The sequence below is a fragment of the Rhinopithecus roxellana genome, chromosome 2 (genome assembly GCF_007565055.1).
Source record: "Rhinopithecus roxellana isolate Shanxi Qingling chromosome 2, ASM756505v1, whole genome shotgun sequence".
Lineage (NCBI taxonomy): Eukaryota > Metazoa > Chordata > Mammalia > Primates > Cercopithecidae > Rhinopithecus > Rhinopithecus roxellana.
Window position 1 is genome coordinate 112,909,117 of NC_044550.1, and position 144,179 is coordinate 113,053,295.

A 144,179-nucleotide genomic window follows, 5' to 3' on the forward strand; every position below is an offset into this window, starting at 1 on the left:
TATTAGACCACCAAATGAGGTCTCCATTAATTAAAAATAACTCACCAGAGTTAACAAGAGAAGGGGTACCTATAACCGATTAATGGCGGGGGGGTGGGGGGCATTGGGCCTGGTAAAAGAGTCTCAGGGAAAAGCATTTGAATAAATAACTAAATTCTCCATTTTTGTGTAGTTGGCACAGATAAGTCTTTGCTGCTTCTTAACTCTCTTTCCAGACTATCTTAGACATTCTGTTTTATAATTTATAATGTTGCATGATATTACTTAGCCATGTGTCCTTGAGCTGCTCAAGGCAAGAACTATAGCTTAGGTATCATTAAATCCCTATTGCCTAGAAAAATTCCTGGTGCCCAGCCAGGTTTTTAATCCTCTGGAAGCATCGACATTTAAGTGATTACCTTTGTAGAAATGGTGCCTTCAATTAAATCACGAAAAGAACAATTATTCTTTAAAACACTTTCCAAGTAAAAAGGATGTTATTTAGGATAGTAAATTTGTTATTACATATAAAAAAAGGTGAGCATCAAATAAGGTGGTCTGTCTACCGTCCATTTCATAAACGGATCCCCATGTGCTGCTATGATTAACACGCAATATGAACTTAAAGGGCTCAGTTTAAGCCTTTTTCCTCAAATTAAATTGCTATATGGTTTCCTGGGGAATTGCTGTCTAAAGTTTATCAGCAAGATAACTATAATTCCATACACAGAATCCTACATTAAACAGCAAATTTGCTGCTACAGCTTTCAACATTTTTGCTTTTTTCACTATTGCATTTTTTTTTTTTACTCTGAAATATATAAAATTTAACAATCAGCATGCTAGGTCATATTTAATTTGTAATGCTAGCAGCATAATTGCTTGGCAGGTATCCTCAGTGTAAATTATGCTGACACCCACCCTTTACATTTTATAACCACATTTATTTTCTGTCTCATTTTTCCAAAACTCAATAAACATCATTTATGCCAAAAACTTCATGACAGATTTACAACTCCCTCATACTTTGACCTACTTTCCCCCAATAACCCCAAAAGGTCTTGACCTCTATTATCAAAATCTCGATGCAGATGGAAGCTCTGATGAGATTCTAATTAAGTGAAAACCTTTCTGTAATTATACATGTTCACTATTTAATGAGAATCTTTCTATAATTAGAAATTTATTTGGACACTTTAAGATTTCACAGGCTGTTGCTGTGGTGTCCTAATTCAAACATTTTTCATTCACGCGGAGGCAAAGTTCTCTTACCCACAAATGTATCAATGCCAAGGGAAATTTCTCCTTTAATTAAGTGTACTACATTGTTGAATGATGACTCACAAAACTTATTTTCACTCTTCTTTTTCTCTTCTTTTACACATGGTCAAAACCAGTGCCCTATGAGGTACAAGAATTCAATATTTGTGGTTAAGTGTTAAATGTTTATTAGTGTCCAAATGCATTTCTAATTATGCTTTTTAAAACATTTGTTCAAATTTTACCTTAGAAAGAGCCACAGAAGTTTTTGAGTGTGTTGGAAATAATAGGGACAATCAAGAGAGAGAAACACAAGGAGACTGTATGGACAAATGTCTTCAGTGGTTAATGACGGGACCCGGGGGTGAGGAGACAGGAAGTCTGAAAAATTCAATTCACAGTGGAGATCCCTCCAGAGCTCTAGTTTCTTTTGGGTTCCTCTCTATATTGTGGAACGTTTCTTGTTAATTCAGTGTTGTTAAATAGCTTGTCCTTGCACCCTCCTTCTCAATACCCTAGAGAAATCACATCCCTACCAGAATTGCGCATCACAGAAAACCAAGTTTTACTCACAGGTAGAAAGTTCCATGCTGCGAGCCAGATAGTAAGAAACGACAAAACCTGAGGCCGGGAAGAAAGCTGGTGGCATCATCCCGACCAACCAACCGGGCAGTGTCTGGGAGCAGGGTTTTCCACACTCTCAAAAACATATTTAGCGCTTCTGTTTGTTAGCCTGTAATTGTTCAAAGTCAACGCTTTCTTCCCTGGCTGGGAGGATGTTGAAACTCTTTCTGTTCACTTAGAGAATCATAACATTTCCCATCATTAAGGATAAACTTTAGAAACTTTAGTGCAACATCTGATGGAATGACTCTCAGAGATCCAATGATTTGCTCCAAATCTCAAAGCTACCTGTTCAATGGGACCAGAAGTCCCTGCTACTCAGTTCAGCTGTATTGAGAACTCTGTTTCCTCAACACAGACTGATGAGGGAGCATACCAGCATTAAGCATGAGCTGATCTAACCTTGGGCTTGTCTTTTGTAGATTCAACAATCACACTGGTATCCGTGGCATATAACGGAAATAGATGTAAATAGTTTGTGTAAATTTCTAGTAAATATAAACATTGATAACGTTCAGAAAATATTGCCTTAATTTCCAGCAAAATAAGCATTAACAAGTGCTGTGTGAAGATTTAAATCATATTCAAATAATATGGTGGTTGTATTAATCAAAATCCTTTCAAAATTGTATACTGAAATTTAAAATGAAATAAAAAATTTTATTCTTAATAGCATATTTAAAATATTCAGGTGAATAAATAAGTAAAAGAACTATGGAAAATCCTCCTTTGTAAAATATATAGCACGAAATTAGAACACTTAGAAATATTTCAGACAGTGCTTATGAACTTAAATTCTACTTGTTTATCAGGTTTTTTTGGTTGTTGTTTTCTGGGCATTGGCCTATAGTATTTTACTTTTGATTTGCTATGACTCTTTTTAATCTTTTCAACCCAATTCTTAAATAATTTGAGAAAGAGGACATGCATTCTTTTATATCTTTCATGCAATCAAAGAGCGATGGGAGTACAGAGATCCTCTATGTTAGATGTTAGTCAGGTAATTTTAAAGTGTTCTTTTTCAATGTATTATTTCACAGAACTCAACCATGTGAGAACAGAAATGACTTTCTGCTGAAAGCAAGTATTTACTTGACATATTTTTCAATCCATCGGAGATTTCTTAATGTTTAGAAGATACACAGATGTTTTGATTATTGTAAATGCAAGTAGATAGCACCCTATATTAGAGCTTTTGAAAAACTTTCAAACTGAAATACTGTACCTGTTATCAATCCTGGAGTATTTAAAGAGACTATTTAAATTCTTTACCTTTCAATTTACTTTCTTCAGTGACTAGTATTTACTCCAAGAGAAAGTTCAAGTTTATGGATAACATCAATTTATTCATGACAGAATAAATCTTTTAAATCTGATAAAAATTACAAGGTTATAAAGTATATTAAGTTCCTCTAACAGATGACTTAACTTCTACACTTTCTGACATTTTCCACAATAACATTTTATTTTAAATGTCAACCATATATAAATTCAATCTTGTCACAGACACAGAGATGTTCAAAAGTTCTCAATTTTAGACAGGGGTGGGGGATTGGAAGGAAGCAGGCCAGAGAGAGAGAAAGAGAAAATAACTTTAAAAGCCTGTATCTGAAAATGCCTCAAAATGTTCATTCCTTCTGTAAGTGAAAGAAAGAAAGAAAGAAAGAAAGAAAGAAAGAAAGAAAGAAAGAAAGAAAGAAAGAAAGAAAGAAAGAAAGAAAGAAAGAGCCTGAAATGTGGCAATAAATTATGCAATGCATCATAAATTTTGAATTGCCCATTGTATTGTGGCATAATGTTTCAGAACAATGTCATAGAGAAAAAAACTTCTAATACCACTTCTTCCTGTGTTTGCAATATAATTTCTCTACTTTTCAAGAAAAAGGATACCACAAATTTAAATTAAATCAATCCATCAATATTTTAGGGTGAGGTGATTCCTAAGATAGTCAAATAAACACGTTCACCTCTGATTTCATCAGGTTTAGGGGTTCCCAAAATTAATTCATTTTAAGAGCTATAAGACCTTATATCAAGTTCTGATATGTAACAGAACTGAATCAGTTGTATACTATTTTTAATTACAACATTGCTGATGTTTTGGATGTACACAGTTCATAAATGAGCCATTTGTAATTAATTTTAGTTTTCAATATTATCTATATAAAATAATGTTTAAGATACTTTGTCTTAAAAATGTAGACGATTACAAAATACAGAACCAACTTAACAGCTGGCTTATTTCTGAGAGCATGTTTATTTTTAAGATTGCTTTTTGTCAATGTGTACAGTTTCTTGTACTCATATTCATTACTTTTTAGATGAATTGCTAGAATAGATCTCTATTTCTATTCTCTTTTTTCCCTGCTGGGGGCAATGTCCCTCCATTACTATTTAGGAAATGACTAGAAAGTACTTACAGACAAACAGAATGTTCTTTTAAGCAACAATCTCAGTCACTAAAGTGAAATGAGGGCAGTATGCCAAATATGTGTCCTAATAAAACATTTTAACAATTGCAAATGCATAAAGTTTTATAGCGTATTTCTACAATCTGCATAGTAAATTTTTTAAATGATGCAATAATGAATAGAAATGAATTCTTTTTCCCACCTGCACAATAATTTTATATAGAAAGTGTTTATTACTAGAATTCTTAGAGTCCCCTAAAACCAGCTATACATTTTCTTTTTGATACTTCTTATATGATAATTCATAAGTTGAAAAGATATGACAAGAAATGAATAACTGTAAAACTAGGATCCATATATTTTCTTTTTGGTACTCCTTATATGATAACCCATAAGTTGAAGAGATATAAGACAAGAAATGAGTAACAGATTGGAAAGAATAATCTTATTTGCTATAAAATTATGATAATGTATGTAGTCACATTCTTATTTCATAAGTTGAAATTAGTACTTTGTTAAATTCAGTTGTATTCCTTTAAAATTCATGTTGAAATGCTCAGTTATTCAAGAACTACGTATCGTGATAAAAGTACAATCTATTTTTTAAATCTATGCCAAGAAAATTATAAAGTTATGATAAAATGCATTTCTTATTTTATGCACCTAAAGTATTTTAACTTTGTTCGCATTTAATTTTGTATACAGAAACAATCATTAAACTCTTATTGTAAAATCATTAAATACACACACACACAAATAAACATAGAAAAAATTGGTAGAGCGCTGTGCCTCACAATTTGCAAAACCTCAATCAGCTAGAATTCAGACAACAAGAATATTTTCTTTTTATCCATTAGGTCTTCCCTGACAATTTTGGCCTGGGGTTCTGTCCCTTTTTTTGATCCACAAAAACATGAATTTCTGGAATTACATATTTGATCGATTGTAGTCCACCCTGTATTCCCACTCCTTCTGTTCATATTTGTCCTTAAACACATCTGTGATATATTCAGTTATTTTTATTTTTCTCCTGTGATTTCCCCAATGCTTGCAAATGTGGTAGTAGACATACAACATGTTTAAAAAATATTTTTCAACAAACAAGATGTGAAACAAAGTATGAACAAATCATCATTTTCTCATTACATTTTAGTAAGCATGCATTTTATTTCACAGAATGAGCGCTCCAAAGGACAAGCAATTTCTTTTACATGCATTTAATATATGACATCACCGCTTTAATTTTCTTAGCACTTGGGTAGTTTCTGGTTAGGAGAGGGAGGTGACAATGAGATGGAACCATTCCAGACATGGAAATAAAGAATATTAAAGTGTCTTCTCATAATCAATCCACATGTGTGTTTGTGTGTGTGTGTGTACACGCACGCACGCGCGCGCGCACACACACACCCCTAGGTCAAAATTTGAAAAAAGAAATGTAGTAAAGACAGAATGAACAACAGGAAAGAATAAGAACTGAGACTAAGAAATTAAAAATTACGACTAACAATAGTAACAGTAACCATCAGCCTATGTGGGAACATTTTCGTTTACGACTCACAAGAAAAAGCAAGAATCCAATTATGCCTGTGACATTCTCTGGCCATTGTATCTATCATCCAATTAATGATGGAGATTATTGTTGTCAGTTGCCAGTTGCCAGATCTGGCTGGCCTCGATTCTTCCTTCAATAAATTAGATTCTTGGTCAAAGGGGAGGAATTTCTCAGCCAAAAGGAGCTGGCTATTCCGTTACCGGACTATGAGGAACCAGAGTCCTACTTCTGGACCCTCTCAACAAACTTCTAAGTTCTGAATGCAAGAGTGTGTGAGGATTACCGTCACCACATCCATCAGGGTCCTCTCCCGGGAATGTTTGTCCTAATGAACTTCAGTCTTTAAGACATTGTGACGATATATTGCATTGTGGAAATGAAAATGAAGTTATTAAATGTTTGGATCATCCAATTAGCTCTTACTTTAAATACCATGCTGCAAAAGGAACCATCCGATGTTTTTGAAAAAGAAATATTTTTCTATGAAATTTGACCTGTAGGGGCTGGGTGCAGTGGCTCATGCCTGCAATCCCAGCACTTTGGGAGGCCGAGGCAGGCAGATCATGAGGTCAGGAGATGGAGACCATCCTAGCCAATATGGTGAAACCCCGTCTCTACTAAAAATACAAAAAAATTAACTAGGCATGGTGGCGTGTGCTATAGGTAGTCCCAGCTACTTGGGAGGCTGAGGCAGGAGAATCTCTTGAACTCTAGAGTTGGAGGTTGCAGTGAGCCCAGATCACGCCACAGCACTCCAGCCTGGTGACAGAGCAAGACTGCATCTCAAAAAAATAAATAAATAAAATAATTTTGCCTACAGGAAAATTATGTATTTTTTATAAGATAGGACCAACCTGGTATGTATGAAAGCAGTCTATTAACATCAGTAACTTGTTATTCTAGTTTATATACCAATCTCTTATAAGCTTTAGATAATGAGGGTCCAGCTTTGAGTGATGGGCCTGATCTCACTGTGTGGACGTAATCAAGGTTTTCAATCTCTAAAACTGAGGTAAACTAAACTTACATTTGAATTAGCCATCAATTAATAGTCACTAAGAATGAGAGCTGTGTTTCATTTCACTTTACTTTACATATGCTTATGAATGGAGGCATTAATAAAACCTACCAATTGTATCCAGATTTATTTAATCCTAGAGGTAAGGATGAATGGAAGCATGTCTATAACGGACCGCTTCTCCCGCCCTAATCTAATGATTTTATTTCGTTTCTATAAGAGTTCTTTTGGACATTCCATCAGTAGCTCTATTTCACAGAAGCCAACATGTTCCATTGGAAACCTGGTACTCACTGTAACTGTTATTTACACGATCATCTTTCTAATGACACGGGCTTAAAGTCAGAGTTACCTTTTAGCTTTTTCCTTAACAGATCATGAGATATGGGAGACAGACAGACCTAGGTTCTATGACTACACGTCTCTCGGCCTTTATTTCTTTGGGTATAAAATGAGGATAATGACACAGCACTTACAGTATTGCCATGAAGTAAAAAAATGAGATGATGTCTGCATAAAGCCGAAAATGGTTCTGGCTGAAAAAGAAGGCTCAATAAATGCTCAAAGAAATTGGGAGTGCATTAGAATCTTGATATAACTGGGAAGCCACATGTGCCACAGTTATGGCAGGAAGATAGCTGGCATTTTTCTTTATTGAAATAAGAGATGGTGAAATGTTTGTGGAATGGTGCCTTGAAAATAACAGGCAGGAAGACTGTGAGCATAAGAGTGGTTTATGTCAGGTATCATTCTCTGCAGACGCTGCCAACATTGGGTGGACATTAATCTCTACACAAAATGGGACAAGATTCACCACTGAATGTAGAGAAAAATGGAATGAAGCGTATCACCATTTTTAAATCGTAAGTCTCCAGATAGAAATGATTTTGAATTTGGCATATGGCATGTTGATTCCAAACTTGTAACCCCAGAGTGTTTCAGATATTTCAAAGCAGTCTCATGACATGTTAGAGCTGAAAGGAATCTCAGATGTCATCGGAATGTTTTCCTTCACAGTTGAGGTTAATGAGAATTAGTAAGGCTCAATCTGTGGTCACCCAGTTGTTAATGACAGTGCCTAAGCTGAGACTTGCTCTTGTCCCTCCTGAGTGAATGGTCTTTCCTTTCATTGTTCCACTCGGTCTCCTAAACCTGACATTGAATGTCAATAACCACATTTCTTACATCTCTTCCTATTACATTTTATTCTAGGGTCCACTGCTATTTTCTTGACTCTAAATACAATGTAATAACATGGTATATCTGTAAAGACCAAGATATCAAACATGGAGGTCGAACAAGAAACATGTTCAGGTAATAACTTTGACATCTTCGTGGTCAGATATTTTTATCTATTAAAAAATATTACTCTCTAAAAAGATTCAGGTCTACTAAGTATTGATTATATATTTTTAAAATTGACTTTATTTCCATGAAACATGTATAATACATATAAGATTTTGAAATAACTAGTGATCTTGGAAAATAGATTTTTGCATGAGGTATAGGTCAATTTGATAATAAAATAACAGATTTCTGTTCATAGTATCTCCCTGTATTAAGTAGCTACTAAAATTATAATGACATTAGAAATTGTGTATGTGATAATTTTTCCTCCCACACAGAAAGCCAAGGTGTTAATTGAATACAAAATGGATCAAAGTGATTTTTAGTAGGAAAAGAATCATGAGAACCAAAAAAGATAGATTACTGTAACTATCATTAACAATTTCTTTCAGATCTTAATATATTTATTGTTCATTTACTCAAATACATGCTAATAGCTTTAAATCGTCTGTGCTAACTTTATGATCCATGATTCTTGCCATTAAGACAAATATTTTGATTTTCAGAAAATAGAATTACCGCCATATATTTTCTCTGTGCACACTGTACTATCATCTGAGCTGTCAAGAGGTTTTGAAATGTAGTAAACGCTCATGACTTACAGCCACATACTCTAATTTTCCACACGAGACAGCTGAGACCCTGAGGGCTAGGTTAATTTGTGGCAGAGTTAGAACTACTATTTAGGGCCGGGTGCGGTGGCTCAAGCCTGTAATCCCAGCACTTTGGGAGGCGGAGACGGGCGGATCACGAGGTCAGGAGATCGAGACCATCCTGGCTAACACGGTGAAACCCCGTCTCTACTAAAAAAATACAAAAAACTAGCCGGGCGTGGAGGTGGCGGCGCCTGTAGTCCCAGCTACTCGGGAGGCTGAGGCAGGAGAAGGGCGTAAACCCGGGAGGCGGAGCTTGCAGTGAGCTGAGATCCGTGAGATCCGGCCACTGCACTCCAGCCTGGGTGACACAGCGAGACTCCGTCTCAAAAAAAAAAAAAAAAAAAAAAAAAAAAAAAAAAAAGAACTACTATTTAGGTCCACTGGCTCAATATTGTTTGAGGATGACATGTTGACTATATGTATAGTTTTTGATCTCTAGATTTATTCCTGAATAGGTTTTATTCAGTATTTCATGTCTTTATTTTTGTTCAACTCTGTATCACTTTTATGGGAAAACCCTTGGCAAGGGGAAAAAAAAAACTATTAAGATAAGCAAACAAAATAAAATTTAACTATAGTAACCACAACAAAATCCTCTATTATGACAGATTTGAAAGAAAGAACTCAGAATAATGATGTTATTTAATCGGATAAACCATTAACAGTTTTTCTGTACACCTCCATAATTTTGTTTGATCATCTCCACTTAGAAGGTTTTCTCTCCAGGACCTAGTCCATTTCTACCCATCCTTTGAGACCAAGGTCAACTAGTACCTTCTCAATGAAGCTTGCCTCGATTTTATAGTAATAAATTGTTTCTAAAGTTTTCCAGCACATTTTTAACCACTCATACACTGGTACTTATACGTGCCTACCACACACTACACGGCGTTTTAATTAAATAAATACGACTTTTTCCCCTTTCGCCTGAATTTTAGACTCATTTGAAGGCAAGGATTACATCGTAGATATCCCCTCTCTCCCTCACAATCATAACCACCCTGATGATGTAGATGTTCTGAATGAAAGAGGCAGCTGTCATGTTTCAAGGGTGGGGCAATCCGATAAGTTTAAGAACAGCAGATTTGTCTCAACTCCTCATAGTTTATATAAAGTAGTTACAGCAAATCGGTACACCCTTCTAAGGTTTCAAAGTAAGATAAGTCTTCTAAATTATCCATTTGAAACTTATAAACCCTTTTCATTCCGTACTTAAATATACTTTCATTGAAGCTGCTCAAAGATAAAATGCATGCCCTTAAAAAGGTGGGAAGGACAAGCAAGAGACATTATATGGAACTAACTTAAATGAGAAAGAGCATGATCATTTTTTCCTAGGCCTCATGTCTGAGGCAGGAAGAAAAGCACCATGAGACTAGCAGTGCAACCATACGGAGGTGGCCAGTACCTCTGACAGGGGAGCCCATACTGCCAGTACTCTGCCCAGGCACCCTTAGAAATCACCTTCACAGGATGAAACCAGCTATTGGGAAACAGCTCCATCAGAATGTTAATGCTGCAGGAGGAAGCCCTCAACCAGTGATGGGTATGGAGTTGGTAGGTGACCATTCCAGTGGTTTGGGCTTCTTTAGGATAACTCTAGGGGTATATTCTATTGTGTCTCCAGAATGCCTTATCATTCAGAGCTCCAATTGTGCGCAATGGCAGCTTGCTTTATAGCACATCTTTGTGCTACCTTCTCTTCCTCTTACTTCCTCAATCCTATACTATTAATTCCTGGGATTACAGGTCATTTCCCAACGAACTATTTGCACTCAATTTTTTTTTTTTTTTTTTTTTTTTTTTTCAATTATCACAGCGTGTTCTTCTAAGGGCAACAAAGACAGCGTCTTTTGTTTGTGATGCATTTCAGATAAAAATGCTGTGGTTATTTCTATTAAAAATGTTCATTTTGAAAAATCTGCTTTTGGTCTTATGAGTCTTTTTTATATTCATAGTTCAAAAAGCCCCTCATGGGCTCACATGTTTCTTATCTAGGTTAGAGTCCAGAGTTGGCTCTTTTCAACATTTATAGATGACCCCATAGATTATGTCACTCACATGGTCTTTCGATTACAAGTAATGACAATTCTATAGCCTGATAAACCATAGTTTAGTCTCAAACCGGAAATTTGACAAATTGAAATATGATGTATAAAATATACTAATGCTGCAAAATTTGATTCGTGAAAATAATTGGCCCTGCTAGATACGGAAATTACTTTTTTGTGAATATCAAAAATCTGGGTTGGGAAAACTTTTTAAAGTGGTATCATGTTACATTTTATGTGAGTGCTGATTCAAGGAAGATTTTATAATACAACTGCAAATTATAGTTAGCTTATCAGACTCATTGGAACAATGTTTCGGTGTATAAGTCTTTTAGATTTTATAAATATGCTACTTGAAAATTGGCTTTCCAGTTTAAAAAATGCATATCTCGTAACCACACTGAGACAGTATATTCCCTCTCATTTGTAGACCATAGATGCATCTTTTCTTTCATTCATTAACTGTATACATTTGTTCATTCAAAAACATAAGCTCAGTACCTAATATCGCTGGCATTCTGCTAATAAGGAAATAGGCATGGTCTATGTCATTCAGAGTTTTATAATCTAGTGGATTTTTAAAATTGATCTTATCACAAACACTGAGGAAATACAAATGTCAAATTTTACTTTAGTTATCTAAGAGATTTTATGGGAATATATATTAAACTTGAGTAAATGTAGCTTTTAGGTAAAAATATGAAATGTTATCGAGATAGTTGTTCATAGATTTATGAAAGATCTTGCCATTACGAACAAAGTTATAGCAGAAGTATTTTATACCTTGGGCATTTATTAAAATAACAAGAGATCTTTGTATTTATTTTGTCCCGAAACATTAATTGCAACAAATTTATTAATGACCTAATTCTATATTAAGCTTTAGCAATAAAAACTTTATTGCAACACTTGTTATGAGAACTATGACATAAAATTTTAAAAAGCAATTCTCAAATATTGTGTTTATTGTCTCTGCCTTGAAAGGTATATTTTTCCATGATTAGCATGCCTATGTAATTTTAAGCACTTCTCCAGTTTATGCTAAATTGTATGTTTAATAATTTAGGTAAGCACAGAAGCCAAGATAAGAATTCAGAAACAATATCCATTCTCTCTATTACCCCAAAAGATTCATGAATCTATTAAAATAAGTGTTTATACTTTTTACCATCCCAGCGTTCATTCAAAGTATGTTAAATCACTAAATTTATAAGGCATAGGGCTGCAGCTCTTCAGGTCTTCGGAAATACTAGTTGCTTTCTTAATTTAAACTCCCTAAGCATAGGAAGTAACAATATATTTATTTTCTTATAGGTAATTTTTAACCTCTACAAAATCTCATATGCCCTAAGTTAAGAAACTCTAAAATCCCATCTGCCACTACAATCATCCAGGAAAAGAAATAGGATGAAATATAATGTGTGAACATTAAATAATTCAATAATGTTATCTGATCAATTTTACTGGAAAAAATGAAAACATAGTTTAAGCGAAATGCTGATTTTAAAGTTCTTAAGGATTTGAAAGCTTAGGTTAATGAATGTTAATTCAATGTTTATGTTAATACATTGTGTCTGTTACATATAACAAGAAGAGTCTAAGTGGGTTCTAAATAGATACAAATAATGTAAATATGTGATGAAGTAAGTTAACAAAGGACAGGAATACTGCTTATTTTCTTTGCTCTTCCCAGAGTCTATATCCCAGGAGTCAGCCGTGGTAGATATCATTCAGTCAATGTTAGTTAAAAGAACTTCTAGGTAAGAGGAAGTAGCTAATGGAGAGGGAATAAACTAATAATGGGAAATTGCATGCAAAATGCTCCATAAATAAAAATGTTTTATCAATTTGAAGTTTTATCCAATAAGAAGCATACATGTCTCTCTTTTGATGTAAATCATAGAATAAATGTGGTTTTACTGTACGAATTCATAAGAGATTAGACATAATCTTTTAAATGTTTTTACACAAACCCAATCTTCTTTATGCATTTACTCATTTAGAGGAGGTCTGGATTTTTTATTCCAAAGATGTTTCCTGTTTACATTTGTAGATCTTTGCCTTATTGACTTGGTAGAACAAAAGACAAAGGAACTGCAAAGATTTAAATCAACTACTTTTATTTGTTCAGGAGGGAGGAGTCAAAGGACCACCTAGAGTGAGACACGGGTTGATTAATGTATGTGTTACTCCAGGGGGCCCACCGCAACCACCTTTCCTTTATACCTTTACAGCTGGAAAAACACTTTCTATAAACCGTTCCAGCTTCCTTGCTACCAGGTGTGACATATAATGATGTTTTTCCAGATATCAAAATGGACTCTGAGAGAATAAGTATCTTACTGACTTATGTAAAGCCAGAAAGTGGGGGAAACAAGACTCTGAATTCACTTTCCCTACTGCTTCTGACATGCAACTTCTCAAAAAAGCAGGCACTTGTTTAGAAATGCACATTCGTGTGTGAGTATGTGTGCGTGTGAGTGTGTGTACGTACGAGTGTGCATATCAAGTACTTTATTATTGGACATGAATGGCATCACTAGGTCCCATAGTGTCTGAGGGTGCCACAAACTAGAGTAGCAAGTTGAGGTGAAAAAGTCCTGACTACAGAAGAGGAGCTTAGCAGAAAAGAGCAATCCTGCTCTATGTTCTTTTTGTAAATAGATCTTATTTCTGAGCTTTGAAGTAGAGCAATACTGATGACTCTCTAATCGGTACCACTAGATCTGATTAAGCTTACATTCTCTATTTCCGCGTTTACCAGTTATTACCACGTTTTCTGCTATCACTTCACATGTTTGAAAGAGCCCTGTTATCTTCTCTGTCCCCAAATCGACTTCACTCCAACTTAGCTATTTTCTCTGACTACCTCATTATTCATTTAAATCTGATATTTTAGCCATCGATATTCCCCTGAAAACTGACAAGTTCAACCTGTTCCCCATTTTTTTCTTCTGTTGTCTTAGATTTGCTCCTGATCATCACACATTTTTATTCTTCCCCCCTCCTCTATTACATTCATCCAATTCATTTTAAAGGGCATAAAGATTTTATATAATATAAATTTTATTTTTTCCTTTACTCTTTTTTCCTCCAACTACTCCTCCTGCTCCATTTTAATATTCTCTTTCTCTGTCATCTTCTTCCTCTCCGAAGTCATCATCATTACATCATCATTTTAATTTCCATCACCCTCATCAATACTCATCGATTTTGTATTATATGATAAATTCTCTGATGAAAATCTCACATACATGACCTCATTTAAACCTCACAACTATTATGTAGGTCAAAATTGATATTGCTATTGTTCAAAAGATGCTCAGATGCTGAGATTAATAATGCATTCATTTTTACATAGACAAATACTGACAATGCGCCTTCACTAGCTCATCATAGCATCTTGTTTCATCACTGCTGCTCAGCAAAACCTTCTAAAAATGTCCTTCATAAAAAATTCTTCTTCAAAGAGCCATTAAATTCCTCTTCCTCCAGAGATAAGAACTCTTATCAGACTTCTTGTTCTTGTGATATATATTTTTTTATCATTTCTTTTTGCCCATAATGCTAATTTTGGCCTGTAATTGTATATTTTCATTTGCTTTGAATACTCCTTCTTAAAAGCCTCCTACAGAATAGAGATGATCATCTAAGCTTCCATCGATTCCTGGGTGCCAAGAGGAAGGCTTGCTCATAGCAGGCGCTCAATGCACACAGGTTGGGCACACCAGCAGGCTTCCCCCAATTCACAAACACCATCCCTGAACAATCAGTAGTTTCATAATGATCGTTTTCATCGAAATCTCTCTCTGTGGGTTTTCCCTCACCTGCAGGCATTCTGTGTTTCTTTGCCTCCTGTACATGTCAATCATTTCTCTTAAATGCTGATTAAAAATTATCCCTTCAAAAATCCTTTCCTTTGATAAACTTGCTTTGTGTCAATATAGCATTTGTTCTGCAAACAGAACTATTTGTGTTTCACACCTTTTTAAACTTATCCATGTTTATGTACTTTGATTACCAACAATACTGAAAATATTTGAAGGTAGGAAACATGCTTTATTTCTCTTGAAAAATACCTAGTTTTATGCCCTGCACATGCTCATTGTTATTTTTTTTAAAGAAGCCTCTTCATCTATTCTTACCTATAGAAGAAGCATAATTGACACAGAGCCCTAAAAGTGTAAGTTGTGTTTGTCAAAACACATTTAAAACTCGACACAAAGAATATGAAATATTGTATATCTTTTTGTATGTCTTTTCTTCTTAGGTTATGCATAGGTTTATGTGTTGAGCTTTTTTTTTTTTTTTTTTTTTTTTTTTATCTTTGCTTTAGAGACAGAGTCTTACTCTGTCACCCAGGCTGGAGTGCAGTGGCACAATCTTGACTTACTGCAACATGTGTGTCCTGGATTCAAGTGATTCTCCTCCCTCAGCCTCCTGAGTAGCTGGGATTACAGGTGTGCGCCACCACAGCAACCTAATTTTTTGTATTTCAGTAGAGGTGGGGTTTTACCATGTTGGCCAGGCTGGTCTTGAACTCCTGACCTCAAATGATGCACCCACCTCGCCCTCCCAAAGTTCTGGGATTACAGGTGTGAGCCACATCTGGCCTGTAGCAAACTTTAATTGAACATCTACCATATGCAAAGAGCTGTGTTTTCCTGTGGGATAAAAATAAATAAATAAAAATAAGGACTAAAACTTGTCCTGAAGGATTATACGCTTGACTGTGGAGTATAAAACCAGCACATGGATTGGTAGGAGCAAAGAAGAAAAACAATGAGCGCCAATGAAGATATAAAAGGATGTTAGCATTCTGCAGCATGCTGTATGCATTGTGGCAGTAGCAAGTACATTAAGAAAATTTTGTGTTGCAGGAACAATTTTTGCAGGGCCTTTAAAGATTTCTAAGGTCATGCAAATTCTCACAACGCATTTTGAAATAGACAAATGAAACAAGTAACAAGTCGCTTAACTTTTTTTTTTTTTTTTCCAATTTGAATTTGGGATTTTGAAAGCCATGCAACTTTTGTTTAGGATTTACAGCAATTTTCCATGTATTTCACCTCTTTTTAAATAGTGTGTTTGTTACTGTCCTAGTATTGTTTCATGTGTATAATTAATAAATGAGAAATAAGGCTGTAAATATTCTAAGGGCAGGAACCACATCATATACTTCTTTTATGTCCCTCACAATCCCAAGTAGAATGCACATAACCCTCTTTTCTCAACGTGTGATTCACAAACCACCTGCATTCGAGTCATCTAATGTGCTATTCAACTTCCAGGTGACTAATGCCAACATCCAGGTGACTAATCTCCATTCCAGACCACACGAATCAGAAAGAATTAGAATTCCTAGTAAGAACCCCAAGTAATTTTCAAGTAACATGAAGGTATGAGAGTCACGAATAGAAAAGGTGCTAAGAACACACTTGTTTTCTTTCTTTTTTTGTTCTTTTTGAGACAGGGTCTCGTTCTTTTACCCAGGCTGGAGTGCAGTGGTGCACTCATAGCTCGTTGCAGCCTGGAACTCCTAGACTCAAGAGATGCTCCTGTCTCAGCCTCCCGAGTAGCTGAGAATACAGGCATGGGCCACCACACCTATCTAACTTTGTATTTGTTGTAGATGGGGAGGGGGGGGTGTCGCTATGTTACCCAGGCTGGACTTAAACTTCTGGCCTCAGGTGATTTTTTCCACCTCAGCCTTCCAAGCTGGAATTACAGGCATGAGCCACCACATCCAGCTCTCAGAACACACTTATTTTGTGATGCAACACAATGATATTGCTTGAACTTTTAAAACCCTTGTCTTGACAATCTACTAATTAGCATTTGTTTCAAACTGAGCATTTGCAAAGGCATTTCTATTTTGAAGGATTTACAAACTTATGCTGGAACAGCTGTCTCAACATTTAAACTACATATTTCTAGGCAAAGATAGTGAAGTGAAGCAAGAAAACAAGGGAAGACAAGTGAATAAACCAAAGAGTCTAATTCTGTGTGTTATGCTAAAACCCCTAACTCATTTCCCATCATGGTCCTTGACCCCACCCCAGAACATAGTATGGAGTAACACAGATGAGTTCATAACATTCTGAGAATTTTCATCAAAACTGTTATTTCCAATTCAAAGAGATGTGGACTAAGGAATAAGTATGTAGTCTTAGAAAAGTCAAAGAAAAATTCTGAGAGAGGAAGCCCTGAGGTGTCTTCCAAGGACCTCAGCACAAATGGAAAAAACTAACATAGGTTTCTCAAGATACTATGTTATCTTAGAGTGTGTGTATAGAGGGAAAGGAGGATAAGTCAAAACCAATCACAGTGGGACATGCTGTTGAGCAAGCAAAGCTGCCCTGCGAGAGCTCATTCATAATATCTGGAAGAGAGAGCAGAGCCCAAGTATCTACCAGCCAAGCCTGGACTCAGTCCTGGTACGGATCTTCTCCACCAAATTTACATGCCTGCAGACCAGAAAAATGGATGGAAAACAGTATCCAGACCTCACATGGGAACTAGAGCTGGGAAACAAACTGTTCTCCAAAAACAAGTCTCAGTGAAAGATACGATTCGTCTATATCACGTTAACCAGAAAGCCTGGATACAGCTGCTGTTCTAATGTGTAAGTAGGAAATACCCTGACAGATCTAGCACAGCACAGTTCAAGCGAAAGATCAAGTGGCAGGGTTGAAACAACTGAAAGGAGGAGGGAAAGACAGGGGAGAGAGGGAGAAAAGAAGAAGGCAATAAAACACGCACAATTGAGATGAATTATTTATCTTGAAATTTCAAAAAGAACATAAATTATCCAGATGAGCTTCAAGCTCTGGAAAAGTTTTAAAAATTCAAATTTAATCAGACATTGTGAAAAGATAAGACAAAATGACAGAAGATCAAAAGCGAGATTGTGAAGCCCAGATAATAAGCAAACAAAAATCTTTATATATCTAATTAAAATAGTGGACTTCATTGGAACTACCTCAGAAATTTTAAAAATACCAATGTCTTAGATGCCTCAGAATTTATTAATTTAATAGTTCTGGGATGTAACCTGTCCTTGAGACTTTTGAAACTCATACAGGCAATCCAAATGTTCAGGCAGGATTGAGAACTACTGAGTTAGAAAAACAAACCTATGATAGACATGCATGAAAACTCAAATAATGGAAAAAATAATAGTTTAAAAATTCATAGTAAAGAGAAAAAAGCTAAAGATATTACAGCAACTAGAAATTTATGCTATAAACAGAAAACGAAGAGTATCTAAAACAAAGACTACTGGTATCTCTGAAGTGGAGACACTAAAAGAAAACTGTAATCGAAAATATAATAAATTAACATTTTCATGAAATCAAGAAACAAGTGAATGTGCAGATCAAAATTACACATTTCACCAGGAAAGCTTTACATGGAAAAATCAACATCAAGAAATCTACCAAATTAATCATTCAACTTTAAGAATTAACACAAGAAATTTTAGGCATTCTTCAGAAAAAAAAGAAGAAAAATAAAACACCCACAAAGGATGGAATGCGGATAGGGGCTGGAAGAGAAAAATCACATTTTCGTTTGACTTCACCATAGCCTTTCAGTAACTGAAGATCGTGAAGTCATATGCAAGGTTGGAAAGCATAATGCACAAATACTACAGCCAACTAAAATCAGGGGCAACGGTAGTTAGGTTTTTTCAAACACAAAAAGAAAAAACACAAAGAGGAAACGCAGCACCCAAGAGGTATTCTTGAAAAACTCAATCACTCATGAAATCAAGACCACCACCTTGAGACTGACTGTGAGAATTGACCCCACTTGGGCGTCAAAGGCTAAAGAACTGAAGAAAGTATGGATATAGAAAAGTATATGTCACGTTAATCAGCAAAAATAATAATGAAGTTAAAGCTATAAAATGATAGAGACTAATTTTTTTTGTTTTGTTTTGTTTTGTTTTAGACATAGTCTCACTTTGTAGCCAGGCTGGAGTGCAGTGTCGCGATCTCGGCTCACTGCAACCTCCCCCTCCCAGGTTCAAGCAATTCCCATGCCTCAGCCTCCCGAGTAGCTGGGACTACAGGCGTGTACACCTGGCAAATATTTTGTATTTGTTTGCAGAGACAGTATTTCACTATGTTGGCTAGGCTGGTCTCAAACTCCTGACCTCAAGTGATCCGCCAGCCGTAGTCTCCCAAACTGCTGGGAATAGAGGCGTGAGCCACCGCGCCCAGCCTAGAGAGTAAATATTTTAACCTTTGTGAGCCAAACAGTCTCCGTCAAAACTTCTCAACCCGGCAACAGTTTTGGCAAAAAGCAGCCACAATCTGTGTGGCTATGTTCAAATACACCTTTCTTTTATAGACTCTGCAATTCATTTTTACATACTTTTTAGTGTATCATATAGTATTAAAAAAACAAAAACAAACAAAAAAAAAACTTTCAACCCTTCAAAAATGATGAAACCATTCTTTTTTCACAGGCTTTTCCAGAGTAGGAAAATTGACCAAATTTGGCTCATGAGTCGTAGTTTGGCAACCTCTGTTCTAGACCAAGGTTTCTCATCTTCAGCACAAGTCACATCTTGGGGATGGATCATTCTTGGTTGTAGAAACTGTCCTGTGCATTGATAATGCATTTTAGCAGCATCCCTGGCCTCTAATCAGTACATGCCAATAGTGTACTGGTTGAGGACCATTACTAACCCAGTATGCACTGAGCGTAAGTGATCCCACATGTAAACTTTATTAACAGAGAATTAAGAGGGATTTTTCACTCTATGCGAACACTGACTTCATCAGGGAATATTATAATTACTTTTGCTGCCATTTTAACATTCAGATAAACGTTAAGATAAATAAATTCCACATTTTTGTCACCACTTAAATCAATGTAAAGTCAATCTTTCAATGTATATATTTCTTAAGAGATTCCATTCACATTGCCTTTTTAGGCATATCGACATAAAAATTGGACATGTAGAATCATTTAAAATATGAAAGCAAAGGGTATGAATGTCTTCTTAGCAACGCCTTTCATAATGTCTCCATTGTGAGTAGAGCAATTCCTGTCAATAGCAGTTTAAGGCGGAAACTTATGAAGAGAAAATGGCTTAAGCATTATCAGATCTAAATTTTAGTGGCTTTCTGATATATTCAGCAAACAGGATTCTAAGTAAACTTTATCTGCTTGGTACGGTCAAAAAATGTAAACACATAGAGAAGATTCTCTCTCTCAATTAAGTAATTAAGTAAAAATACTTGATGAAATATAAAGCTGCGAAAGCAAAGGCTGACATTTGCACATATGTATGTGTGTTTACGTATATTTCCAAGAGTGAACTTCTGTGTGTTCCTCGTGGTTCCCACTGACTCGGGCGAAACAATTAGCACTAAATAAGTGCTTGTTAGTTGGTACAATACATATTGCGAAATTAATGCTCAGATGACTTTCCCTTTTCATTTTTATCATTACTTCTAAATAACATTTTAAACGAGCTTTACATTTCAATGCTAATCCAATCATTTGTGAATAGATTAACAATTTTATTCACACATTCAATTAGTATCAATTAGTTCTGGCTACTGTGCTTGGTATTGGTGACTACCATAAAGTATAGAGAAAAATTTCCATCCTACACAATTTATATTCTATCAGCAGAGAGTTTTTGTGATGTTACTGTAAAAGTCTTCAGATTTAAGATCAGTAGTAAAGATTACTTAAAAATGGCAACCACCTTCCTCTTCTGTCTCTTTTCCATTTTCCCTTTATTCTTTCATTCCATGTACCAAAATGAAATACTCCGTTTTTTTTTCTTCTTCTTCTTTTCTTCCCTAGCTACTGGAGAAGCATTCACGCTTCTGTTTGGTGATCAAGGGATTAGCAGTGTTTAGGGTTGAATGAGGTTCTACATGCCCTATTGATGAGAACTGCAATACCAACATAGTAAAATTCATGAGAAAAAAATCCAGTCGGTATTATATGATGCTAAACTATGCCAGCTTCAGAACATATTTCTCTTTTAAATAAATAATCCTCATATTGTGAACATAACTTCTACAGCTTGCTCTAAGGACACATTTTCTCCAGGGCAAACTAGAATACATGTAATTATTTTATATATAACTTACAGAATTAAGAACATCACTCAGTAGTTCTCCAGAATTTTGGAGTAATTGAGGTCAACATGGAATCTTCTGGATGAGGGAATCTACCCACAACCAGGAAAAGGCAATGGAAAATAAATGAAGAAACATGGTTCATTGGACAGTGAAAATCAATGATGGGGAAATGGACCATTTTTGCCTCAGACGTTTTTCACTGCTCATTGAGTCCAGTTCATCTGCTTGTGGTTATTAACTTGGCAATTTTTCTACTTTGGTAAGTCGTCTGGTGTTCATTATGACCACCTGCTGTCAACTACCCATGAGACAACTCCACTCTGGTTGTTTTGGTGGATAAGAGATCAGTTTTTGAATTTCAATGAGTTTTTTTCTAGTAATATTTCTGTGAATATTAGTACGGAGAAAAAATCTTAGGAAATAAATTTTCAAATACATATTTTGATCATCTTAATGCATCAGATTGCTTTTGTAATGAGCTGTTTTCAGGACATTTACACAGTGTTCTTCTCTCATGTCAATAATGAAAGATACTATCCATTTTAGTCTTCATTGTCTATAATGACTTTTGCCACATTTCTCTTTCAAAAAGCAGGCACTATAGGCTGAGATGTTTGACAACCAATTGTGACACTGATTACAACACTTTTTTTTTTTTTTTTTTAGAAGAGATGGCCTAGTTATATATTATTCATGAGTAAAGATTCTTTATAGCAGAGGACATTTATTTGAAAAGAATTACTTTTTTATAAACCAGGTAAAGTGGGATTATGAAGTCTTCAGAATCCTTTATGAAGTCTTCAGAATCCCTATCTTTTTCTGTATATTAACCTTTAAGAACCTATACTGTTTGGAACATAATGGTGAGGAAAGAGTTGCTAAGATGTTTAATGTACTTTAGAAATGTTTGCTTGCTACCCTGGAAGACTCCCATGTAGAAACTTCTCAGTGATCCAGATTTGTTCTCTAGTCTTGGACTCTCAAACTATCACTCAGTAGGCACGGAGGAGGGGACGTTATCTGTTCCTCCTCCCGTGGCACACTCATTATGAGGCAAGGCCTAGGGTTATGTTTCTCTTCCCTCAAGAAATGCTTGTAAGTAACACGGATGAGAGCTTTTCAGGTCTTGGACTTAGATATGAAGGTGCTATTATTTCACAACAGCCCAAGGAGTAGCCTGAGGGAAGTAACCCAGGGCGAAGTGTCATGGTCTACTTTTTAAGTTAATAAAACTCCAGCTTCATGGAGCTCCCTCCAAGATGTCTCCAGGGTCCTTATTGCCCCCAGGGTCTCAGCATCACTCTTGGTGGTAGTCTTTCATCCATAGTAAACCTAAGAGTACATCTCAGTTTAGAATTAAGATACTTTTCCCGCATATTTTACAGAATAGTGACATTTATTGTGATTCTCACTCGGGATGAGTAAGCATTCAAAGGTAACTAAGTCGAGAAGCTAAATATGTTATTTTTATTCTGTCTTCATTTACGTTCTTAAATTATTTTTGGGATTACAACCTCAAGAATAACCAGAATGTTTTGTTTTTTCCAATTCTCCTAAAGTTTTTAGGTTGATTTTAAAAAGAAAGGCATATAATAAATAATTTTATGATACATATTTTCAAAGAATCAAACATTCATTTAGTACCTGAAATGTGTTGGCATTATAGATATAATTTATATTTGTTCAGAAATTTTCCTTGCCATTCTGTAGCCTATGATCTAGTTAAGAATAAAGAGAATGTGTAGAGCATAGGGCAAGTTCTCAATGAGTGACTCCGATGATTGGACACAAAGAATATCAAGGAACAGCATGCTCACCTTGCATCTGTTCACTGAAGAGATGAGGTTGAAGAACAGTTTTTAGACCAATATAATGCTTGAAGATGAGTATTTGACATAAAAAGAAAAATTTACTAAGATATTCACCTCAGTACTTCACACTTATCATAGAAATGAAAATTTGAAAAAGCTGAATCAGCTTCTAAACATTTCTTCATTAATCAGGAACTAATCATTTGATTACAGGGGGAAGGATGTGAGAACTATGCCTGATTCTGGATCTCAGATGTTAGATTTGATAAGCTGAAAATTCAAGTCAGTGATCACTTTGCTGGGAGAAACCATTCATATGAAGAAACAGAACTCACTGAAACAGACTATTGGAATTACTATTAGAAACATAAACAGAATTCAGATGTCAAGAACTGGAAACAGTTTGAGTCTTTACTATACTTGCAAGCTAACAGGTTAGACTGCCACAGTTTAATGAGTGCTGGCAAAAGACTGGAGGCTTCTAGGTCAGAAGTAAAGAACAGTTGATTATTCATATGAATAGCAGCAGCTAGTGTTTCAGCATTTGAACTGGTTCCCCGAACCCAGTATGGGTGCAAATGGGGCCATGTGACACCTTCTCATGCAATGCACTGTGTTACTGGAGAGGAATCCTCAACCTAGAAAATCTGAATCTTCTATATAGGAAATTAACAACCTGCATTCTGCTCCAAATGGAGGAATTATCTCTGTTTTCAAAACATTCACTATATAAACAACCTTGAAAGAATAATCCAGAAAAAAGACAGTTGATATCTCAGCTCATAAGACATGCAGCAACACAATAAATCCATGAAGATTTATCTCTCAAAATCAAATTAATAGCTAACATTTATAAGCATCATCTCCTTAAGCATTTCACATGGGTTGATGGAATATGAATAAGCAGCCTATGAGGTCGCTGTGGTTTTTCAATTTAAAAGTGACTTGTCTTTATGGACACAGGTGGAAAATTGAAGCAAAGAGGTTTCAGCAACTATCCCTAAAGTTAAACAACTTTGCATTGTTGAAACTAAACTGAGAGCCTGTTCTCATTGCTATCAGTTTCATCTGATGAAATGCATCTCCTACCACCATAGATACTAGTCATGTAGCCATGGGTGACTCACATAATTCATACAGGTTAAACTAGAAGATGGAAAACTAGGGCTCTGCTTGAAAAAAGAATAAGATTATCTATATACTTGCACTCAGATCTGTCTCTATGGTTCTTCAGTCCAGAATATAATGCCTGCTCCAGGTTTCCAGAATTCAAGGACAATACTGTCTTTAGGTTTTCTTAATGGGCCATGGTAACACAATATTGGATTGAACATCAGGAAATCTGGGTTCTAGTCTGACTATATTATCACACAAAAATGTTTTCTCCATATTGGGTCTGAGATTTCTTATATGTGATAAAATGGTGACCTCTAAAATCATTCTAAGTCTACATTCAGAGAGATTGTGTATCTCTTCTGATTCTGACATTTAAAATTCTGTCACTCTGACAATGTTAGATGCTTAGTAGGCTATCTGAATTTTTTTTTTTTAATTATCTAGGGTACACGTGCACAGTGTGCAGGTTACATATGTATACATGTGCCATGTTGGTGTGCTGCACCCATTAATTCATCATTTACATTAGGTATATCTCCTAATGTTATCCCTCCCCCCTCCACCCACCCCATGACAGGCCCCAATATGTGATGTTCCCCACCCTGTGTCCTAGTGTTCTCATTGTTCAGTTCCCACCTGTAAGTGAGAACATGTGGTGTTTGGTTTTTTGTGCTTGCGATAGTTTGCTGAGAATGATAGTTTCCAGCTGCATTCATGTCCCTACAAAGGACATGAACTCATCCACTTTTATGGCTGCATGGTATTCCATGGTGTATTTGTGACTCATTTTCTTAATCCAGTCTGTCATTGATAGACATTTGGGTTGGTTCCAAGTCTTTGCTATTGTGAATAGTGCTGCAACAAACATACGTGTGCATGTGTCTTTATAGCAGCATGATTTATAACCCTTTGGGTATATACCCAGTAATGGGATGGCTGGGTCAAATGGTATTTCTAGTTCTAGATCCTTGAGGAATCACCACACTGTCTTCCACAATGGTTGAAGTAGTTTACAATCCCACCAACAGTGTAAAAGTGTTCCTATTTCCCCACACCCTCTCCAGCACCTGTTGTTTCCTGACTTTTTAATGATTGCCATTCTAACTGGTGTGAGACGATATCTCATTGTGGTTTTGATTTGCATTTCTCTGCTGGCGAGTGATGATGAGCATTTTTTCATGTGTCTGTTGGCTGTATGAATGCCTTCTTTTGCGAGGTGTCTGTTCATATCCTTTGCCCACTTTTTGATGGGGTTGTTTTTTTCTTGTAAGTTTGTTTAAGTTCTTTGTAGATTCTGGATATTAGCCCTTTGTCAGATGAGTAGATTGCAAAAATTTTCTCCCATTCTGTAGGTTGCCTATTCATTCCGATGGTAGTTTCTTTTGCTGTGCAGAAGCTCTTTAGTTTAATTAGCTCCCATTTGTCAATTTTGGCTTTTGTTGCCATTGCTTTTGGTGTTTTAGTCATGAAGTCCTTGCCCATGCCTATGTCCTGAATGTTACTGCCTAGGTTTTCCTTCTAGGGTTTTTATGGTTTTAGGTCTAACATTTAAGTCTTTAATCCATCTTGAATTAATTTTTGTATAAGGTGTAAGGAAGGGATCCAGTTTCAGCTTTCTACATATGGCTAGCCAGTTTTCCCAGCACCATTTATTAAATAGGGAATCCTTTCCCCATTTCTTGTTTTTGTCAGGTTTGTCAAAGATCAGATGGTTATAGATGTGTGGTATTATTTCTGGGGGCTCTGTTCTGTTCCATTGATCTATATCTCTGCTTTGGTACCAGTACCATGTTGTTTTGGTTACTGTAGCCTCGTGGTACAGTTTGAAGTCAGGTAGCGTGATGCCTCCAGCTTTGTTCTTTTTGGCTTAGGATTGTCTTGGCAATGCGGGCTCTTTTTTGGTTCCATATGAACTTTAAAGTAGATTTTTCCAATTCTGTGAAGAAAGTCTTTGGTATCTTGATGGGGATGGCATTGAATCTATAAATTACCTTGGGCAGTATGGTCATGTTCATGATATTGATTCTTTCTATCCGTGAACATGGAACGTTCTTCCATTTGTTTGTTTCCTCTTTTATTTCACTGAGCAGTGGTTTGTAGTTCTCCTTGAAGAGGTCCTTCACATCCCTTGTAAGTTGGATTCCTAGGTATTTTATTCTCTTTGAAGCAATTGTGAATGGGAGTTCACTCATAATTTGGCTCTCTGTTTGTCTGCTATTGGTGTATAGGAATGCTTGTTACTTTTGCTCATTGATTTTGTATCCTGAGACTTTGCTGAAGGTGCTTATCAGCTTAAGGAGATTTTGGACTGAGATGATGGGGTTTTCTAAATATACAATCATGTCATCTGCAAACAGGGACAATTTGACTTCTTCTTTTCCTAATTGAATACCCTTATTTCTTTCTCCTGCCTGATTGCCCTGGCCAGAACTTCCAACACTATGTTGAATAGGAGTGGTGAGAGAGGGCATCTCTGTCTTGTGCCAGTTTTCAAAGGGAATGCTTCCAGTTTTTGCCCATTCAGTATGATATTGGCTGTGGGTTTGCAATAAATAACTCCTATTATTTTGAGATACGTCCAATTAATACCTAATTTATTGACAGTTGTTAGCATGAAGGGCTGTTGAATTTTGTCAAGGGCCTTTTCTACATCTATTGAGATAATCGTGTGGTTTTCGTTGATGGTTGTTTATGTGATGGATTACATTTACTGATTTGCATATGTTGAAGCAGCCTTGCATCTCAGGAATGAAGCCCACTTGATCATGGTGGATAAGCTTTTTGATGTGCTGCTAGATTCAGTTTGCCAGTACTTTATTGAGGATTTTTGCATCAATGTTCATCAGGGATATTGGTCTAAAATTCTCTTTACTTGTTGCATCTCTGCCAGGCTTTGGTATCAGGATGATGCTGGCCTCATAAAATGAGTGAGGGAGGATTCTCTCTTTTTCTATTGACTGGAATAGTTTCAGAAGGAATGGTACTAGCTACTCCTTGTACCTCTGGTAGAATTCAGCTGTGAATCTGTCTGGTCCTGGACTTTTTTTGGTTGGTAGGCTCTTAATTATTGCCTCAATTTCAGAGTCTGTTATTGGTCTATTCAGGGATTCAGCTTCTTCCTAGTTTAGTCTTGGGAGGGTGTATGTGTCCAGGAATTTATGCATTTTTTCTAGATTTTCTAGTTTATTTGCATAGAGGTGTTTATAGTATTCTCTGATGGTAGTTTGTATTTCCGTGGGGTCGGTGGTGATATTCCCTTTATCTTTTTTTATTGTATCTATTTGATTCTTCTCTCTTTTCTTCTTTATTAGTCTTATCAGTGGTCTATCAATTTTGTTGATCTTTTCAAAAAAGCAGCTCCTGGATTCATTGATTTTTTGAAGGGTTTTTTGGGTCTCTACGGCCTTCAGTTCTGCTCTGATCTTAGTTATTTCTTGGTTTCTGCTAGCTTTTGAATGTGTTTGTTCTTGTTTCTCTATTTCTTTTAATTGTGATGTTAGGGTGTCAATTTTAGATCTTTCCTGTGTTCTCTTGTGGGCATTTAGTGCTATAAATTTCCCTCTACACACTGCTTTAAATGTGTCCCAGAGATTCTGGTATGTTGTGTCTTTGTTCTCATTGGTTTCAAAGAACATCTTTATTTCTGCCATTGTTTCGTTATGTACCCAGTATTCATTCAGGAGCAGGTTGCTCAGTTTCCATGTAGTTGAGCAGTTTTGAGTGAGTTTCTTAATGCTGAGTTCCAGTTTGATTTTGATTGTACTGTGGTCTGAGAGACAGTTTGTTGTAATTTCTGTTCTTCTACATTTGCTGAGGAGTGCTTTACTTCCAACCATGTGGTCAGTTTGGAATAAGTGTGATGTGGTACTAAGAAGAAGGTATATTCTGTTGATTTGGGGTGGACAGTTCTGTAGATGTCTATTAGGTCTGCTTGCTGCAGAGATAAGTTGAATTCCTGGATATCCTAGTTAACTTTCTGTCTCGTTGATCTGTCTAATGTTGACAGTGGGGTGTTAAAGTCTCCCATTATTTTTGTGTGGGAGTCTAAGTCTCTTTGTAGGTCTCTAAGAACTTGCTTTATGAATCCGGGTGCTCCTGTATTGGGTGCATATATATTTAGGATAGTTAGCTCTTCTTGTTTAACTGATTGCTTTACCATTATATAATGGCCTTCTTTGTCTCTTTTGTTCTTTGCTGGCTTAAAGTCTGTTTTATCAGAGACTAGGATTGCAACCCTTGCCTTTTTTTGTTTTCCATATGCTTCGTCTGTCTTCCTCCATCCCTTCATTTTGAGCCTAAGTGTGTGTCTGCACGTGAGAGGGGTCTCCTGAATACAGCAAACTGATGGGTCTTGACTCTATCCAATTTGCCAGTCTGTGTCTTTTAATTGGAGCATTTAGCCCATTTACATTTAAGGTTAATATTGTTATGTGTGAATTTGATCCTGTCATTATGATGTTAGCTGGTTATTTTGCTCGTTAATTGATACAGTTTCTTCCTAGCATCGATGGTCTTTACAATTTGGCATGTTTTTGCAGTGGCTGGTACTCGTTGTTCCTTTCCATGTTTAGTGCTTCCTTCAGGAGCTCTTGTAAGGCAGGCCTGGTGGTGACAAAATCTCTCAGCATTTGCTTGTCTGGAAAGGATTTTATTTCTCCTTCACTTATGAAGCTTAGTTTGGCTGGATATGAAATTCTGGGTTGAAAATTCTTTTCTTTAAGAATGTTGAATATAGGCCCCCACTCTCTTCTGGCTTGTAGTTTCTGTGGAGAGATCTGCTGTTAGTCTGATGGGCTTCCCTTTGTGGGTAACCTGACGTTTCTCTCTGGCTGCGCTTAACATTTTTTCCTTCATTTCAACTTTGGTGAATCTGACAATTCTGTGTCTTGGAATTGCTCTTCTCGAGGAGTATCTTTGTGGCGTTCTCTGTATTTCCTGAATTTGAATGTTGGCCTGCCTTGCTAGGTTGGGGAATTTCTCCTGGATAATATTCTGCAGAGTGTTTTCCAACTTGGTTCCATTCTCCCTGTCACTTTCAGGTACACCAATCAGATGTAGATTTGGTCTTTTCACATAGTCCCGTATTTCTTGAAGGCTTTGTTTCTTTTTAGTCTTTTTTCTCTAAACTTCTCCTCTCACTTCATTTCATTCATTTGATCTTCAGTCACTGATATCCTTTCTTCCAGTTAATCGAATCGGTTACTGAAGCTTGTGCATGCATCATGTAGTTCTCATGCCGTGGTTTTCAGCTCCATCAGTTCCAAGATGGCTGAATAGGAACAGCTCCAGTCTGTAGCTCCCAGTGTGAGTGACACAGAACACGGGTGATTCCTGCATTTCCAACTGAGGTACCGGGTTCATCTCACTGGGGCTTGTCGGACAGTGGGTGCAGGACAGTGCGTGCAGCCCACTGAGTGAGAGCCGAAGCGGGGAGAGGCATTGCCTCACCTAGGAAGTGCAAGGGGTCAGAGAATTCCCTTGCCTAGCCAAGGGAAGCTGTGACAGATAGCACCTGGAAAATCGGGTCACTCCCACCTTAATCCTGTGCTTTTCCAAGGGTCTTAGCAAACAGCACACCTGGAGATTATATCCCGCACCTGGCTCGGAGGGTCCCAAGCCCACAGAGCATCCCTCATTGCTAGCACAGCAGTCTGAGATCTAATTGCAAGCCAATAGAGAGGCTGGGGGAAGGGTGGCCACCATTGCTGAGGCTTGAGTAAGTAAACAAAGTGGCCTGGAAGCTCGAACTGGGTGGAGCCCACTGCCACTCAAGGAGGCCTGCCTGCCTCTGTAGACTCCACCTTTGGGGGCAGGACATAGCTGAACAAAAGGCAGCAGAAACCTCTGCAGATTTAAACGTCCCTGTCTGACAGCTTTGAAGAGAGCAGTGGTTCTCCCAGCACGGAGTGTGAGGTCTGAGAAAGGACAGACTTCCTCCTCAAGTGGGGCCCTGAACCCCAAGTAGCCTAACTGGGAGGCACCCCCCAGTATGGGCAGACTGACACCTCACATGGCCGGGTGCCCCTCTGAGACGAAGCTTCCAAAGGAATGATCAGGCAGTAACATTTGCTGTTCAGCAATATTCGCTGCTCTGCAGCCTCTGCTGTTGATACCCAGGCCAACAGGGTCTGGAGTGGACCTCCAGCAAATTCCAACAGACCTGCAGCTGAGGGCCCTGACTGTTAGAAGGAAAACTAACAAACAGGAAGGACACCCACACCAAAACCCCATCTGTACATCACCATCATCAAAGACCAAAGGTTGATAAAACCACAAAAATGGGGAAAAACAGAGCAGAAAAGCTGAAAATTCTAAAAATCAGAGCGCCTCTCCTCCTCCAAAGAAGTGCAGCTCCTCGCCAGCAATGGAAGAAAGCTGGACGGAGAATGACTTTGACGGAGTTGTGAGAAGAAGGCTTCAGACGATCAAACTTCTCTGAGCTAAAGAAGGAAGTTCAAACTCATTGCAAAGAAACTAAAAACCCTGAAAAAAGATCAGACGAATGACTAACTAGAAGAACCAGTGTAGAGAAGTCCTAAAATGACCTGAAATGTTAACTATATTAAGGAACAAAGCCTTTCTAGCACAAGAAAGACTATTACCATGGTCATGCTAATTGACCAGAAGGCTCCCAAGCTGAGCTTGGGTATGGCTTCAGAATTCCTTCAGTAGAATTTCAGGAAGCTACTAGATATTGATTAGAATTGTTCTGTGAGATAAAAGTACTTTCTGTCCCCTTTGGAAGATATTCTAGATCAACACTCTTGAATTACTAAACTTAATAGAATGGTTCTGAAGAAATGGAACGTTTTTCTGTTCACTTATTATTTTTTTTAAATGGGGAAGTTCTGGGATGAAGAAGACTGTGGCTCCCTTGAAGGAACTTAGAGTCAAGTGTGATTAGATAGGAGAGTTTATTAATTGGCCTAAAGAAGACAGTATTTCAACCATAGAAAATATATCAGAGGAAAACAGCAAGCTAGATAATTTCATTTGCCTGGTATGCAGGGGACAAAGCCAGCAAGGAACAAAGATGAGGCCTGGTCTATGGTAAGAACTTGCGTGTCATCAATACTACAGGAAACGGCAAATAAGTGGTATTTTTAGAAACAAAGAGTAACATAACCACATTTTGATTTTATAACACTTATTCTGCCTGGGAACATGATGAAAGATATTTTAAAAAGGATAGAAACAGAGGCTAGTTAGAAACAGGAACTAGTTAAGAGATTATTATGAGGCCAGGTGTGGTGATTCACATCTGTATTCCCAGCACACTGGGAGACCAAGACAGGAGTATCACTTGAGGCTGGGAGCTCAAGACCCCCTGGGCAACAAGCATGACCACATCTCTAAAATAAATAAATAAATAAATAAATAGATAGGTAAATAAATGTAAGTAAAAAACAGCAACAATATATAGTTGGGTGTGATGGCACATACCTGTAGTCTTAGCTACTTGGGAGACTGAGGAGGCAAAACTGCTTGAGCCCAGGAAGTCAGGACTGCAGTAACCTGTGATAATGCCACTATACTCCAGTCTGGGTGACAGAGTGGGACCCTGCCTCCAAAAAATAAATAAATAAATAAATAAATAAATAAATAAATAAATAAATAAGGTGATTGTAACATCTAGGAGAGAGATGCATGGAGTTTGACCTTGGGCAGAAGTAATAGGAATGAAGAGCACATGGCTTGAGAATCATTTAACTACCCTAGGCTCCTAGCGGACACTGGGAAAGGAGGGAGAGAGGAATTGAGGAAGACAAATTTCTGTCACAAGTAACTGAGTGTTTGGTAGAATTACCAACCAAGAGAGAGCATAAAGCAAAAGGATAAAATCTGAGACCCAAGTTAAGGAGAAACATGACAAACTTGGTTTTGGATATGTCAGTATTAAGGTATTGAGAACCCACCAAGAAGACATAGCTGACAGAAAAGTGGATTTGCAGATCTGGGCTCTGATGGGTGTTTCATACTACAGAATTGCTTCAGAAAAATAATAGTTTTAAGGTTAAGAACTAGGAACTGTATTTTCTAAAGTCCAAAGGAAAGCAATATTTCAAGAGTAAGGAGTGTTGAGAAATTAAATTAATAGAAGGAGAAAATACCTTACCTGGGAGTTAGCAAAAATTCCCTGGTGATCTTGGCCAGAACGGTTTTTTTGTTTTTGTTTTTGTTTTTGTTTTCTGGAGTTTTGTTGAAGAGGTGAAGTTTGGAATGGGCAGGAGATTGAAAAAAAGTGAATATTGTGGTCCACTAGAGCTACATTTAAATTGGGATGGTTTGTGTGAAACCAACAGAAATCCAACTCAAAATAGCTTTTTGATGAGGAGAGTTATGATATTACCTAACAGGAATTTAGAGGCAATGTAGGCTCTGGCATTACTTAATTCAGCATTTCAGTGTAACCAGGGCATTTCTCTTTGAGCTTTGCCATCTTCACCAAGCCTCATCCTAAAACTGATTCCCTAATGGCTTGAAGGCAGATTGTAGGTACAAGGTTTTATTTACTTATATTTCAGAAAGAGATGGAGAGAAGCTGAGATGGAGAGAAGCTGACACACCAGCATGGACTATACACTGGGTTCTTCCATTTTTTAAATGCAAACTTTAAAGACATATCTACCCTGGTCCAATAACAATAACTGGAGAAAATTCAAGTGCTGTTAGAGAGAATCCACCTCTGTGGTTGGTTCTAATGGAGAGCTGAACAAAATTAGAGTTCCATCAGTAAAAAGGAGGGATCACAACGTGTTGGGGAGGCAAACAAGAGTGTCCATTTTAAGCGATGAGGGGGAGAAGAAACCGACCCCTAGTGGAAGGGGAAAGATACACAAGCCACTGCATATTGTGCTGTCTTTTGTTCTTTTCCCTGTGGTTGTTTTGTGAGATTTGAGCATATTTCTGCATGGAAGAACTATATCAAGGCGGGGGAGGTTGAAGGTGGAGTAGAGATAGTGTGATCTCTGGAATAAAGCCTCAGGGCTGACAAGGGCTGACAAGGGCTGACAGGTGCATAGCACAGCAGAGATCGCCAGTGGGGAGGAGGGACTGATGGCCTGCAGATGTGTTTAAGGTTTGGGGGAAAGTTGGGAATGATGTGAAATTCCTGACCCCTGATGGCCTTTATTTTTCCTGTAAAGCCGAAAGGGGCAATCGCCATTTGGGAAGAGTAATGGGCAAATGGGTACTAAGCAATAATAATAATAATAAAACGTTCTGTTTGCTTCCACTTGTAATCTGTCTTCCAGCTCTAAGTCTGCGTGTCAGTGACACCCTTCACCTTCCCGCCGTGCTCTTTGCTCCACCCTGTCTCACAGTTTTGCTCTTGGGCCACTTTGGTGCGATCAGCTTGAATCCCATGCCCTTCCCTTCCTGCTTTAGCACCTTCTGCCTCCTCTAATTTCCTGCTCTTTGTCCCCTTTGATTTCCCTCTGGGGCTTTCTGCTCACATCCATATTTCTCCACTACCTTCTGTCATGACCTTCAACCCCCTTGTCTGAGAGAAAGCTGAAGATCCCGTTTGAAGAGGTTGAAAATAATCTTATTTTATCCAAAATAGCTTACTACAAGAAAAAAAAAAAAAAAAGGTGGAGGGAGACTGGCTTTAAGATAGTGTAGCCAAAAATGCCATTAAAAGAACTTTTCTCAATGTTTTTGTTATAGTGCTATTATTATTTAGCACTTGAGAAATAATGTGTTTAAAGAATGGTAAGATATTTATTGGCACACATTAAAATAGATTCAAATAAAATTTCATGTCAAAATAACATATTTAGTGATTACAGCATTAGGTAACTATCTAATGCTCTCATTTTCCCCATCAGTTCACAACTTTAGTTTTACTCAAAATGAATAGCAATCCATACGAGTAATTTCCTCATTTGCCTACAGTATTTACTAGTAGTAGAGTAAAATCTTTGACTATTTTCCATAGGGTTTTCATTTGGGCAAATACTACTTTCAATATGACATTGTAGAAACAGCTGGATATTTCAGTTCATAAAGTGCTTTTGAAATAGACAAAGGACAAAATTTTGGAGTGGGCCCATTGTGCTCTCTTTTTATAGGAAATGGACATAGACTTATTCTCCTTTCAGTGGTGGCATGACCTACATAAACTGTGTGTGGCTGTGATTTTCTCATTTTCCCCAGTGAGAGGGAAAAGTTCCCCTCCCCCATTGCCCTCCTGCTGCCACAAAAGGGGAAAAAAATGATCACAGGAGCTTTGAATACAATTTTTGTTGAGCTTGTTTTTTTCCTCACCTTAGGTGACCAGATCGATAGACCATCCAGCAGCTGAGAAAATATCAGATGACTGGCATACAGCCAGAGGCAGTTTATCTTGTGCAGCAAGAGTCCATTCTGATATCACAAAATTGGAAATAAATGGTATATAAGGAGATACTCATATCTCAATAAATTTTAAAAGGAAATGCAGATGTTAAAATGAGTCATAGTAACACTAATGTCAGAATTACTTTTCCACAAAAATCAATCTAATAACACAATTTCCAAGGCCATGAGAAGTTTCCCATATTTAAAAGTTATTTGTCTGTGTGAATGGTTATTAATATACAATACCTGCCATGTGGTCAACACTACTCTACTGGGCTGTGATAAAGATGGCTGCTCCCATGCCTAACCTTTTTACAACAAGTGGCTTATGTACACTGGGTATCAAAATGGAACATCTACCATAAAAACCAGTATATTGCAAAGCAGTTTTTCTTCTTCCCTTCCTGTCTGCATAAGAGACTTAGTTCATGAAACTTAACTAACTCTCAGAAAGGAGAGGGGACTGATATGTCCAACCTTCTTCTCCATTCCAGAAACTTGATTCCCCCATTCTGGTATCCATTTATTTAAGAGCATTTGTTGAGCTTCTACATTAATAAGGCACCACAGAAACAAACAAACAAATGAACAAATAAAATAACAGTCATAAAAATCTCAGGGAGGTAGGAATATTAAAGCCAGTTCTGGGCCCAGAATATGCATCTATATCTATTAGTTTGACTTCTACTAGTTCGTTTTTGTTTTTTAAAAACTAAGTTGTTACTTTTCTGGAAAGTCTTAGTTCACATCATTGCCACTGCTCCTCTAAAATATTCTGTGAAAAGTGTCTTTACGTGTTTTTGTGTTCTGATTACACCATCATTTGTAGGGAAAATAATAATAGCAACAGCAATCAACATGTATTGTTCAATACATCATGTGTAGCAGTAAGTACTCTATTTGCACTATTTCATTTAATGCTGGCAACAACCACGTCCTCGGTGAGACTGCCACTCAGTTCTCTGTGGACATGGGAGCAATACGTGGGACTCAGAGTGTCCCCTGTGAGGTGGGCCTTTCTTAGCTGCCTCAACACTGCAAACCGTTCCAGGACTGGCAGCACTGTCAAGGAGGCCTCAGCCCACGCGTTTGGTCACAACATCAAACCCTGGAGGAAACATTAGTGGATTAGTGGCTGAGCCCTTACACTTTCCAATGTGAGCTGACCATCCACCTTCCTGTAAATGTAAGAGTCTCTCAGGATTGTGCTGTAATACCTGAAGTCCCTGTTCACCTCAGTTACATTAAAAAGGGTTTCCAAATCTCTTCAGCTACTTCGATCACTCTTTAGAATTCATCCTTCTAGCATTTGTGGGCATTAAGGAAGGGGTTACTAGTCATTGAATGCCAATTATAGGTACTGTTTTATTTAATATTCATATCTACCCTGTGAAATAATGCTAGTATCCTCATTTTATATGAAAGGAAACTGAGGCAGAGTGGGATAAAGCACCTTGTCCAGGATTCACAACAGAAAATGGTTGTGAGCAGGATTCACACCAGCACTGTCTGACTCCACAGCCGTTGCTGTCTTTACCATTACATACCCCTCAGCTTTCCCATGCAACAAGGCTGGCAATGACTCCAAATATACTTAGAATGAATGTAAGTCGCAGGCCCTGTGCCTAGTCTCACCATATAAGAAGCTCCTTGAAGACAGAGAATGTCTGGTGCTTCACTGATCTATGCCTATAGTTCTGCATGCAGAGGGTAGCTCATACATATCCATGACTCCCTGACAAACCAGCAATAGCTTTCCTGTGGTTTACATCAAATCACTTGAATTTAAAATTCCAGGGGAAGAAAGTGTGGCCCTTCCCAGAAATCCTTGAGGCATGCTAACTCCAGTAACTTCTATATATCATTAAGAAAGAGTGTGCTTTATGGACTGAAACTTGAAAACAATTGAGCATCTGGTAAAAAGTGAAGGATACTAAGTTCAAAAATTCTAGAACTAAACCTAACTTCACAAGCACTAGAAATGATACGCCTACATTTCCTAAAATGCAAGTGTACTGGTTTTTTGTACGTATCATAAAGATATTGCAAATTAACATTGCATACGTAGATATATCCACTGTACCTGACTTGACTATGTCCTTGAACAGAAAAGGGACTCCTTTTCTAATTTTTCTCATATTTAATACTAAATGTTCTATATTACATGTGTATGTGTACAGATATATTAAAATAAATATATAGAGATATGTGTATATCATAATGACAAACAGGTCTATTCTAAAGGATATACCTATTTGAAATTTATAGATAATACTTTTTTAATGATCTGAAGTGGGCAGTTACAGTATTTTTCTGTTATGAAAAAATGATTTTAAGAATACCTCCACAATGTGCATTCATCAGACAATTTACAATGTTGTTAATAAGCAATTAAAGTATCTTTGGTATTCAGACGCTGAATCCATTTGTCAAAGATAAGTTCATCTTAATGTTTTAGAGTGTGCATTATATCTACCTCATTCTTATTCCAGGAACTATGCCAAAATTCTCTCTTCAAAAGAGAAAAATAAGAGGCATAAATATTGCCTTGAAATACGACAGAATGCAAGAACTTTTGCTCTCCCAGTAGAACAGTTTTATAAGAATTGAGGCTAATTTCTTAATCTTCAGCAATGCAGATATCTATCTTTAATCTCATGAAGATTGTAATTCCTTGCCAGGGCGAGCACTTCAGGTACATTTTCAGTTTTTGACAAAATTTAAAAAATTAAATTTTTGGTTAAGAAAGCCTACAGTGGACACAGATATAAATAAGCAGTTCTAGATTTTCATCACCTAAATAATTCGAAAAAGAGCACCTTAGTAGAAAATTGTTATACTGAAATATTTTTCCCTATTGAACATTCTAAAATTACTCAAGAGAAGCATTTCATAGTGTAACCATTTTCAAAGGGAAGAAACCTCCCACAAAATTCATGTTCAACTGACTCAAATAATAGTGTTAAATATTCATTCATTTTAATTCTACCATGAAAAAAGTTGGTGCCAGTGTAATGAACCACCATTATTTATTTCAAATGCAATTTATTAAAAATGTATTCATCGCCTAAAGGCCTTTGGGAACACACATGAAAACACAAAAATACATGAATTAAATTAAATACATGAACAGCTCAACTCCTCATTAAAAATAACAGGTTGAAACAGTACCACACCAAAGAGAGATATTTTGTGTCTTATGTATGCACAATTTAATTACAGTAACTTGTTCACTGTCTGTCTCTACTGAAATTAATATAATGATTTCGTTTGGTTTTGATGTTATTGGTTGAAGATGGCTGAGTAAGAAGATTATTTAAGTAATGAAGCGACTATCAGCTAAGATCCAACAGAATAGCTGTTAGGGAACCTTTCTGGTGCCCAAAAACTGTTTCGGAGCCTTGTACAGAGTCACATTTAGATCATTTAACTATTTTATTTGCACACAAGTTTCTTTCTCTTCTCTCTGGTCTGACTTTAGGTTCACTGTGGTTTCTATTAACAGAGTGAAAATATTCAGCATCTAAACAAGGAGACAGATCTGTCAGTAGACAATGTAAGTGGAAGCCTCTTTCCTCTTTGCTTAAGGTTTCATAAGACTCTATCTGCCCCAAATGTCTCCTTTACTGGTTCAACATGGCACTTGAATTTTCAGATGTCATCCTAAATACAAACACACACCCCCCCACACACACACGAGAAACATACACACCTCACATACACACATACACGTTTGAAATAAGTCACTATAGATTGTGTATATCACACAGGAGGGGAAGGGTGATGGTCAGCTGCATTTTCTGTTGGCAAAATTATACAGATGAACATATATGATTGTCTAGCTTTGTAATAATCAATATCTTGAGGAAACTGAACAGGTGGGTTTGGGTTGCAATGGTGGAAATGTGAAGGAATAGCCTTCAGCACTGTGTCAGAAGAGACTGTAACAGAAAAGGGTGGGAGAAGGGATCTAAAGTAGAAAAAAATCGTGGATCAAAAGGAAAGAAGAGTAATCATTTTCCTACTTCTCCATTTTGCTTAAGGCTAACCCTGTTCTAATAACACATTGGTTTACTCATATATATATATATATATATATATATATATATATATATATATATATATATAGTTTTGAGGCAGAGTTTCACTCTTGTTGCCCAGGCTGGAGTGCAATGGCATGATCTCGGCTCACCTCAACCTCCGCCTCCCAGGTTCAAGCAATTCTCCTGCCTCAGCCTCCCTAGTAGCTGGGATTATAGGCATGTGCCACCAGGCCCAGCTAATTTTGTATTTTTAGTAGAGACGGGGTTTCTCCGTGTTGGTCAGGCTGGTCTCGAACTCCCGATCTCAGGCGATCCACCCACCTCGGCCTCCCAAAGTGCTAGGATTACAGGCGTGAGCCACTGCGCCCGGCTTCATATATTTTTTACTGCGTAAAACTTTAAGCAAGAAAGATAACATTGTTATTATTTAAAAACCCTAATATCACTGGAACTTCAAAAAATTTTGATGGGCACCTGGGAATCTCACAATAAACCATCTAGTTATTAGGGGTCTTTTCCTACCCAGATGACTGACTGGGTCTAATAGAGAAAGCTGCTCCCACTTGGAGGCGGTAAAGAAAGTCTAGTATCACCCCACATGTATCCGGGAACACAGGGGACAATGAAGGCTAGGCTTGATTTAGAACAATGCAATCAGGATCTCAGAGTTCTAAGAGTTCCTAGAAGGGCCTTAATGTCATTGATTGTAGGAATCTGTACTATATTCAAATGCCTTCTGTAGCATCTCTAACCAAGTTGTCCTTCAGCATATACCTGAATGCCTTGATGGTTGGTGAAATACTAGGTGGTCGAACAGCTAGCTCATCATGCTGAAATCTCCAGCTCATCTCTGTGTTTCATTTACTGCTTACCCTCCTGGTTTACTGTCCTATGCCAGGCCAACCTTCTTGCTGTTCCTCAAACATAATGAGCCTGAGGGCCTTTGCACTCACTCAGCCTTCTGCATATGCCCCCATCTTTCTGTGCGTCTCCCACTTTTCTTCATGTCTTTGTTCAAATGACATTTATTAGCGGTGTCCTCCTTGACCCCTCCAGCACTCTCACCCTACTTATCTTCTGTTGCTTTCTTCCAGAAGACATACTGTTACCGGGCATGTTGCATATTTAATTTTTTATTCCCTTAATTTAGGACTTTATGTGTTGACCGCCACATCCCAAGTGCCTATATGGTTGCTAATTCATAGTCAGTGTTTAGTAAATATTTTTTGAACCAAAGAATGGAAGGTACCACCACCCAATTGTAGAAGCCAGAAACCTGGGTATATTTATGTTTTGTCCTCTTTTTAAGGGCCTATATTAACTTAATTTTTCAAAGCCTCCTTGTCATACCTCTAAGAGAGAAATCTATGTCCCTTTAGTGCCACTTCTGTGATCAAAGCCCCATCATCTCCTGTCTAGATTAACACAATAGCTTCTAATTGACAGCAATGGCTTCCAACTCCCTGCTGCAGGTCTATCTCCTGTACATTTCTTTCTCTAATGCAGCCGAAGGATGTCTCTAAAATACAGAAAGCATCATCTCCTTCCTTGCTTAAAATTTTGCAATGCTTCTTATCCCCCTTAGATAAAATCCAAACACTTTAGTGTTTATTTTTTTAAAAATCAGCAGCCTCATCTTTCTCTGAGATTTTCCATTCAAAGTACAGTCATATGCCACATAATGACTTTTCAGACTATACATACAATGGTGGCCTCATACGATTATAATGCTATATTTTTACTTTTCTGTGTTCCTTTTCTGTGTTTAGATATCTTTAGATACACAAATACTTACCATTGTGTGACAATTTCCCCAATTTTTCATCAGAGCCACATGCTATGCAAGTTTGTAGTCTAGTAGCAACAGGCTCTGCCATAGAGTGTAGCTGTGTAATAGCCACACCATCTAGGTTTATGGAGGTACACTCTATGATGTTCACACTGTGATAAAACCACCTAACCATGCATTTCTCAGAACATATCCCAATCTTTAAGCCTCATGTGGCTTTCTGATTAGACTCACTTTCTCTGAGCAGTCTTCACCAATCTCCCTGAACTATGTCAGCTAGTGCTACATTGTGTTTTCTTTCTTGTTGAACTTATCATATTGCCTTATATTTTGCTATGGATTAGATATGGTCTGTTTGACGCCACTGAGATTCATGCTGAAATTTGATCCCCAGTGTTGAGAGTGGAGCCTGGTGGAAGATGTGTGGGTCTTGGTTGGTGCCATTCTTGCTGGAGTGAGTTCTTTTTTAGTTCTCATGAGAACAGGTTGATAAAAAGAGCCTGAAACCTCCCACTTCTCTCATAGTTGCGACACACGCAGGCTGCCCTTCACTTTCCCATCAGGTGTGAAAGCTTCCTGAGGCCTCACCAGAAGCAGATGCTGGCACCATGCTTCTTGTAGAGCCTGCAGAACCATGAGCCAAATAAACCTCTTTTCTTTATAAATTACCCAGCCTCAGATATTTCTTTATAGCAATGTAAAACTGACTGAGATGTATTTGCTCTGTTAATTATTTCTTTGCTGCTAGTTCAAGACTATACACACTGCGCAGTCAAAGAGCATGTCTGTCTGTTCATCATTGGATCACCCAGGGTCCAGCATACAGTAAATTCTCAATTCAGTACAAATGTTTGAAAGAAGAAAGAAATTCAACTCTGAATCTCACAATGTCACCTTTATCTTGGATTGAACATTTTGATGTAGTTACAGAAATAGGATGCATTTGTCTGGGATTTCTTGATTTTGTCACTAGCAGTCTTGAAATGGTTGATGATGTTTGGGTAATAAAATGGTGTGGTCAAATACATTGTACAAACATTTGCTCACTTGGAATCTCTGTATTGACAACCAACTATACATTGAGCACTTTTCTAGGTGCCAGAAGGGACTTCTAGAGAGCAGTGGTGGGAACCAGACAGATAAGGTCCCTGCTTTCCAAGCTTACATGGGGTAGTTAGAAAGACAGACAGGGAACAGGTACATATATCAATGGACAAGATCATTTCTGACAGCAACAGCTGCCTTAAAGAAATTAAAACAGGAGGTTGTGATAGAGAGTAACTGGGAGGGAATATTTGTAGGTAGAGTAGCCAGGGAAGGCTTTTTCTCCCTAACCAAGGAGTAACTTTTTAAGAGAGTTTTAAATTTTTGTGGGTACACATTAGGTGTACAAAAGACTAACTTTTGATCTGGGTGATAATATGGATCCAGACATACAAATTTCTAGGAGGAGGAGTTTTCTTAGATGAGGCCCTCAGTGGGCATAAGGTTTGTGTATTTCATGGACAGGAAAGGTGGTACAATCGGAATCTGAGAGAAGAGGTGAGGGGCCGGGTTATATATGGCTCTGTGGCCATTGTGAGTGAGAGTAATTTTATTTTAACTTGAATGGGAAACCATTGGTGCACAGCCACCACTTATAAGACCAAAGTTCATCTACACAGAGTCCAATATATCTCAGAACTAATATAGTGATTCATGCAGCACACATACCTAATACTACTTCTGTGTAGTAACTCACAAATCATTATAATTAGGAGGCTAGTGAAAATATTGCACGCTCTCCCTCCCTTTTCTTTCTTTCTTTTCTTTTATTCAGTAAGCTCTGAAGAAACTAGCCCTGGGGGGAGATCAAGTGATGAATAACCTCATTCAGCTCAAAGAAACAACAAAAAACCCCCAGTCGAATGGTTCATTGCAAACGGCCAAATAGTCATTGTTTAGTGGATAAGGTTTCCTCTCTTTAGTATCTAGGCAATGACTAATGATTTTCCTCCAAAGCTCCCACTTTTAAAAGAATGAATAAGCCCCAAAGGCCTCAGAGAGATAAGTATTACATTCCTCCTGGTAGCTCAGTTAGTGACTGAGATGGAAAAAGAAACTGGACAGTATTTCAAAGCCAAGATCTATAAATGTGATAATAGATACTGTACTTCAGTACTCCTAAATCGTTTGGTACCTAAATGGTTTTTATGCCCTTTATGTATTTTTCTGTCTTATCCATAAACTCACTCATCTGAAGTGAGTTTGCTTAATATATGTTTCCGGGTGCCCTCCCATCAGTATAACTGCATTTCCTGTGCTTCCCAGAGGAAAACCACCCCTGTGGCCTGATCCACTGCTCAAAGAGTAACATGAAATTGCATGATGAGTGGCCATATTGCATAAGTCACAACTGGACCACACAGCTACTTATTTACATTGTTTTGTTTTCGAGACACAACTTTCAAAAAACAACAACAAATTACAAAAAGTTACTTTAATTTCTAAAACACAAGAGCACATTGAATGCTAATAGAAAGTTCAATGCATTAATTTCATTCTCTAATCTCTATTAGGAAAAATGTCATGGGTTAATATATTGGTGCCCTACTGAGAATTAAAGAGGAAACAAAATGGTTAGCATTCGTAATAAGGCCATGCATTATGACAGGAAGGTCATGCCAGATCACGTATAATAGATAGGGCTACATTATTTTACACGGTAGCAAAGGGGACGCAACTCAATGATGGGCAATGCTTTGAGAAATATTTGTTTTTGATGAGAAAAGGAAATAGAACTAGAGCATTCCGGTTGATGGGAACCATAAATAAGATTTTCCCACAAAGCATTAGAAAGCAAAAATACTCTTCTCACAAGTGCTATTAACTCAAAGTTCAAGGACCAGGTGAAGAGATTGCAGTATTTCGTGATGGCAGTGGAATACATTGCACAGATTTCATATGTTGACATTGGCTTTAGTACTTGGGAGAAATAATCAGATCAAGTGAATTACACGTTGGTACTGAAGGTTCACAAAAAGCTATAGAGACAAAAATCCTAAATGGAGCAAACCTCCATATATTTTAACTCATCATCTAAAAATTAAGATGAGCAGTTCTTAAAATTAATCTTACTGACAAGTTCAATGTGTGATGGCCTCCAAATCTATTTTGGGAAAACTTATGTCATTTGATTTTTTAGAGGTGACAGTTATAAACAAGCACCTTCAGCACAAAGATTAACATTGAACATACTGTAATTATAATAAATATGCATTAAAATTATCATTGGAATCTTTAAAATAGTGTTTGACATGTTATGAAACCCTTTACTACACACTGTATTATATAATAAAAGTCCTAGCAAATAAATGTAGCAAATTAAAGAAAAACAAAAACAGAAATAATCTAAAAAAATTCATAAAATGGCCATTAACTATATAAAATATGTTAAATATCAACAGCAATCAAATAAATGATGCCAAGTCTTTTTAAGAAAATAAATTGATCAAGATTAAGAAGAATGACTAAATGTAGTACTGAGGTTGATAAGAATATAAACATTTCTTATGGGGTTGATAGTTCTAAACACCACTTACAGGCATTCAAATGTTGACCGCCTTTCTGGAGGAAGATTTGCCAACATGTATTCAGCAATTCAACATCAATAATTAATCTTAAGGAATTGATGATAAATGCAAAGACACAGACAAAAAGATCAGAATGCTGCCTACAGTAACAAACATCTGTAAACAACTGAAGTTTCCAACAAGAAAGGATTTAGACGCTGATGTTATATTTGTAAAATGAAACTCCACACAGCCATTGAAAATAACGCTGTATTTCGGTGGAAGTGAGTGGGGGGATGTCACCGTCAGCTCTTATGTTTTCCTCCAGGTAATTTAATTAGTCGGCACTCCTAGCTTCTCTCCATCTTGTCACATCTCCTTATCATGGAGAAAAGACCGACTTTGATTAGTAATTTTGGAAACAGGAAAAGAGTGTAAGAGCCCTGTCTTTTCCTCTTGGGTATCAGTTTTCCTACAGATAGCATTAGCTCTCTTTAACTCCTCCAATATTTGAAATTGTCCAGGCAGGACTCTTGTAAAGGAGAACTTACACCAGGCCAGGACCATGTATTGCCCAGTGGGTATGCTGTTTAATTTGGGGCTCAGTATCTATAAGCCCCATTGCCTGCATTGGTAAGACACCTCTTCCAACCTAGTCTTTTTCAGCATTAAAAATGACATTTCAGCCTGAATCTGCCAACACTTTCATCATATATCACAACTGTTTAGAACTTGGGTAAGAAAAAAAGGCCTTTTCAGTGGCTCCCTTAACACATCAACATAATATAATAGTATTTAAAGTGACAGAAGTGCTCACAAGGTATTGCTAATTAGAAAGAAATAGATATGAAGACCACAGAGTACAAGGCTTGATGCAAAATATTTTAACAATATTTATATCTGCTTATAGATGGATAAATGCTTCTCATTTAATTTCTTGTATTTTAGTTTGTGTTTTTAACGTTTCCTGCAATTAGATTTTGTTACTTTTCTAATTAGATTTAGAATGTTACTTTGATAAATTATTTCAGAATTCTATAATCTTCTTCCTAAGAGGTTATTAATCCACAGAAGAGAAATTTGCCTGTGTGAGATCACAGCCTTGATTCTACATGAAGACAAGGTAACAAGTTAGCAGGAGTCTCAAGTCTATCCCAGAATTACGATGAGTCACCACATATTTGATGAATCCTTGGTGAAAAGGACGTCATTACTGTATTGTCAAATTGCTTTCTCTGAGTTTCACCATAGGAAAACTGAGTATGTATGGAAACTTAACTGCCTGAAATATTCATTATCCAACCAGAGCTGTGAGATGTTGTGGCTTCATACTCAGATTCATCCCAGGCCTCTTCTCTTTGCATATTTGGCTATTCAGAGGTTCAAATGAACACTTTAGATTTCACAAAGCCATTCTTTAGAAATACAATTTGTTCATTAGCTACTTGAAAACACTTTAAATGTTTGCAGTTTTATTTCATAAGTGTATGCATTAAATTTTGTAGTGTGTCTGTAACTCCAGACTAAAAAACTCTTAGTAGCACCCCGTGAAGACCTTTCTCCGACTCAGTCCAATCTAGTCCAGCTCTGTTGGTTAATAAGCTCTCTGAAACATGTTTGTAAATGTGCACAGAACAAATTTAAATTTCAACAACTCTGAGTATGCACATGTCAAAAACAAATTATGGGAATATAAAAGCATAATTAGCAAAGTTTAAAAACAGCACATTAAAAAATTTTTAAGCTCCATACAACTGCCATATTTTATGATATAGTCAATCCAATTTCCCAACTTAAAAAATGTTTCCAGTTGCCCCTGCATGATTTCAGAAATTGCATTCATAATCCTAGTCCTGTGCTCATCCAACATGTTTAGCTATGAAGAATAAACAGCAATTTAATTGCTTGTTTCCGTAATATTCTTGCTCATAGAAATTAGAAATTTTAAACTTTAAGAGACATAAACATATTGCATGATAACATTTACAGCTTTCTTAAAAATATGAAGTGACTCTTCTGAGGCTTCTTATTAGAATAATGGATTTGCGTATCGGTAGCCAGTATCTAGTACCTTTATCTGCTCCGGAAGGAGATCTCATGCCTTTTTTGTTTACATTATATATGAGCTTTACAATGCACAATTGCTCTAAGACAACTTTCATAAGAAATTTCAGCAAACACACTGGGTCCCTGTCCCCTTTGACAAAGTAGGTTTCTGGGCTAAAACATACAGCTGTGCAGTTTGTATACAGCACAACTCCATGGGTGACACTCCTAGATTAGGAGGTGAATGGGATCCCCAGTGTTGTTGACTACAGTGCTCCAGGCAGGCCTTTGTGAAATATGGAAAGCTTGGCAACCCCTCAATAAGTCTTTCCTATCTTTCCCTGGGCCCATCCCTCAGGCTTCCTTTCAGCTCTAGGGTTCTACGACTTTCATTTCCAAAGCCAGGAGATGGAGAGGTACGAAAACATCAAACTACCTGTGTTCAGGTATCCAAATCTCCTAACTGCATACAAGTTCTAAAAAATATGATGTACTACTAGAAAATTTGAGGTACAGTAAGGCCAACAGATCAGGAAATAGCTGCTATTGAAAGGATAATTTGTTACCCACAGGTCCCTGGAAGAAGGGGCATGCCACACCATAGTGGGGGGCATGTGAGAAGGTACTGGGGTCCCTCAAGAGGCAGAAGGGAGACAGGAAACTAGGCAAGAGCCTTTGTTGTGGTTTCCATGGGAAGGAAGAGGATGGACAGTGTATGTAGGCCCCCTTTTGGTGAGCTTGCGTAATTGCAGCAAGCTCTGGGACATATGTCCCTAGTTGTCTGGTATTGCTCTGGGCAGGTGCATGGTAGCCTAGCGTGTGACAGTCCAGTAAAGAAGGTGGCTGGTGGTGTGGACTCCGATGCATTTATTTGTACTTGAAATTTGAAAGGCATACCACAAGGAGGAGCTGTTCTTTCAAGAATGGGGACTGATCGGGTAAGCAGGGGTTCACGGTGGGTGACTCAGGCATATTGGATTGTTGGATTGTCCAGAACAAGGACACCATATGCATGTAGGACAAACGTTAAAGCATCAAGTTTACTGAAACCAGAAGCATGGTTAATATAACATCTAGGGAAGACATTCTTGGGGACCAGAATCACTCCTATCTCTTCTATATATGTACCCAGTGCTAGACTTCCATTTGAAAGGGCGGAAAGCTTACAGAGCACAACTAGCATAGCCCAAGGCCAGAAGAGCTAACTCTGATTGTGAGGGGAACCAGACACACCCAGAAAAGTTCTGAACAATTTAACAGTGGCTGATATTACCCAGTTAGTAACAGCAATATCAAGCCAGATCTCAACAAGTATAAGTAGCCTTGTATAGTACTTAATAGTTCATATAGTCAGAGGAAGCAAAGACATGAAGAAAAACAGAAACAGGCATGAAGTGAGTGTTGCTATTTATTGATTGCTGGTTTCAGGGTAGTACATATTGTTCTTGCAACTTTATCACATTTTACCAAGAATTTAAATAAACCAACTTTGTGAATTAAATAATAACAGAGGCAATAAAAGTTATTATAGAATAACGAAAAGAAAAAAATGTAAAGAAAAGGATGAGGCAACACGTGGGGGAAAATGTTCCCTAAGTCAACAGGCAGTTATGAAGGCTTCCTGGCATTCACCTAAGTCCTGAATAGTCAAAGGAAATATGCTCCTTTATATTTTTATGTTAAATTCCAGTGACCTAAAAAAAAAAAAAAAAAAAAAATCCACACCTCCCTAGAATGATTGCCTTCCCACTGATGGGAATATGCCCATTAGTTCAATTTTTCTTTGTTGAAATATTCTTAGATTTTATGTCAAAATACAATTAAAAGCAGATAGCAAGAAAAGAAATAGTAACCCTCATTTTTTTTGTGGATTAGATTTCAGCATGTGGGCTGATGTCTGAGGTGAAAAGAGTAATAAAACACAAGGACTGTCATTTATTCTTGCTGAAAACAAGGCTAATCAGGGACCAATGTCTGGAAAATGAAGAAGATTGCCTGATTAATTTACATAGTCTCAGTATGTTCTAAAGGACATTAAAATACCCAACACCTTCACAGTATCTCCCATTTTATATTGAAATCCATTTAGGTAGATTATTCTTAAGAAAATCTACCCAAGAAACGGATGGGGCTGGTGTCACTCCCCTATCTGCACTCTCCCTCAGGTTGTTAATGACAAATGCATTACAGTTATTTAGACAAACAGATTAAAGGTGTCAGTATGGTTCCATTCATAGTGATCCCATACTTTTTAAATACGTGGGCAATTGGGCTTCTTCCCAGTGCTGACAATGCACATGACTGTTTTCTAGGGAACTAGATTCCTCAGGAGGACTTTTCTTTATGTTTATTACTTAAAATAAAGAAAGTACCATCTGCTCTTGCCTCACAGTTGTTTAAATTGTTTAGAACCTCGGGTCATAATGAGAATAATGATGGTGCACTTCCCTACAGTTAATTTCATCTGCAAATAATTAGCTCCACAGTCTTTTCTTTTAGCCCTGCAATGGGTGACAATGAACACAAAATGACCTGTGGAAGCTACTGTTTTCTCAGGACTGATGAACACTTTAGACCCCTCTTAGTGATCTGATGTTGTACCAGAATGTGGTTATTATAATGTACCTCCATATCATAAATATACATATGCTACACAAAATTCTTTTTGAGTAAGTTATGCTACATTATGTTATACTTGCATATATACATATTCTACTTAATCTCTCTTGGGAAACAGTTTAAAACAAGGGACAGACATAAGTCATATTCATTTTGTAAGAAATAATAGTCTTTAAAATATAATTTCATAGGAGCTATATAGACTATATAACATTCTCCTAAATAACTAAATAATGCAAATAGTCAATAACAAACATAGAAATACGTAAAATGTTATGTCAAACATTAAATGCATTGTAACTGGTTTTTAGGCTGGATTCTATACATATCCTGAAATTATAAAAATTTGGGGTAGTTATGTGTTTGTGTATTTCTCTGAGAAGACTCCATCCATAGATTTATCAAAGTTTTTCAACTGTTATTTAATGTCAAATAAAATAAATACAATAAATTTTAATAAAATATTGTTATTTAATTATTCAACTATGTTAAAGATATGTTTAAAATAAAGCATTGTTTAAATATAGCAGGTACATGAGAATAAATTCCTAGGACATCTGTCTTTTATAAAAGAATGGTAAACTGCAGGGGAACACAGGGAATTTAATAAAGGAAGATAGTTATAAGTGTTCAAACTGTTAGAGAAATAGACTAAATGAAGCGAAAGCTAAACATTTGTTATGTCAATACTTCTCAGCAAGAAATCTGCATTGAGTTAGTAGCTATGGTGCAGTCACGTTTGATTCATATATTTAAAATAACAACAGGTTTAAATATATCATGTTGGTTTGAAGCATTTCTGCACAGATATTAGGCTGATAACTCTATCTGGTATCATTGCATATATACAAATTACTGCATATATTAAGAGACTGAACAGAGGTGGCTTATTTCCCCTTATTTAGAATACTGTGTTTCTGTGGATGTTAAGTTTACCTTGGGTCTGTCAGTTAAATGTTTATGTTGCCATATTCATATTCTTAATGTTTTCACATTTGACAGGTTCTTTATGTATTAATGAGGAGAAAATTATACTATATCTCAGTACTCCATATGAAGATGTATTTTTACAGAATCATAAGTTTTGTTTTGTTTTGTTTTTAGAGGAACAGATTTAAGCATCTGCAAGTAATAAATTTACCTGAGGGCTTATTGGGGGACTAGGGTGAGGGGTGGAGTATTGTACAGTTATCATGGCTTTCCCTTTCCTGATAACTATAAAACCAAATACCTTCCAGATAACCATATTGGATGCTTCAGGGAGAAAAACTGTAAATGAGAGAGGGCAGCTGAAGTCCCCACTTTAGTTAACCATGTTCTTGTCCAGCTCTGAGCCACATATCATTTCCTGCTGTTCACCACAAGCACAGAGAGGCCTTTTTTCTTTATTAAAACAGCTGAAGCATTTTATTGTTATTAATATTGTTGTTATTATTTATATTTTTGTCCTCTAATATTCTCATCCAGTAAATGTCATTAAGAGAAGAAATTTGAACCCTTTAACCAGCAGTGGTTAAATGCTGCAGTCTAAAGCTACCTGGTGGCATTGAACTTGGATGCAATAACCTGGGTAAGACTTCCAAGAAAAAGTGCAGTTGACACTTGAACAACACAGATTTGAATCGCGTGGATCCACTTACAGATCAATTTCCTCCCAAGTCAGCAACCCCTCAGAAAGCAAGACCAGCCCCTCCTTTTCCTCCTCCTCCTCAGCCTACTCAACGTGAAGACAAAGACAATGAAGACGTTTATAATGATCTACTTTCACTTAATAAATAGTAAATATATCTTCTCTTCTTTATCATTTTCTTAGTAACATTTTCTTTTTTCTAGCTTACTTTAAGAATGCAGCATATAATACATGTAACATACAAAATATGTGCTAATTGGCTGTTGATGTTGTGAGCCTTCTGGTCAACAGTGGGCTATTAATGGTCAAGTTTTGGAAGAGTCAACACTTATTAAGATCCCTGGATTTTCAAATGTAGGGGGATCAGCCCCCCTAAACCTCCATGTTGTTCAAGGACCAACTATAGTTTGAACTTCACATTGGAAAGAGGGTGTTTTCAGATAGAGATTTAAATAGACCCTTGAATCACAAAATATGGTTCAAAATGTTATTTCAAACTACTTATAACTTTTGACAGCCAACAATTACATTTTGCTGAATCTTAAACCTTAATGGTTCATTGATTTTTTTTTTTAGTCCAGAGCATTTTCAAAACATGTTTCATTAAAAAAAATAATAAATGTCCCTAGGGCAGGTAATAGGTATATAAAAAAAGAAGAAAGTAAGTCGCAAGCAGAAAGGATATAGTTCTGTTTTATATATCTGCATTCCATATAATCTTTCTCTTGATTAAAGGGTTTTGCGACCAACATTTTTAAGAACACTGTTTCAAATCCCACATGTGAGGCCAAAAAAGGCCAAACAGTATGCTCCAAGCCATGCACCTAGGCAGTTATCTTTTTGGCCCTAAGGTATTTTGTTTAAATTAAAAATTTTTAGTTACTTAACTAAAAAATATTACACAAGCAGTTAATAGTTTATAATTCTAGTAATTTGGGCTGGACACAGTGGCTCATACCTGTAAAACCCAACTGCTGGGGAGGCTGAGGCAGGAGGATCACTTGAGGCTAGGAATTTTAGACCAGCCTAGTCAACACAGTGAGACTCTGTCTTTACAAATAGAAAAATAAAAGAAAATTAGCTGGGCATTGTGTTGCAGGCTGAAGCGGGAAGACTGCTTGAGTCCGGGAGGTCAAGGCTGCAGTGAGCCATGATAGCACCACTGTACCCCAGCCTGGGTGACACAGTGACGCCTTGTCTCTAAATCAACAACAACAACAACAACAACAACAACAACAAAAGATTCTAATAACTTGTACCTATTACCTTACTCAATTGCAAACTATTACATGCACAGAATCCACCAGGAAAAGTATGAAGAGAAAATGGATTTCTTTCAAACTCAGTGAATTTCACTCAACACTGGCTACAGGAGCCTCCTTGTAGGCAGCTCTGGGTTTAGACTCTCCAGCTTTTTGCTATTTCCCAGAACTAGCCAGAAGGTCATTTATATAAGCTAGTCAAATATTTGGTAGGTTCTCACTGAGTTTACAGAGCTTGATACTATTGAAATGGAAGTAGCACTGTGTTATATCTTAAGGAGAAAGAGGATGTTTAGAAAAAAGACTATAAAACAATACAGTTTATTGCCTGCTTTTAAATAATTTTATTGTTGTTCAACTCATATTCCTTTTAAGGTCCTTCACTACTTTAAGGATCTCATGAATACTTAAGAACCTGGAGAACATAATGCTAAGTAAAATAAGTCAGTCACAAAAAGACAAATACCGTGTGATCGCACGCATGAAATCTGACAAAGTTGAATTCATAGAAGGAAAAATCAAAATGGTGATTATCAGGGGAGTGGTTGGGGAGACGTTGGTGAAAGAATACACAATTTCAATTAGAAAGGAGGAATAAGTTCAGGGATCTGTTGCACAACATGTATTCTTTAAAATTACTAACAGTAAATTTTAAGTGTACTCAGCACAAAAAGTTGATAAATATGTGAGGTAATGTATGTTAATTTGCTTGATTTAGCCTTTCCACAATGGATGCATATTTCAAAACAGCATGTTGTATGTGATAAATATACAACATTTTAATTTGTCAATTTAAAAAATAAGGAATCAACTATTTATGAAAATGTACTCTGCTTCCTGGTTGAGTCCTATGCCTTGCCCTCACCACCACACCACTGTAATACAAAATAAATGAAAATAAAAATTTAAAAAAGAATCTCATAAATTCTGGACTGTCTTTCCAGAAAAACGCCTGACTGCACAGGTGCACAAGTTATTGAACTTAGTTGCTGTGGAAGTTCTCAGGTTAAGAACCACCGCTGTGTGGTTTTAAGAATCACCCCGTCTGAAGAGACAGAACTCAAATATTTGCTAGGCAATGACAACAAACAGTAAATATTATCTGAGCGCTATCCAGATGTTAAGTACAATGTTAACTGCTTTGCACACATTCTTATTTAATATTTACAATAACCTTAAGGAAGTCCTATCATAGTCCCTATTATACAGAGTAGGAAGCTTGAGTTAGAACATTTAAATAACTTGCGCAAGGTCAAAAAGCCAGTGCATAGCAGAACAAGAACTTGAACCCAGGTCTGGTATCATCTGGTACCAACATGATCTTGAATCTAATGTGTTTAAATATAATACAACTACTATTTAAATAATTCTATTTTTGTTAATACATGAAAACACCCAAAAAACCCATCATTTGAGGAGGGGTGGAGCAAGAGGCTGAGACAGAAGCCTGTACCCTTTGTCCTCCCTGCTGAAACACCAAATTTGAACAACTGTCTAGACACAGAAAAGCATTATCATGAGCCAAAAATCAGGTGAGCAATTACAGTACCCAGTTTTAACTTCATATCACTAAAAGAGGCATTGGGGAGGGCACGAGAGACAGTCTTGAATCTTCGACACCACCCCTGCCCCAGCGAATCTGTACACTTTGGGGAGGAAGAGTGCAGTGACTGGAGCACTTTATAATGAACCCAGAGCTGCCCTGTCACAGCCCAGCAACAACGTCCTTCTGGGCTCACCCAGTGCCCATGCATGGAGAGAGCATTTGGACCAACCCTAGGTAGAGGAGAGTTGTCTCTCCCAGCAGTTGGAACTTGAGATTCTTGGCAAGTCTTGTCTATTCTAGGGTCCTGGCTAACCTTGAAAGGCAGTCTAGGCACCAAAAATTCAATTCCTTGGCAACTGCTAGTGCTGGGCTGGGCTTAAAGCCAGTGGACTACAGTGGCACATGATCTAGGGAGACACCAGCTGGTACGGCTAAGGGAGGGCTTGTGCCTTCCCTCTCCCAGGCAGTGCAGCTTGCAGCAACAAAAGTGACTCTTCTGTATGTTTAAGGAGAGGGGAGTAAACAGTAAAGAAGGCTTGGTCTTGCATCTTGGATACCACCTCAGCCACAGTAGGATTGGGCAGCAAACAGTCTTGAGGTCCCAGTTCCAGGTCCTCACTCCTGGAAGACATTTCTACACACACCGTGGGCCAAAAGAGAAAGTGCTGCCTTCAAGAGAAGAACCCAGTCCTGGCAAGATTTATCGCCTGCTTACTGAAGAGCCCTTAGGCCCTGAATAACCAGCAGTGATACCCAGGTAGTACACTGTGGTCCTTGGGCTCTGAGACGTGTTGACTTCATGGGTAACCCAGCACATTTCCAGCTGTGGTGGCTATGATAAAAGCAGAGGGAAAAGTAAAGGGGACTTTGTCTTGCACCTCAGGTACTCGCTAGGCCACAGTAGGGTAGAGAAACAAGCAGGTTCTTAGGGTCCCCAGGTCCAGGTCTAGGCTCTCAGACAGCATTTCTAGGCCTGCTGTCATGGTTTGGATCTGTGTCCTCAGAAAATCTCAGGTTGAATTGCAATCCCCAGTGTTGGAGGTGGGTCCTGATGGGAGGAGACTGGATCATGGGGGTGGAGTTCTCATGAATGAGTTAGCACTGTCCCCTTGGTGCTGTTCTCATGGTAGTGAGTGAGTACTTGCAAGATCTGGTTGTTTAAAAGTGTGTGGCTCCTCCCCCTCGCTCTCTTCCTCTTGCTCTGGTCGTGAAAGATGTGCCTGCTTCCCCTTCACCTTCCACCATGATTGTAAGTTTCCTGAGGCCTCTCCAGAAGCAGAAGCTGCTATGCTTCCTATGCACCTACAGAACCCTGAGCTAATTAAACCTCTTTTCTCTATAAATTACCAAGTCTCTGGTATTTCCTTATAGCCATGTAAGGACAGACTAATACACCTGTTCAGGGGCAGAGTGAGGGCCACTGCCCTGAAGGGTGAGTCCTAGGCCTGGCAGCATTCACTGCAAGCTGACAAAAGAGACCTTGGGTTTAGGTGACCATCATCAGTGGCCTGGCAGAATGCGCATGGACTAGTGGTGGCTGTGGCCGCAGAAAGAGGGTCCTCTGCCTACGGAAAGGAGAGGGAAGAGCAGGGAAAGTTTTGTATTGTGGTGGGAGTACCAGCTTAGCTGCAATTGAAACATCAGGTAAACTGCTAAGATTTTTGACTCCAATCACTGGCTCCCAGACAGCATCTCTGAATACATCCAGGGCCTAGGGGAACTCACTGTCCTGAAGGGAAAAATTCTGGGCAAGACCCAGGGCTGTGCTGGCTTCAGGTCCGACCCACCACAGCCCCAGGGTGGTGGCCACAGGGGTGCCTGCATCATCACACTCCCAGCTCCAGGTGGCTCAGCACAGAGAGACAGGGACTCTGTATGTTTGGGAGAAAATAAGGGAAAAGAATAAGAGTCATCGCCTGGTAATCCAGAGAATTCTTCTGGATCTTATCTAAGACCACCAAGGCAGTACCTCGATGAGTCTGCAAAAACCATAGTGTTATTTGGCTTTGGGTGCAGTTCCCTTAGAATACCTGGAAAGCCTTCCCAACAAGGACAGGCACAAACAAGCCCAGACCATAAAGACTACATAAATACTAACTCTTCAATGCCCAGAAACTGATGAACATCTATAAGCATCAACACCATCCAGGAAAATATGACTTCACTACACCAACTGAATAAGGCACCATGGACTAATCATGGAGAAACAGAGATATATGATTTTTCAGACAGAGAATTCAAAATAGCTATTTGGAGGAAACTCAAAGAAATTCAACATAACACAGAGAAAGAATTTAGAATTCAATCAGATAAATTTAACAAAGAGATTGAAGTGATTAGAAAGAATCCAGTGAAATTATAGAGTTGAAAAATGCAATTGATATGCTGAAGAATGTATCAGAGTCTCTTAATAGCAGGATCAAATAGTAGAATTAGCAAGCTTGAAGACAGGCTACTTAAAAATATATGGTCAAAAGAGACAAAAGAAAGAAGAATGAAAAACAGTGAAGCACACCTACGAGATTTAGAAATCACCTCAAAAGGGCAAATATAAAAGTTACCAGCATTAAAGAAGAAGTAGTGAGAGAGAGAGGGATAGACAGTTTATTCAAAGAGGTATCAGAGAACTTCCCAAATCTAGAGAAAGATATCAGCATTCAAGCACAATAAGGTTATAGAACACCAACCAGATTTAATCCAAAGAAGACTACCTCAAGGGATTTAATAATCAAACTCCCAAAGGAGAAGGACAAAGAATTCTAAAAGCAGCAACAGAAAAGAAACAAATAATATAAAATGGAGTTCCAATAAGTCTGGTAGCAGACTTTTCAGTGGAAACCTTACAGATCAACAGAGAGTGGTATGACATATTTAAAGTGCTGAAGGGGGGGAAAACCCACAAACTTTTAACTAGAATATATATTCAGTGAAAATATCCTTCAAGCATAAAAGAAAAATAAAGATCTTCTCAAACAAAAACTGAGGGATTCCATTAACACCAGACCTGTCCTTCAAAAATGCCAAAGGGAGCTTTTCAATCCAAAACAAAAGTATGTTAATGAGCAAAAAGAAATGATCTGAAGGTGTAAAGCTCACTAGTGATAGAAAGCGCACAGAAAAACACAGAATAGTGTAACACCGTAATGGTGCTGTGTGAACTACTCTTGTCATGAGTAGAAAGACGAAATGATGAACGAATAAAAAATAATAACCCGAACATCTTTTCAAGATGCACAGTAGAAAAAGACATAAAGAGGAAAAACAAAAACATAAAAAGCAGGGGGATGAAGTGAAAGTATAGAGTTTTTTTATTAGTGTTCTTTTTGCATGTTTGGTTGTTTGTATATCCTATTAGTGTTAAGTTGTCATCAGTTTAAAATAATGGGTTATAAGATAGTATTTGAAAGCCTCATAGTAACCTCAAATCAAAACAACATACAATGGATACAGAAAAAGTAAAAAAACAACAAATTAAAGGCATACTACTAGAGAAAATTACTTTCACTAAAAGGTAGACAAGAAGGAAGAGAAGAGTGCAAAAAATCTGAAAACAACAAAATGGCAGGAGTAAATCCCTATTTATGAAGAATAACAAATAGACTAAACTCTCCAATCAAAAGACACAGAGTGGCTGGGCGAGGGGACTCACATCTGTAATCCCAGCACTTTGAGAGTCTGAGATGGATGGATTACCTGAGGTCAGGAGTTCAAGACCAGCCTAGCCAACACGGCGAAGCTCCTTCTCTACTAAAAATACAAAAATTAGCTGGCCGTGGTGGCACGTGCCTGTAATCCCAACTACTCAGGAAGCTGAGGCACAAGAATGACTTGAACCTGGGAGGTGGAGGATGCAGTGAGCCAAAAAAAAAAAAAAAAAAAAAAAAAAAAAAAAAAAAAAAAACAAGACACAGCATGGTTGAATTGATGAAAAACAAGACACAAGTATCTGCTGCCTAAAAGAAACACACTTCACCTATAAAAGCACACATAGACTGAAAATAAAGGGATGGAAAAAGATATTCCATGCAAATGGAAAACAAAACAAAACAAAAGAGCAGGAGTAACTATATTTATATCAGACTATAAATTTCAAAACAAAAACTGGAAGAAGAGACAAAGAAGGTCATAATATAATGATAAAGTGGTCAATTCAGTAAGAGGATATAACAATTGTAAATATATATGCCCCCAACACTGAAGTACCCAGAAAAATAAAGCGAATATTATTAGAAATAAGGAGAGAGATATACTCTAATACAATAAGAACTGGAGACTTCAACATCCCACTTTCAGCACTGGACAGATCTCCTAGAGAGAAAATTTAAAAACACAGACTTAATCTGCACTCTGGAACAAATGGATCTAGTTGATAATTACAGAACAGTTCATCCCACCATCCAACTGCTACAGAATATACATTATTTTCCTCAGCACATGGATTATTCTCAAAAATAGATCATTTATCAGGTCACAAAATGAGTCTTAAAATATTCAAAAATATTTGCTATAATATCAAGGATCTTCTTTAATCACAGTGGAATAAAACTACAAGTCAACAACAAGAGGAATTTGGAAACTGCAGAAACTAAACAATATGCTCCTGAATGACAAGTGGGCCAATGAAGAAATTAAGAAGGAAACTGAAAATTTTTCTTGAAACAAACGATAATGAAAATATACCAAAACCTATGAGATACAACAAAAACAGTACTAAGAGAAAAATTTATAACTATGTCAAAGTAAAAACAAGATGAAGAGCTTTAAATAAACTAATAATGCATATTAAAGAACTACAAAAGTAAGAGCAAACTGAAACCAAAAGTCAAGAAAACAAATACATTTGAAATGAAGAAAACAATACAAAAGTTCAATGAAATAAAAAGTTAGTGTTTTGAAACAAACAGAATTGGCACACCTTTAGCCAGACTAAGAATAAAGGATAGAAGACCCAAATAAAATCATGGATAAAACGGGAGACATGATAACTGACATCACAGAGATTCAAAGGACCATTAGTGGCTACTATGGACAGCTATATGCCAATAAATTGGAAAATATAGGAAAAAAGGATAAATTCCTTGACAAATATAACCTACCAAGATTTAACCATGAAGAAATAAAAAACTTAACTGGCCAATAACAAGTAACAAGATTGAAGCCACAGTAAAAAATTGTCCTAGTAAAGAAAAGCCCAGGATATAATGGCTTCCATGCTGAATTCTAACAAATATTTATAGAACTAACACCAATCCTACTCAAACTATTCTGAAAAATAGAGGAGGAGGCAATATTTCCAAACTCATTCTATGAGGCTAGTATTACCCTGAGACCAAAATCAAAGGCACATTAAACAAATGAAAACTACAGGCCAATATCCCTGATAAATATTGATGTAAAAATCTTCAACAAAACTCAACGATACATTCAAAAGATCATTCATTACCACCAAGTAAAATTTATTGCAGGCATGCAAGGATGATTCAACATAGGCAAATTAATCAATGTGATACATCATATCAACAGACTGAAAACTAAAAACCATATTATTAATCTGATTGCTGCTGAAAAAGCATTTTATAAAGTTCAATATAAATTCATGATTGAAAAACTAAAAAAACTGGGTATAGAAGGAACATACCTCAACATAATAAAAGCCATATGTCTTAGACCCACAGCTAGTACCATACAGAATGGGGAAAAACTGAAAGTCTTTCCTCTGAGATTTGGAACATAGCAAGGATGTCTGCTTTCACCAATGTTATTCAACATAGTAATGAAAGTTCTAGCTAGAGCAATCGGACAAAAGAAAAAAACAAAGTGCATCCAAATTGGAAAATAGTAAGTCCAATTATCCTTTTTTTCAGATGGTATAATTTTATATTTCAAAAATCCTGAGGACTTCACAAAAAAACTATTAGAGTGAATAAACAAATGCAGTAAATTTGCAGGATACAGAATCAACGTACAAAAGTCAATAGCATTTCTACATGCCAACAGTTAAGAATCTAAAAGAGAAACAAAAAACAATCCCATTTAAATAGCCAAACATAAAATTAAATACTGAGGAATTAACGAAAGAAGTGAAAGATCTCTATAATGAAAACTACAAAACGCTGATGAAAGAAATTGAAGATACCAAAAAATGGAAAGATATTCCATGTTTATGATTGGAAGAATCAATATTGTTAAAATGTCCATACTACCCAAAGCAATCTATAGATTTGATGTGATCCCTATCAAAATACCAATGACATTCTTCCCAGAAAAAGAATCTTAAAATGTATATAGAACCACAAAAGACGGAATAGCCAAGCTCTCCTGAACAAAAACAAAACTGGAGGAATCACATTACGTGACTTCAAATTGTACTAAAGAGCTGTATTAACCAAAATGGCATGGTACTGGCATAAGAAAACAGATACATAGGTCAATGGAATAAAATAGAGAACCGAGAAACAAATCCACCAACCTACAGTGAACTCATTTTTGACAAAGGTACTAAGAACATACACTGGGGAAAAGACAGCCTCTTCAATAAATGGTGCTGGGAAAACTGGATATCCATATCAGGAAGAATAAAACTAGACCCCTAACTCTTGCCATATACAAAATTCATATCAAAATGGATTGAATACTTAAATCTAATACCTCAAACTATGAAATTACTACAAGAAAATATTAGGGAAATGCTCCAGGACTTTGGTATGGGCAAAAATGTTTTGAGTAGTAACCCACAAGCACAGGCAACCAAAGAAAACATGTACAGATGGGATCACATCAAGTTAAAAAGCTTCTGCCCAGCAAAGAAAACAACCAATAAAGTGAAGAGACAACTCACAGAATGGGAGAAATATTTGCAAACTACCTATCTGACAAATGATTAATAATCAGAACACATAAAGAGCTCAAACAACTACACAGGAAAAAATCTTATCATCTAATTTAAAATGGGCAAAATATTTGAATAGATGTCTCTCAAAAGATACATACAAATACCAAACAGGCATATGAAAAGGTGCTCAACATCACTGGTCATCAGAGTAATACAAATCAAATCTACAATCAGGTATCATCTCATCCCAGTGAAAATGGCTTTTATCCAAAAGCCAGGCAATAACAAATGCTGGTGAGGACATGGAGAAAAGAGAACCCTCATACACTGTTGGTGGGAATGTAAATTAGTACAGCACAGTTGGGAGGTTCTCAAAAAACTGAAAATACAGGTACCAAATGATCCAGCAATCCCACTGGTTATATACCCAAAAGAAAGGAAATCAGTGTATGGAGGAGCTATCTGTCCCCTGATGTTTGTTGCAGCACTCTTCACAATAGCCAAGATTTGGAAGCAACTTAAGTGTCCATCAGCAGATGAATGAATAAAGAAACCATGATACTTATACACAATGGAGTAGTGTTTAACCTTAACAAAGAATGAGATTCTGTCATTTGCAACCATATGGATGGAAATGGAGGTCATTATGTTAAGTGAAATAAGCCAGGCACATAAAGACAAACTTCACATGTTCTCACTTAATTGTGAGATCTAAAAATCAACACAATTTAACTCATGGATGTAGAGAATAGGAGGATGATTACCAGAGGCTGGGAAGCGTAGCTGGGGGCTTGGGGGAAAGTGGGGATAGTTAATGGGAACAAGAAATAGTTAGAAATAATTAATAAGACCTAGTATTTGATAACTCAACAGAGTGACTATAGTCAATAAGAAATTCATTGTACATTTTAAAATAAAGAGTACAACTGGATTGCTTGTAACACAAAGGATAAATGCTTCAGGGAATAGATGCCCAAATTTCCATGATGTAATTATTATGCGTTGCATTCCTGGACCAAAATATCTCTTGTATTCCATAAAAATATATACCTACAATGTACCTACAAAAACTTAAAACACTGAATAAAAAAGAACAGCATTTGACACCCTCCCACGTCTTATGTCCCCATTTCCCAATGTCTTAAGTCATACTTGAGGCACAACCTTGGTCTTGAAAGTTATCATCAGGCAAATTTAAATACTTAATGTGCCTTATTCTTCATCCTTGTTCTTTTAACGAATTTAATAATTTTAAGTGCACAATTTAATGATTTAATTGCATTCATAATTGTGCAGCCATCACTATTCTCTATTTCCAAAACTTTTTGTTATCGCAAACGAAATTTCTGTCCCCATTAAATAACTCCCTACTCTCCCCTCCCTTTAGTCCCTGTAACCTGTATTCTATTTTCTATCTCTGTGAATTTTCCTAGTCCAGGTACCTTATATAAACGGAATATTATATTTGTCCTTTTGTGTCTGTCTTATTTCAGTTAGCATAGTATTTTCAAATTCACCCATGTTGTAGCATCTTTCAGGAACCCATTTATTTTTAAGGCTGAATAATTTACCATTATATGTACACACCACATTTTGTTTATCCAGTTTTCTGTTGCTAGTAATTTGGGTTGTTTCCACATTTTGACTATTGTGAATAGAACTGCTATGAACATTGATGTCCAAGCATCTGCTGTCTCTTTAATTTTGGGGGGTACATATCTAACGGTGGAACTGCTGAATCATAGTTATTCAGTGTTCAAGTTTTAGAACTTCCTTATTTTTTACTCCTCATTCTTCTCTGGATAATCTACTTACGATCTCTCACCTGCTTCATCCATAAAGCTTCTGCATTCCTTTTTAGAATGTTCTTCAACTTTTTGTAATAAAAATGATTATATCTTTGGGCTGGGTGCAGTGACTCATTCCTGTAATCCCAGCACTTTGGGAGGCTGAGGCAGGCAGATCACTTGAGGTCAGGAGTTCAAGACCAGCCCAGCCAACATGGTGAAATCCTGTCTCTACTAAAAATACAAAAAAAAAAAAAAAAAATAGCTGGGCTTGGTGGCACAAGCCTGTAGCCCCAGCCACTCAGGAGGCTGAAGTAGAAGAATTGCTTGAACCTGGGAGGCCAAGGTGGCAATGAGCTGAGATGGAACAACTGCATTCTAGCCTGGGTAACAAAGTGATACTCTGTCTCAAAGAAAAAATGATGATATCTTTAATGCTTGCTTTGTGTCAAGCACCATGGTGATATTTTTAATGCTACTACCAAATCCACTAAGGTAATTTGTCATGATATAACTATATAACATGATTATACCATAATATTTAGTCCATTGGTGTCTTTCTGTGTTTCCTTCAGAGTACTATTTATCTTGATCATTATTTTGGACTGAAGAAATGAAGAACTAATCCCAACAGCACTAATACACTGGTTTATTAGCTCCTTTACAATCAATGTAGACACATTAGAAACTAGTAGATTGAAAACAGAGAAACATTTCATTCAGCCGACATGCAACAAATATTGTAGTATGCAAACACTTTTTTCTCAGAATATCTTGATGTTACCATAAGTTTATGTTTTTAATGTAAGTCACATGGATGATAGGGTACATTCTTCCCAAATGCTATGGTCTGGATGTTTCCCCTCCAAAATTAATTACCAATGTGATAGTATTAAGAGGTGGGAACTTTAGGAGGTTAGGCCATAATAGGCCATGAGGGCTCTCCCCGCATCAATAAGGCCCTCATAAAAGAGGCTTCCCAGAGCATTCAGCTTGCTTTTCCTTCTGACTTCTGCCATGTGAGAACACAGCAATCCAGACACCAAATCTGTATGTAACTTGATCTTGAACTTCCCAGCCCCGAGAACTGTGAGAGAATAACTTTCCACTCTTACAAATTACACAATCTCAGATATTTGATTATAGCGGCACAAAAGGACTAAGATACTATTTCTATTGACTTCATAAGATCAAAACTACAGCAATAGAATATTGAAGGGAAATCTATGGTAAGCATTTCTTCAATTACAGAATGGGAAGGAGGAAAGGAGAAGAGAAATAATGTCTACGGAACACCTACCACCTGTGAGTTATTGGAATAAACTAGCTGATTTACACATATCTTCTCATTGACTCTCACAACCAGTAAGACAGGGATGGTCCCTATACAACAGATGTGAAAATAAGGCTTGAAGAGGTGAGTGGCTGGCCCCCCAGTTCATGGGATAAACAGCAGAGCTTGCTGCTGATCAAGTACTGCATTTACAAGATGCAGGAAAACAGCATGGTAAGGATAAGACAGGGGCATCCAACTGTTGAGTCCCATCTCTCCCCTTAGTCATTTCTCTACCCAGTTACAATGGTGTCCTTGAAAAAACTATTGTATAATACTATAAAACGTATTTTTCTAAGCACTATGTATTTATTTTTCTTATACATTTTAAGTCAGATATTGGGTTTAAAAGTATTCTAGGAGTTTTATTTGGAATTTCAGGTGACCAGCCAGATGAGGAGGGCTCAGATCTGTAAATACACTTAACTAATTAACTAATTAGAAGTTAATAGGGCAAGAAAGTGCTGTTCTTTTGTTTACAAATCATTAACAGTGTGTTGGTAACAGATCAATTAATTATCTTTTAAAACATGTACATTAAAGTTTACAACAACTTTAATAAAGTTATTTGCATTATAGAAACCATTTGAATCTGGATGACATTTATATGTTACTTGCTATTTGGTAATTAATAATGTCTTTAAGATAAAATTATACAGTATAAGACTGAGAATTTAGTGTTAGATACAAGTTAAAACCCATTCTCTAACCATGTTGTAGATATGGTCTATTCTCAGTTACAGGTAAATTACGAAAAATTGTTTTTAATGATTCTGACTGTGGAAACTTGTACTTTATACAATGACAAATCCTATATTCCTGATGTTCTGAGTAAAGAGGAAAAGGTTAAGAGCAATTAATTCAGAGTTCACTGTCTAACCATGAACATTTTACCTCAATGGCAACTACAGCTAATTAACTCCACATCTGAGTGGAAAATTATAAAACAAAGAACACTCTATCAAAGTGAAGATATTTTAAATTACAAAGAACAACAACTGTGGTAGTGCTTTGATTTTCATACTTCATTTCGTAAAAGTGTAGAGAAGGCATTTATTTCATATAATGTTTGTTCCTATTAAATTGAAGCTCTTAAAATGATTAACAATTTAGAATGCATATAATTAATGATACAGATTTATTGTGGCAGTAAACACGTTAGGGAGCACTTCTTTGATAATTCAAGCTGAGAAGTTCATAAAAATGTGTGTAAATACTATATACATACATAAACATGTTTGTGCACCCATATATATGTATATAGGTATATATGTGTGTATATATGTATATATGTGTATATATATGTATGTATGTACAGATACAATGTATGTATACTTCTAAATATATGTAAGTTGTGTTTTATTTCCAAGAGCTTACTTCTCCTGTAAGGCTCTTTCTTGATGAACTCCATCAGCTGTCCTTCACCTAAGTCCTCTTTACCCATCCTTCAGATTTCAGTCCAAATAACATTTTTATTAAAAGAGAACTTGCATTTTACAAAACATCTCAAACACTCACTAAATAATTCAATAGACACTTACTCCTGAGCTTTAACAGAACTCAACAATTTTTGATATCTGCTTCATTGTCTTTTTTATATACATTTTCAATTGCAGATATGATCAAACTATGTCTTCCTTTCTCTTTCCTTCTTCCCCAGAAGCAGACCTACCCAAACACTGTGATCTATCATTACCAGACACGTTTTTTTTTTTTCTCTCGTCCACGTAGGATCTATGAATAATGGATATTATTTTTGTGGGTTGCTTTTGAAATGTTTTACATAAGCATTACCAGGACATGTGTATGGTTATACCCTTATACAGAACTTATTTCCCTTTAAAGAACTTACTACATTTTGTATCTATACTTGTTTGAATACTGATTTATATACCCAGAGTATGCTTTTTGAAGGCAGTGACCATATTTATTTTGCTTATCAATTATTAATTGTTGACAGTATTTTAACTAAAAGAAACGTTACTGGGAAAGAAAGAGGTCCTTAGATTAATGACGCAAGGATCATTTGAAGTCACACTCAAACAGAATAAGTTGAATAGTCATGTTTGGGAATACAGTGCTGCTTGTTTAAGTCTTTGGCATTTTTCTTTCAATGGCATTTGTTAATCACCCATCCTACGCCTTGACATTTTAAGTAATGTTGTGGCCAAAGTAAAAGTTGAATTTTCTGCTCTCAAGTAAACAACATTTTCCAAGAGCAATTAGGTGTTTGTCTTTGAAGCCAACATATTTGGTAAACTCTACTTAAAATATAACATCTTCCTTATTATCTATTAAATTGGGTGTAGTCCAGGTCTACATATAAGCCCACAGTAGGTATTTAAAAAGTGATACATGATGATAAACTACACATCTTAATCAATAATTTCAAAAGGATTCCTATGTAGTTGCTCACTTCATTACCTGCCTTTGTTTTCAAATATTTGGGTGACTAACCATCAACGTTACTTTTAGGGGTATTTGCCTGTAAGTGACTGAAAGTCTTCCAAATATAATGATGATCCATAGCCCCTAAGCAGAAAATTAGTTCAAGATCGTGTCCTGCATGGATGTGCAACAGGACGTGTATGCAGAATGGCAAGAAATCAAACATCAATTAATGAGAATGCTTATAATTACATTTATGTGTTTTTCCTATAATAAGCTTTTGAAATGAAAATGTACATCAGATTTGTTCATCTGCTTAATGAAGGGGAAAATTTAATCTAATTACATTCTAGCTGAATATTTACGCCTAATGCAATATTCTTTTAGTTTTTCAATATTTTACTTTAAAAGATAGTTTCCATAAACATATTAAACCAGAAAACAATTCTCTCCAAAAATAATTTAGCATTTTTTATTCCATCATATATTAAAATTCACTAAACATAAATGCATTTCAAATCTACAGTTCAATTAGGTAATGCTATGAAAATACATTCTGAACTTCTTAGATTCTTTTATAGAGATCACTCACAAAAATACTTTTAAGAAATAATAATCTTTCTCTTTAAAATGATATACATATTTTAATATGTTAAAATTATATTATTAATCAAGTGTATCACCTATTTGAAATTAGTCTTTATATTCTATAATATTACTTAAAGCAATTATTAAAGGGTGACAAGTATTTTTGTTTTTGTGTGAATTTATTTAATATATAAGTTACATTTTGTTAGAAACTTCAATGTGAGTAACCTACTAATCTTAACAAATTTTTATTTCAATTTAAATTAAACTCATTCCTCCTACCTCATTATTAACTTAGTCTTCAAATTCTTTTCCTACCAAGAAAAATTATATATGTACATGTTCAAAAAATAGACATTGTATGCATCTAGGACCCAGATATATTTTTCTATAAAGTTTAAATTTGATCAGGAATTTATTTTTAATCCCATATGAAGACAAATCACATACGCACAGCTGGGCTGCACATGAATAGTGAGTCATTTTCCTCTCTGCCATATGCTATCTTTTCAAGGCAATATTGATGTGCTAATACAAACAAAGGCTATGGAGGACCAGCTCCAGTTCTAATGTACAACTGCTGCTCCCCCCCCTTTTTTTTTTTTTTTTTTTGAGACGAAGTCTCACTCTCTTGCCAGGCTGGAGTGCAGTGGTGTAATGTCGGCTCACTGTAACTTCCACCTCCCAGTTCAAGCGATTCTCCCACCTCAGCCTCCCGAGTAGCTGGGACTACAGGCATGCGCCACCACTTCCAGCTAATTTTTGTATTTTACTAAAGATGGGGTTTGACCATGTTGGCCAGGATGGTCTCAATCTCCTGACCTCATGATCCACCTGCCTCCGCCTCCCAAAGTGCTAGGATTACAGACATGAACCACTGTGTCCGGCCCTCAATCACTTTTTAAGGATCATTCTTCCTTGACACATTTAGTTTTGAAAAGAAAACAAATGGGGATAGTGGGAGGCAAGTAGAAAAAAAAAGCAAAACACTTGAGGCTAAGACTTATGAGGAAACAAGACACAAGTTTTATGAAAGGCAAGGGGCTCTTTGATATGTCGTGTTCTCTTGGATAATTATGTTCACAGTCAAATACTGCATGGACAGGCATGTTCAGTATGAATATACTCAGCCAAGATGATATTGATTTGTGTTAAGGAATGAATGATTTTACCCCCAGCCCCCAAGTTTAGATCTTGAAGCCTTAACCCCCAAAGTGAAAGTATTCAGAGGTGAAGCCTTCGGAAGCTAATTAGGTTTAGATGAGATCATGAGGGTGGAGCCCCTATGATGGAATTAGTGCCTTTATAAGAAAAGGAATACAGCAGAGCTCCCTCTCTCTGCCATGTGAGAATATAGCAATTAAGTGGCTGCCCAAAGCCAGGAAGAAGGTCGTCACTAAGAACAGAATCTGTAGACACCTTGTTCTTGGACTTCCCAGCCTCCAGAACTGTAGGAAATGAATATCCATGTTTTGTAAGCCACCCAGTCTATGATGCCTTGTTACAGCAGCCTGACATGACAAAGACAGTTTTCTCTTTGTATTTCAAGTTTATCAGAAATAGAAGTCGCCACTGGTAGCTAAAGACTTCTTGGTGGAACTTGCTAAGATTCCTTTAAAGGAGACTTTTGAAATCACAGTTGTTATTCTTAGCACTCTCTCTGGGGCTCCGCTTTCCCATCACCTCATCTTCTCCCTGGGTTTGTTTCCAGAAAGATCAAGCAGCAACTTCTGGTATTTTAGTATCTTCTTAAATTTGGCAATTGGTAGCTTAATTGTTGAGAAACAAAAATGAAAACAATAATAAACAAGCATAAAATTATATTTTTGGCCAGGCACAGTGGCTGACACCTGTAATCCCAGAACTTTGGGAGGCAGATCACCTGAGGTCAGGAGTTCAAGACCAGCCTGGACAACACGGTGAAATGTCATCTCTACCAAAAAAACAAAAATTAGCCGTGCACGGTGGCCCATGCCTGTAATCTCAGCTACTACTCAGGAGGCTGAGGCAGGAGAGTTGCTTGAACCCAGGACGTGAAGGTTGCAGTGAGTCAAGATTGTGCCACTGTACTCCAGAGTATTAATAATTTATAATAGTAATAACTACCACTAACACTTACATGGCACTTGTTATGAGTCAGGCATTTTATACTAACTCATTTAATGCTTGAAACAACCTTTTGGGTTGGATAGTATTACCATCTCTACTTTAAAGAAACTGATGAATAAAAAAGATGAGCATCTTGGCCAATGACATACAGTTAGGACACACATTTAACTTCCTCTTTTTTTTTTTTTTTTCCAGACAGGGTCTGGCTCTGCTGCCCAGGCTGGGGCGCAGTGGTGTGATCATGGATCACTGCATCTTTGACCATATGGGCTCAAGTGATCCTCCAGCCTCAGTCTCTTGAGTAGTTAGGAGCACAGGTGTGTACCACCACTCCAGCTAAGTTTTTAAATTTTTATAGAGACAGGGTCTCCCCCTGTTATCCAGGCTTGGCTGTAACTCCTTAGTTCAATGGATCCTCCCACCTCAACCACCCAAAATGCTAGGATTACAGGCGTGGGGCCACCATGCCTGGCCACATTTAGTTTCTAAAGGAGTTAAAGGATAGAAATAGTTCAACTCACCTTTTCATTGCTACTAGAACCAGATACACACACACACACACACACACATATATATCTACATACACACACACACACACATATATATAACTCTTGGCCTGGAATTTATTTTTATTTTTTTTCATTAGATTTTTAAATTTTTTAAGTACTTAGAGGTCTTTTGTTTGTTTGTTTGAGACAAGCTCTCACTCTGTCACCCAGGCTGGAGTGCAGTGGCACGATCACAGCTCATTGCAGCCTCAAATTCTTGGGCCCAAGTGATCATCATCTTCAGTCTCTAGAGCAGCTGGAACTGCAGGCACATGCCATCACGCCTAGCTAATTTCTTTTCTTTTTTAACATTTTTCTTTTGTAGAGACAGGGTCTCACTATGTTGACTAAGTACTTAGCTCTTAAGGTACTTTCAAAAGTAACGAAATGAGAAAATGAAGGATGAAAGAAAAAAATTAAAATTTGCTATACTTCTCTCCTCAGCTTACTATTCCAGTTTATTCTCTACCTGCTATTTCTCTGATAATGGGATGAAAGTTTTCAAAATTTGGGCCAAATATTATTTACTGAAAACATGGCAGGTGATATTTTCTGTGGAAAGCTTGGTGGGAATAAGCCCTGGCCTCATTTCTGTTTTTGGAAGAAATTTAAGGTAGTTAACTTCATGCTGTAATTCAATATATAAAAATAAAGTCATATATTGAATTAGTAACTTCCCTTTTGGTAGTTGTGTGTATGGTCAGGAGAATTAATGCATGGCCTAGTTATAATTGTCTACTGCATTTAAATCTATGCTTAGGATTGCCAGATAAAGTACTGGCTGCTGAATTAAGTTTGAACTAGATATAATTACTCAATTTTTAGTTTATGTTCCGTGTCTGTGTGTGTGTGTGTGTTTTCCAGTACCTAGCAACCCTATGTATACTGTGTTGTTTTATAATGTGCATGTGAAGTGTGCTTTTTGTGCCTTTCTGGTTTAGATGCCAGAACTTTTATTCTGAAGAGTTTTCTAATTTTATAAGATGAGCACTGAAAAAGAAAATGCCAAGGTGCCTAAGAATTGAGCTTCAAATTAAGATCTGAATTAAAATCCAGGTAATACCTGTGGGTCTAAAGCCAGAACTGAAAAGGCAGAGCAGAAAGAAACAATGAAAGTCATGGAAATTGATATTTATTGTATGTGTCCTATAGCCAGTATTAGAAATAAATAAAATCACATGTGCATAAAGCACGAAGGCGTCGTGCTCATTACAAACAACCCAATTAGAACAAGTCTCTGGGAAGCTGCCCTGCATGCTGACCTCCCTCCACACACACAGTCCTTGGTTGGTTCTCTTAGTTGGTTCTTCTAAGTTGGGTTCTCACCCTCTACCTGTGGGGATAGCTAAAAAGCTAAAGCTAAAGCTTTCTTAAAACAGCTCCTTGATTCAGTGAGTTAGTGTTGCAAAAAGGCAAGAATTCATATGTAAAAAATGTATTTAAAAAAAGGCCACCGGCTGGGCGCGGTGGCTCAAGCCTGTAATCCTAGCACTTTGGGAGGCCGAGACGGGAGGATCACGAGGTCAGGAGATGGAGACCATCCTGGCTAACACGGTGAAACCCCGTCTCTACTAAAAAATGCAAAAAAAAAAAAAAAAAACAACAAAAAACTAGCTGGGCGAGGTGGAGGGCGCCTGTAGTCCCAGCTACTCGGGAGGCTGAGGCAGGAGAATGGCGTGAACCCGGGAGGCGGAGCTTGCAGTGAGCCGAGATCCGGCCACTGCACTCCAGCCTGGGTGACACAGCGAGATTCCGTCTCAAAAAAAAGAAAAAAAAAAAAAAAAAGGCCACCAACACATCAATATTTAAGTAAGGTTTATGCCAGAAGGATCAGAAAGAGCATTGGAAAAAAATATATTTTTACATAAAATGTTGTATTTGTAAAATAATTTTCTATTAGCAAGTACTGTATTTCCAGAAACTTGTGAATAGAGAGAGGTTAGCCAATAATTGAGGGTAGAACCATATTGTTCAGTTAGAATATATTTAATAATATTTTCACACGTATTATTTGACACATAAAAATTTTACAGAATAGCACTTGGGGATACTACTAATAACCTATTTTCCACTTAAAATAGCTTCCAGGGATGCCAAATTTAGGAATGATGAAAATTTCTCAAGTCAATTTTGTTTCTAACTTATTTTGTTAGCCTTAGCTTTTTGCACCTTGACCAAAATAAAGTAGGTGCCAATAAATGATGGTTAAACAAATGCTAATTTGCTATTTTCCCAAATGTCTCTGCCTCTTATCAGCCTGAAACTGACAGGTATGTTGCTCCATGCTCAATGAGGTTTAATCTAAAGTTTAAAATGTTTGCTTAATTTAAAATATTTTATTTATACCTCAAAAGAAGTTGATTATCTTTGAAAGTGATTTGTGGCTTATTCAATTTTTTTTATTGCCAGCAAATGGTAGTGTGTCCAGCACATAGTAAGCCATCAATATATATCTTGTAAATGAGGAGAGAATTAATGAGTAAATGTGTTAAAAGAATTTCCTATGCTCATTTGGGTTTTGTTGCCCCGTGTATAAGTTGGAATTTTTTTTTAATTAAGTAACAAAAGTTAGAGGGCTATTTTCAAGAGAAAATCAAGGGTGTCATAGGAAAAAAGAGTAACAGAATGTTTCTAAATAAGAAGACAATCCTTATATAGAGGGTCTTTTCTGGTCTGGCTGAGGAGTCTCAGAAAGGTATGTTGTCTGGGAAATGGAAGTAATAACAATGCCTACCTCATATTAGACGTTGAAGTATAAACTAAAAACAAGGTTTCTTGGAAACCTGTAGCCGTGAACACATATAATTGAATGAATCATACGTTTCTGATTCTGTCTTTTACTCTCATAGAGATATTTTATGTTGAACCAATGCATATAACTATTGATAAAAGAGGAATAATAGCCCTGTAAAAAAGGTTAGGTTTAGTATGTCTGAAGTTACATGTAACAAGAAGATACAATCCTCAAATGTTGAGTTTGGGTTATATACAGATATCCAGGCTGATCTGCTGTCAGTCAAAATTGGATATCTTAATCATTCAACTCCACTCCCACTGCAGACTTCATCTACATTAATTCACACTCTTTGCCCAAGTTGGAGTGAAGCTCACTTTCACCAAGACTGCCTTTTGATTCTGGACCACACAAACCTGTGAATATGCAAGACCATTCAAGAATTAACCCTTGGAACCTGCATCATTACTACTTGCACAAGCCACAAAGTCAGATGCTCACTCAAATCCAAGATGCTATGTTATAGCATAATAATAAGGAACTGATTATCTAAGTAGGCAAAAGTATGGTGACAGTTCTTTAACAATTTGTTCTTGATATTTAAAAAGGCTATCAAAGCTGAGTGACTTTAATGACTATAAATTGCAGTGATCCACAATAGAGCCCATACTTACTTTCTCATTTTTATTGTACTGCCAGTTCCATTTTTTGTTCTCCTTTAGGATCCTCTTTGCCTGGGGGAGGGATAGCATTAGGAGAAATACTTAATGTAAATGATGAGTTGGGTGCAGCAAACCAGCATGGCGCACGTATACCTATGCATCAAACATGCAGGTTGTGCACATGTACCCTAGAACTTAAAGTATAATTTAAAAAAAGAAATATTGACAAGTAATGTATATATTCCTTGCTTATGCTACAAATTGAGGGTAAAATTCCCCAGGGATAAGTTTAAGTTATTGTCTTGATATTATGTATTGAAAATCACAAGTTCTAGTTCTTTTTTTCAAATGTCTTTTGAAAGCTCATCAATTCAAATAAAAGTATACATGTCTTATAAGTGATTTGATAACCAAAATCAGATGTCTTATTTGGTGGATTTGTTTTGTGATCATTAAGATTTTTCCAGCAAGCTGTAGCCCCCCACTTCAGACTTGTTTCAACCCTTCATTTCTATTAGATAATAATACCAGGTACTAGTCTCCAATAAGGAAATGCTGCCCCAGGGACAGAAAGCAAAGATGGGCAGCAGTGAGTGAGTCCTGGTACTTGAGTAACTGCAAAATGGATTTTGTGGATTTTTTGTAGTTGAGTTACCTGCCTACCTGATAATACTTGGAAAAGAGAATCGTTAGCATAACAGCAGCAGAAGTTATTACTTGTCTCAATTTCTGCCACATTGCTTTGGCATTAGAAACTATAGTGCTGAAAAATCATTAAAGGACATGTATAGTTCTACATTTTAAAAGTTCAACGAAGTTCATATTTTCAGAGAAATATAGAGGAACAGATTTTTCCCACTCAAGTGTCAAGAGGTTCTTGACTGCCTGAAGCTCTTTCTGCCTGTACATTACTTTTCCTTACGATTTCCTCTCCTCAAGCGTCATAGAAATCACTAGCAATAGATGCTGATCCTCCTTTCTTATTAGCAGTTTTATATTCGATTCCCTAATATAATCTCTGCTTCATCTCTTTGATTGCAAGTCCCCACCTGGGCAAAGGTGAGAAATGTCTCCAACAGAACACACATGAACTTAGTCGGACAAGGTGGCTCACGCCTATTATCCCAGCACTTTGGGAGGCTGAGATGGTTAGATCACCTGAGTCAGGAGTTCAAGACCAGCCTGGCCAACATGGCAAAACCTTGTCTCTACTAAAGATACAAAAGTCAGCCAGTAGTGGTGCTGGGCGCCTGTAATCCCAGCTAATCTGGAGGCTGAGGCAGGAGAATCCCTTGAACTCAGGAGGTGGAGGTTCCAGTGAGTCGAGATGGCGCCACTGCATTCCAGCCTGGGTGACAGAGCAAGACTCCGTCTCAAAAAAAAAAAAAAAAAAAAAAAAAAAAATTGAACTTGAACTGAATGAGGACCTGAACTGGATTTGACCTTCTTTAAGCATGGTGATCACAAAACAGATTCTTTTCTCTTTACCCATTGACTCGTCTCTGCCTCAGATCTACAGAACACTCATGTTCTCTTTACTCCTTCAATTCCAAATTGTATGTTAAACTTAATCTCAGGCCAACACTTTCAATATACTATGTGCTTAAGAAATAACTCATTCCCTCTTCTGTATTTTTATGAGTCGTTTCTCCATAGATATATCTTTAAAATATTTTATTTAATCAAATTCTTCACATGAAATTACAAATACAATGGATAAATTAAAAACTAAGATTTGGAACTCTTTCAAAGTATTTTTTTAAAAAAAACTTTATTTTTCACTTCTATCTTTTCAATGGCACAGAAAAGAAAATATAAGAGGGGGCAAGTGTTTAAAAATATTTTGTTTTCATTTGGGATCAAGTAAGAGTGTGGATAAGCACATTACTGGCATACTGTTACATAAATCCCCTGATGGCAACACTATAAATATATCAAATATCTGCTTGCTTATATATTTATACTCTGCCTAGTTAAAAAATGATTTGCATCACTTATGTGACAATATAATGGTAGTACTTAAATATAACATTGCCTTTTATATTAAAATAGGAAAATATTAAAAATATATTCATAGATGCGCATTCTGAAATGCCATTTGCATATTTAATATATTATCCACGTGGTACTTTCTCTATATCTTCCAGACATGACATCACTATGAGTTTTCTAATTTTTAATGCATTTTTAATTAATTATTTTCATGATCATTATTTTACAACAAGCAATATCAGGATTTTGTCTCCTCCCCTTTCTTGGTCTCCTTCCTAATATTACTTGGGGGAAGGGCACTGAACTGTCCATAAAACTCCACCTTTCCCTTATCAGGACTCTGTTTTTACACTTTAGAGATTATCAATATCTTGTGTACTTAACAGAGGCACCAATCACCACTTACTGCTGTTCAATATTATTTGGCTTTTCAGCTACTGATATGGGGGATGACTTCCCATTATTCATTCTTCTTAGTTACTTTCCTATTCAGTTCTCAAAGTAGGGAATTTATAGTCCATAACTGTTTTGCTAATTTGCTTTTCATTTCTTCCTTTGTCTACATGACTAATTAGACAGAAATTCTGCAAATTATTGTAAATTCAAATATTAGGGCCCTAATTTTTTTCATTTGGGATCAAAATTAGAAGCACGTCAGTATTCAGTCTCTCAATAGTTCGGTGAAAACAGTTCAGTGGTTTCTACTAAACGAAATACAAGGAGATGCACCCTGCTACTTTGTAAGCCCTTATTTTATATCAATATGTAATGTTCAGTTAACATTCAATATGTTTTCAGGACAATTTAATCTGAAAAGCATTGCTGGTAATCTCATTAGCGATTCAAGTCTGTCTCCTGCATTAACTATCATGTCATAGTGACTAAGGACCATCAAGCTTCAGGAATCTGATTCAGTGATGTCCCCTCGGGTGCTCCCTAACGCTGGTGACTCACTGTCACCACAGAAAGTTTCCTTGCTGTTTGCATTATAACCTGACAAGATACTTGAAAAGAGTCTCTCATTTTTGTACCTGAACAAAAATTTTAAAATTACATAGTGATCCTATGTGACTCTGCATAGGATTGCTCATCTATTGACTGTGGAGAAATCATCATGCTTATCTACTCAAGTTGGTGTTAGAGAAGCGTAAGAGCTGATGTAGAGTATTGGCAAGTAGTGCTAGGCTAACCACTCCTCGCGTTCTCTGCTGCTACTGTGGTGTGTGTGGGGGGGAGGGGAGTAGAAGAGGGAGTTTGTGAAGTGCCAAAAAAAAAATAAGTTAATATGGCTGATCTTCTCTCATAAAGGCAGAATCCTCCTAAGTGAAGAGTAGAAGAGTAGAGATAGCATTTATTTTTTAAGACAATTTTCTCAATCGAAGTAATGCATTACAAAAGAATATACTAAATTGGTCCCTTATCATAACTCTCACTTGAGTGGTAGTTTGTGACAGCATGACTTCAGTACTTGGTAATCAAATCCGATGTAAATGTTTAAGTACAACTCTGTATCTCCCACTTCTGTCAAGGCTGCATTGCTAGTCAATTCTTAAATGTTCTTAGCCATAAGAAAGATAACCCATGGTTTCTACACATGATAATGCAGCTGCCTGGCCTGGTTTAGCTATAGCCCTGCTCAGCTAGGATGAATACGCTACACCACCTCTGAAAATCACATCCATTAAGAATCAAGAGTTGTAATGATTATCTTTAGTAATTTCATGCCTCTGATATATGACCAGTAAGGCATTCATCTCAATGACCTTGTATTTAAATGTTTTTTATGGCTTTAATTATGTACACTTGGAGAAGGTACTCCCCTTTCTTTTATACGTAGAGACGAGTAGGCACTTCGATTCTAGGCATTTAAAGCTTTTGCTAACCTCCTGCATAGGCCGGAGATAATAGGGATCATAGGAGTCCTGTGACTTTACAGCAAGATGGCCTCTGCAGAGGCCTCTACCTTTCCAGCAGTAATCAAGTTGGAGCCCCAGAACGCCATCGCCTTTTTGTAAGTCCTGTAACTCTCCTGCCCTCAGTATCACTCACAGCCTTGGCACCATAAACTACCTTAGAAGCATACAAGTAATTGCATCACGCCTCCTACTGCTCATTAGGTCTGTTACCACCCAAAGCCCAGGTCATCTACTGTGATTCTCTTTGGTCAACCTCATCTCCCACCTCTCTGCAATTCTAGAAGCTCCTCCAGTAACCCCCCTGGAATTCACAATTATCAGCAAAATGCCCTGAACTTCACCTTCTTCTCTGATCCTTCACTTCATTGTCTTGCTCTCCCCTGTGCTATGAACTCCCCCGGCCCCCATATTCCTTGTATTACTTGGATTCTAAGTGACCCAGGCATGCATCTTCCTTGCTCATTTGATATTTACAAATCATTCTGAAAAAAATCCAGTTTTGAATCTTAAGTCCCTAGAAAATCCCACCTCTACTTTCTTGGTTGGTATTACCCATCTATGTTTGGGTCATTCTACCTCATTCCTTGAGCTTCCAGGATCACCGTAACTCCCCCTGACACCACTTCTTCCATAACTGTTGGTGACTGTAATATCCAAAGAGTCCCTGCACTCTCCACCTCTGGTCAACTCCCCACAGCTGTGCTCCTGACCCCATCCCTTTTCTCTTTCTCAATAACTTGCTCCAGCAGTTCTTTCTCCACCATCTCTTCAGTGCCAATACTTATTTTTTCTTTTTACCAAATGATTCTCATTACCATATAAACTTATTGTTATTACTCCCATATATTTTAAAATATTTTTTTCTCGATCCAACTTTTTCTCTCAGCCACTGCCTCATTTCTCCTCTTCCCTTTATGAGAATGCTCCTTAGAAAAGTTGTTTAGTCTGACTGCCTGTTAGTTTCCTCTCTCTAACTCTTGTGTTGACTTAGGGACAAAAGTTCCTTGGGAAAGAGATGTATCTGCAACTTAAGATAATCATGAAATTCCACCAAATTTCATAGACTACCTATTGAACTCATAGAACTAATTCCTACAAATACCTTGAAAAAGATTTCACTAGAATGTAATTCACCAGACAACTCTGCTGAAATTGTTTCCTGTGAGGAGCACCAGGGGCCTCCACTCTAATAAAAGCAAGAGTTTGTTTTCAGTCTTCATTTTACTTGACCTATCAACTTCGGATAGTTGACGTTTCTTTCTTCCTTGAAATATTGTTTTGACTGGACATCCAGGAAACCACACTTTCCTAGTTTTCTTCCTACTTCTCTGGTCCTCATCACTCCATTCCCAAAAGTCAGGGTTCCTCAGGGCTCAGTCTGTGGCTCTTTTCTATTTTCTAGCTACACTCAGAAATCTCCTACATTTTCAGGCTATAAATGACATCAACATCTAGGGCATATGGGCAGGGAGAGTGAGAAGGCATGTTTTCAAAATATTGTGAAATTATATTGTGGCCACCTTTCTATGCTATCTCATCCTTGTCCTCCAGAATTACTGCTCTAAACTTTCCTCTTCCAGATGCCCAGGGTATCACATCATTCATTGTTCCTCACCAAGGGATGCCACCAGACTTATCCTCCTTCACACGACCTACATTTTGATGTTTCCCTTTCTCTTCTTTAGAATAAATATCCCGGATCACTGGAAGAGATTTGTAACATAGCATTTCTGCCTTCCTTTAAACACTTGGAAAAATAAAACACATGGAGGTGGAATCTATCAGCCAGCCAGAATGCATTTCCAGGCTCTTCATTTCCCCATTCAGTTCTCATTCCTCTGTACTATGAGGAGTGAGGCTCAGGCCACTGTACTATGAGGTAATGGAGAGCATACCCAATACCTTAGTACACATTAGGATGAGCTGAAATCTTTGAGTTGTAATTGATGTGTTTACACTATTACTGGGGATTTTGTGATTTTCATTGACTGAAATGTCAGAAGATGAACCATTTTGAAGTAAGCTAGGTTTAAGGTGCCAACACCACTTTTCTGTGTTGTAATTTCCATTGTGGTGAGACTGGTTGTGATTCTACCTATAAAACCCCTCTTTATGTAATTATAAGAAATACTGAGCAGCTAAAATACGCCAAGCACTCTGTTTGTTTACCAAAAATGTCCCCTTCATTTGTTTTCTATGGCTGCTGTAACGAATTGCCATAAACTTGGTGACTTAAAATAAAGTATATTTATTCTCTTCTAGTTCTAGAGGCCAGGAATCTGAAATTTACTTTTACTGGGGCAATATCTGCATGGTGTCAGGGACATGCTCCTTCTAGAGGCTATAGAAAGATTCCATTTCTTGACCCTTCCAGCTTCTGGTGGTTGCAGGCATTCCCTGGCTTATGGCCACATCATTCTGGTGCCTGCCTCTATGACAGCATGGCCTTCTCCTCTGTATGTTTATTTGTAAAATCTCCCTGTTTCTCTTTTATAAGGATAATACGATTGCACTTAGTGGCCATGTGGGCAATCAAGAATGCTTTCCGTATCTCACGTTCTTCAACTTAATCATGTCTGTGGAGTCTTTTTTTTTTTTTTTGGTCATATAAGGTATCAATCAGAGATGCCAGGTATTGAGATGTGTGCAAAATATCTGTAAATATTATAACTTAAATAGAAGGGAAAATTAACTTATTACCTTAGCAATTTTTGCCACAGTTTCTTTCAAACTTTGGATTTCTTAGTCTCTATGATTTACCGCACATAGACTTTATTTTTTTCTATATAATTCAAATTATAAGTTCAATGATGAATAAAAAGAAAATGTGTAAAAATATGGAACTTTCAAATACATATTTGTTGTTTTACTATTTTGTACATATGGCATCTTTTTCATAAGCATTAGAATATAATTCTAAAAGTTTAATGAAAATGGATAAATACTATTACTTCATTTCAACTCGACAGTCCTGTATGAAAAATAAGTTGCACAGTATTTTCAATTTTGTTATTATAATTTTTGCACAAGAATGAGGTGTAAGATGTTTATTGTCTAGTATATATTGGGAATTAGAATTGCATGCCCTACCACCTTGACCTTTATCCATATTCTGCATTTTGATCGGATAACCTTTCTGCTTCTTCTTCGTATTTACAGCTTTACTTCACTAAGAGGAACAGGTGAATGTCCAGCCAGTAAATACACAGAATAGCAGAAGGTCAAGCTGATAGAGGAGATGGCTAAATCTCACATAGGATATATACCTTTCCAATGCTAGGACCTCATTCTCATGTAAAAATTTAAATACAAATGCAAATAGCATAACTGAATTCATTCTCTAAAACCGAATAAAAGAAATGTGGCAAACTTAACCCATTCTACATAAGGTTGCAATTTCCTAGCCTTCCACAGAAATATCCTTGAAAGATTACTCAAGGTCACAAAGTCAGCTTTTATTATCACTAAAGTGATGCATTCATATATTTGTATCTTAAGCCCTGTATAAGAAATGCTATTTCAGATCTGTCATCATTTTTTGGTGGACACAAAATCACAGATTGATTATGACTTTCTCCAGCTCTTCTCTGACAGTGAGTGCTCATGGACTCTTGGCAAAACTACAGTTCATGACTAGTAAAATACTTTACAATTTTACTCCAAAGTTGTGAATCACTATCAAACCTTTTTCATGCTTCCTTTTAAACTCAACATTTCTCCTACAAGCACGTATTTATCTATGGTTACCCTGATCTGTTACTCTTTGTTACATTAGTTTTCTTACTATACTTATAATTAGAATAAGAGTGTCAAGAATTATCCCCTAGCAGTTTGTTCCACTATCATCTAAAAATTAGACTTCAGTGAAATGCTGAATTTAAAAATAAATCTCATTTTTTCCCAAATTTTCAAATACAACAACTAAGGTTATCATCTTGGTATGTACAGGTTCGAATAATCTTATAGTCAACAAATTTGCGCATAAATACTGCTTCAAATGCAATCTTTAAAAATGGTATTATACAGACCAGTAACCAAATAATAAACCCAGATTGCTTCTATACTTTAATTCACTAAGCCTGACTCTTTTGTTGATGAGAAAATAGTTGAGGGTGAATTAATTATAATTTAAATTTTTCAGTGCCTCCCAGAAACATACATCATTGAACTCCTATCATCTTTGAAAAATATGCATACAGTAAAGTATCAAAACATAAATATATTTTGCCTGATCTAGGAAAACTTACAATTTCAATTTCACCATCTTTGTGTAATAGAACTTGCAGGTACCAAAGGCAAACCCTTATTTTTACTGGTGAAGAAACAGCCTCAGAGATTAGTCACACAACTAGATACATTTCTTTCATCAATTCAAAAGACTGCTAATGTATGTCAGCTAAATAAAATAAGGTTAAATAGAGAAAAATAACTTTATTTATACAAATATTTAGGACAGTACAGTGCTTCTATTTTTGTATTTCACGTAATTTTACATTTTTATTACGTCATGCTGAATTTTATCAACCTTTAGGGTCAAAACAGAATCTACTCCTTAGCGGAAGAAAGCAACATGAACACAGTTGGAAGTAACTGAAACATGAGGAGTAATTGAACAAAGATTTATGTTGCTATTCTTTACTGTGTTGAACTGTTTTAAAACTGTTTGTTTTAAAATCTAGTGGGAAGAACCAACCAGAGAAGGAGAAGCTGAACATCAAGAGAAAGAGGATAATTAGACTAGAAGTCTCTTGTGAGTATGGAAGAGTATTTAATTAATACATATTTGCAGGATCTGGCCATGACCTGAAGGGAATTTAAAAAACAGGGTGTGTGTGTGTATGAGGCTGTTCTTGCATTGCTATAAAGAAATACCTAAGACTGGGTAATTTTTAAGAATAGAGATTTCATTGGCTTGTGGTTCTGCAGGCTGTGCAAACATGGCCCCTGCAGCTGCTTGGCTTCTGGTGAGGCCTCAGGGAGCTTTTACTCATGGCGGAAGGTGAAGAGGGAGCAGCTGCATCACATGGCAAGAGCAGGAGCAAGGGAGAGGAGGGGAAGGTGACACACACTTTCTAACAACCAGATCTCATGAGAAGTCATTCACTGTTGCAAGGACAGCACCAAGGGGATGGTGCTAAACCATTCATGAGAAAACCACCCCATAATCCAATCACCTCCCACCAGGCTGCACCTCCAACACTGGGGATTACATTTCAATATGAGACTTGAAGGGGCCAGCCAAACTGCATCAGTGTGCGTGCAAGTTTAGGAATTAGCAGTTTCCTTTGAAATCCTGGGAAGTTAAATCTAATTTCTCAAAGAAGGGACATAAGGAAAGGACATAGTTGATTAAATGGAAGAAAATATTAAGAGAAGAATCCACAAAATGAGTGCCTAATGAGGTTAAAAATAAAACAGTAGCAAGAAAACCCAGACATACTTAAATGGTTGACAAGTTGAAATTGTTGACAACAAGGAAATCATGATGTAGTCAAGAAGCATGTCTGTGGAGCTGGCTACTTTGAGTGATAGGGCAACTGCAGATAATGATAGGATTCTATGTGGGCTGAGAAGATGATACCTACTTTGTGGTTAGGCATTGTTCTGCCAGTACAATATCCTGTCTTAGAAGCAGTAATTCTTGGGGAATTGGGATCATCATGGTGGATGGAAGTCAGGACCAGGTTGTAGCTCTAGACAGAACAGTGTGTGGAGGCTCACATCACTAATTTTAGCTCCAGATCGACTGCAAGAACAAACTAGCAATCCTGTGAGGACCCACAGACCCTCTGAAAGAAGTGAACTGCTCCTGCAGGACCTGGGAGATCCCCCAAATACTGTAAGTGCCCTGACTGTGGAAGTGGGAATTGTAGACCTTCCTTTCCCAAACACACACCCCCACTGGGGAAACTAAAGGACTGTTTGTGGGAGAAGTTTCCAACTTTACCCAGAGCCAAGTCAATTTGGAGAGCTGAGCAAAATACAGGGGTAGAGGAAGCAGCAGAAAGGCCCTGGGAGCTCGCTTGGTCTCCAAGCAGCCCATTCCTGCCTGGCACCCCAGGGATCCAACGGGAGAGGAGCAGGGGACAAAACTCCACAGGGAGAAGGAAATCTCTAGCTGAACTTTGTAACAATTTGAATGGGGTGAGAAGCCTCCTGGCCAGAACTCAGGGGAGGGCGCAAATCCGGTGTGCAGGCTCCACAGGCCAGGGAAGAACCAAGTCCTTTTCTTCTGCAGCTGGGAGGTGGGTAGCCTGGGGCAGGTTTTCAAGCCCGTTTTCCCTCTGCCTGGAAACAGACTCAGGGCTATTGAAGGGGACACAGTGGGGGTGAGACAGGCCCTTCAGCTTGCGTAGGAGCTGGGTAAGGCCTGTGACTGCTAGCTTTCCCCTACTTTCCTGACAACCTGCATGACTTAGCAGAGGCAGCCAGGGACCTGGGAGTATCACCCCCATTCCCCACAGCAACCCCAGCAAGAGCTGCCCAAGGAGAGTCTGAGCTCAGACATGCCTATCCCTGCTCCCACCTGATGGTCCTTCACCTACCCACCCTAGTAGTAGAAGACAAAGTGCATATAATCTTGGGAGTTCTGGGGCCCTGACCACTGCTGGTTCCTCCCCACACTACCACAGCTGATGCTTTCTGGAAAGTGCCACCTCCTGACAGAACACCAATCAGCACAAAAATGGGGCATTAAACCACCAAAGCTAAGAACCCTCACAGAGTTCATTACACTCCTCTGCCACCTCCACTGAACAGGCACTGGTATCCATGGCTGAGAGACCCATAGACGGTTCACATCACAAGACTATGCAGACAACCCCTAGTACCAGACCATAGCCGGGTAGACTCGCTAGGTGGCTAGACCAAGAAGACAGACAACAATCACTGCAGTTTGGCTCACAGGAAGCCACATCCATAGAAAAATGGGAGAGATACTACTCCTACATCAAGAGAACATCCGTAGGACAAAATAATCTAAACGACAGCCTTCAGTCCCAGACCTTCCCTCTGACAGAGCCTACCCAAATGAGAAGAAACCAGAAGAGCAACCCTGGTAATATGACAAAACAAGGCTCTTCAACACCCCCTCAAAAATCATACTAGTTTATGAGCAATGGACCCAAACCAATAGGAAATCCCTGATTTACCTGAAAAAGAATTCAGGGGATTAGTGATTAAGCTAATCTGGGAGGGGAAAGCCCAATACAATGAAATCCAAAAAACTTATACAAGAAGTGAAGGGAGAAATATTCAAGGAATTAGATAGCTGAAAGAAAAAAACAATAAAAAAATCAGGAAATTTTGGACACACTTTTAGAAATGCAAAATTCTCTAGAAAGTCTCAGGCAATAGAATTTAACAAGTAGAAGAAAGAAATTCAGCGCTTGAAGACAGGGTCTTTGAATTAACCCAATTCAACAAACACAAAGAAAAAATTAAGGAACATGAACAAGGCCAGCAAGAAGTCTGGGATTATGATAAACAACCAAACTTAAGAATAATTGGTGCTCCTGAGGAAGAAGAGAATTCTAAAAACTTGGAAAACATATTTGGGGAAATAATCGAGGAGAACTTCCCTGGCCTTACTAGAGACCTGGACATCCAAATACAAGAAGCGCAAAGGATACCTGGGTAATTCATCACAAAAAGATCTTCACCTAGGCACACTGTCATCAGGTCATCTAAAGTGAAGATGAAGGAAAGAATATTAAGAACTGTAAGACAGAAGCACCAAGTAAACTATGAAGGAAAACCTATCAGATTAACAGCAGATTTCTCAGCAGAAGCCCTGCAATCTAGAAGAGATTGGGGCCCTCTCTTCAGCTTCCTCAAATAAAACAATTACCAGTCTAGAATTTTGTATCCAGTGAAACTAAGCATGATACGTGAAGGAAATATAGCCTTTTTCAGACAAACAAGTACTGAGAGAATTTGCCATTATCAAGCCACCACAAGAATTGCTAAAAGGAGTACTTGTGTTCTAAATCTTGAAACAAATCTTGTAAACACATCAAAACTGAACCTCTTTAAAGCATAAATCACACAGGACCTACAAAACAAAAATGTAAGTTAAAAGGCAAAAATAAAAAACTAAAGTACACAGACAACAAAGAGCATGAACACAATAGCACTTCATATTTCAATACTAACATTGAATGTAAATGGCCTAAATGCTCCACTTAAAAGATACAGAACCGCAGAATGGATAAGAAGTCACCAACCAAGTATCTGCTGCCTTAAAGAGACTTGCCTAACACATAAGGACTCACATAAAGTAAAGGGGTAGAAAAAGGCATTTCATACAAATGGACACCAAAAGCAAGCAGGAATAGCTGTTCTTATATCAGACAAAACAAACTATAAAGCAATAGCAGTTAAAAGAGACAAAGAGGGACATTATATAATGATAAAAGGCCTTGTCCAACAGGAAAATATCACAACCCTAAACATATATGCACCTAACACTGGCACTTTCAAATTTGTAAAACAATTACCCCTATACCTAAGAAATCAGATAGACAGCAACACAATAATAGTGGGGGACTTCAATACTACACTAACAGCACTAGACAGGTCATCAAGACAGAAAGTCAACAAAGAAACAATGGATTTAAACTATGTCTTGAAACAAACTGACTTAACAAATATATACAAAACATTTCATCAGACAACTGCAGAATACACATTCTATTCAACAGCGCATGGAACTTTCTCCAAGATAGACCTTCTGATATGCCATAAAACGAGCCTCAATACATTTCAGAAAATTGAAGTTATATCAAGCACTCTGTCAGACCATAGTGGAATAAAACTAGAAATCAACTCCAAAAGGAACCTTCAAAACCATGCAAATACATGGAAATTAAATAACCTGCTCCCACATGAGCAATGAGTCAAAACCAAAATCAAGATGGAAATTTAAAAATGCTTCGAACTTTACAATAATGACACAACCTATCAAAACCTCTGGGAAACAGTAAAGGTGGTGCTAAGAGGAAAGTTCATAGCCCTAAAGGCCTACATCAAAAACCGAAAGAGCACAAACTGACATAGTAAGGTCATGTCGCAAGGAACTAGAGAAACAAGGACAAACTAAACCCAAATCCAGCAGAAGAAAGGAAATAACCAAGATCAGAGCAGAACTAAATGAAACTGAAACAACAGAAGTACAGAAGATAAATTAAACAAAAAGCTGGTTCTCTGAAAAGATAAATAAAATTGATAGACCATTACCAAGATCAACCAAGAAAAGAAGAGAGAAAATCCAAATAACCTTATTAAGAGACAAAACAGCAGATATTACAACTGACACCACTGAAATACGAAAGATCATTCAAGGCTACTATGAAAACCTTTATGCCCATAAACTAGAAACCTAGAAGAGATGGATTAATTCCTGAAAAAATACAACCCTCCTAGCTTAAATCAGGAAGAATTAGATACCCTGAACAGAGCAATAACAAGCAGTGAGACTGAAATGGTAATTTAAAAATTACGAACAAAAAAAGTCCAGGACCAGACAGACTCACAGCAGAATTCCAGACATTCAAAGAATTGGTACCAATCCTTTTGACACTATTCCACAAGATAGAGAAAGCAAGAACCCTCCCTAATTCATTCTATGAAGCCAGCATCACCCTAATACCAAAACCAGAAGGACATAACCAAAAAAGAAAACCACAGACCTATATCCTTGATGAACATAGATGCTAAAATCCTTAACAAAATACTAGTTAACCAAATCCAGTAACATATCAAAAGATAATCCACCATGATTAAATGGGTTTCACACCAGGGATGCAGGGATGGTTTAACATACACAAGTCAATAAATGTGGTACACCACATAAACAGAATTAAAAACAAAAATCACATGATCATCTCAATACATGCAGAAAAAGTATTCAACAAAATCCAGCCTCCCTTTATGAGTAAAACTCCCAGCAAAATTGGCATAAAAGGGACATACCTTAATATAGTAAAAGCCACCTATGACAAACCCACATCCAACATAATACTGAATGGGGAAAAGTTGGAAGCATTCCCTCTGAGAATTGGAACAAGATAAGGATGTCCACTCTCACCACTCCTCTTCAACATAGTACTGGAAGCCCTAGTCAGAGCAGTCAGACAAGAGAAAGAAATAAAGGGCATGCAAATCGGTAAAGAGAAAGTCAAACTGTCACTGTTTGCTGATGATATGATTGTTTACCTTGAAAACCCTAAGGACTCCTCTGGAAAGCTCCTAGAACTGATAAAAGAATTCAGCAAAGTTTCCAGATACAAGATTAATGTACACAAATCAGTAGCTCTTCTATATACCAAAAGCGACCAAGCAGAGAATCAAATCAACAACTCAACCCTTTTTACAATGGTTGCAAAAAATAAAATAAAATACTTAGGAATATACCTAACCAAGGAGTCAAAAGACCTCTAGAAGCAAAACTAAAAAACATTGCTGAAAGAAATCATAGATGATACAAACAAATGGAAACACATCCCATGCTCATGGATGGTAGAATCAGTATTTTGAAAATGACCACACTGCCAAAAGCAATCTACAAATTCAATGCAATCCCCCATCAAAATACCACCATCATTCTTCACAGGTTTAGAAAAAACAATTCTAAAATTCCTATGGAACCAAAAAAGAGCCTGCATATCCAAAGCAAGACTAGGCAAAAATAACAAATCTGGAGGCAACACACTATACTATAAGACCATAATCACCAAAACAGCATGGTACTGGTATAAAAATAGGCACATAGGCCAATGGAACAGAATAGATAACACGGAAATGAACCCAAATACTTGTAGCCAACTGATCTTCAACAATGCAAACAAAAACATAAAGTGGGGAAAGGACACCCTTTTCAACAAATGGTGCTGGGATAATTGACTGGCCACATTTAGGAGAATGAAACTGGATCCTCATCTCTCATCTTATACAAAAAAATAAAAAAATCAAGACGGATCAAGGACCTTAAATGTAAGACCTGAAACTACAAAAATTCTTCTAGACATTGGCTTAGGCAAGGATTTCATGACCAAGAACCCAAAGGCAAATCCATTAAAAACAAAGATAAATAGCTGGGACCTAATGAAACTAAAGAGCTTTTGCATGGCAAAAGGAACAGTCAGCAGAGTTAACAGACAACCCACAGAGTGGGAGAAAATCTCCACAATCTATACATTTGACAAAGGACTAATATCCAGAATCTACAACGAACTCAAACAAATCAGCAAGAAAGAAAACAAACCACCCCATCAAAAAGTGTGCTATGGACGTGAATAGACAATTCTCAAAAGAAGATATACAAATGGCTAATAAACATATGAAAAAATGCTCAACATCACTAACGGTCAGGGAAATGCGAATCGAAACCACAATGCAATACCACCTTACTCCTGCAAGAATGACCATAAAAAAAAATCAAAAAACATTAGGTGTTGGTGTGGATGCAGTAAACAGGGAACCCTTCCTCACTGTTGGTGGGAATGTAAACTAGCACAGCCACTAGAGAAAACATTGTAGAGATTCTTTAAAGAACTAAAAGTAGAACTACCATTTGATCCATCAATCCCATTACTGGGTATCTACCCAGAGGGAAATAAGTCATTATTTGAAAAAGATACTTGCAAACACATCTGTGGAAGCACAATTCACACTTGCAAAACTGTGGAACCAACCCTAATGCCCATCAATGAGCGGACAAAAAACTGGTATATGATGGAATACTATGCAGCCATAAAAAGGAATGAACTAACAGCATTTGCAGTGACCTGGATGAGACTGGAGACTATTATTCTAAGTGAAGTAACTCAGGAATGGAAAACCAAACATCGTATGTTCTCACGGACGTGTGAGAGCTAAGCTATGTGGATGCAAAGGCATAAGAATGGACTTTGGGAACTTAGAGGGAAGACTGGGAGTGGGACGAGGGATAAAAGACTATAAATATGGTTCAGTGTATACTGCTTGGGTGATGGGTGCACCAAAATTTCACAAATCACCACTAGAGAACTTACTCATGTAACCAGACACCACCCGTACCCCAATAACTTATGGGAAAAAAAGAAGTAGTAATTCTTGCCTAAAATCTAATACTTGAAATATGCTGATTTGAATTTTTTTTTACATACTGGTACTCAATGTACAATGACTTACGTATTTTAATGTAAGAGCTAGTGAAAACAGAAAGATAATGCTATGGCTTTTATTTTACAAATAGCAATAGGGAAGACTTACTGAGACAAGTTCTCCAGTATTCCTTCCCCCAATTTATTTTACAAATAGCAATAGGGAAGACTTACTGAGACAAGTTCTCCAGTATTCCTTCCCCCAAAAGGAGTCGTATTGTTATTTGCTTACTGGAAAGAAAAGAGTCTGGTTGTAAAAACTTTCATTTTGTGACCTTAAATAAATTAGACTTTCTCAGCAACAATAACAATATTATTCTTGGCCAAATGCTTTCATGTGTTTTTCTTTTTAAACTAAATTTATAATTTAAATTATAATATCCCAATTATTTATTTAGCATAAGAAAGCCTTGTGCAGAATTCTAACAGGGCAAACAAAATTAATAAAGTAAGACTTTAAAATGATGTTTGGAATTCTTAGGTCTTTATTTCATAAATCATACTTAAGTTTTCTAAATATACTGAAAATACAATAAAATTATGAATCCTTAATTTTCATGCAGTATGTTAGAAACATTCTAATGGAAAATAGGAAAACGTACTCCAATTGCATCAATATTATTGACTTATTCTCATATTTAGAAATATGGCCAATTAAAATATACACATTTTCTTCTTAGATCTAGAAATTAGCGCTTTAGAAAGCTTTAGGTTATTGATGGCTATATTAATATATTACAAAATGATTATTACAATATGTTGGCATCACTTATCAGCTGACTGGCATAAAATTATATCATTATCATCTGTGCTTATTATACTCCCAGCCAGTACCCTAGCAACTAGGATAGCATTTTCCCTATTACAGTTCTGATTATGCTAGACTATATTATTCATAATAGAAATTTCACACTCCTGCTAGGCATTGTCAATAAATTCATCATTTACATTATAAAAGAATACAAAATAGACTAAAAATGTGGAAACTAATGAAGAATATATTTCTTGAATTGGGTGAATAAAATACTTCAGAAGGTTTGTATGTACGTATCTATTTGCAGATTTTGAATTCTATAGGTTCTTAGCATACAAGGGCCTATCAAGATAGCTAATCTAAGAATAAATATAAGCCCTCAGTGGACCATTGCATAGAAGAAGGTATTGTGTAATCCACGTGTCCAACTATAGTTGACCCTTGAATAATTCAGCTGTTAGGAGCTCTGACCTCTTTGCACAGTCGGAAATTTGCATCCAACTTTTGGCTCCTTAAAAACTTAACTACTAATAGCCTACCGTTGACTGAAGTCTTACCTTGACTGCAATGACGTCATGTATGGTCTATGTTTGTGTGCATAACTTTTGGTAAGTTTTAGCTTTCTATAATTGATATGTGTATATTTTATGTAGTAAATGATAAAATAGAATAGTGTCCACATATATTTTATGGATTTGTAACATACCTTTTTCTTAATTTAAAGATATTTCTTAATTATTGATATTTTTCTGATATTTCTGTTATTTGCCTGTGAATTTCCTCAAATTGTCACAAACCTCACAGTTTTTTCTATCTATCTATCTATCTATCTATCTATCTAAAACTTACAAAGAATAATGCCTACTTTTAAAATCAATATTCTATACATCTAGGTAAGAGATAATTTATAGCCAAAACTTAGACACTTAGAAAACAGTAAAAATTTTAAGCAAAATAAAGTGTAAAATTAGAAAATGTACAATATAAATATATGAAATATAATTAAACAATATATAAAATAGGATTTTAAAATAATAATAAAAAGATAGGTTTAGTACCTAAAATTATATGCCCCAAAGCTTTCTATTATTGCTTTGAGGGAGTTAAAATTTGGCTCAATGTTTTCATAGGAGCTAAGAGAAAACAAAATTATAGAAAGCTGTTGCTGGAGTCAGGGTATTAAGAAAATTAACATTAGACCTGCTCGTCAGGACTTGAACCCCAATCCTGGGAATGAGACTCAAGAGTAGTTCCTTCCATAGCTTTTCCTAGGTGAACAACGTCCCTAACAACTGCAGTTATGTCTGCATGGACATTTTGTTTAGGACATGCTGTATACTAACCTGTTCCTAAGAAATCAGCTCATACAACCTTATTTTGATCTTTATAACCCCATATAAGTAATTACTGTTACTAAGGAAGTGACATGAGGCTCAAAATGCTTAACTTTTCCAAGTTTGCATGACTAGAAATTAGAGACCTAATTTAAAGCCTAATATGTCTGATTCCAATCCTCTTTTTATAACTAGTATCCACATAATAAATACTGAATTCCATTTTATTGAGCTAATTAATGGCAGTGGCAGGCCGTCTGGAGCAGCTGCTGCAAGGATGGCAGCTACAGTAGGAGAGGCGCGGCTGGGGCTGCATGCTCTACAGAGTGGTGGGGCTGGGATCCCAGTGTCCTACCGAGTTGGTGGGGTGGGAGCCCACGCTCCCAAGCAGCCTAGCTGCAGCTTCAGACTTGGGCATCCCTGTGCCCTGTGCATACTTAACTGGGGGGCCAGGGAAGCCCTATGTTTCAGCAGGCTCAGAAGTGCCTGCTCCCACTCCCTGGTCTCTCCCCACTCTGGGGACCTGCTCCAGCGTGGAGCAACGTTGTGGCCGAACCTGGGCACTGTCCCGACCCAGCTAGGTGTGTGCATGCTTGCAATGCTGCAGACATACCAACCTCCTGCTGCCTCTGCGCCCTCTAGGCTGTGGGCACAAATGAGCATTGGAGGGTGGCCTCGGGACTGAGGTCAGCTCTGCGTGGGCCTGTGGGTGCTCCTCGGCACAGACAGCCCGAGTGGGTACCATGGACAGCATCTTGATAGTGGTGGGAGGCAGACAGGTTCCTAGGCAGGAAGGAGCGGGTCCCCAGTGAAACCTCACCTTCAAGCCAGGAGTGGCCTGAAGCCTGAGGGCCAAGCTGTCAGTTCAAGGTGGAGTCCATACCGGAAGTGAGAACCTCATTGATACCTTTCAGCCAATCAGATGGTGCTTTTCCAGGCCCACCCAATGGCCACCCATGGACCAATCAGCATGTACTTCCTCCATTCTAAGCCCATAAAAACCCCTGACTCAGCCAGGCTCAAGACACTCATTGGTATGACCTGCCTGCAAGTAGGAGCTACACACTTAGGGTCTCCTGAGAGCTGTTCTGTCACTCAATAAAGCCCCTCTCTGCCTTGCTCACCCTTCAGTTGTCCATGTAACCACATTCTTCCTGAATGTGGGACAAGAACTCAGGACTCACTGAACAGCAGGGATGAAAAGAGCTGTAATATGTTCTTGGCTGACTGGCCAAGCTGTAGGTGATGACACGCTCCTGGACTGTTTGAGTGAAGAGTGGTGACCCTTGTGGGGGCCCAGACCACAGGATTTCCTGAGCCAGAGATGCTGTAACACTATAGCCCTCCCACCCTCCACCGGTGCCAGGCAGCTGCCCCATATAACGGGAAGCAATGGTGGGGCTGGCCAGCCCAGGAGCCCCAGGCTGGAGCAGGATGTTGGGAGTGAAAGAGCTATGACACCAATGGGCTGAAACACACCCCCTTGAAACACTCCCACCCACCCCCGCCACCCCCTTGCCACTCTGCAGGTGACAAGAAGGAGAGAAGAACTGTGCCCCTTCTGAGAGTCCAGACCTTAGGGCTCCCTGAGCCAAGGCTGTGACATGCTGTAACCCTCTCTTTGGGGCTTTGCAGTTCCTGGTGTCTGACATTTGGGTGCCACTGTGTTCTTCCTGTCCAGATGCTGGTGCCCACAGCAGAAGCCACTTGCGGTTCATCTGGAACAGCCGCATCCCCACATAGAGACGGCACCTCTGCCAGTGCCTGGCTATGGACAGTGGCTAGAACCCACGTTTGCTTGCTCACACACCCCTTTGCCACTCCGCACCTTGCTCGCCCTTGGCAGTTGTGGGATCTAGGCTGGCAGCACAAGCCAAGTGCAGCCTGTTGAGCCAAGTGGGTAGAACGAGCCCAGTGAGTGTGAGCAAAACTCAAGCTGAGGGGCTGTTGGTCACAGAGATTTCGAGCCGGCAAAGTAATACCTTTAGGATCCTATGACAGAATTATTTCTTAAAAATACATATAGAACAATGTTTGCGCCAAAGTGTAATTCAGAAGGAGTGTTGGGATAGTGAGAGCAGGAAAGGAGAAAAAAGGGTGATGTCTGTCTTTCTGATTATCTAGATTCATCTATTGATCTCTTTGTGTTGTTTTGCTTGTTTTAATCCAAAGGAATGGATCTCTATAAATACAGATATTTTGCCTTGTGGTGGTGATTTTTTGACATAAAAGTTGATCTTCTCAAGATACTGCCATTAACTTTGAAGTCACTAAAGTGAAGTCTCCATTGGGTGTAAAGTCTCTCATTCTTTATTGAAAAAATGGGATTAAAACAAAAAAATATGTTGTTTTTATTCTCTCAGAATGAAATTTTCATTTTAAATTAACACAGAAAGAACTAGTTACTTCAGATGATTTAATATTTATAGCCAGGTAAATAAAAATCCACATTCCTTTCAAAGGTAAGTGCATGAACATATAAATGTTATTTTAGAAAGAGACTGGTCTTTAGACATAGAGTATGAATATTTATGGATCTCAGAGCCCTTTCAAAGACAAAAATCCATTGTTCTTCCATTCTTAAACACAATAAAAAGGACAACAGTATTTTGTTAATTCTGTCTATTTTGCATCTAAGGTCAGTACGGATCAGTGAACTGGCCAGGCACGCAAGTTAAAGTATCTGTTCTTTGAATTCTCAATCAACAGATACTTACAGTGCACCCTTGCCAATACAATCTCTCAAGTTTATTACATGACAATTGCCCTCAAGCAAGCTAAGGGGGACATGATGAATAGACTTACATAAGTCTTTATCATTAATTAAATTTCATTTCAAGAATGGTCACAAGGGAGCATTTAGATATATCAAATTAACAGATTCCATTAAAAGTGAGGAATATTGGGTGAAATTAGACCACTAGAGACCAGGGCTACCTGAAAATGTGATTTGAAGGCTCAAGGGCTTGAAATAGAGTAAAATGAGAAAGGCCGAGGGGAGGCAGTTGTAGGAGCGAGTGTCCTTACCAAGCTGAAGATAACTAGAACAACAGTAGTAAAGCATCTATGAAGTGACTGGGTGTACACTGCTGTAGACTGGGACAGGGCAGAAGGGTTTTGCATGCTAGGCTAAGGGCAAAACTTTAGTCTGCCAGTTGAATGCACCATCTGAAGGATTTTGGGGGAAAAAATGATATGACGAAAAATGATTAATTTGCATAGGAAGAAGAGGAGCAAATCAACAAGGAGACCAATCATGAAGCTATTTCTGACACAAGAGAATTGAAATTCAAAATTTTGGGATTGAATTAGACAAAAACACTAGTGAACTTCTCTTCAATTATAAGAAAGAGTACGATATTTGGGAGGCCGAGGCAGGTGGATCACTTGAGGTCAGTTCAAGACCAGCCTGGTCAATATGGTGAAGCCCTGTCTCTACTAAAACTATGAAAATTAGCCAGGTACAGTGACACATGCCTGTAATCCCAGCTACTTGGGAGGCTGAGGCATGAGGATCGCTTGAACCCGGGAGGCAGAGGTTGAAGTGAGCCAAGATACCACCACTGCACTCCAGCCTGGGCGACAGAGTGAGACTCTGTCTCAAAAAATATATATAAAAATTAAAAAAGAAAGCACAATGTAGGCTTGTTTGGTCTGAAAGATGATGTGATACATATAAAAGGTATAGTGATAGACAAATATGCAAATGCAAAAAGCTTATAGCCAGTAAATGATATCATGGAGAGGGTTCTGTGAAGACTAGGCTAGGAATGGAGTTATCAACCCTAGCTATCATTGCTTCCTTCACTACATTATTTCCAGCTGATCTTCCCCCTAAATATCTCGTTTTCAAATAAGGGTAAAGGAACATCAAATAATCTGTTTATAACAAGCATACTACCAGGTGCAAAACATCCCTTAACCTATAGACAACATTTAAGGAACTCGGGTTGTGTGCAATTAAAATAACAAACAGCTTTATTTTTCCCTATAAGATCAAGGTATATTTGCCTTAGAAATAAAAGATTTCATCATTTGGCACCACTGTTATTAAAGACTGACATTTTGGATTTCCCTGGCCTCATATATTTTAAGGGGTCAGGAGTAGTGAACAATATTTTACACGCTGAGTGCTAGAAATTGTCCTGTAATAAGATCCTGTCACTTCAAATGTTATCTTTTGCTGAGAGCTGGCATCAGTGAGTTATTTTTATTATTTTTATTTTTTTGAGACAGAGCCTTGCTCTGTCGCCTGGGCTGGAGTGCAGTGGCGCAATCTCGACTCACTGCAAGCTCCGCCTTCTGGGTTCACGCCATTCTCCTGCCTCAGCCTCCCGAGTAGCTGGGACTACAGGCGCCCGCCACCACACCTGGCTATTTTTTTGTATTTTTAGTAGAGACGGGGTTCACCGTGTTAATCAGGATGGTCTCAGACTCCTGACCTTGTGATCTGCCCTCCTCGGCCTCCCAAAGCACTGGGATTACAGGCATGAGCCACTGTGCCCAGCTGGCATCAGTGAGTTTTAATAGTGAATTTATAAACAGAAATTGTGATTCGGAAAAAACACTAAGAAAATAAGATACTTTGAAAAAACTGTTTTGTCCTACAGAGGCCCCTTTGATTTGTTACATGGGATTTTTGTCAATGACTCTATAGGAGCCCGGGTAGCTTTTAGTCATGCCCCACACTGAGGATAAAGAAAAATCTTTGAATTATGAACTCGAGGAGTTAAATTTTTCTCATTTAAGATTCAGATGTTATTTACCAGACTGACTCTGGAATGAGAAGATGATCATTAAGCTTCTCTACTTCTAAAATTGTTAGAAAGATATACATGTAAAAATACACTTACCTGTGTGTTTAATTTTGTGATTCAAAACTATTCTTTTATGAGTGCTCTAACCATCCAGAATTGTGTTGTCCAATACCGTCTGTGGCGATATCCGTGCCAACCGATCAGGTAGCCACTTGCCACATGTGGCTACTGAGAATTTGAAACGTGACAAGTAAGGACTTTGCAAATTTGTTTAATTTAAATTAATTTTAATAGTCACATGAGGCCAGTGATGACCGTGTGGGACCGTATATGGGAGATGGGACAAATGGTCATAGTCATGATAGCCAGCTGGTTCTGCCTGGGTTCTAAAGTGGGCTTCACAATCACTCCTAGTACCTCTAGGGAACAAGAGAAAGCGTTCAGGACCCTAAATTCAATTATTCACATATCTTTTTGCTCCTGCAATTATTAATTTTAAAATTAGCCCCTTTTCCCTCAACCCAGTCCCATTTTCAGTGGATTCCCAATCAGTAATTGAACCGTAGGTTTGCTACTTCAAACAGGACAGAAAAATGAAATAAATATCCCAGGTTACACAGTTCAAAGCTAGAGTTTTTCTCATCTTTCTACTGTACCCCCACATCACTCCCTTTGATCAGTCCATCATCACTTATTTCTTGGAACAACTACTACAGTTTCCTAACTGGCTTTCCCATCTCCATTTCTGCTGCTTCCTCTCCACCTTCCTTGATCCTTCTTCAAAACTGCAGCTCAGTTGGTATTTCCCAAATGTAATACCAATGCTCCTAACCGTTGTAAAATCCACTAGGACTGCCTTTTGTTTTCTGGGAAAAATATTAAATAAAATGCAAACTCCTCAGCACAGGTAATTTTCTGCTCTAATTCTCTCATTTCCTGCCACTCTGCAACATTTATTCTACGCTCCTTGAGCATGTAATGCTTTCCTGTCATCTTGATCTTGCTATGTAGTAGATACATAGCCTTCCTTTCCTATATAGCCATAATGCTACAGCCTCTTCCTTCCAATCCTCACCATTCACTCCTTGCTGCCACTTTGACACAAACACAAACAGCACTACCACCACCACCGCCGCCACCACCACCATTTCAGTTATATACATCTACTGTGGTTCAAGAAATGCCTTCTGCAGAAAATGTGGCTTTAGCCCTCAAGGATGACATGGGTTCCCACCTCTCTACTTCCTACTCATTATATTCAGACTTCTACCACAATCAACTGAAATTGTTAAATGCTTATATCCCCATCAGCAGCCTGTGGGCAACTAGGAAACAGGAACTTAATATTTCCTCCTACATTTCTGGTGCATGAGACCATGTACCTATCTACTCAAGAGCTGTTAATGAATAATGAATAATATTGACATAATATTGTCATTGTCATTGACATTCATGTCATTGTCATGAATAAATTACATAATTAAAACAAACTGAGACAGAGGATTTAGAGAAAAAATAAAAATTAGAATAATCCAAAGATAAATAAAATTCTTTGTGTATTCAAAGCATCCTATTTGGGGGTCCTAAAACAACATGATTTTGCTTATATATATATATATATATATATATATATATATATGTGTGTGTGCATGTGTATATGTAAATACACATGTGTTTACATTCGATTGTTTTTGGAAAGCATGTAAACATGATTTGAAGATATAAACATGCCAGAAACATTTTCTTGGAAGAAGGAACTAAACCAGTTACAATGTTATAAAATATGCATCCTTGTTGGTGATCTGTACTTGGTTCTATAGCAGTCATTTCTGGGAATGAAGAGACGGTTCCCAGGCAAGATAGCCAAATAGGAACAGCTCTGGTCTACAGCTACCAACGAGACCAAAGCAGAAGGCGGGTGACTTCTGCATTTCCAAGTGAGTTACCCAACTCATCTCATTGGGACTGGTTAGACAGTGGGTGCAGCCCACAGAGGGTGAGCAGAAGCAGGGTAGGGCATCGCCTCATCTGGGAAGTGTAGAGGTTGGGGAACTCCCTCCCTTAGCCAAGGGAAGCCATAAGGGACTGTGCTGTGAGGAACAGTGCACACCGCCCAGATACTATACTTTTCCCATGGTCTTCACAACCTGCAGCCCAGGAGATTCCCTCTGGTGTCTATACCAGGGCCCTGGGTTTCAAGCACAAAACTGGGTGGACGTTTGGGCAGACACCACACTAGCTGCAGGAGTGTTTTTTTATACCCCAGCAGTGCCTGGAACACTAGTGAGTCAGAACCATTCACTACCCTGGAAAGGGGGCTGAAGCCAGGGAGTCAAAGTGGTCTTGCTCAGCGGATCCCACCCTCAAGGAGCCCAGCAAGCTAAGATCCACTGGCTTGAAATTCTCGCTGGCAGCACAGCAGTCTGAAGTCAACCTGGGACACTGGAGTTTGGTGGCAGGGAGGGGCGTCCTCATTACTGAGGCTTGAGTAGGTGTTTTTACCCTCACAGTGTAAACAAAGTACAGACTTGGCAGAGCCAACCACAATACTATACAAAGCTGCTTTAGCCAGACTGCCTCTCTAGATTCCTCTTCTCTGGGCAGGGAATCTCAGAAAGAAAGGCAGCAACCCCAGTCAATGGCTTATAGATAAAACTCCCATCTCCCCAGGACAGAGTACCTGGGGGAAGGGTCGGCTGTGGGCCCAGCTTCAGCAGACTTAAACGTTCCTGCCTGCTGGCTACGAAGGGAGCAGCAGATCTCCAAGCACAGTCCTTGAGCTCTGCTAAGGGACAGACAGCCTCCTCAAGTAGGTCCCTGACCCCTGCACCTCCTGGTGGGGAGACACCTCCCAGCAGGGGTCAACAGACATCTTTTACAGGAGAGCTCGAGCTGGCATCTGGTGGGTGCCCCTCTGGGATGAAGCTTCCAGAGGAAGGAGCAGACAGCAATCTTTGCTGTTCTACAGCCTCTGCTGGTGATATGCAGGCAAAGAGGGTCTGGAGTGGCCCCTCAGCAAACTCCAGCAGACCTGCAGAAGAGGGGCCTGTTAGAAGGAAAACTAACAAACAGAAAGCAATAGCATCAACATCAACAAAACAGATGACCACACAAGCACTCTATCCAAAGGTCACCAATAGCAAGACCGAAAGTAGATAAATCCACAGAGCTGAGGAAAAATCAGCACCGAAAGGCTGAAAATTCCAATAACCAGAATGCCTCTTCTACTCCAAAGCATAACAACCCATCAGTGTGTTGTATTCAGGAGACCTATCTCACATGCAAAGACACACATAGGCTCAAAACAAAGGAATGGAAGAATATTTGCCAAGCAAATGGAAAGCAAAAAAAAAAAAAAAAAAAAAAAAAAAGGAAGAAGAAGTTGCAATCCTAGTCTATGATAAAAACAGACTTTAAACCAACAAAGATCAAAAAAGACAAAGAAGGGCATTACATAATAATAAAGGGATCAATGTGACAAGAAGAGCTAACTATCCTATATGTATGCACCCAATACAGGAGTACCCAGATTCATAAAACAAGTTCTTAGAGACCTACAAAGAGACTTAGACTCCCACACAATAATAATGAGAGACTTTAACACCCTGCTGTCAATATTAGACAGATCAATGAGACAGAAAATTAACAAGGATATTCAGGACTTGAACTCAGCCCTGGACCAAGCAGATCTAATAGACATCCACAGAACTTTGCACCCCAAATCAACAGAATATACATTCTTTTCAGCACCTCATCACACTTATTCTAAAATTGACCCACATAATTGGAAGTAAAACACGCTCAGAAAATGCACACAAATGGAAATCATAACAAACAGTCTCTCAGACCACAGTGCAATCAAATTAGAACTCAGGATTAAGAAACTCACTCAAAACTGCACAACTATATGGAAACTGAACAGCCTGCTCCTGAATGACTACTGGGTAAATAATGAAATTAAGGCAGAAATGACAAAGTTCTTTAAAAGCAATGAGAACAAAGACACAACATACCAGAATCTCTGGGACACAGTTAAAACAGTGTTTAGAGGGAAATTTAGAGCACTACATGCCCACTGGAGAAAGCAGGAAAAATAAAAAATCAACACCCTAACATCACAATTAAAAGAACTAGAGAAGCAAGAGCAACATATTTAACAGGGAGTAGAAGACAAATAATTAAGATCAGAGCAGAACTGAAGGAGATAGAGACACGAAAAACCTTTCAAATAATCAATGACTCCAGGGAGTGTTTTTTTTTTTTTTGAAAAAGATTAACAAGATAGATAGACCGCTAGCCAGACTAATATGAAGAGAAGAATCAAATATACATAATAAAAAATGATCAAGGGGAGATCACCACTGTTCCCACAGAAATACAAACTAACATCAGAGAATACTATAAATCCCTCTACACAAACTAGAAAATCTAGAAGAAATGGATAAATTCCTGGACACATACACCCTCCTAAGACTAAACCAGTAAGAAGCCAAATCCCCGAATAGACCAGTAACAAGTTCTGAAGGCAGTAATTGATAGCCTACCAGCCAAAAATGCCCAGGACCAGATGGATTCACAGCCAAATTCTACCAGAGGTACAAAGAGGAGCTGGTACCATTCCTTCTAAAATTATTCCAAACAACAGAAAAACAATTACTCCTCCCTAACTAATTTTATGAGATCAGCATCATCCAGATTCCAAAACCTCGCAGAGACACAACAAAAAAAAAATTTCAGGCCAATATGCCTGATGAACATCGATGCAAAAATCCTCAATAAAATACTGGCAGACCGAATCCAACAGCACATCCAAAAGTTTATCCATCACGATCAAGTTGGCCTCAGCCCTGGGATGCAAGGCTGGTTAAACATACACAAATCATTAAACGTAATCCATCACATAAACAGAACCAATCACAAAACCAGATGATTATCTCAAGAGATGCAGAAAAGGCCTTCGATAAAATTCAAAACCCCTTCATGCTAAAAACACTCAATAAACTAGGTATTGATGGAACATATCTCAATTTAATAAGAGCTATTTATGACAAACCCACAACGAATATCATACAGAATGGGCAAAAGCTGGAAGCATTTTCTTTAAAATCCGACACAAGACAAGGATGCCAACTCTCACCACTCCTATCCAACATTGTATTTGAAGTTCTGGCCAGGGAAATCAGGCAAGAGAAAGAAATAAAGGATACTAAAAGAGGAAAAGAGAAAAAGAGGAAGTTATCTCTTCAGATGACATGATTGTATATTTAGAAAACACCACCGTCTCAGCCCAAAAACTCCTTAAGCTGATAAGCAACTTCAGCAAAGTCTCAAGATACAAAATCAATGTGCAAAAATCACAAGCATTCCTATACACCAATAATAGACAAACAGAGTGTCAAATCATGAGAAACTCCTATTCACAATTGCTACAAAGAGAATAAAATACCCAGGAATACAAGTTACAAGTGATGTGAAATAACTCTTCAAAGAGAACTACAAACCACTGCTCAAGGAAATAAGAGAGAACACAAACAAATGGAAAAGCAGTCCATGCTCGTGAATAGGAAGAATCAATATTGTGAAAATGACCATAATGCCCAAAGTAATTTATAGACTCAATGCTCTTCCCATCAAGCTATCATTAACTTTCTTCACAGAATTAGAAAAAAACTGCTTTAAATTTCATGTGAAACCAAAAAAGAGCTTGCATAGCCAAGAAAATCCTAAGCAAAAAGAACAAAGCTGGAGGCTCACACTACCTGACATCAAACTATACTACAAGGCTATAGTAACCAAAACAGCATGGTACTTGTACCAAAACAGACCAATGGAACAAAACAAAGGCCTCAGAAATAACACCACACATCCACAACCATCTGATCCTTGACACATCTGACCAAAAGAAGCAATGGAGAAAGGATTCCCTATTTAATAAATGATGCTGGGAAAACTGGCTAGACATATGCAGAAAACTGAAACTAGACCCCTTCCTTACACCTTATACAAAAATTAACTCAAGATGTTTTAAAGATTCAAACCTAAGACCTAAAACCATAAAAACCCTAGAAGAAAACCTAGGCAATACCATTCAGGACATAAGCATGGGCAAAGATTCATGACTAGAACACAAATGCAATTGCAACAAAAGCCCAAAATTGACAAATGGGATCTAAATTGACAAGAATAAACAACCCCATCAAAAAGTGGGTGAAGGATATGAACAGGCACTTTTCAAAAGAAGACATGTATGCAGCCAAAAAACATATTTAAAAAAGCTCATTATCACTGATCATTAGAGAAATGCAAAGCAAAACCACAATGAGACACCATCTCACACCAGTTAGAATGGTGATCATTAAAAGTCAGGAAACAACAGATGCTGGAGAGGATGTGGAGAAATAGGAATGCTTTTACACTGTTGGTGGGAGTGTAAATTAGTTCAACCATTGTGGAAAACAGTATGGCGATTCCTCAAGGATCTAGAACTAGAAATATCATTTGACCCAGCAATCCCATTACTGGCTATATACCCAAAGGATTATAAATCATTCTACTATAAAGACACATGCACACGTAATGTTTATTGCAGCACTATTCACAATAGCAAAGACTTGAAACCAACCCAAATGCCCATCAATCATAGACTGCATAAAGAAAATGTGGCACACATACACCATGGAATACTATGCAGCCATAAAAAAGAATGAGTTCATGTCCTTTGTGGGGAGATGGATGAAGCTGAAAACCATCATTCTCAGCAAACTAACACAAGAACAGAAACCAAACACTGCATGTTCTTACTCATAACTGGGAATTGAACAATGAGAACATATGGGCACAGGGAGGGGAACATCACACACTGGGGCCTGTCGGGGCTTGGGGGTCAATGGGAGGGATAGCATGAGGAGAAATACCTAATGTAAGATGATGGGTTGATGAGTGCAGCAAACCACCATGGCACATGTATACCTATGTAACAAACCTGCACGTTCTGCACATGCATCCCAGGACTTAAAGTATAATAATAATAATAATAATAATAATAATAATAGAAATGGAATGAGGAGATAAGACAATTAAAAGGCAACTAAATCTTAAACAAAAGAGATGATTTTCTTCACACTTCTTGTTTATGAGGGTATTTCCTCTGCCCTTTCTTATCTTCCCTACACACAGTAAGACAGAGAAGTAGTTTGAGTTATTTTGCCAATAATTTTACATCCCGTTTAAGGCTCTCACAAAGCTAGTGCCAGTTAATACTGTCTAAAAATCAAAATAATTTATCCACCAAAGCCCTTATTTCCAGCTATATTAATCAAATAGCAAAGTTAGAATCCCCAAAATAGAAAGTCATTTCTTTATAATACAGCATATCTCCGAATGAGCCATGTAGGTATTTTGTAAGTATAATCATCATTGTCTATTCTACAAAATAACAAAATTTAATTTATTGTAATCATGAAAGATATTGTAATGGCCCAGGGATGTCATGTAAAGGTACAGATCACCGGGCAGGAATATTGCCAGAGTTCAACTGTTGAATCAAGAAGCCACTCAGGAAATGGTATTAGTAGGAGCAGAAGCCAGGGCACATCCCAGGTAGAACACTCACCAGCAACCCAAGGAGACAAGATAACAGAAATCTGAACTATTTTGAAAATCAATAATTCAGAATTTGGAGCACACTGTTTTCTCTCTATAAATTTCAGTGAAACAGATACCTGTGTAAATGATTCACATCTTCTCCTTTCAAAGAGATTTTCCATTTTAAACCTCATATCTTAAATTGCTTTAATTCCTAAATGAGCAAAGAGCCTGCAGCATGATATTTCCCTATTCAATTTGGAGTAGAGATAATTCCCAAGTAATTACATGAATGAAAAGGAAGTCACAAGATAACCTGAGATGGCAGGTAAAACAAAAGTTACCCATGTTTTACAGTTGAAATAAACATACATTTAAGGGATTACGAAAATCACATTTTAGAGAAACCGAGAAGCTGTTCCACCTCACTTTATCACATCAGTTTAACTGGGAGACAGATGCCCCTTTCTCACTTTTCATGAAATTACTATGAGTTATTGACTTGTATTTGTATGAAAACGATTTAACATGCAGAAATATTAAAGATTCGAGTGGCATAAATTAAAGAAGCTGTTATGCAAAATAAGTACTTCCAATCCAAAATCTGAAAATCAATTGTGAAATAGTTCCCCACAGAAAACTGAGAAATCTGTGTAAGTCAGCTATTCAAAGAGAAAAGCGATGTAAATGCACAAGTGAAATTTATGTAGCAAAACTCACATGAAGTGAACAAACTGGAAAGTTTTGGCTATGGGTTGCCATTTCTTATTAAATGACCTTCTTTTAATCTATTAGAATGCTATGAGAAATATCACTATGATAAATACATTTCATCAAAATTATAAAATTTAAATAATCATATTAATGTTTTTCATGCATATAATAGTAAAGTTCCAAATATTCAGAGGTTGTAGTTTTTAAAAAGTTACTGCATATACATAAACACTTACTGTTACCTCCTTGCAGCAAAGATCTACATCCACCACACCTTGAAGCTGCCTGTTAAAAAGTCACAAAAACATGGATAGGTTAATTTAACATACAATCAACTCTAAATTGCAATAGCTAATAAGATTATTTTATGTTCATAAATATTATAACTATATTATCAAGGTTTTAGTTTATTTTCATAAATTAAAAACTACAAAAGACAGTGAAAATTATTTCTCAATGTACATCAGAAGTTAAAAATACTAAATACTGAGAAAAAAAGAAAATTTAAATTACAGAAAAACAAAAATATCTTAGTTGGTATAAAGAATGCATTCATTTTTTCCCATGATGCTTATAAATAACCTGATCATTGGTTTATATTGAGGGGATAAAGAAGTTTTAGTTTCATTCTCATTAGAGATTTATATTTTAATGTTTATCCAAAATTGCCTTTGCTTCAACAAATCTTTAATTCATCAGACAAACTTGAAACTAATCAAGAGTAAAAAATAGGTAATCAAAATCTAATTAGATCCAATCAAATTAGACACTATTTTTGAAGAATTAGAAAATAGTCCATTCTTTCACTCAATATTTGATCAATTTTCTGAAGAAAAAATAAATCATTTATCATGTGTTTGATGTTGAATAGTATCTGAGTATTCAACCTGAAATAGAGAACTTCAGTAATTATCTAAATCACTCAGGCCAAAAGACCAATTTACAAGAATTACCCAGCTCATTGGGGCAAATATTATTGGAGGAATCTTTTTCTTGAATTATTTCCTAAATGCTAATTTTACTTTTTGTGGTTGTAATGTACCAAACATGGAAAGCAACCATATGGCTTGCATCGGACATCTAAAATCACAAATAAAATCATCTGAAAATATGCTTTAATAAAACAAATGTTTACTCTTAAGAGATGTTTTTATTTCTATGAAAATATCTAAAATATCCTCTAATTATATTAAGACTTGATTTGGACAGAAATATAATTTCATTGTAATTGTGCATTTTCATTTTATCTCTATTCATTTTAATTTCTGTTCCTCTCCCAGCTAATGTTAAGAGCACAAGGCAGCTATTGAAATCTTTTTCCAGTAATCTGTTTGAAACAGTTTTAAAAGGTACATCAGGCCAAAATATTTTCTACTTTATGCAATAGAAAAGGAAGTATTTAGTTCAGAATTGGAACCATGTTATTTTGTTTAACAAGGTTTTTTTTTTTTTTTTTTTTTGGATAATCAAAATCTGACAGCACTGGCAGGGCGCAGTGGCTAACCCCTGTAACTCCGACACTTTGGGAGGCACAAAGATTGTTTGAGGCCAGGAGGCGAAATCTTGTCTCTACTAAAAACTCAAAAATTAACCAGACATGGTGGTGTGCACTTGTAGTCCCAGCTACTCTGGAGGCTGAGGAATGATAATCGTTTGAACCTGGGCGGTGGAGGTTGTAGTGAGCCAAGATCGCGCCACTGCACTCCAGCCCAAGCAACAAAGTGAGACTCTGTCTCAACAACAAAAACAAATTAAAAAATCTGCTGATATAGTGTAACCTAAAATATTTTATACATTTATCTACTATGCTAATTTTTAAATCAGGCGACTTGGTTTTAAAGAAATCAATATTTTTAAAAGAAAATAAAATATTTTAAAATTTCTATAATAAATTTAAGTAGTCTTTCATGATACAGGCAAAATAACAGATTTTAGAGTTTAAGAGTTATTTGCTCAAGAAAGATACCAAAGTAAATAATAACTTAGTTGGTTTCTTTATCATGAAGCCCCCTATTCAAAAAGCTATTAAATGGTCATTATTTTGAGATTAAACTTAGAGGACTTGAATAAAAATAATCATTGACTTCTGCTTTTTACCAAAATGTTAGCAGTTTGACAACATTTCCTATGAATCTCAAACTTCATTTTTATTAATGTAGGACAACTCTTTAAGATCTATTGTTATATTTTTTAATATTATATTTTTTATCTAATACATAAAAAGTATAACTTTTAAGTGAAAATGAAGCTATCTCAGGTTAAAATATCTTAAAAGATAGCTTATTTCTCTCCATACAAAAATTTTCTAGCTATAGAAATTCCTGAGATATATAGTCTTTCTTTGGGACAATAGAAATAATATTTCAGATAAATTTTAGGTTCTTAGCTTCATTATATAATTACATCTTTAGTATTTTCATAATTAAAAATATCTTCCTACTCCATGGAAATACTCGAGCACCACCCATGCTTTGCTCCTGTTAAGGCAATATAAGGTGTTCCATCTTGCTAGAGGTATTTGGAGAGTAGAAGTTACTACTAAATAGGAGGAAATAAGTAGTTCCTGATTTTTAGATTTCGATTGTACTCAGCATGATTCAAGAAAGAGTAATCATGAAATAAAACACCCCCTGACAGTGAAGTTCAACATTCTCCATACTTCTATTCTTCACTACAGGGTTGCTTTGCCTGTGGTCAAATACCCTCCAGAGGCACACTTTACTTGGTAACCTTGTGTTGGGCTATTACTGTTGAGCTATTTGAAGTTAAAAAAATATTTCATTAAACGACATATTATTTGAAAATGGCTGTCACGGAAGTTGGAATGGAGGCCCTAGGGCTCTGCCCTTTCCTCTCTTCATATTCCCTCCCAACCTGTGGTTTCAGAGCCACCTTGATGAGATCTCGAGGTGTTCAGGGAGCAAAGTCTGATATCCACCTCTGCATTTCCATACTCTTTCCTTTCATTTCAAAACACAGGGAGAAGAGACATGAGAAGCTGCAAGTTTGCTGGGAAGAAAGGGGGAAATACAAGAGAAGAAACAATGTGGAGAACTTGAGGAAAAATAGGAAAGAGAGGAAAGAGCTGTGTTTTAGACAAAGTTTGCAATGTATGTTCCAAAGCTCTCAGAAACTGGTTGGGAAACACAACCCTGAAACAGATGCTTAAGAGAAAAATACTACGGATAAATGAAACTTTACAGACAACTTGTGTATCTTCATTCTTCCAGATGCTGTGTGTGTGTGTATATATACACTTGTGTGTATATGTATGTATGTATATATGTGTGTGTATATATCTATATATATGTGTGTGTGTATATATACATATATGATTTAAACCTGATTTTCTGTTAGGTGATTTACAACATGGTTCAGTCTCAGAATGATTTTAATACAGTTATATTCCAATGGCAAACATTTTAAAATACAGGCTGATTCCTAAATAATCGAGGACATCTGGTCACCCTTCCAATATGTGAATTGCCTTAAAATTCTTCTGCATCCTGGAATAATTTTCATAAACTACAGACGTTAATACAGCATAGGAACTGATGCTTAAAGTAGAACTCTGTTCCTTCGAATGTGACTCTGGTCCCAAGGACAGTCATTACCCTTTTGACATGTCATTTATTGTTAAATCCACTAACATCTCATTACATTTGGAAGAAAATAAGCAAGCAAAAAAGGAAAAAAATCATTCAAGTAGCTACTCTAAGATTCACACCCAAATATCTGGAGAGTATGCACAAGATTTTGGCTTACGGCGATGTTAATTCTCTTCTTTAGAATGTTTGGAAGTTCGGCACCAGATTCTGACTTCTGGCTTGCCAAAAGGCATGCTGGTTTCTTGGTGTGGTTTTCTAGCTCTTTTGCTATTAGTGCATAATTTGACAGTATGCTGCCACAGTAACAGAATTCATTAAGGGCTTTCAGTTTTGTTCTGCCAATGAGGATTTTTGGCTGCATGTAGTGCTAGCCTCTGAAGATTGATCCATAATATTTGTCTTATAAAGCCCTGTCATCTCATAGCATGAGTGATGTTACAAAATAATCCATAATGAGCCAGGTTCTCCCAGCATGAGCTACTCCCTGAGGATACGTTAGGCACTACTGGAAACCATATTAACTTCTTTATCATCAAACTTGGGTGCTTAAAATAGACTGCATGAAAGTGGACACATTGCACAGTCCCATGTTGCACCATTGACCTGGGGAGTGGATTAGGAATGTAATCCCTAATGTTCATTTTCTACAATATCCCATTACGGGAAACAGAAAAAAAAAAAACTTCCAGATTTTGACAATGTTCTTTGTATAGTCATTTTCAAAGACAAGGTTTGCTGGAAATAACTATGTGGTTGATAGAATAAAGCCAACAACAACAAAATCATGTTTTTAACCAATCTTTTCCCGTATGATTCCAGTGAAAAACATACCTTCTATTATTTTCAGCTATATTTTTACTACTATATCATTACATTTTGACATGTTCTGTGTTTGACTATTGGAGTAATCCTTTTCTGTGGTGTGCAATATGACAGTTAAAAATCCGATGAAATATTTTTATGCTGATGAGGCCAAAGTAATTTGGTCAACCCGCTTTGGGACTGGTTGGCTCCACAGTGAAGAACTCAACTACCCTGGAATTCTTTCCTGTGGTTCTAGTGAGAGAATGAGAATGAATCAGGTCAAGCCTAGCAAATACACTGGAAAATAAATCAAAGCATACTATTGGATGAAGAGGGAAAATAAGGATAATCTTTATTTAGGACAGTGGTTCTCAACTAGGGGTAATTTTGACCCCAGGGGAAGTTTGGCAATGTCTGGTCACATTTTTCAGTATCAACACTGGGGGTGTACTACTCACATCCAGTGGACAGGGTCCAGGAGAGGCTGCCAAAGATTCTATAATACACAAGACAGCCTTACCCTCTACGCCCAAAACATGATCTGGTCCAAAATGCCAGTAGTATTGTGGTTGGAATGCCCTGGTTTCGGTAACTCTCAACTAGGAGGAGAGAACACAAGCCCTCTTTTCCTACAGTTCAGTTAATCCGGCTCCTAGGACAAAGAGGGCAAAATACATCTGTAAGGAGTGGTGGCCTCAGGCTATGGGAAGGGCACATCACATGCTCAGAAGAGGTAATCCATTGACTCTCCTCAGTCGATGGAAAAAAGGGAACCCCTTTTTCCAATGCCACCACTCTGTTTTGCAGTGGGGTGTCTAGGTGGCATTTTGAAAGGGCAAACCACAAAGAAAGGCCTCGCCAGGTGAGAGACATAGCTGCTAGCTACTTCAGAGAATCCATAGCTCCATGTGCTCCGTGCTCCTTTAGTTCAGAGTCACTTCTCAACATTTTTTCCCCTTTAATGTATTACTTTGTTATCTTAGGCTGTCATTTATCATGCATTTAACATTTTTCATAATCTACTAAGTTATTTTATCATATCTTTCTGGGTTTATTTGAATTCTTGCAAATCTTTCACACTAATAATCTTTCCTGCTTGTTTTGGGGATATGTAATCTATTTTTTCATTTAATCAGTTCCTTCTCCTAATCCCAGAGTACATAGTTTTGGCCTTAGCATCATTAATAAGAAATCTCAGAGAACAGGGCCTCTCTCCTGCTAAAAATAGTACATGTAAAATAATAGCGTTTCAATAGGAATATGTGATATCGGCCTGGCGTGGTGGCTTAGGCCTGTTATCCCAGCACTTTGGGAGGCCGAGGTGGCGGATCACCTGAGGTCAGGAGTACGAGACCAGCCTGACCAAGATGGAGAAATCCCATCTCTGCTAAAAATACAAAAATTAGCCGGGTGTGGTGGCACATGCCTGTAATCCCAGCTACTCGGGAGGCTGAGGCAGAAGAATCGCTTGAACCTTGGAGGCGGAGAGGTTGCAGTGAACTGAGATCTCACCATTGCACTCCAGCCCGGGTGACAGTGAGACTCCATCTCAAAAAAAAAAAAAAAAAAAAAAAAAAGTGGTATTTATTGGTTAGCTAACTATTGGGAGATATCCCATTGTTTCAATATAAACCTGCAAGAAAACCCATGCCCTAAAAATTTTGAGGGCCCATCTAAAACTTTAATTTGGGGAACTAATAAATGTCCATGAAATCTTCACAATTTATATTCTTCCGCCACGGCTTCAGAAGGTCCCTCCATTCGGCGTCCCTGACTTCCGGCAACAGCTAACATCATGTTCTCTTTACCCCTTTTCTTGGCTCTTCCACTTTCTTCTTACCTTCTTTGCTAATTCCTACATTCATCAAATGCCTCCCCTGTGCTAAGCTGATAAAACACAAAAAATAAACAAGGTGTGGTCCTTACCCAACACACATGGGAAGCAGGCATGAACAGAATGCAGTTACAACTGAGAGAGTGTAGGGATCAAATCTATCCAATATATTTAACAATAGAATAGGATTTTTCTTCTCTAAGAATTCATTCAGGTCTAATAAATATCTTTATGTTTTATCTTGTTACTCTTCTGATTGCTGTTTTTTGTACAATATTAATTCTTAGGTAATACATTTCAACTCTAAACGAGCATTAGAAAATGGTAATTAGTATTTAAGGAGAATCCTGAATTTACAAACTCAGAGTTTTATATTACATATATTTTATAAATGATATCCAAAGCATGATCAAACAATACATCACAATAGTCTTATAATTTAATAAAAGAGGGGTCATCTGAGAGTAACCATATTCAAAACCTTGAGGAACTTGGATGCAAATCTGGGGGAGATGCCCAGTTCTGTTTAAATTTTCGTTGTAAGTCATATGGACAAGTGTCAACCACGAGGAAGTGCAGAGACACCAAGAAAACACTAGCAAGTTCGTTTATTTTAAATAAAGGATACTTTTACCTTTAGATTGTTTTAATTGGAGACACATTAATTAGTTTTGAAGTTTGAAAACACATTAAATGAAAGGTAGAGCTACTTGTAGTGCATCTGAAGATAATGAACCATTATTATTTCAAATTTGGTATTATAACATTTGAAATACACAAAAAAAGAGATCTGTAATATTTCCTACACATAAGACAGAAATCAGTATCCCCATTTAAGGTATAAATAAGTATATTTTTCTTCTACTTCTCCATAAAGTTACAATTTAAATAATCATTTTAAAAATGTTTTAAAAATTAAGTCTTGAAAATGGCATAAAGTTTTTACTGACTCATTGGAATCAATAATGAATAATCACATTTGGTCACTAAAACTATTTTTAATGGCCAGGGACGGTAATCCCAGCACTTGGGAGGCCAAGGAAGGTGAATCACGTGAAAGTCAGCAGTTTGAGGCCAGCCTGGCCAACAGTGAAACCCTGTCCCTACTAAAAATACAAAAAATTAGCCAGGCATGGTTGTGGGCACCTGTAATCCCAGCTACTCAGAAGGCTGAGGCAGGAGAATCGCTTGAACCCAGGAGACAGAGGTTGCAGTGACCCGAGACGGTGCCATTGCGCTCTAGCCTGGCCAACAAGAGTGAAACTTCTTCTAAAAACAATTATTTTTAATCTCTATAAAAGAAGGGTCACTTTTACATAAATATAATTTTATTAGTGTATGTTTTAATTGACACAATTGCATATACTTATGGTGTACAACGTGATGTTTCCATACATGCATACATTGTACAGTGACCAAGTTAGGGGCAACACTTGTATACATGTATACTTTGTGTAATGGTCAAATCAGGATAAACATCATCTAAAACATGTATCATTTCTTTGTAGTAAGAACATTAAAAATTCTCTCCCCTAGGTATTTTAAAATATTTAGTGCTTTGTTGTTAACTAGTCACCCTAGTCTTCAAAAGGACATCAGAAATTATTCCTCCCATCTAATTGTAACTTTTTACCTGTTGACCCATCTCTCCTCATTACCCCCCCTTTTACCCTCCTGGGGCTCTGGTAACCACCCTTCTATTCTCTACTTCCAGGAGACTAACTTTTTATATTCCATATATGAGTGAGATTGTGTGATATTTGAGTTTCTGCATCTGGTGTACTTCACTTAACATGTCTTCCAGGTTCATCCATGTTGTTGAAAATGACAGGGTACCATGCTTTTAATGGCTGAATAGTATTCCACTGTATATATACATCACATTTTCTTTATCTGCTCATTTATTAATAGACATAAATTGATTCCATTTCTTGGCTATTGTGAATGTTGCAATAAACATGAGAGTGCAGGTATCTCTGTAATGTACTAATTTCATTTCTTTTGGATATATACTCAGTAGTGAGATCTCTAGATCATAGGGTAGTTCCATTTTTTTTAGGTAGATGTTTGCTTTTCAATATTTTATCTTAATAGATATCAAAGTAGGGAATTATATGGATTTTACAATATGAAACAAATGAGAATGTATATCTAATGTTGACTATTCAAATTCAAGAAAATTATACTTAAATGGAAAGCAATATGAACTTTGGAATATATGTTTCATAGTACTATCAAAGCTGCTTCTCTCTAATGAAATAAATGTAGAGCTTGGTCATTAAAAAATAAAAGTTTAACATAATATTAAAAGAGAGGAACAAAGTTGGAGGACTAACACTATCTTCCTTTAAGACTTACTATAAAGCTACAGTAATCAAGACAGTGTGGTATTGGTAAAGTAATAGACAAATAGATAAACGGAACAGAACAGAGATCCCAGAAATAGATCCACAGAAATATACTCAACTGATCTTTGACAAAGAAGCAAAGGCAATACAATGGAGCAAAAATAATCTTTTAAATAAATGGTGCTGTAACAACTGAACATCCACATGCAAAAAAAAAAAAAAAAAAAAAAAAAAGTATCTAGAAATAGACCTCACATTCTTCACAAAAACTAACTAAATATGGAATTCAGACCTCAGTGTAAAGTGAAAAACTACAGAAAATAACGTAAGAGAAAATCTAGATGACCTTAGGTTTGGCAATGACTTTTTGGATAAATCACAAAGGCAAAATCTAGGATTGAAAGAATTGGTAAACTGCATTTCACTAAAGGTAAAAATGTATGCTCTCCATAAGACACTGTCAAGAGAATAAAAACACAAGCCACGGACTAGGAGATGATATTTGCAAAAGATATATCTAATACAGGAGTTATCCAAAATATCCAAAGACTTAAGCAATACACAACAGTAAGACAAAAGACACTTGATTAAAAAATGGGCCAAAGACCTTAAAACACCCCTCACCAAAGGAGATACAGAGATCGCAAATAAGCATATGAAAAGATGCTCAACATCATATGCTATCAGGGAAATGCAAACCGAAACAACAACAACAAAACAATGAGATACCAGCACACACCTACTGGAATGGCCAAAATCTGGAACGCTGACAACACCAAATGCTGGGAAGTATGTGCAGCAACAAGAACTCTCAGTGCTGGTGGAATGCAAAACGGAACAGCCACTTTGAAAGACAGGCGACTAGTTTCTAACAAAACCAAATATATTTTTACTGTACAATCCAGCAGTGATACTCCCCTTCCCAAAGGAGCTGAAAACTTATGTTCATACATGTACACTGATGTTTATAGCAGCCTTATTCATAGTTGCCAAAACTGGGAGGCAATTAAGATGTCCTTCAGTAGGTAAATGCATAAATGGACATGGTACAGCCAGCCACTGGAATACTATTAAGAACTTTTCAAAAATTGCTCTATGAAACCATGAAAAGACATGAAGGAACTTTAAGTGTTTACTAATAAGTGAAAGAAACTCATCAGGAAAGTCTACGCAGTGTGTGATTCCAACCATATGACATTCTGAACAGACAGTGAAATCATCAGTGGTTGCCAAAAGTTGCAGGGAGAGATGGATGAATAGGTGGAAGATGGGATTTTTAGGGCAGTGAATCTACTCAGTATGATACTATAACAGTGGACACATGGAATTGTATCTTTGTTCAAATCCATAGAATATATAACACCAAGAGTGAAGGCTAATGAAAAGACTTTGGGTGACAATGATGTACTATTGTAGGTGCATTGCAACAAATTTATTACTCTGGTGGGCAATGTTGATCATGAGGGAGGCTATGCATGTATGGAGACAGGGGTATATGGAAAATCTTCATTTCTTCCCTTCAATTTTTCTGTGAACCTGAAACTATTAAAAATATAGGACACAGTGAGCACAGTGGCTCATGCCTGAAATCTCAGCACTTTGGGAGGCTGAGGCAGGAGAATCACTTGAATCCGGAAGTTTGAGACCAGCTGGGAAACACAGATCCCATCTCTACAAAAAATTTTAAAATTAACTGGGCCTGGTGCCACATGCCTGTAGTCCTAACTACTTAAGAGGCTGAGGCAGGAGGATCACTTGAGCCCAGCAGTACAAAGTTGCAGTGAGCTGTGATTGCACCACTGCACTCCAGCCTGGGTGACAGAGCAAGACCCCGTCTCTAAATATAGATAGACTATATAGCCTATTAAAAAAAAGAAACTTGAAGAAATGTGGTAATTCATAACCAGTAGTACGTTGTCAAATAATGAGATTTTCCATTAAAAAAGAAATATAATTTTAAAGTATTAAATATTTAAAATAATAGTAATTTCTATACTGATATCAAAATATTCACAATGATATCTATATAAGGATATATAACTTGATGTAATAAGTAAAATATACAAATATAAATCAATGTCAAGAAATAAAACAATTTTCTTCTAAGTTGTGAAAAAAAAGAAAAGCGATCTGTCAGTCTTTTAATCAAAAACATCCAAAATATTCAATACTTGTCAATGATACTATATTAATGAGGTAATTTTAGAATGTCTAAGAACTAAAAGAAATGAAATGAAATGTCAATGACCGATGCTATCTGATGACAATCATCATTATTAATGAGGGAGGTAGGATGGTCAGACACTAATCCCATGGATTCTAGAACAAGTTTCAGGTTTGGATTTACAAAGGTAGGAAAGATGCTCTCTATAACCTTGTGTCCTCATCATTATAAACAGGAATTAAACTTTTCCTACTCATATGGTTGCCCTGTGGATTATATGAGGAAATAGAAATAAATCACTTAGAACAGATACTATCACAGAGTCTGCATTTTGACAAATACCATTAGTACTTTTACTAATACATGTTTAAAATCATGAAAATGTTCCATTAAAAACTAAGAGCCGGTGCCAATACACAAAGTAGTACAGCCTGGATTACATGCACCGCTCTTTAGCTGAATGGCATAGAACAAGAACGAGAACAAGAGTCCTGTCTCGGACCATAATCATATCTAATCACACTTCCCAGAACTCAAACATATCACTCCTAAATTGAGGAGGTTGGACTAAATAATTCTGTGCTTTGAAAATGTCAATGAGATTCAAATTATAATTTGACTATCGAGGCTTATTCTCCTTTATTGGACTGTAAGCTCCTGCAGGGTCAGACACAGTTTTGTACTTTTTTTTGAGCCTGTTGCGCAGGCTGGAGTGCAGTGGCACAATCTTGGCTCACTGCAACCTCCAACTCCCGGGTTCAAGTGATTCTCCTGCCTCAGTCCCCCAAGTAGCTGGAATTACAGGTGCACACCATCATGCCAGGCTAATTTTTGTATCATTAGTAGAGACCGTGTTTCACCACATTGACCAGGCTGGTCTTGAACTCCTGGCCTCAGGTGATCCACCTGCCTCGGCCTGGAAAGTGCTGGGATTACAGATGTGAGCCACTGCACGTGGTCTGTACTTCTGACTCTATAATAATTCTCAGAGATAGAGTTGCCTACAGGAAATAACATAATTTTAGAAATAATAGAAATAACTATTGGGCATTCACTATATGCTAGGTGTTGGGTGTCAAAATATGTGCTAGACAGAGTGCTGGCTACAAAAGTGAGTCTTAAAATTTTAAGTAGCTTGCCAGCTACTTAAAATAGTGAACCCACCAGCAACTACTAGGAACTGGAATCAGGTCCCCCAAAATATTTTCCAGGCCTGAAATTGTGTTGTTTTTATCAAATTTCCCCAGTGATGTGAAAAGTACATTCTAAGGAAATCCCTAGATTGTATAATTTTTATGAATGTTTTAAAAAAATTAATGAAGGTTAATTTTGTAATTTTGTGGCATTTAGGCCTATTTAAGAAAAAAAATAACAAAAGTGATAGCTACACTCACTGGTTGTGATGTAACAAAATGAGTTACCATCATCATATACCAAAATGAAGTGAATGATTCTCCCAATTCTAAGAAGTTTGATAAATAAGAAGTTTTTAAAATTAAAAAGTGAATGCTGTATAAAATTCAGGAAAATGTGAATTTCCCTGTTGAAGACATAGAAGTATTTGTAACCTCTCAAAAATCCTGTGGAAAAAAAAATAGAAAGAATGAATGAGACCTAGTATTTGCTAGCACAGCAGGGTGACTACAGTAAAAAATAATTTAATTTTCCATTTAAAAATAACTAAAAGGGTGTGACCAGAATGCTTATAAAGAAATGATAAATGTTTCAGGGATGCATACTCCATTTACCCTGATATGATTATTACACATTGTATGCCTGTATCAAAATATCTCATGTAACCCATAAATATATTCACCTATGTACCCACCAAAAATAAAAATCAAAAAAATTTAAAAGATCCTGTGAAGTTGGAAGAGAACCAATTTTATCAAGAAAGACAAGGTTGTAAGAAAATGGAAAACTCTATGTATGTCAGCATCTGATGCTTCTATATTCTACACTTCAAGTAGCTCAGCCTACAGGGCTCCAAAATTCAAGGGCAGAGCCACTTCCGCCTCTAGTGGGATTGCTCTGATTGCAGGGAAAGAGTTCTGTGAGTTCTGTTCCCTGACTATCACTGTCAATAGAGACTCCCATATTGTTAAGGATGCTCTAAATTGTGATCTCAAATAGATAATATCAGTTCTCAAAATTAGTAGAACTATTAGAGAAGGATAACATTTCTGGGTCTAATGGAATACTTACTATGATAAAGAAACACTACTTGGATACAACATGGTGACATTAAACATCAGTGGGACATCTGAGTGGATCATAACATAGGAAGTACTAAAAGATTGTCTCAGAAGTAGGAGGTAGTGCGATTAGAGCATAATAGAGGATGCCCGGTCCATTTGGCTCTAAAATGATCATTCCCTTGAATCTATAGCATACCTATTCCAAATGAAACCAAATCCAAATTCCTCAGTGAGGATCTTGATCTTCTTTATCAAGTAATTCAAATCTGATTCTCTCCAACATCACCCCTAATCAATTCATGAAAGGCAAGACAGAAGTGACAGAGAGGGGAAAGAACATTATTGATGTATTCAATTTCCCTCTCTCTAGCCAGGCTCAGTTTGAGAATTATCCAAAGGGCTCTCTGTTTTAAAAATCTCAAAGAAATACTACATAAACTATCATAATAATCTTTGATGAAGGGGCTTTTGTGGCAAAACTTGTTCATATATCTTACTTAATGGCTTTGGCTTACTGATTTAAAGCCCCTCTTGTCACTGTGAAATCATAACAGCTGACTGTAGCTGCCTGCTCTACAGTGTGCAACCTAATGATGCCTTTAATTAAAGCTGTGGTATCAAGAAGATACAGATTCATGGGATCTGATCCGGTTTGGCCACTCATCTACATGATGTTGTCCCTCATCTACAACATCAATATTTATAACTACCTTCCTGTTTTGAGTTCTAGAGATAAAAAATTTGAGTATAACTCATGTTTCACTGCCAACCATATAGAAGGTGTTGAGGAATTTTTCCTATGAGTAGTAGTAGTAATAGTAATTGTACAGCACTTTTCCTGGTAGGATACATTCCAGGACCCCCAGTGGATGTTTGAAATCATGGAGAGTACCAACCCCTATATGCACAATGTCTTTTCCTATACATACACACTATGAGAAAGTTTAATTTAGAAATTAATCCCAGTAACAGATTAATAATAAAATGGAACAATTATCACATACTTCAATAATGTGGTGTCTCATTTCTCCTGTCAAAATATCTTACTGTACCGTACTGTGGCTAACTGAAACTGAGGTTTCAGTGGATAAAGGGAAACTACTATGATAATTATCCATAATGGTAGTGATTATTCGTAGTAATAACTTTAGTGCTTCAAGGTGGGGAAGAAAATCCTGCAGACCTCTGAGAAAGCAGAAGAGGGCAGCACTCCTACAAGTAGAATGTATGAGTGCTACTGAAGAGACGCAGGCACAGGACAGGGCGCCATGATGTCAGCAACACAATTTTATGTGTCCATGTAGCTGGGTCATGGTGCCCAGATATTTGGTCAAACACGATTTTGGGTGTTTCTGTTAAGGTGTTTCTTGATGAGATTAACCTTTACATTGGTGGATTTTGAATAAAGACGATTGCTCTCCATAATGTGAGTGACCCTCACCCAATTACTTACAGGCATTCATAAAATAAAGACTGAACTTCCCTAAGCAAGAAGGAATGTGTCTAGCACACCGTCTTTGGATTTAAACTGCAACTCTTCCCTGGGTCTCCAGCCTATCAGTCTACCACATCAGATTTTGAACTTGCCAAGCCTCCACAATCCTGTGAGCCAATAACTAAATCTCTCTCAATCTCTTTTTTCTGTGTATGTGTATACACACACACACACGCATATAAATATTCTAACATTTTGTTGATTCTGTTTCTCTAGAACCCTGACTAGTACCATCACTAAGGCCAAGCAACAAACTTGAACCAAGAACAGAAATAATCAGGCTCTCCAATGTTAAAACCCACGAAACTTGCTGTAACATGACAGTAGATATTATCTTGGATGTAAATTTCAAGATCAGCTGTATCATTCGTCCTTCAAAGTTAGATGAAAGATGTATCATTACTGAAACCACTAAAAAAACAAGAGAAAGAAATTAACTGTCAAACATCTATTCTGTAGGATGAAAAAAGATAAACTCTTTTTAATATGAATATTAATATTACTACAATAATGAATATTACAGCTTCAAAGTTCTCAATAGAGAAATAAATCTAAACAATTTGTCCCTGCTAAAGAATGTGAAAAGCACGTAGTGCATAGCCATTAGCATTAAACAGCAGAAATAAATATAAGGCAAATGTTATACTAAATCTTCCATTTTATGTTGTTCACACACAGACATCTTTTTAATAAAAAAGAATCATACCAAATACAACAATATTGCACAAAATGAATTTCCCTGCTCTTTTCTATTTGGATATTTATGTAAATTTTATTTGTTACTTATTTTGATATTAAAGACTTAGAAATAAATACTGTAAAGCAAAATGATAATAATTCCAATTAAGTGCTTCCAAATGCATTCTTAGATACTCTAATGCATCTACCACCACATAATGAGAAAAACTGAGAAATTTAACCACACATCCTTAATTTAACCTTTTATTCCTACAAAAATTCAAATAAACCCACTGTTGGAAGGGAAACAGCAACATTTGAATAAGCATCAAGGGTGTATAATTCTATTTAAAAACTTTTAAAATGTATCTAGAACTAAAAAAGAGACTTCTTTGATACCACATTGACTACGTTCCAGTTAAGGCTGGGCTTGTTTAGAAACTATGACAGTGGGTATGTTGATATACGTTATTATTATATTACCTAATAAGTTCCTTAATTTTAGGCAATATTTATAGGATGGAAGAATGATTTATGCTTAGGTACATCAAATGTTGAATCTAGTTTTAGCAATTGGAAGATATTATCATTTAAATCAAAACTTGTTTAGAGCTGAAAGTCATTTTGTAATCAATATTTTTACTCTAAACGTTGAGGATTTTTACATCTTCCATAGAAATCTATCTGAGGTCTGTGCCACAATAGAAACTTCTCTAAAGTAATTGATCAATTCTTCAGCAACTGAATGCCATAGAGTAGAACCGAGGGTACACATACTTAATGTGAAATAATCATAGAGCAACATTTTAAGATGTACTTAAAGAATTAACATATATCAGATTCAAAATCCACTCTAAATCATAAGAAATGAGACAATAAAAATCTATCGTATCAATGTATAAAAATTCTACATATGGACTTAAAAATAACTGCAATTCTCTTAAAAAGATTCATTGTTTAGATTTGCATTGTTCAGATTTACCAGTAAAAAGAAAATAAAGAAGTTCATCTTCTTTGGGTAACATCCGTTTTAGAAATCAGTTTTTGGTCCCTTAGGTAATGAAATTGTCTTAAAGTCTAAAATAAATTTCTAATTAAAAAAAAAGTAGGTGGACAGTTTCATACTCTGAAGTGCTTATAATGATGCTTTTGTAAACAAAGTACTATAACAAATGGAGACTGTTTTATTGCCTTAGGATTATTCTTTATCTACTACTGCACAAATATGCTACCAAGTAGCAACTTCACAAGGGTAGAGGCAAAATTAAATGTCTCCAATTGCCATTAGCAATTGTGAACAATTCTTAATCTGTCTAGAGGAAACGAATGGACACGATTAGAGAAACCAAAAGTCTTCATCTTATGGAAATCAATAGCATAGATGTATTTCCATCAGATAATGAATTACAGATTCGTGAGCTGAAGATTAAGGATGTCTTAGTATATATTCTGCCCATACCTATCCATTGTATGTCTCTCTCTCAATCTGGTTTATACCAATACTATATCATAGCTAACTATCTCTTTATTTTCAAAAAGTATAGTTATTGAGACATTACATAAAAGAGATGGGAAAGTAAATCTCTGTTCAGTTTCCTTTGGGACTATAAAACAAATCACTAACAAAGGAATTATTGTTAATTTATATCAAATAAGGTGATTGGCAAATGGAAACTTTTGTTTTTCTTTTTAAAACACCCAGGACATGGGTGCAGCAATACTGGCTCAAAGAAAAAGATTTGTCATTATGATGCACTGTAGGGTATCTACATATACATATAAATAAACAGAACTAGAGCGTATTTTGAAAACCTCATAATAAACAATGTTTCATGAAATCACAAAATAGATTGCTCATGTCTGATCCCATTTACAAATATAGATCTAACCTAAATCCCAGTAAAAACATGAATACAATTGCCTTTTATTAAATGTCTACCAGAGTCTCGTTAATTCAGATTAGAACTTAATTGAAAATATTTTATAGTATGCATATTTTATGTCAGATTAGATATATACAGAAACTCACGACAAAACAGTTCACAAAGAGGAGAATTCCTGGAGAAAATACGGGAAGGGGAGACTGCACCTCGGTCTCCATTCAAAGAAATTCAATTACAGAAGAATGAAAGGACTTCTGTTGCAGGCAATCACTACTATGGTTGTATCTATAAGGAAGTTTTAAAATGTGATTCCAGTGTACTCCTCTCTGAGAACAGTAAACTCCTACTAGTTCTCACATTCCCAGAGGAAGATGGAAACCCCAAAGATTGATTTGAACTAAAGTTGCTCATATAGATTTGGTTAAAGAAGGCTTTTCTTCATATATTGCAAAGTGTTGGGTTTAATAATGTAAAATCTCTGTATCTATAGCTCTTGGGTAATAATGTTTTGTGCTGAAATCCAAGAGCTGAGTGCAGTGACAGCAAAGTAGGAGAGACATGTAAAAGTAAGTTTATCACATCAGAATACACTACACCGGCAGCTTGATGGTTAACAGAGTAAATTCATGTGGTCATCACACTGATTCTCAGACCCAGTGTTGGGAGATGCTCTCCACTTATCTCAAAGATAACTTAAAGAGTTACCTTTAAAGAGGCATTGTCTCATAGATGAAGGAGTCTAGGGATGGGGGCAGAGTATCTATTCAGTTCTCAGTTAATAATGATGTTTCCACAATTTTATCTCACTTGATGTCAGTTGCCTCTTCCATAAAATCAGGGTAATACAACTTGCCCTATCCACATGGTACTTTCCTAAAACCAAAGATGAGGCTGCTTTTGACTACTTTAGCAAGTGCAAAGTCATAAGCAAATAGATAATAATTATCTTGGTAGAGGCCTGAACATAGAGGAATAGCAAAGATTGTTGGTTTATGCAAATCATTACTATTTTTAACATGTTTGAGACTTCGAGGACCTAGTCACCTTCAGGCGATATTCTCACCCCTTTGTCACATAATCCTACTTGCTGACATACTGATGAACAGGCCTTTGCAGACTCATTATAGTGATGATGTCTGTTTCTGCAATGTGGAACAATCTGCAGTTCATGCCAGGCTGCAGCAACTGCCACTACCTACCACTCAAAGAACTACATCAGCTTAAAATCCCCCCAAACACCATGGAGGGAAACTAATGATCTATGCAGGGAAACATTTTGCGTCTGTGGAGCACTGGTGATATTATTTTCAGTGCCATCCGCCCTGTGTGCTGATAAGATGATAGCTGTCATTCAACTCCCATCATTTACAATTTTGATTCAAAACACTGTAGTGGGAAAGATAACGTCTCCCGCATTTGTCCTCTGGCAAACTTTCTACAAAATTCATAGTGGAGCAAAACTGGGAGGAGGGACTATGACTATCTCAGTGATCCACAGTCCCCAGGCTCCAAGATCACTTTTGTCCTTGAGAATATTTGTCAGAATATTTTACAGGAAATGGCTAAGCAGAAAGTCAGGACTACATTCAATATATCTTATCATAGTGTTTTCAGCTCTAATATAAAACATGATCCATGCCTAATCAATCAAATCACACTGTTATTTTTTGTCTCCATCTCAGATCTCTACCTGTTTAATTACTTTGTCTCTGAATAGATGATCCAATCATAAAAAGAGTCTTACCACTCTTAGATGTCACAATCTTCTCTATTGCTGTGACTGCTAAACTACTGAATAGTTGAGGCATGACTTTACACTTGCTGCCTCCACTTTTTAAGAATTTGCTCACTACCTCCGGACAAGACTGTCACTAACCCATACAAGGCCTTATGCCAGGGACAAACAGTGCTCTGAACAAAAAGATGTGATGGAAAATTGTCCTAGTGGTTATATAAGTCCACAATGCTTATGATGGAATGGTGCTCCTTAGATTTGGGCAGTGCGCAACCTGCACAAACATAAACAGCGATGTTGGGAACAGAAAGAAAAGAGGAATCAAAGATAACTCTTTGGCCTGCAGCCTGAGTGGCTAAAACAGAGGTGTTGCTGTCAACAGAGAGAGAGTAATCAGGAAGAGCTGCTTGGAATTGGAAGATAATGAGTTCAATGCTGGCTAAGTTAGTTTCGAAAAGCATTAGAATATCAAAATAGGGAAGTCCAGTATGCTGAATGAAGCTCCAAAAAGGGGAAAAATATTAGAAGCAGAGGTAAAGATTTTGGGCATGGCTGTATTAGGTATATTTAAGCAAAATGAGTGGGGGGAAAAAATAGCTCAAAAAAGAAACTGGCCGGGCGCAGTGGCTCAAGCCTATAATCCAAGCACTTTGGGAGGCCGAGACGGGCAGATCACGAAGTCAGGAGATCGAGACCATCCTGGCTAACATGGTGAAACCCGTCTCTACTAAAAATAATACAGAAACCTAGTCGGGCGAGGTGGCGGGCGCCTGTAGTCCCAGCTACTCGGGAGGCTGAGGCAGGAGAATGGCGTAAACCCCGGAGGTGGAGCTTGCAGTGAGCTGAGATCCGGACACTGCACTCCAGCCTGGGTGACAGACCAAGACTCCGTCTCAAAGAAAAAAAAAAAAAAAAAAAAAAAAGAAACTAAAAGAAACTTGCTAGGCCTGTTTTATTGAACTATGGAGGGAATAACAGGATTTTAAGAAGACTCCTGCATACAACTGCACTGTTGTGCACTGCGCAACGCTGTGGGGTGTCAGCCACAGCACAGTTATTAAACGACACGATGGTAAGACTTTGGATAGACCAGAAAATTATCCAGAAAATGATGGCAAGACCTTGAGGAAAAGAGCTCTCTTTCTAATTCACAGAAAAGAGTAACAGAATGGCAATGGTGCAGCTCTGAAGAGTTGTCCAGATACATTAGTTCTTTCAAAAACTTTAACTCTATTCTCAAATAATCTTAAAGTAAAACTCTGATTAGGCCACCTTCTGTGAACAACCTTTAAAAACCTCTTCAGTGGATTTTCATACACTAAATAAAGTGCAAACTCTTTAAAGTGACATTAAGGACCCTCCACAGTATTGTCCTATAAGAATAATACAAAACAGACTTCTCATCCTCCACCAAATGTACCCTATGCTTTCCTGATTTCTGGGCTTTGTCCATGCTTAATCAGAGTGTACTATTATAATCACTTTACAGATAATATAATTGAAGTTTCAGCTACGTAATTTGTCCATACTGTACATTTGCAAAGTCCATCTTCTTTGTCACCAGGATATGCCACTCAAATTAAGGGTCTATGTAGTACTCATATTTGTAGAACATTACCTACAATGCCTTGTATAGTTGTGAAATGAGTGTTTTACATAAAGTAATGTATTTCAGCACTTTAAATGTGTGTAATCATTAAATATTTTAATAATGTTATTCTTATTCATTAGCTTATTCTAAAATAAGGCCTTTGGTCAAAGAAAAGTAAATAATCTGTTATTGTTATAATTTTTACACATGATATAGTGCTACCACAGTATAAAATTATGACTATTACTGGGTATTTCTCCTCTGCCCATGCCTATTAAGCACATTAAAGCTTCCAAGTATGTAAAATCAGCTCTCATTTGTCATTGTTGAAAATGATCCATGATGGAGCAACAGGAATTCTCATTCATTGCTAATGACAATGCAAAATGATACAGTCAACTTTGGAAGAAAGCTTTCGTCTACAAAGCTAAACATAATCTTATCCCATGATCCAATCATAAAAATGATTGTAGGTATTTACTTCAATGATCTGAACACTTATAATCTACACAAAAACCTGCATATATATGTTTATAGTAGATTTATGCATAGTTGCCCGAAATGGAAATAAACCAGGATGTCTGTCAATAGGTGAATGGATAAAGAAATCATGGTACATCTAGACAATGATCCAGACATATTACTCAACAGTCAAATGACCCATCGAGCCATCTAGACAATGATCCAGACATATTACTCAACAGTCAAATGACCCATTGGGCCATAAAACGTCATGGAGGAACCATAAATGCATAGTGCTAATGTGAAAGAAGTCACTCTGAAAATACTACACTCTTTATGATTCCAACTCTGTGACATTCTGAAAACACAAAACTGTAAAGGTAAAGAGATCAGTGGTTGCCAGGATTGAGGGGAATATGAGGAGAGGATGAATAGGTGGAGTAGAGGGGATTTTTAGGGGATTGAAACTATTCTGTGTGATACTGTAATGGCAGTTGTATAACATTATGTATTTGGCAAAACCCATGGAAGTAGACAACACAAAGGGTGAAACCTAATGTATACTATGAATTTCCATTAGTAATAATTTATTACATTGGTTCATCAGTTGTAAAAAATGTACCATGCCAATGTGAGATATTAATAACAGAGGAAACTGATAGGGAAGAGAGAGAGGGAATTATCTATATTCTGTTCAATTTTTCTGGAAACCTAACATTACTCTAAGAAGCAAAGTCTATTGGCTTTAAAATATGCAATATTTAAATTATTGAATATATTAAAATGTATTAAACAGTAAAATTTTTACACGATGGACGAAACACAGAGGACAATGATATTTGCAACAGTGATGGTCTCTCTCACGACTTCCTAGATACCCTCTTCTACTGCCCCGTCAAATGAATGATGCCTCTTATTCCCCTGCTAACGGAAGCAAACACAACCTCTCTAACAGAGACCTACTTTCCCCTGAGTTTCCAGATCTCCTCAAGATACTCCTCTTGAAGTTACTTCACTTACCAAAATTCATCTTCAAAGAGCTTACTGAATTATCAAAATGTTCCCAGAGGCTATGGTATGTAGATGATGGTGGAAAACAAGCACCAAACAGGATTGCTTTGTTAATCAGCACTTCACTGTAGCTTCTTTTTAATGTTCTCCTCCTTAACGCTTTAAGGATTTTTACACCACATTTAGTTATTTTATTACTTCGTATGGCTGGTGGCAAGAAAACTTAGAAAATAAGCATATAAAGATTTACCAACTGAGACTATTATATCCTAAGTTTATTAAACCACACAATTAGTTCCTCTGCATAATTTATATTTAATTTTCTTAGATTGTTTCTAACCCATAGAGATATTTCTTTCACTTAGCTTGTCCTACACTGATATTTGTCTTACTCACCTGGGAGATCCAGGTTGCCAGTTTCTCATGTCTAAGAATCTTTCTCCTCACCTTACTCAGAATTTTCTAAATCTGTTTTCTTCATATCTCATATGTGGATTTGGAATCATTAAGAACAAAAAAATCATTTCACCATTCTTTGTATACTACTAAAGTATGACAAATAGTTTTCAATCACTTTGGACTATTTAATCATATAGGGAAGAGTATTGTGTTCATAAGGAAAAGATCACCAGTTTGATTACTTAATTTCACACGCACAAAAGTTATTTTCCACCATCAAGTATTAACCCTGCTCTCAGATGTCACTGACACATGGCCCACCAGGTGGCCATACAGGGCATCTGGCTGGGCTCATTTAAAAGTAATGGCAGTAGGGAAAAAAAGGCAAGACATTGTGTATGTCCTACGTGAGTCGCACATAAACCACAGAGCACTTTCAGGATGTCAGATATTTCTGGACAAAGCAAAATTATGGAAAGGCCCAATGACATAGGAGAAAGATCAACACTTTTGAAAAAACGCAATTACCCTGCTAAGCTCCAGTTCCAGCTTCGTCACTTAGTTGCCATGAGAACTTGAGAAAGCGAGTTTCTTGATCTCACATTTCCTCATCTCTGAAATAGGGATAGTATCATTTTCTACATAGTGGTCTAGAAATATTCTCTAACTCAGTTGACTAGCCAACATGAATATTTAATAGATGATACTATTAGTAGTGGCAGTCATCATGACCAGTGCTATGATATGGATGCATGTATTCCTCCAAAATTCATATGTTGGAACATAACCCCGAAGGTGATGGTGTTAAGAAGCAAGGCCTTAGAGAAATGATTAGTAGTCTTATATAACGAGGGCTCTTATATCTCCATGCGGTATTCATAGCCTTATAAAAGGGCTTGATGAAGCAATTTCATCCCCTTTTGCCCTTCCATCCTTCTTCCATGTGAGGATACAGCATTCATGCCCTCCACCATGTGAGAACTCAGTAGGAGGGGCCACCTGTGAAGCAGAGAGCAAGCCTTCACCACACACCAAATCTGCTGGCATCTTGGTCTTCAACTTCCCAGCCTCCAGAATCGTGAGAAATATATTTCTGTTCTTTATACGTTACCCAGTCTAAGGTATTTTGTTACAGCAGCACAAATGAAGTAAGACAATGAATATTCCTATTTTATCCTAGAACCTAAATTCCCAACTGGAGTTCCTAAGTTCCACCCCTCTTAGGATCTTCTCACCAGCATCACTTCTGAGAACCACATCATGAGTGGTAAGATTAAATTCATTAGCACCAGTCTAAAAACTTATTTTGGTAGGAGATTCATGGTTCTGTAGTTCATACATTTGACAGGATAGTTTTATCCATCAGTATGAGTTGTTCTAAAAGTTTATTAGAAATTAACCATCGGAGATGCTGCTTTCTTTAAAAATGAGCTCTAAATATGATACCCCAATTTAAAATGATGCCCTTCAAACTGGTGTTTGAAGGTAGAATAAACAAATGTAAGGTCATCATGTCTGCAAGTAAATGTTTTAGATTCCCTTCAAGCTTCCCCATTCCTGAAAAAAGTCCCATCTCAATAATTATTCTATAGCTGCTTCTATCATCTTTGAATTAAACTTAATTTCCATTGTATAATTTATATACAAAACATACACATATACACATTATATATAAAACCTTAATTAGTGTTATAAAAATGAACATGAATAGGTACATACATATAAAACATTTTATACTATCTGTAATGAATCATTAATCATATTGATGTTGCATAACAAATTTTATTTAATCTTTCTGCTTGAAGTGTAACTTTCTTCTCAAGGACAAGACTCTCAGATCCCTTTTCCTTCATGCTGTGCTGCAAAAAGCACAGACGCTATGTTCATACAGTTCTTTTCTTGAAGTTTGGCTCTCTCATTTACTGGCTGTCTGATGTTAGCAAGTTGCAGAAAGTCTGTGAAGCTCAGCTTTATACTTGAAGTGTTGTGTGAGGATCAAAGGAGAAAATGTATTTAAGACACCAAGCATATTCAATGTACTTAATTTGTGCTGGTTATTACTGTATTCTGGCTTATTTAACCTCCAAGTTTATTATCCATGTCAATACTCACCTTGACATTAGGAAACGTGTCTCCACTGACAAGGAATCGTAAGATGAACAAAATGTGCCCCTTGATGGTGTAGCCATTGATGATGTGGGTCAGAATTCCAAAGATGACTCCCCAATATTCCTGTCTTCCAGTAACTCAAACACTGATCTATGCACTACAGAGGTTTTGTTATTGTAATTGAAGTCTCAAATCAGGTTGCCTTAAAATATGACCATTAACTGGCATGTGCCTCACTTAAGCAGACACATCCTTTAAAAGGTGATGACAGTGGCATGATGGGAAGTCAGGAAGATTCAAAACATAGGAAGGATTTGAAAAGCAACGGCCTTGAAAATGGAAAGCCCACAAGCCTGGGAATATAGGTGGCCTCTAGAAGCTGGCAACAGCTCCTGGTCAATAGCCAGCAAGGAAACAGGGACCTCAATCCTAGAGCTGCACATAACTGAATTCTGCCGACAACTGAATTGACTGACTCTTCTCCAGATTCCCAGATAAGAACTCAGGCTAGCCAAACCCCTGAGTGTGGCTATGTGAGACCCTAAGCAGAAGGTCCAGGACTTCTGGACTTCTGATCTCTAGAATTGTGAGCTAATAAATGGGTGCAGTTCTAAGCTGCTAAATATGATATGTCATGCAGCAATAGAAAACGAAGACAGCCATGTTCTTTTCAGTTCTCGTGCTTTCCATGGCATAATCTCTGCTTTAAGTACTCAGCAAAGGTCTGCCCATGGCATGTTGAACTACTTCGAAGACACCTGTACTTGTCTTTTAAGAAAAGATTCCTTTTCATTATTTCTCATAGATCCTACTGATGAAAATAAAGATAAGCAAATATTCAAGGAAATGTATTTCTGCATCATTATCTGAGGACAATATTGGTGATGTCCCCTGGGTATTCAGGTTTTACATGAGCCACTTCAACAGTATATTGATACATTTTCTGATGTGTCTCACATTCTTTTTCTTACATGCAATTTTTTCTATCTAGATTATGTGCAAGAAAAGTTTAAATTCTATATTATGTCTGTGATGGAAAGTTATTCATCTTCTAACTATCATGTTACTATCAGACAAACGTCCAATTCTAATTTCTCTGTCAAGTTTATTTTAATTTTGTACCATAAGCATCTGTGTCACATTAAAGTTGTTTAAAGGAGTGTTTGTGAAGGCTGTTTTAGAGGCAATGTAGAAACAATAGTGACCAAGACAGAAAATTATCTTGTATTTGAAGCTCTGTCCCAGAGCTTGTAGCTGCTTGGCACTGGGTAAGTTACTGCTTCTCTGTTTCCCAGTAACCTCATCTAATACTTCAAAGGCTGTTGTGGGAATAATTGAGTTAATATATGCAAAGTACTTAAACAGCGCCTAACCATCAGAATGACACAAGTACCTGATGTCATTGTTTAATTTCGCAAGTCTACATTTGAAATCTAAATACTGTCTTTATGTAGGATCTAATTACTTACATGGGTCCCTTTGGTTGTGTCCTATGAAATTTCATTTTTAAACTTCTGATGGTAACAAAATTGCTTTGAATAATTTCTTTGAAATATTCTGGTATCTGTAAGGATTCACATTTCCAGAGACATTTTTAATTTAAAATGCTTCCTACCTTCAGAAGAATACCAGATTTTCTAGAAATTTTAAAAATAAGATTCTGAACTCAAAGTCTGTATCTGCAACATGCCCATGGGAAGCTAGAGAGTAGTCAGTGTTCCCTGCAGACTGACGGCGCTTCCAATATTCACTCATGAGTCTCTTCTAAATTACCACCGAAACGTGCAGCTGAGGATCGTACGTATGTTTGACCACTGAGCTGGGATATAGAAGATGATTTTTGAATTTGCTTTTCCGGGATTGAAAGGATAATACACCAGTGCCACCTAGTTGTCCAGATACAATGTGCTACATATTTATTCTTGAAAGGAATTATGCTCTTACAAGTACAAATGTAAAGTTTTAATTTTTCTTGCCGTTGACATAGACCCTGTATTTATTTTAACAAATTCTCATTTCTGCAAGTGATACCAGTGATATATTCAACGTTCCATTTAAGGTAAATATTCCTCATGTTTATTTTATTTATGCAAGAGGATTGGCAAACCTCAGATACTAATTTTCATTAATTTACTTTAATTTTGTTGTAAAAGTATCTGAATTATTTAACACATCTGCCACATCAGCATGTATCAGTTGCATATTACTCTGTGTCCCAGGATCTCAAGTTTCACAAAGGAGAGCATATTCTATTAAAATTAAGATTGTATATGAGATATTCTGGAGGTGAAATACATTTTATCACGCACTGCATACGAATTAAATGTTAATTCTGTAATACGGTACACACGTAGTTAATGGTCTCTACTTTTTACTCAGCCTGCGCAATGTGTGGAGGTGGCTGGAACCCCTTAAATAAAATAATCATGATGTGTATTTGACACAGCAGGTTCTGGAAGTCAGGAAGTTCTGTCAGGTCTCGGCTGGAATTGAACACCTAGGGAGACAGACCCGGGATTGCTCTGCAGCCAGACGGAGGTGAAGTCAGGAAATCAGAGGGAAGACAGATGCTTCAGGCAGTGAGGCCCAAGGCAACAAATGACTCCAATGTTTAGACAAGTTCTGGGAAGAATAGAAGCTGTACATGTAAGCTATACGTCTATCAGTAAGCCCTCGTCTATGTGTTTCTGCATATTCAGACAATTTCAGGATACAGAACCTAAAAATCATATATAACTGTGGAGTCATCATCCTGTCTACTCACCATGACAGTGCTCCCAAGTGGAAATTGGTTGCCAGCTCCCCACCCTTCCTTTCTCTAACAAAGGAGCTGAGACATTATCATCCCCATTGGGCTCAATCACTAGCTAAACATGCTGCTGTGGGAATAGTTTTGGGGATAAGACACACAAAACATACAACAGGATGGGGCAAAGAATTAGAGAAACACCAGGTTGGAAAGAAGGATGTGACAGTTCCCTCTTCTCTTGGGAAAGTGAAAGTGAGAGCTTTTTCATGTAGTAGAGGAGAGTGGTTCACGCTGTGTCCCGCATCCCTCTGACCCTTTATCTCAACCATTGCTTGTTGCATCACCCAGATTGTCGCCTCACGGGGAGATCCTTGGGACCTGCACATGCAGCCTCGTCCCTTCTGCTTCCTTCTGACCTAGGAGTCACCTCACGTGTTGGACTGTGGCTGAACTTCAGTGCCCAGTCCTCAGAGGTGGCAGATTTGAGCTCATGCAACATTTGTTCCAAGATACAAGACCCTGTGTGCAGATATAATTATATAGCTCTTGAAATTCTAGCAAAAGCTAAATTCTTCAGTAAGGGAAAAACAGTGACAGAGTGCTTATAGGCAGGTGTAGGAATTTTTATGTACAAATACAAAATACACTTTTTCTAAATATTACCAAGTTATTTTTTCCCTGGCTTTAAGAAAAATGATTTAACACTTTAGATTAAATACGCAATTTGGTTCAAGCTAAGAATGTGTGGCCTTGAACAAGACATGCAGCATCTTTAGTCCTCTGTGAAAATGGAGAATTTGGGTGACAAGACCACTCAGCATCCCACATGTCTGTTGCATGTCAGTTTCCTACTAACTATGGACTATACTCAGGAGAAAAGTGGTGGGGAAAGAGAATGAACACCCAAGATGCTTCTTTTCAGCTCTTCTTTCCTTCCCTTTTATAAAGCATATTATTATTGTTGTTATTTAGAGACAGGATCTCACTCTCTCACCCAGGCTGGAGTGTAGTAGCGTAATCATGGTTCACTGCATCCTCCAACTCCTGGGCTCAAGCAATACTCAGGTCTCAGCCCCTCAAGTAGCTGGGACTACAGGTGCACGCCACCATGCCTTGCTGCTTCTTATTATTGTATTTTTTTTTTTTTTTTTTTTTTTTTTTTATAGAGAGGGGTTTTTACTTTGTTGCCCAGGCTGGTATTGAACTCTTTGCTTCAAGTTATCCTTCTGCCTTGATTCCCAAAGTGCTGGGATTATACGCATGTGCCAGCTGCGCCTACCAAATGTTATATTTAGTTCAAGGTAGTACGATTTCTCTCCTTCCTTCCATCTTCTCCTCCTCATTTTGTCTTGAACCCATCTACTTAATAAAAATAAAGACATGTTTCTAGGCCTTACAAAGCTTCCCTTCTTTACCAGAAAATTTAGGTTAAATTCTTAGAAAAAGTAAAAACCACAAAGACCACTTTAAATCAAAGATAATATTTACAAATCGCTGTCCTAATGAAATAGTGCATTGGAGTTATGAAAGTAATTTAAAAATAGAAGACAGTTTAAACTTTTAAGAAATCTGAGGCTGGGCACAGTGGTTCATGCCTGTAATCCCAGCACTTTGGGAGGCCGAGACAGGTGGATCATGAGGTCAAGTGATCAAGACCATCCTGGCCAACATGGTGAAACACTGTCTCTACTAAAAATACAAAAATTAGCTAGGGGTGGTGGCAGGGACCTGTACTCCCAAGCTACTTGGGAGGCTGAGGCAGGAGAATTGCTTGAACCTTGAAGGCAGAGTTTGCAGTGAGCCAAGATGGTGCCATTGCCCTCCAATCTGGTGACAGAGTGAGACTGCGTCTCAAAAAAAAATAAAAAATAAAAAATAAAAGAAATCTGAGCCTTTATTCTAAAACAAAAACTACAAAAGCTTAAAAAAATAGATAGCAGTCTTATATCTTCAAGGTACTAAAATGTCTCTACTTTTAAAAACATAATATTTACAAATTTTACATAAATTCATAGTATATTTTGAATCCAACTTGTCAATTCACTCAGATGTTTCCACAGCTATAGGCCTTGGAGCCTATACCACAGATTAAAGATAGAGACTAGCACATGATTAAACCAAAATAACTTCATTTACTTTTACTATTTCCCTTTAAAGGATGCCTTCAGACTCATTATAATCAGAGGTTAAAAATAGAGAACCTATTTAAACATACAGACCTTGCTATCACATCTACAATCAAAGCCAGCAAGTTAATATAAACTAGCTACTTGAATATATAACTGCAGCATATGTAGAGTTAAATACTCATTGAGATCAATATAAATGTGAGGAAATTCAGTCAATAATATTGAAATCATATGGTCATTATTTTCCCCTAGTGCAGTGATTTCAGTACTTGGGAATACAGCATGCTATGGTTTGAATGCATATGGCCCTCCAAAATTCTTACGTTGGAACCTAATACTCAGGATGATAGTATTAAGAAGTGAGGCCTTTTGAGAGCTGATTAGGTCCTAAGGGCTCCACCCTCGTGAATGGATTAATGCTCTTATAAAAGAGGTTGACCAGAGCATCCTAGTGCCTTTTGCTCTTTCTGCCTTTCTCCCTTATGAGGATGAAACAAGATGTCATCCTGGAAGCAGAGAGCAAGCTCACCAGACACTGTGTCTGCTAGTATCTTGATCTTGGACTTCTCAGCCTCTAGAACCATGAGAAATAAATTGTTATTATTTATAAATTATGCAGGTATTTTGCTATAGCAGCACAAATGAACTGAGACACAGAGTCTGTGGCAGATATTGCTAACGAATCACCAAAGGTGTTATATCTCCTTCCTGGAAATGAAGCCTAAATCTTATTTTCTTTTCTCCTTTGCAGTAAGGTGCAGTAATAGGTTGTGAGTAGAAGTAATGTACACCATGTACATACCTGACCCATTAAAAAAAAAATCTTACAGTCAGGCATAGTGCCCCATGAGAGGATTGCTTGAGGTCAGGAGTTCAACACCAGGATGGGCAAGATAGTGAGACTCCATGGCTACTAAATTTTATTTTTAAAGTAGTCAGGTTTGGTGGCACACACTTGTAGTTTGGGAGGATGAGGCAGGAGGATCATGTGAGCCCAGGAGAGATTGCAATGAGCTGTGATCAGGCCAGTGCACTCCAGCCTGGGTGACAGAGTGAGACCCTGTCTCTTTAAAAACAACAACGACAACACCACCTTCTGTGTTCTTCCTCACTGGCTGCTTGATACAAGCATGGAGACCTTCCAAGTCAAATGCGGAATACGACTGAATGTGACTGGGACACAGGATGGAAAGAGCCTGGATTTCCAAATCACCATTTGAGGAGAGTCCTCCTATGACCAGGACCAGCTATTTTGGATTCACTGTGAAGGGAAAACATACTTGTAGTTTTGTTAAGCCAGTGAGATTTTGGAAACTGTCTTTTCCAGAAGCTAGTAATATCTTAAGCAACATAGAAATTGATACCTTCAAAGCATTATGGTAAAGTAAAAGTACCTGGCATTGTCCTGGCAAGAAACAAAAACGGGAGGTTGGAAAGATGTAGAGCCGTGTTACAGAGTCGTCTGTGGTACCCTGGAAGGCAGAATAACCATAGTTCTGGATGAAACTAATGGAAGAAGGCAGAGTCACAGTATGTGTTGGCATTACTTTCCATTTTTAGCAAAGTATTATAAGAAAAGGATGAGTTAAGGCAGATTCTAAGCAGGAAGGTAAAGGACTTCAGAGAGTCTAGATAAATATGGGAGCTATAAGATTTTGAAAAGCCAATGGTTCTAGACTTCAAACAGTAAGAGGTAAGGATTAAAGAGGCTTTGAAAAACAAAGTCCATTAAGACCCTGACGGGGGCACAAATAGGATTAAATGTGTGGACTCCTACCAAGTCCATTATGTCCAGTGGCCTCAGGTTGGCTCCTAAATGAGGTGAGGGGGGCAGGGCAGAGAGAAAGGAAGAGGGGGGGAGGGGGGTGGAGAGACAGGGGAGGGGAGAGAGGGAGGGAGAGAGAGAGAGAGGGAGGGAGGGGGGTGGAGAGACAGGGGAGGGGGGAGAGAGAGGGAGGGAGGGGGAGGGAGGGGGACAGGGAGGGAGGGGGGAGGGAGGGGGCAGGGGGAGGAAGGGGAGAGGGAGGGAGGGGGTGAGAGAGGAGAGGGGTGAGAGGGAGGGGGGCGAGAGGGGGGGGCGAGAGAGGGAGGGGGGCGAGAGAGGGAGGGGGGCGAGAGAGGGAGGGAGGGGCAGAGAGAAGGGGAGGAGGGGGGAGAGAGAGAGAGAGAGAGAGAGGAGAGATGAGAGAGAGAGAGAGAGAGGAGAGAGAGAGAGAGAGAGGAAAGGCAAAAAGAGAAATCAGTCATGCGAATTATGCCTGAGAAGGAACTTTGGGTTTGGTTGCTGGTACATAAAAATTACTGGAAGCAAACAGAGAAGTCTATTAGGTTACTAAGATAATTACATGACGAAAGAAACCACAAATCCAGGCTCAAACTAGCCTTTGACTCTTTGAATTTTAATCACATCCTCAGGCCTTCTTGCATGAACAAGAAAGATTGTGAAAACTGTAAACCTGGGAAGAGAATATGGTGCTAAACAGATTCCTGCCTTTGGAGAACACAATAAAAAACAACAAGGAAAGTCTCGGTGGCAAAACAGAACAATGCACAAGCGAATTGATCCAGAATTCTGAATCAGGAACCAATCAAGGGACTTTCCCTACCACCAGGTCAAGAGAACCTCTCTGAGACCCCCCCCAAGAAAGATTTCGTCATTGCCTTGCCTGGTGACTGCTGTGTCCTCCCCTTCTTTTCTTTTCTAGGGGGGAATATTTTTCCCATTGTCTTATCCTTGTCTCACCATTGTGTATTACCTGTTCAGGAGGGACTGATAATAACTGTGTTTTTCCTTCTTAGATCTCCAAGACACAAGAACCAATGATAAAAATGGCAAATTTACATGCCTGGAGAGGACAGGTTGGTAGCAGAGGTAAATATTTTAAGAATTTTGGAGATTGTATTGGATGGAAGAGTAAGAGTTGGGGTTGCCAACTGAGTAGCTTCTAAAGATTTTTTGCCATGCATCGCCACTTCTTTCCAGTTTTTTAAAAAAGACGGAAATCTGGATTATTATGTAATGTTGGATCAAAATTTCAAAGGAGTTTTATGGGCTAACAGAAACATTTGTGTAGTCAAACATGGCCTGTGGCCTGCCTATTTCCTATCTTTGACATGGTGTTTTTCAGACTAATCAAACAGACAATGCCAAAATAAGAGGATCATAAGTAATTGATTATTCAAAGGTCAAAGACCTGGAAGAATGCCACCGATTTTGCTAGGTGATCTAAATTATAACAGTGAGTCATTATATAAATATTTCAAACACTCAGATATCCCACCAAGAAAAGCCTTTATTTGTGGTTATCATAAGTGCTATGGTGTCAAGTTTTTTTGTGTTTTTATTTTTAACAACAAGGTTTGAAACCAAAAATAAAAAATCAACAGAACAATGAACTTGGAAATTAGAATTATAAACCTGAGTTTACAGGGAGACATGCTTCCTTATTTCTCATCTGCTTAGCCTGGATTAGCACAATCATTAGACTGGAAACAAGTTTGCTGAGATAATTGTTTGAGGCTCTCATTTTGAAAATGATCCTTGTAAATAAAGACTAACCTTGAAATCTGTAGGCATCTGAGTATGTAATTTTGGTACCTAAGGACATGACTTTATTTTCAGGTTAGTCTTGCACGAAGATTTTGTTTTGTTTTGTTTTTTGTTTTAAAAGGAAATAGTAGGCTTTGACAAAGCAGAAATTTTAAGATGCCAAAATAACAACTTTGGGCAAGATTAACGTTGTAATATATGTTTCTGTTAAGAATAGCACTAATGGAATACATTCAAATTGACTGTTTTGACAACCCCTGTTGTACATTCCATCACTCTGCTGCTTTAAATACATATGAATTTTTCCATAAAATGACAATCTATTGATAAGAAAATAGAGCGAGTCAAGAGCAGTAAGTCAATTCTCTCTACTTGCTTTTTTCCCTATTTGTGTTTTTTTACTTTACTTTCAGAATCAAAGCGAAATGCTAAAATCATTTAAATTGCATCTTTATCAGTAATAGTATAAAAATATCAGCAAATGAAATCAGCTGCAACTATGATGTTTTGTTTACTGTTTTTTTCTGTGTTTGTGGCTTTTTCTAAATTAGTTATTTTGGTCAGAATGTTTATAGACAATAGACAAAATTAAGTTCTTATTCTCCTATCACTACATGCTCTATCTGCAGCATTGTAGATATTTCAACTTCATATGATTTATGAAAGTGCAACCTAAATATTGAAACAGTCTAATAAACAGAGAAGCATAACTGGAATAAAAGAGAATTATTCTGGTGAATAATTCATGGTGAAACCCCATTTCTACTAAATATACAAAAATTAGCCAGGCATGGTGGCAGGTGCCTGTAATCCCAGCTACTTGGGAGGTTGAAGCAGGAGAATCACTTGAACCCAGGAGGCAGAGGTTGCAGTGAGCCAAGACCATGCCATTGACTCCAGCCTGAGCAACAAGAGTGAAACTCTGTCTCAAAAAAATTAAAAGATGACACAATATTAGACCATAAAGAAAATCTTAGTATACTTCTAAGAATATGTTATTATTTCACAGCTTTATGTGCCCCATCTTGCCCCAAGTATACAACAGACCTGCTTTTAGAGAATTAGAGGAAACCTTCACCCACTATCTGGTTCTTCTGTCTTAAATACGAGAACACAACCAAAACTGCTGGACACGTGCGCAATCAGCGTGAGGAAAGAGAAGACCAACATAAATAAACTGATATTAAAAAGAAAGATATTGGGTAAGATACTTATCAACTAAGCAGGACTTTTAAAATCCTCAAAAATTCTCACTGCTTCTTGGTGATATTATTGGCAGAGTCATTTTTCTCTGCTAGATCTCCAAATACTGGAGCTGCCTGGGCTTGGTACTAGACACCTATCTCTTATTTTTCTATACCTTTCCCCAAAATTATCACATCCAGTCCACGGCACCAAGTAACATCTACACACTGATGACTCTCAACTGTTCGTTTGTACTTTTGACCCCCTCCTCTGAAACACAGACTTACAAAGCTGATTGCCTACATTGTATCCACATTTATTTCAATTTTCAGGTTTCTCAATATTCTCCCAAACACACCCCAATCTACTTTTCCCAAGTCTTTCTCATACTCATATCTATAAATGTCCTGGCCCAATTACCCAAGCCAAAACATATGGCATTTTCATTTTTGTTTTCTTTTACCTCCCACACTGGACCTCTATTACTGCTTCCTCAACTTGGAGGATTCTTCCCCCTGACAAAAACTCTCCCTTGACCAGTACTTTAGAAATCCCCCCAAGTCCTTTCTGAGTAGGCCCGACCTTCAGCTTCCCTCTCAATTCTCCTTGATCTTGTAGAATTTGGTTTGAAAAAGAATCCTTCCAAGTGAAAACTCCGTATCTTTTATATCTGACCACCCTCGATCGCTCATTGCCCTGGCCTGCTTTCAGCAGTATGCCTGTCATGTCTGGTCTCTTTAGCCAGAAACCCCTTATCTTCGATGTTTCTTCTTAGGAATTTTCCATGCACTGACCCCACCCTGCTCCTTGGTTCAAACCCTCATTTGTTCTTGTTAGATCTCCAGTCGAATCCAGTCTCTCTCCCTCGCTTCAAGACACTGTTGAAATGTTCCCTCTACCTATCACCATGGACACCCTTGAGTCAAGTCTGCCTTACAAACAAGTGTCATGGATAGTTTTTTCTTTAACACACCAGATCTTGCCATGGGTGCCTTCTTCTTGTGATCTGTCATGTCTCAACCAGTATGCCAGCTTTATAATGACACCTTCCTTGATGGCTCAATCTAAAGGAGCCCCTCCAACAGTCACTGATTTTCTTCTAACCATGCTTTATTCTCTTTATAGCAGAAATCACTATCTGAATTTAGTGTTTCTGCATATTTTCTTTAATTGCAATTAGAAAGTTTAAGGGGGAAAAATGGTACAAGGATATTTTAGTCCACATACAAAGCAAACAAAATTGTGATGTGACTTAAAGCACTGATGTATAAAAGACGACACAGGCCGGGCATGGTGGTTCACACCTGTAATCCCAGGACTTTGGGAGGCTGAGGTGGGCGGATGACCTGAGGTCAGGAGTTCGAGACCACCCTGGCCAACATGGTGAAACCCCATTTCTACTAAATATACAAAAATTAGCCGGGCATGGTGGCAGGTGCCTGTAATCCCAGCTACTTGGGAGGTTGAGGCAGGAGAATCACTTGAACCCAGGAGGCAGAGGTTGCAGTGAGCCAAGACCATGCCATTGAACTCCAGCCTGAGCAACAAGAGTGAAACTCTGTCTCAAAAAAATTAAATTAAAAGATGACACAATATTAGACCATAAAGAAAATCTTAGTATACTTCTTGTCCTGATATGAAATAATATTAACATATTTTTGATAATGTAAATTATTGATTTAGAGACTATGTACACATATTTACATAAATGTATACACAAAAACATGCAGAGAGAATGCAAAATGTATACTGTGTGGCAAGGGAAAATGTACATTAAATAATCCTGATAGCATAAAAGTAACAGAAAACAAGACGTTAAAAGAAAATGAAAAAGGAAAAGGCAAGGGCACTAATACGATCATCAAGAGATACTGTTAAACGTGTATGGCAAAAGAAGCTCATGTTTTCAATATCTTAGTGATAATATATTGTATTAGTCTGTTCTTACATTGCTATCAAGAAACACCTAAGACTGGCTAATTTATAAAGAAAAGAAGTTTAATTTGTACATGATTTTGTAGGCTATCCAGAAAGTATCTGCTGGGCTTCTGGGGAGGCCTCAAGAAACCTATGTGGCGAAACCCCATCTCTACTAAAAAAAAAAAAAAAAAAAAAAAAAAATACAAAAATTAGCCAGATGTGGTGGTGCACATCTGTAATCCCAGCCACTAGGGAGGCGGAGACATGAGAATTTCTCGACCTGGGAAGTGGAAAGTGCAGTGAGCCGAGATCACACCACTGCACCCCAGCCTGGGCCACGGAGCAAGACTTCGTCTCAAAAAAAAAAGAAAAGAAAAAGAAAGAAAGAAACCTGCAACCATGGTGGAAGGTGAAAGGGGAGGCAGAGCGGAAGGAAGAGAGAAGGAGGGGGGAGGTCCTGTACACTTTTAAACAACCAGATCTCAGGAGAACTATCGCCAACATAGCACCAAGGGGGATGGTGTTAAACCAGGAGAAGCCACCCCTATGGTTCAGTCACCTCCTACTAGGCCCCACTTCCAACAGTGGGGACGACAATTCAGTATGAGATGTGGGCAGGGACACAGATCCAAACTATATCATATTTCAAACGTTGGGAGGCAAGTAATAAGGAGGGACTAAATCCTCTTTTATAAATAAGAATAAATATGTAAGTGTCTAAAATTGAAGTCAGAAACACAGAAATACAAAAGGACAGAAAGGGTATTAGAATTTGCCTCTGTGAAGTGGGATGGGGACAGGAATGGAGGAACATGGTTGTGTTCCATTCCTTAAGTTTTTCTGTCCTATAGTATTTGCTCATATTTGAATGTAATGCTTTGATTTTTCAAAAAAAAAAAAAGTGTTAAACAGAAATTGCTGATGCTCCTTCACTTTATATACATTCTTCAACAAATTGTCTTCATAAAACACTCTTTTGCTATACTATCCTGTGCTCAGTGTCCTCTTTATGTGTGGAATCTTTTGTAGTTGCTATATCTGTGTGTTCTCACCTTGAGTAGGGAAAGTTGTGGCCAGTTGAGAGAGAAAAATAAAATCCTCAATGGACTGAACAGAATCTCTCTTGGCCAATAGGACCCCAGAAACATCCAGGCAATGATGGAATAGGTCAGACACATCTCTCCCTTGCTGTCAACAGGCTTTCTTCCCTAAGGGTCCAACAGAAACTAGTCCTTTTGAAAGACACACTCCACTGCTGACATCAACCAACTGCCTGATGCTGCCTCTCCTTTTGGAGGTTTTTACACAGCCATTGACCAGCATTCCATCCTGATAAAAGACCACTAACCATGGAGCAGTTCTGGCCAGAACACGGAGGCTGCGCACAGAGGACCTTTGTGTTCCTGCTTCACCTTTTGATGCATAGGGCCTAACTATAACGCACTTAAATGTTAAGTCTCCACCCCAGAGTGAACACGAGATGCATGTTGTATATGTTAGCCTACTCCATTACACATGCACGAGCCTCCCCTCCATGAATGTTCATAGATCCTCCTATAACCTGTTGAATACGTAGATTTAACCAACCCATTCATCATAAATTCCTGTACCCTTTACCTCTCCCTGGAAGTGCTTGCTGTCAGCTTCTGACCAGAGGCTATACATCCTAGCCTGCAAGATGGTCACCATACAGGCTATGACCTTTTATGACAAAGCTCTCCTTTCCAAATTTATGAACCTCATGATTCAGTTGACACCAAGAATATTGTTCATCCATAAATAGTTTTGGCAGATTCTATTTAGCTTCCCTCCTTCTTACAACCCTCCTGTGACTGTTAGAATCCTCTTTTCAAACGTTAACCTAGAAAGTAGCCCATCCATGTGGATGACCAAATAGCCAGTTTCCATCAATCATTTATCAGGAATGGCTCTAAACCAACCATGTATCTGGGTTTTGCTGGATTCGAGGGAAATCTTTTTCCTGCTCCCTGGTTAGACAACCAAGCTAAGTGGAATTTTTTGTGAATAAGCTGAAGTCAGCCATTCTTCCCTTGCCAGAGAAAGTACATGAAAGGCAGCATTCTTCAGGGAGCCTATCACTCTTGGTTCTTCCAGTTTTTGCTTCCTTCAATGACCACATTCACATTTTAGGGTGAAGCAAGCCCTAGCTACTTCTGTGCCTGTTTGGCATTATTTCAATCTGTACTTTCTGAATCTAAAGAAATGGCCACGGGGAGGTGTCTGATGAAAAGATCGGAGCCAGAAAGCACTTGCCACACAGTAGGAGGAGGATTTCCTTCCTTTCTTCATTGGAATTCTCTAAGGAAGAATTTTCAGGCAAGGTATATAGAAAAGTGCTTTATTTTCTCCCTGCTTTGGTACTGTAGGGCCTTGCCAGGCTCTGGGAATGGAAATATGCCCCGGGATCTGAGAAAACAATGACCCTAATGGGCTATGGCACACTTCGAATGGGAGAAGACAAACTCACTGTCATTGTCACCAACAGGTCCGGTTGCTTGTGCTTCAGGGTGCTATGGGAAGGGCGTTCCAGGAAGGTGGCATGCCCAGAAAGGGTTCGGAAGCTCTGCACCCTTTCACCATACTTTGGTTTTTTTTTTGTGCCTCTTCATCAGGTTTTTAATCCTTTATACTAAACTGGTTAACCTAAGGACAGTATTTCCCTGAGTTCTCTGATCCCTTTGAGCAAACTCTCAAAACTGGGGAGGGATTGTGGGAATCTCACATTTACAGCCAAGATAAATGGAAGTGTAGGTACTATGAGCACTCCAGACTCACAACTGATGTCTCAAGTGTAGGCAGTCTTGTGGGACTGAGCCCTTCACCTGGCAGTAGGGCAGTTCCCTGCTAACACTGGACACCAGTTGGTGTCCCACACTTTAATTGCTGGAAAATTGCTCTATTTGGTGTCAGAAGTGATGTGAGTAGGAGAACAGTTTTTCCTTTTAGAGTGTCCTTTGTCCATTACATATCCTGCGTGTCTCCCTTAAGCTGTGCTGTTTGCTATTTTTCCTTATGCACGAAGTTTTGCAAAAACATATATGCCCTCACCTTAGTTGTAAGAAGATGTGAGAAAGACTGAAGTCATTTTAAAACCACAGTCATATTGGGTAAAATCCATCCAGTCATCTCAATTGCAATCACCTTGAAACAAAGAGTAACATGGACACAACTAGTTTCAATAATCATAAGAAATAGTCACTCAGCTAATAAACATCATCTCCCAATGCCTCTCATGTTCTGGGTTTCCCTTCCTAAATTTCTCAAGCTATACAGACTATTTATTTCTGTTTGAAATGTATGCCAGGAAACCATCTAACAGCTTTACGTTTGATCTCAAGAAAGCTAATCCAAGGCCTATTATTAATAGCTTTCTAAAATAGTTTAATGCTATTTTTATTTGTATTTTAAATATAGCAGTAGAAAATATCAGCTTACATTCTTGGGACTAATATAAGTGAGGATTGTTGATTTTCATAAAGAATCTAAGGATAATTGCATTGTTAAATCTCCTTAACTGGGTTGGGGACACATGAAAGACCTCATTGTGAGGATTGTATATCTGTAATTATTTTAGAACTTATATGCAAAATCACTTCCATATAAGCAAATATTATAAATAAATCTAATGCAAATTCTATTCCACATTTATATGACTATATGCAATTATAAAACTATTTTTCACATAATTTTTCTAAATTAATTTTAAATAAAATTGCTGTTTCCTCTACTTATTGGAAGCTTTAAATACATAAGTAGCTATGTGTACCTATGTCTTCACAGGGAAAAATTTAACACAAAATTTCTAGCAAAGCATAATAGAAATCTGTTTATATCTCTCTATTCTATTCATATGATGAAAATCAACTCATAATCCCATAAACTATAATACGCTTGCTGTTAGACTTCATTCTTCTATCACATTTCCATTGACACTGCAGACTGTATGCAATAAAATAGCTCCTTTGAATGTGCATTTTCATTTGAATGTGAAGACTGTGAGGGAGACTGTGAAATCTGAATCACAAATATCCATAACCATGTGTCTCGCTCAGATCCATCCTGCAGGCTTCCCCATCTCCATGGAAGCACATAAGGGCAGGCACTGAATGATTGGACTTCACATGCAAGGAAGCATAGAGAAGAGATAAGAGACCAGCACGACTATCAAATCACTTATCTAAGGTTGCAAGCACATGGAAGTTTTAGTCCACTCTAGCACAACTTCCCTTAAGTATTACAGTAAAAAGTTTCTTTGCTTATGAACTATTATAGCACAACTTCCCTTAAGTATTACAATAAAAAGTTTCTTTGCTTATGAACTATTATAATGAAAATTTGATGCAGAAGCACAGAGTAGAACAATACTTACCAGAGGCTGGGGGAGTTGGGAAAGTGAACGTGAAGAGTTGCTGATCAAAGGGGACAAAATTTCCAACAGACAGGAGGAATAGATTTTGGAATCAATTTTGAGATTCACTGCACACCAGGGTGATTGTAGTCAATAATAGTGTATTGCATATTTCAAAATAAGAGTAAATTTCAAATGTCTCACCATAAAAATAAATAGGTGAGTTGATGGATATGTTGGATACGTTAATTCGCTTGATTTAATGATAGCATATTATACACATCATCACATTGTACCCCAGAAATGTATACAACTATGATTTTTCAATTAGAAAAAGAATTTGACTTTGTAAAATTGTCTCAAAATGTTGCCTTAGCCAATATCTAAAGTCAGTTAGAATAAAAGTGCCACTATCATCTATGAAATAGCCTAAAATGAAAAAAAGATAACTTACCATCTATGAAATAGTCTAAAAATTAAAAAAAAAAAAGCTGACTTAGAATTTCCTAACTCATCAAGATAGATAAATTTATGGAAATAATTTTATCCTATGATTAGGCAAAGGAACTTAAATATCTGGGGCTTTATTTTATTTTTTTATCCTAATATGTGCACATTTTTATTAACCAAATATATTTAGTTCTACATCCTAATGTACATGAAATTCATGATAATGTAAATTTGAACATAATACAACTGTCAATTGATTCCTGCGTTCCTCTCAGCCCTTTTTTATTTTTTTATTAAAGTTCTAGGGTACATGTGCATAACGTGCAGGTTTGTTACATATGTATACTTATGCCATGTTGGTGTGCTGCACCCATCAACTCGTCAGCACCCATCAATTCATCATTTATATCAGGTATAACTCCCCAGTGCAATCCCTCCCCCCTCCCCATGTGTGATGTTCCCTTTCCCGAGTCCAAGTGATCTCATTGTTCAATTCCCACCTATGAGTGAGAACATGCGGTGTTTGGTTTTCTGTTCTTGTGATAGTTTGCTGAGAATGATGGTTT